Genomic DNA, 116,408 nt, shown 5'->3' on the forward strand with positions numbered 1-116,408 from the left:
GCTGAAATGAGTTTCCTTCGCAGGGTGGCTGGGCGCTCCCTTAGAGATAGGGTGAGAAGCACAGTCACTCGGGAGGAGCTCGGAGTAGAGCCGCTGCTCCTCCACATCGAGAGGAACCAGCTGAGGTGGCTCGGGTATCTTTTTCGGATGCCTCCTGGACGCCTCCCTGGGGAGGTGTTCCAGGCATGTCCCCCCGGGAGGAGGCCCCGGGGAAGACCCAGGACACGCTGGAGGGACTATGTCTCTCGGCTGGCCTGGGAACGCCTCGGTGTTCTTCCCGAGGAGCTGGCCGAGGTGTCTGGGGAAAGGGAAGTTTGGGCTTCCATGCTTAGACTGCTGCCTCCGCGACCCGGTCCTGGATAAGCGGAAGAAGACGAGACGAGACGAGACGAGGCAACCCCTCTCTTCTTTTTCCTCCCACATGATGCGCTGTAGACCTGATCTACCCACTCTCTCTTCAGTTTTAAATGTTCACTCTGCGAAAGGTGTGTTTCCTGGATTAGAGCAACAGAACAATGCAGTTTCTTTAATTGGCCCAAGGTTTTTTTTCCTTTTGATCGGATTGTTAATTCCTCTTATATTGTAGCTTATGAAATTCAACTCATCCATGATCTCTGTATGGTCTTATGATATAGCTCCCTACCTGTTTGTACTGTACATACACATCAAAGTAAATCTAATCACTAACAAAACGTTGTCTGTAGCATGTGTCAGGAAAAAACAAATAACAAAGAACAGTACATATAACATAGAACTGAGCTTCCACTTCATCACTCTGATGCTGGAACTGAACTAAAACTGTGTCAGATCCCCGGTGATATTGGGGCAGAGAGGTGTGACCTACCCTCTCTGTGGAGAAAAGCACACACAGTGCGAATGTGACCAATATTACATTTAGATGTAAAAAAGGTCCGGATGAGTGTATTCCACTCATATATTCAAGCATAACCTCCTTCTGGACTATCTAACACACAACCTTATTTTGTGACAACATTTGTTTGAATAACTCTCAAAAAGAAAACCTAATGACGCTTATGGTATTTTTTTTGTGTGTGGCTGTCAATCTTACCACTGGTTTGGTTGAAACAAGTTTTTTTTTTTCCTTATCCATCCTAGTGACAGTCACTTCAATCTTCCTCCTGTAGAAGGGCCTTGAAATCAGTGGTGACAGAAACGCTCTCCTTTTTCTCCTCTCTTGGCTCCTCCATCCATCCTTCAGTTCTTCCTCGATGTGCTCCCTCTCCTGGCAGCGTACGTCAATCCCCAGTTCCTTCAACAACATCGCGGCACCTGTTAGTGATGTGAATGTCTTCTCCCCGGTGTTCAGCTTGATACGCAGTTGTGTTGGGTATAGACACCTCTCCTGTATGTCTTTCTTCTTAAGTTGTTTAATAACTTCGTGTACCCTCTTCCATTTTTGCTGTAGATCGGGAGAGTAGTCCTGATCAAAGTAGATCCGCTTGCTTTGAAAGAGGACTGGACCCTGGCTCCATGCCTGTTTTATGATTATGTCCTTCACTGCTGCATCCAAAAATCTCACTATAATCGATCTTGGGGGGCTGTGGCATCTTTGGGTTTGGCCACTAGGGAACGATGTGCCCTTTCAATCTTAATGTCCAGATCTGGTGGTAGTTTAAGTTCCTTCTGGAGCAAGTCTTTAATAAATCCAGCCATGTCTTTCCCTTCACTGTCTTCCGGGATTTGAAAGATCCTAATATTGTTTCTTCTCAGTCTGTTTTGCATATCGTCGCATTTTGCCGAGAGCTCAATGTTGCGATGTAGCAGGTATCTCAGTGCCCTGCGGTGGCGTATTTCCGCGTCCTCGGCTGCACCAATTCTCTCCTCCATTCTTCCTATTCTCTCTTCGTGTTCCGTCAGTTGGTCTTTTATGTCCGAAACAGTTTGTTCAACATGGCCGAGGGCTAGTTTGGTGTGATTGTGTCCGTCTTGGTTTTCTTTACAGGGTTTCCTCAACTCCTCCAGTACCGATGTATCAGACTGACACATCTCATCTCATTATCTCTAGCCACTTTATCCTTCTACAGGGTCGCAGGCAAGCTGGAGTCTATCCCAGCTGACTACGGGCGAAAGGCGGGGTACACCCTGGACAAGTCGCCAGGTCATCACAGGGCTGACACATAGACACAGACAACCATTCACACTCACATTCACACCTACGGTCAATTTAGAGTCACCAGTTAACCTAACCTGCATGTCTTTGGACTGTGGGGGAAACCGGAGCACCCGGAGGAAACCCACGCGGACAACATGCAAACTCCGCACAGAAAGGCCCTCGCCAGCCATGGGGCTCGAACCCAGGACCTTCTTGCTGTGAGGCAACAGCGCTAACCACTACACCACCGTGCCGCCCAGACTGACACATGTTGCTGCTAACTTTGTTTTTGCTAGTTGGGCTCAGTTGATTCTGCTTATTATCCTGTTTTCCTCGCTGGGGGTCGGGTTTGTCCTGTTTCCTTTGACCGGCGGAGGAGCTCATGTTTTATAAATATATATTTAATGTTTCAGCGTCAATATATTATTGTTGTCACTCTTATCTATATTTTTGTGCAGCGGGGCTCGGCTGCTATGCTGCATGCACGTCCATGACATCACCAGAAGTTTCAGCTCTAGAGTTTATACAGAATGGTGGGGGTGTGGAAAAAAAAAAGAGATAATGAGCGAGATACAGCTCTGTGGGTGGAAACTCACAGAAACTTGTGTTGATAAGATACATCAGAGGAAAATGGTTAGATTGGTTTGAGCTGCCAGGAGGGATATAATAACTCATATAATTTCTCTTTACAACTGTGGTGAGCAGAAAAGCATCTCAAAATGCACAAACCATCAAACCTTGAGGTGGATGAGCTACAACAGCAGAACACCACATCAGGTTCCACTCCTGTCAGCCAAGAACAACTGGTGCTGCGGGGAGCTGGGCCACCTCCAACAGCAGTGCACAGCAATGGAGGTGGGTGCGGTGGTTCGGATCCCCGACGCGCCAGGAGCCGCCCTCGATCGGGCCAGAGCGTATCGCATACCGGTGAGTATTCAAGGGGATACATATCAGGCATTGGTGGATTCCGGTTGTAATCAAACCTCAATTCACCAAAGCCTGGTGCAAAACGAGGCATTGGGGGGAGCACAGGGGGTGAAGGTGTTGTGTGTGCACGGGGATGTTCACAGCTACCCTTTGGTGTCGGTCCACATTTTTTTCCGAGGGGGAAAATTTATAGTCAAGGCGGCGGTTAATCCTCGCCTCACCCACTCGATAATTTTGGGGACTGATTGGCCGGGATTCGGGGAGTTGATGAGCCATTTAGTGGAGAGTGGGTCCTGCCATACTTCAGCAGGGGGAGGTCCCAGTGTTGCCTTGGCGGGAGCAGCTGTCACAGAGCCGTCTATGTCATCTCCGCATCAGAGTGAGGAGCCACAGGCTCCTCCTCTCTCTCTCAGGGAATCCCTCGCGGATTTCCTGTTAGAACAGTCGTGAGACAAGACTCTGCGGCATGCGTTTGACCAAGTGAGAGTAATCGATGGTCGAACGCCACCCCGTCCTTCCCCTATTTTTCTATTATGAAGAATAGATTATACCGAGTGACGCAGGACACTCAGACGAAAGAGCAAGTCACGCAGCTTTTTATTCCAAAGAGCCGCCGGGAATTGGTATTCCAGGTGGCTCACTAATCCCATGGCTGGACACTTAGGGCAGGATAAGACACTAGCCCGAATAATGGCCCGATTCTATTGGCCGGGGATTCGCGGTGACGTTCGTAGGTGGTGTACGGCATGCCGCGAATGCCAGTTAGTGAATCCAGTGGCCATTCCAAAAGCGCCTTTGTTCCCTTTACCATTAATCGAGACCCCATTTGAAAGAGTTGGGATGGATCTCGTCGGGCCATTAGATCGGTCGACACTAGGGTACCACTTTATATTAGTTCTGGTGGACTATGCAACGCAATACCTGGAAGCAGTGCCTCTGCGCAATATCTCAGCATGCAGTATTGCGGAGGTGCTCTTCCGCATTATCTCCCAAGTTGGAATCCCAAAAGAGATTCTGACTGATCAAGGCACCACGTTTATGTCACGGACACTGCGCGAACTGTATGGGTTATTGGGGATTAAGCCGATCCGCACCAGCGTGTATCACCCACAAACGGACGGCTTAGTTGAACGGTTCAACCGCACCCTCAAGAATATAATTAAAAAATTCGTAAGTGAGGACGCACGTAATTGGGATAAGTGGCTCGAGCCCTTGCTGTTTTCAGTGCAAGAGGTTCCCCAAGCCTCCACGGGGTTCTCCCTGTTCGAATTATTATATGGGCATAAGCCGCGCGGCATTCTAGATGTGCTGCGGGAAAATTGGGAGGAGGGACCTTCACAAAGCAAAAGTGAAATTCAATACGTTATGGACCTGTGCGCAAAACTCCACACCCTCACCCACCTAACCCAGGAGAATTTGCGGCAGGCCCAGGAACGGCAAACCCGCCTGTACAACAAGGGTACGCGCCTTAGAGAGTTCGCACCGGGAGATAAAGTACTCGTACTGTTGCCCACGTTAAATGATACATTTTCTCAGTTTAAACATTTGATATGTCATCTATGTTCTATTCTGAATAAAATATTGAATTTTGAAACTTCCACATCATTGCATTCCATTTTTATTTACAATTTGTACTTTGTCCCAACTTTTTTGGAATCAGGGTTGTACACTGGTATAATCTGTTCTAATGAAGGTAACACCAAGTCACTGTTTTCACTATATAAGAATATCACCTAAGCCCCGGACTCTCTACCATCTCATCTGTGCTCAACTGCTTTCTGTAACTCCCTCATGTCATTTTTTGATGAAAAAAATCCAGAAGATCAATCAGCATCTCAGTTCACAACCCACCCTGGTATCATATCTGAACTTTCTCCTCCTACTCACTCTTTTTCCTCCTTCCAGCTTCCCACCATCTTAGAAATTTCCGATTTCATCCGCAAGTCTAAGCCATCCACCTGTCAGCTGGACCCTCTCCCCACAGTTCTGGTTAAAGCCTGTCTCCTTTCTTTGGTCCCTCTCATCTTTGCTATCATCCACTCCTCTCTCTCCACTGGAACTGTTCCTGCATCATTCAAAACCGCTGCAATAACCCCAATCTTGAAAAAACCAGGTGCTGATCCCACCAATTTCAATAACTTGCGTCTGATTTCCAATCTACCCTTCATTTCCAAAATTCTTGAGAAAACAGTAGCGACTCAACTCCACACTCATTTATCACACAACAACTTGTATGAACAGTTCCAATCCGGGTTCCGCCCTTTCCATAGCACAGAAACTGCTTTTATCAAAATCATCAATGACCTCCTCATGGCAGCTGATTCTGGTTTACTCTCCATCCTCATCCTTCTTGACCTGAGTGCAGCATTTTACACCATTTGCCACACCACCCTCCTCAACAGATTATCCTCCACTGGTATCACCGAGACTCCTCTACTGGTTCAAACCATACCTTTCCTGCCGCGCTCAGTTCATTCAGCTTAAAACTTTCACATCCCAGCCTTCCTCTGTCACTTTAGGTGTGCCCCAGGGCTCTGTCCTGGGGCCCCTCCTCTTCATCATTTATCTTCTTCCCCTTGGCAATATCTTTCGTAAATAAAACATCAACTTCCACTGTTATGCGGATGACACCCAGCTCTACCTTGCTAGTAAACCCACCTCCAACCTCCCACCCTCCTCTCTTACTAACTGCTTGGCAGAAATAAAATCCTGGTTCACTTCAAATTTACTTAAACTAAATAGTGACAAAACTGAGGTTCTTCTCATTGGCACAAAATCTACACTATCCAAAACTGACAGTTTTTTTCTTGATATTGACAATTGCTCCGTTTTCCCCTCCCCGCAGGTAGAGTCTGGGTGCCATCCTCAACAATACTCTTTCATTTCAATCTCACGTCAATAACATTATCCGGTCTGCCTATTTCCATCTGCGTAACATCAACCGCCTCCGCCCCCCCTTACTTCCCATACCACTGCCATCCTTGTTCACAGCCTCGTCACCTCCCGCCTGGACTACTGCAACTCCCTCCTTTTTGGTCTCACCCACAAATCTCTTCACAAGCTTCAACTGGTCCAGAATTCAGCTGCCCGTATCATCACCAGAACCCCCTCCATTCATCACATCACTCCTGTCCTGCAACAGCTTCACTGGCTCCCGGTCAAATTCCGCATTGATTACAAAATCCTTCTGCTCACATTCAAGGCCATTCACAATCTTGCTCCATTATATCTTTCCAATCTTCTCCATGTTGCCACTCCCTCTCGCTCCCTCAGATCATCCTCTTCTATTCACTTGACTGTCCCCTCCGCCCGTCTCATCACCATGGGGAGTAGAGCTTTCAGCCGCTCTGCTCCCCAGCTCTGGAATTCTTTACCACCCATCATGAGGAACATAAACTCACTCTCACAATTCAAGTCCACACTCAAAACCCACCTGTTTAAGATTTCCTTTTCTATTTGACTGACTCAATTGCATTGTTTTATTTTAATTTGTTTTTAATGTTTTTATGTTCTTCTTATTTTTTATTTTGTCTACTTTGCACTCTTTGTAAGGTGACCTTGAGTGACAGAAAGGCGCCTATGAAATAAAATTTATTATTATTATTATTATTATTATTAACAGTGAATGTACATAAGACATCCATCCATCCATTATCTGTAGCTGCTCATCCTGTGCAGGGTTGCAGGCAAGCTGGAACCTATCCCACTGACTATGGGTGAGAGGTGGGGTACACCCTGGACAAATCACCAGGTCATTGCAGGGATGACACATAGAGACAAACAACCATTCACACTCATATTCACACCTACAGTCAATTTAGAGCCACAGTTAGCTTAACCTGCATGTCTTTGGACTGTGGGGGAAACCGGAGCACCCGGAGGAAACCCACACAGACATGGGGAGAACATGCAAACTCCACACAGAAAGGCCCTCATCAGCCACTGGGCTTGAACCCTGGACCTTCTTACTGTGAGGCGACAGTGCTAACCACTACACCACTACACCGCCCTGTACACAAGACATTGGGAATTAAATAACAGAGGTTTATTTTTACTCATATGTTTTTTTTTCCAGGCCTATATATAAGACCAAGTTTAAGACTCAATCTTGCATTACAAAACACATAAGGTCTTTTGATCCTTGCATACTTAGTGTTTTTGTTTATTATATCCGTATCATCATTTGGCCCAGAATCTATTAATATATGCCACACACCCTCCTGCTTTACTGCAGCTATTTTGGGAGCAGGAATGCTGGACTGCCCCATGCTGCCTGCTCATTTTGGTGATAAGGGGAGGACATTAAACAGGGCAAGCTGTTTCATACTATACACTATAAATTTATTCTGTTTCTCTGTTGTAGAGAAAAAAAAATTGCACCATTGGTCCACTTAAAGGCTATATTGTAACTGAAATTTTAGTGTGATGTGACAGTAACATTATAATATTGGGTTTATGAAGCTCTTGATTTGACGGAAACAGGTTTGGATATTTTTTCACAGTGTTTGATAAGGATGCACTCCCAAGGTAAGATCTGGCTTAAAAAAGTTTTTAATAGCATAGAAGTTGCTTGAAGATCTATTCAATGATTACGTCTGCAGGAATAACAAGTTAAGAGATTCTCTCTGTTTTGTTACTTGGATAAGATCTTGGCTTCAGATCGTCTGTGCTGTAAGCATCATATAAAATGTCAGTTTATCAATACTGACAGCCAAGTTTCACAAATGTAGTAAAATATTAACAGCTTTATGAAAAGTTATATTATACTCAGGGGCGGCACGGTGGTGTAGTGGTTAGTGCTGTCGCCTCACAGCAAGAAGGTCCGGGTTTGAGCCCCGTGGCTGATGAGGGCCTTTCTGTGCGGAGTTTGCATGTTCTCCCCGTGTCCGCGTGGGTTTCCTCCGGGTGCTCCAGTTTCCCCCACAGTCCAAAGACATGCAGGTTAGGTTAACTGGTGACTCTAAATTGACCGTAGGTGTGAATGTGAGTGTGAATGGTTGCCTGTGTCTATGTGTCAGCCCTGTGATGACCTGGCAACTTGTCCAGGGTGTACCCCGCCTTTCGCCCGTAGTCAGCTGGGATAGGCTCCAGCTTGCCTGCGACCCTGTAGAACAGGATAAAGCGGCTAGAGATAATGAGATGAGATGAGATATTATACTCAGGGGCGGCACGGTGGTGTAGTGGTTAGCGCTGTCGCCTCACAGCAAGAAGGTCCGGGTTTGAGCCCCGTGGCTGGTGAGGGCCTTTCTGTGCAGAGTTTGCATGTTCTCCCCATGTCCACGTGGGTTTCCTCCAGATGCTCCGGTTTCCCCCACAGTCCAAAGACATGCAGGTTATGTTAACTGGTGACTCTAAATTGACCGTAGGTGTGAGTGTGAATGGTTGTCTGTGTCAGCCCTGTGATAGCCTGGCGACTTGTCCAGGGTGTACCCCGCCTTTCGCCCATAGTCAGCTGGGATAGGCTCCAGCTTGCCTGCGACCCTGTAGAGCAGGATAAAGCGGCTAGAGATAATGAGATGAGATGTTCATATATCATTAATAATATTCAAATTGTATGTTACTTCCTGCTTTGATAACTATATCCTCTTTCATCCAGCATGTCACTGTGCCTAGATTTCAATTGTGTCTGAAGTGGTTGGTGAATTAAATTGACGTAAGACATTTATTTAAATTGTATTTACATTTTTTCCCCACAGAGCATGTCATAGCTTTACAGTATTATCGTCTTTAATACTAAAAATTTAACTCTAGTGTCTAGTTTTGTGGTTTGTTCCTCTGGGGAAACCCTCTTCTATCTGAGGGTTCCAAGTTACGAAGCAAAGAACCCTTGAAGAACCTTTTTTTTTTAAAAGAATGTATATTATGTATGATTGTTAATATTTTCATATCATAGACAACCTCTCCATAGGGATCTGATATAGCAGTGAAATGGTCTAATGTTTAATGTGTGTGTCTTGGTCTGGGAAACCCCCTCACAAAGTGATGTATTGACGTTTTCTGCTATATATAGTTCTGATACCTGCAGACTTTCCTGAACTATGTTTGTTGCATGGATCTCAATCAGAAGTAAAGTTCTAGCATTTTTCAACTTGGTTACCCTGAAAAGTGACAATGAAGAACATTGCATTTAAAGATTCCATTCCATCATAAATCATAAATATTAGCAATGAATCCTCTTTAGGGGGCGGCACGGTGGTGTAGTGGTTAGCGCTGTCGCCTCACAGCAAGAAGGTCCTGGGTTCGAGCCCCGGGGCCGGCGAGGGCCTTTCTGTGTGGAGTTTGCATGTTCTCCCCATGTCCGCGTGGGTTTCTTCCAGGTGCTCCGGTTTCCCCCACAGTCCAAAGACATGCAGGTTAGGTTAACTGGTGACTCTAAATTGACCGTAGGTGTGAATGTGAGTGTGAATGATTGTCTGTGTCTATGTGTCAGCCCTGTGATGACCTGGCGACTTGTCCAGGGTGTACCCCGCCTTTCGCCCGTAGTCAGCTGGGATAGGCTCCAGCTCGCCTGCGACCCTGTAGAAGGATAAAGCGGCTAGAGATAATGAGATGAGATGAATGAATCCTCTTTAGGCAGACTGACTGTTTTTACTGCTATGTTTGTTAAACAGACTCCTCCTCGGCAGGCAAGCAGCAGTCTTAGGCCCCCTATTTTTTTCATACAAACTTTGTTATAGATTTCTATTTTATGACTTCTACATTATCGAGTCAGTACAAAAACATGTTAGAGTTCCAAACGTTCATTTTCCAGCACAAAATTAAACATTACAGAAAAAAAAGTTTGTATTTGAGCAGCATATTACATAAAAGACCATTTTTCAGATTAAAAAAGAAAACATAATGAAGCCTACTGGGTTTTGGTGCAAAATTAAGAAGCGAGTGTGACAGTCGAAGTGTCCAGAAGAACTGTGGCTGGTTCTGTAAGATGCTCAGTAAAACCTACAGCTCATTTCCGCATAAAACTGCACTCATTGTACCTGAGACTACTTTCTTTTTTAAAGCAAGGGTCGTCTCACACCAAATGTTGTTTCATTTATTATGGCTTACTGCTGTTTATAGTAGTTTTTTTAAATGTTGAAACATTTCATTATTTCGAAACCATTTTTGGTCTACAGCATTTTTTTACATGTAAGACTTTTGCACAGAACTATAGTATATATAAGACAAGATTGTCTGGAGATGCCACAGCCATCCATGGAGTCCATCCATCGATTATCTGTAGCCACTTATCCTGTTCTACAGGGTCGCAGGCAAGCTGGAGCCTATCCCAGCTGACTATGGGCGAGAGGCGGGGTACACCCTGGACAAGTCACCAGGTCATCGCAGGGCTGACACAGAGACAAACAACCATTCACACTCACATTCACACCTATGGTCAATTTAGAGCCACCAATTAGCCTAACCTGCATGTCTTTGGACTGTGGGGGAAACCGGAGCACCCGGAGGAAACCCACACGGACATGGGGAGAACATGCAAACTCCACACAGAAAGGCCCTCACTGGTCACTGGGCTTGAACCCGGACCTTCTTGCTGTGAGGCGACAGTGATAACCACTACACCACCGTGCCGCCCATCCATGGAGTCCAAGAGAGCAAATTTGACCATGTCCTCTGGATAAGAGGGATGACATTGCTTTTTCTCTTTTTGAGTAAAGTTACATTAGCCAATTGTGGACATTTGTGGGCTCATGTGTGCAGAAGCACTTTCCACTGAATACGCTCAGTTGCCCTGTAACACAGCATAAGCAACAGATGAAATCTATGGTGACTGGCTTTATGTGTATCAGAAGATGCACATGTTAACTTAATCCTTACTGGTTGGTAGCAGTCATGTGATGGGGCAAATTAGTTCGTGATTGGTTATTGGCAAATGACAAAATTAGGAGAAAATGAAATAAAATCAACATCAATTTTGGCCACAGCAGCAACATCTGATGGGTTTTCCTGGCTGCCACACTTTTTTTTCCCTTCCCCTTTTTGTGGCTCTGGTTAGAAGGTTTACATGTTCAGACTTAAACATTTGTTCTTTGAGCAGGAGTATCGGTCAGGTGTCCTCCATCTCCTCCTTCAGCATTTGTACCTATCAGTGATAAAGACATGACTGAGATTGAACTGCACTCTGTGGACTCCATCAGTGACCTGCACCGCACACACCCTGAACAACACAGCAAAGGTACCGGCGTGTGCCGGTGTCAATCTGTGATTAAGAATCAACTAAAGCTGATCTCATCTTGCATAGTCACACATACTGTACAATAATACTATCCACTTGGTGTGTTTATTTTATTAACCATCAAAATCTTTGTCAGGTGTTCGACCTCCACGACCACAACCTCCATCCATCAACGGGAACCTTCGGATGATCGACAGGCCAGTCGTCTGTCAGGCAGGGTATCAAATGAGAAGATCCCCTATGAGTCACATCAACGATATGTGGAACATCTCTACGTGGCGTTACTCTTTGACATGTGTGGCTGTAATTCTGATCCTCCTCACTGTCATTCTTATCTTTAGCTTCTTAGGTGAGAGAATCTCATTTTATATATTTATCTTGTTTCCATTCTCAGGTTAATTTTCTTTGTACTGCTCTTATTTTATAGCTATATTCAAGGATTAAAGTAGGATTTTCAAAGAATGGCTGTCCTGCTCAAGTGGAAATTTACTATTTTTGTTCCTTTAAAGAATGTTTTCCAGTTGAACTTGAAATATGTAGTTAAGCCTTTCACAGATGTTACAGCAACTTAACCCATTTCACCATACACTGCTGTCTGACAAACAGGGACAATTTGGGATTTTGGAAAAACCAAAATCAAATTCACATATATGCACAATTTGTCCATATAATATTGTAGCCTCTTCACTGTAAACCCTGATAAGTTGAGTTTACTCAAACAGTGTTTGGAAACTGGTTGCCTTGAAATTTATAGTACATTAAACTTCAGATGTCTTGTAAATGTAAATTGCTTTACCATGCAGCATGAACTAACCATTTTAAGTTTTTTGTACTTAAAAGCCTGATAAGTTGTATTTACTCAAACAGTGTTGGGAAACTGGTTGCCTTGAAATTTATAGTACATTAAACTGAAATGTTTATTTGATTGAACTTAATATTTAAACTTTCCTAGAATTCATCTTTAGTGATTATACTTTACATTTTAACTTAACAAGAATTCGATTTACCTGTTAAAGCAATAAAACAAATGACAGTGTATAAAGTTTTTCCATTGCATTTGTATTTTATTAACAAGAAGTGCACAATAAACATTGAAACATGAAACATGTTTTTTCTTTAACCAGATATGTGCTAACATTAATACGTAGCCCCTTAACATTCCCCGTACTGCCAGCGGGACGCTGTATACTTACATTATCCGAAAAGTTTTCAAAAAAAAAAGTGTCTCATTCCAAATCCAGAGAGCTCTCCACAGTGACAAAAGCAACTTAGCCAACAGATGAAAATGACGTGAAATTGGTAAAATACCACCTGTAACTATCAAACTGTAAAACACGCGATTTCCACTGCTCTTAAAGTTAAAACAAACATTCCCACCGACAGTCAGGATCCAAAATACTAAGTTCAGAGAAGAAACGTTGGCTGAAGCTCACTCTGAATTTTACCAAACCTCACGTAACCGCTGCTGATCTGTGAAAGTTAAAATGGCGGCTTCACAACTCTGCGCAGATTAAAAAAGAGGCGTGGTCATGACTAAAACTTAGAATTTTAAGGCCATTCAACTTAAACTTAACACTTTTGACTATGTGTACAAATTAGTAGAATATACTTAATATTTTTTAGTAATGCAATCAAACTTTAATTTTTACGTACATTGTAATTAAAACATTTAATTAAATACAAAGTCCGGGCTTACAGTGTTGTAACTTTTGTGCCATTTTTTATTTATTATTGAATTCTTTTGAAAATGATTGTCCATGCATTATGGGCTATTTGTAAATTATAAAGGTTATTAAAGGCTACACAAAAATAACCTGCATTAACGGTTTAATCAAACAGCAGGTCAAACAGCTATAGTAAAGCTGTAGTTTACCTTGTATAATTCTAGTTTTACACTCTCTGGATCTGTGTGTATTACTCCTCTAGTCCAGCAGAGCAGAACTCTACACAGGCTAGCTGAGGCACTGAGGCAAAGGCAAGAAACAACAGAAGAAATGTCCATCATCTTTCAGGAGCTCCAGGCTCTGCGCAGAAACCTGACATCACTGAAGATCGGACACTGACCACCCACCAACATCGAGCACAGATATCTTAAAAAATGAATTATGAATACAGCTGATGATCCTGTGGATATAAAGCAGTGTAGCAGGATCAATCCAAAAGCATGGCAAGATCAACATGGGATCTCTAAAGTGTATTGTGTAAAATTGCAAGCACGCTCCATAGGGTGTGGCTGACAACAATGGTGTGTGTGTTAATCTAGTTCAACAGACCTTCTTATAAGTACCAGTTAGTATAAGTATCTTAAGTACCAGTTCTTATAAGTTACCAGCTGACTACAGCTACATTTTGAATTTGAACTCATTAGGTCATTTAAACAGCTTCTTATCATGTATTAAACAAGAGAGGATTTGTTCAACTTACAGTGTCTTGCAAAAGTATTCATCCCCCTTGGTGTTTGTCCTGTTTTGTCACATTACAAGCTGGAATTAAAATGGATGGGGGGAAGCACCATTTGATTGACACAACATGCCTACCACTTTAAAAATGCAAATTGTTTTTTTTTTTATTTTTGTGACAAAGCACTAATTAGGATGGGGGGAAAAACCCCAGAAATCTGGAGTGTGCATAAGTATTCACTACCCCAAAGTCAATACTTTGTAGAGCCACCTTTTGCTGCAATTACAACTGCAAGTCTCTTGGGGTATGTCTCTATTAACTTAGCACATCTAGCTACTGGGATTTTTGCCCATTCCTCAAGGTAAAACTGCACCAACTCTTTCAAGTTAGATGGGTTGCGTTGGTATACAGCAGGCCTATTCAACTAGCGGCCCGCGGGCCAGATGCGGCCCGATGAAAATTTTGTGCGGCCCGCCATGAGAATGGACTCCTCGTGATCTTGCTGAATCATACTTGCTGTGATTGTCGAGCATAGGCCTATGATTTGCAAGTAGCGCAACGCTGCCCCCAATGGTCATACTAATTCTTGAGTTTTCACACAAGCACAACACATGAAACTGCTCAACCTGACCTTTCCTGATTGAATATTTGCGAGAAAATTAGCGTTGAATTAAAATAAAAATAAATGCCACTGATAGGTCTGCTGCACGGACTGGCCAGCGGGAGTTTTCCCGGTGGGCCGGTGGTTCAGTGTGGGCCGGCGGAAAAAAAAAAAAAAACAGTTGCGCGCTGGCCTTTAATATGATAAGCAATGTTAACAGTTTCTTTAAGAAACTGTTAACATTGTTTATCATATTAAAGGCCAGCGCGCAACTGTAATAAGCAATGTTAACAGTTTCTTTAAGAAACTGTTAACATTGCTTATCATATTAAAGGCCAGCGCGCAACTGTTTTTTTTTTTTTTCTCCGCCGGCCCACACTGAACCACCGGCCCACCGGGAAAACTCCCGCTACACCCGATGGCCAGTCCGTGTCTGCCTGAATACTTTGAATCAGGAACTACAGGGCTGTGAAAAGTCGATTGCGGATTTAGTGGACAGGCTATGTGCCTGAAGCCAAGTTGACAATCTTAACAAAAGACTTGAGTGACTCAAAATGAATGCACTTTCCACACCTCCGTGAATTTATGACCACTGCACCCGGACGTCACATTACACACGTAATGACAGACTTTCATGGCAAAACTGACTGAGAACTTTACGCAAAGATTCCAAAAGTTCACCATCCCCAAAGAAATGCTGTTGTTTGCCCGTGACCCTTTCTGTCTTGCTCCCGATGGAGAAGTGAGTTTAAAAGCGCAAGAGGTATGTTGTGTTAATGAAAGCATGTTTCAGATGGAATTAGTGGATTTGCAGTCTTCCTTTGCTTTAAAAACGTACTTGCAGTCTGAGGGTGCAGACAACTTTTGGTCTAAACATGTTAGCAAGCAACAGTACCCCACAATAAGGAAAGTGGCTTTGCAAATACTGACAATGTTTGGGTCCACTTATACCTGCGAGTCTAGCTTTTCTCATTTGAATGCCATCAAAACAAAGTCACGTTGTTCTTTGACCAATGAGAAGTTGCATGAATGCCTCAGGATTGCTCTTACCACTTATGAGCCTAATTATCTTGAAATAGCCAAATCAAGACAGTGCAATTTTTCACACTGATTGGCTACATTCAAAAACTATGCTGTGATGTAGGCATGTGTGGCAACATAGGCTACCTGTCAGAAAATTGTTTGTTTTGGATGATTTGTGTGTTATGTGTGTCATGGATAGTGTGTTATGTCAGCATAAATTGAAATAGCCAAATCAGAAACTGTTTGGAAAAAAAAAACAGTTTGATGTGATGTGAACTGATATGATGTGATACATAGTTTGTGTGCAATGAACCTGTCCTATAGATAAGTTGTTTTGTTATGCTGTGTTTTTAATGCTGTGATGTAGGCCTATTATACATAGCTTGTGTGGCAACTTGGTTATCTGTCAGAAGGAAGAATGTTTTGGATGGATAGTGTTATGTGTGTTATGGACAAGTGTGTTATGTCAGCATAAAATCAAATTGAAATAGCTAAATCAAAAACTATTTAAAAAAAAGATGTTAGAATGTTTTTTGTTTACAAATTTGAGTAATTGCTTTTGCACTGGATAAAATTTTGCTTTGACATTAAATGCAGTTGGATGCAATTATTTTGCGGTGTCTTTTTGTATGCGGCCCCCGAAAACTCAGTGATATTTCCAATCGGCCCTCTTGGTACTAAAGTTGAATAGCCCTGGTATACAGCAATCTTCAAATTATGCCACAGATTCTCAATTGGATTGAGGTCTGGGCTTTGACTAGGCCATTTAAATGTTTCCCTTTAAACCACTCCAGTGTAGCTTTAGCAGTATGTTTCAGAAGGGTTGTGTTCCAGAGCAGGTTGATTTATACATACATCATGTGACAGATCATGTGACACTTTGATTGCACACAGATAGATCTTAATCAACTAATTACGTGATTTATGAAGTTAATTGGTTGGACCAGCTCTTATTTAGGGGGTGAATACCGTACCTATGCATACTCCAGATTTGTTTTTTTTTAAAATCTTAATCATTGTTTGTGTAACAAGAAAAAACAATTTGCTTCTTTAAAGTGAGAGGCATGTTGTGTAAATCAAATGGTGCTAACCCTCCAAAAATCCATTTTAATTCCAGCTTGTAATGCGACAAAACAGGACAAACACCAAGGGGGATGAATACTTTTGCAAGACACTGAATCTGCTTTAGTATATTGAAGATAAGAGTGACAACAGATTTAGGAGCACAAAATGTTGCATAATAAGCTCTGTACTTGTCTAGGAAATTACCACAACTAATGACTCCACAGTCAGAGTTAAAGGAACCATTCAGATACATTTTGTTCCTAAACCAGGCAAATGGAGCCTCAAAACGCACAACAGTAGTTCTTGAGGTCCAATTTTGTACGTCAATGCTCCTTTAACTAAAGATGCACTGACCCATCATGTATAAACCTTAAAATCCTAATGTAGTACTGTTTTGATGAGCATAAACTCTCTTTATAAAAGAACACATACAGCACGAGGAGAAAAACATTAAGAGTAAACAAGCAAATGAGTTTTACAGACATCTGATGTAAAGGACCAGATAATCACCAAAAACTGCTCCGTAACTTGCCTTACCATAGCTGATGTGTGTGTGAATATGATTTTTGTTGCCGTTATGTTTATCGCTTGTACTAAGTGGCAATGATTATGGCCTCTAGCAAAAGCAGTGTGTGATCATGAGACCATCCATACTGATGGTTGTCTCCAGAACAACTACTGTTTAAGATCAGGTAAAGTAAGTCCAAGTAAAAACGGACTCCAGAAACGCGTACTAGCTTAAAGAGTTGATAAAAATGTGCCAATAAATACCATTGCTTATTAAATAGCTGTTCATACAGTATTATAAACCAGATGCATAAGGACCATGTATTATTTAGATCAGAAATAGGTGGGTTTTACATCAACAATTAAAATAAATGATGACTGCTTTGTGCTGGAACTGGTTTATTAGAAGGGGTAAAAACTAATACACCTTTCAGAATTTGAAGTACAATTCACAATTTAAGGACAGTGGTGTTAGCGTTGGCTTCACTTCACATCCATGATGTTCTCGTCACACTGCTTTCCTCTCCATCCTTCATAGCACACACATTTGAATTTTGACCTCAGGTCATGGGCAAGTTCATTCCTGGTGTCGATCTGGGTAATCATGTGACCTGAATGAGGGTTGCGTCTCATGCAGCGACCGTTAGCACTGCATACGCTCTTGCTGCAATGTGCCACACCGCGATGCAAAGTGTCCACATACACACCCAAGACCGAGCGTATGTAGTCCCGGAGAAGAACACACTGGTGCTAGATGGACAGAGAAATGTGATGTGATAATCACAACAAAATATGAGCAGTGTATATACAGCAAACATTCACCTAGATGGAGTTTCCATGAAATGTAAATGCACAGATAATTACACTTAATATACAAGAATTTATTTACAGTCAGGTCCATAAGTATTTGGACATGACAATTTATGTAATTTTGCTTCTGTACATCACCACAATGGATTTAAGATAAAACTATCAAGATGTGATTGAAGTGGAGACATTAATTCAAGGGGTTTAACACAAAATATTGCATTAACTGTTTAGGAATTACAATCATTTTGTTACATAGTCCCATCATTTTCGAAAGTAATTGGACAAATGAACAATTATTAACATAAGCACCATTTTTAATACTCGGATGCAAATCCTTTGCAATCAATGACTGCCTGAAGTCTGGAACTCATGGACATCACCAGATGCTGAGTTTCCTCCCTTGAGATGCTTTGACCTTTTCTGCAGCCTCCTTCAGTTGCTGCTTGTTTGAGGGCCTTTCTACATTCAGTTTTGTCTTCAGCAAGTGAAAAGCATGCTCAATTGCAGGCATGCAAACTGGTCAGGGGTGAAAAAGGTGAGAAGGGTGCACGGACACACGGCACGCGTGCAAAAGTACATTTCATAGTCTATGTTACAAAAAAAATTGCAACCAGTGACATCTTGAATTTAATACAGCACAAAATAACTTTCCATAAACATGTCTTAATAAGTTACTGTTGAGTGGCCGGTAAATTGTACCATTTATTTGTCAGTGGCCGGTAAAGTTTGATATTTTGTGAAGTTAATTTTCACCCCTGTGTACAACACAGTGGGCTATTTACAAAAAGGTATATATTGCTGCCTGTGCTATCTAACAGACCTACCCCAGAGGACACACCTGGCCAATCCCTGTCTGTCAATTTTCTTAAAGACATCACCTATGTGAAATCAGGGGCGGATCTAGAAAAATATTTATGGGGTGCCAAGAGGGGGGCAGGAATTTTTGAGGGGTGGCAACGTATTATAGACGTGTATATATACTGAATTTAATCACAGTTATCACAGTTTGATGACAAATAGTATGTACACACTACAAAAGGGCACGGGCTGCCATTTACAAACTCATACAGACAAACTTAATCTCATGCTTTTATTGTTCACGAAGAACACATTCTCAGATGAGGTCTATACCGTTTCTGGACAGTTTTATACTGTATATGCAAAAGAACAGACACTAAAAACAACAGTAACAACACTGCTTCAAATTCAGCATGATTTAAACCATTTACACCAGCGTCACATTTTATAGTTTTATTTTCTCACGCTTTGTAAAGGCTCACCAGTGAGCATAACATGAACTTGTCATGCCTACAACAGCTGAATGCAGCGATTTCCATGTTGCTCAGCAAAACGCTTCACAAATTTATCAGGATCTAATGCTTTTGTGCGCTTTGATTCAATGCTGAGTACAGCCAAACTTGATAGTCTCTTTTCTGTCATAGTCGACCGCAAATAAGTCTTTATGAGCCTGAGAGATGAAAAACTTCGTTCACAGGATGCACTGCTCACAGGCAAGACAACCGCTATTTTACACAACCTGAACAACTAAAAAAAAAACAAACATCTTGGTATGGGTCCAAAAACTGAGTGAACTCCATGAGAGTGGTAGGACTCTCCTGTTCCCCCTTTTTTCTATCTAGTACTCTTCTCGTCTGATGTAACTCATGTTTAAGATCCTCAATATTTGAATCATAAGCTTCAGCCAATAGCAGAACAGCCTCCTCTCTCAAAAAAGTTGGACTTGATGGATTTAATGCCTGGACACCCTGCATAATGTTACAATTCGTGTTAGAAAATATTTCTCCAATCATGTTATCCAGAACTGGATAGTACACAGAGACACAAAAAGTGTGTTTGCTATCTGAAGGCATGTTTGGCTACTTCTTTTATTTTTGCTTGAACACCTGCATGTGCCCCACGCTTCACTGCTGCGCCATCGTAGCCCTGTCCTACAAGGTTTTTCTTGTACTCCAGCCCATGTTTCTCAAGGAAGCATATAATCTTGTCACTTAAGGCGGTGGCATCCAGGTGTTCTGCCACTTCAAACTCCAGAAAGCTTTCATGAACCACACCGTTGTAAAAATATCTCAGAACAAATGACATTTGCTCTTTTTTCTGAACATCTTTAGTTTCATCAACAATAACTGAAAACTGCTTGCTCGTTTTAACTTCCTGGATGATTTCCTCTTTGACCATTGCAGCCAAGCACTCAAGTATTTCATTCTGTATTGTTTTACTCCAGATCTTTTATCTCATTAATTTGTCATGAAATAACAAGGAAACAGATCATACTTGGCCATATAACAGCTTATAAGTCAATTGTCCCATAACTTTTGAGCCTGTGGGACTGTAAAAATGGTTAAATTCCTAAAAATTCCTAGGAATTTTTAGGAATTCCTAGATGCGTAATGCAATATTTTTGTCAAATGCTTTGAATTAAAGATAAGTAAAGCTGAACTTATACACTTCAATCACTTGATTGCTCCATTTCAAATCCACTGTGGTGTACAGAGGCAACATTATGAAAAGTGTCACTGTCCAAATACTTATGGATCTGAGTGTATAATAACTATCATCTACAGTCGAACGTATACACATGCAGACCTTGGACTTGGCAAACCTCATTTCACCCCACAACACCACACCAGCAGCACCTAAAGATGTAATCTCACCAAGTGTGTTTTCCAGATCAGTCTATAATAAAAACAGAGAAATACACAGTACAATCAAATTATTTCTGAAATGCCAAATATGTGTAAGTGGGAGACTAATTTGTAAGGTAATGGAAAGTTAAGCAACTGTTTAAATAATTATTTTGGACCAACCAATTCTGTAGTACCAACCAGTCACAAGAAAACTGGAAAATGTATTCTGCTAGTGTAACATTAAAAAAACAACAACAAAAAAACAGGATTGTGTAAAATAAAATCACAATTACTGAAATGTGTGCAAGTGGAAGAACACAAGTCTTTAAAGCTAGCAAATAATTTATTGGCTGGCATGGTTGTGTAGCATTTCCACCTCATGGCTGTGTGAATGAAAGTATTCACGGTTATCCATTCTGGGTCATGGGTGAGCTGGAGCCAATCTCAGCTGCCATTGGGTGAGAGGCGGGGTCCATCCTGGACAGGTCCCCAGTCTACTGCAGGGCTTCATTCATTCATTGTTAACAGCTATTTTTTGGTTTGTGTTGAACTGAAGGTATTGCTGAGCAACTGTTGAGGTTTTTTTCTCAATGTGAAAAATCAATCCTGTGCATTTATTTTAAAAAATAAATCACTGGGCATAGGAATCCAATCTGAACTGGTGATGAAAATTACTTCTGTTAATGACAAAATTAAGAATGATCCATAACTAGCACTTTCTGAGACCTAAAGGCAGAGTGTGCTTTGTTAGACACTAATTAAATCAGCATTAACTACTATTAATTATTTCATAAATTTTAATTCATTTTTCAGAACGATTCGAGGTGTGGTGGTTGTGTTGCGTGGTTATTTTATAGATTCCCATTATGGGTACATTTACTTTTACTTCCAATGCTTAAACTAATTTAAACATGGATACTTTGATTTAAAATTAATTTTTAAACAAAACAAACAGGGCCGCACGGTGGTGTAGTGGTTAACGCTGTCGCCTCACAGCAAGAAGGTCCAGGTTCGAGCCCCGTGGCCGGCGAGGGCCTTTCTGTGCGGAGTTTGCATGTTCTCCCCGTGTCCGCGTGGGTTTCCTCCAGGTGCTCCGGTTTCCCCCACAGTCCAAAGACATGCAGGTTAGGTTAACTGGTGACTCTAAATTGACCGTAGGTGTGAATGTGAATGGTTGTTTGTGTCTATGTGTCAGCCCTGTGATGACCTGGCGACTTGTCCAGGGTGTACCCCGCCTTTCGCCCGTAGACAGCTGGGATAGGCTCCAGCTTGCCTGCAACCCTGTAGAACAGGATAAAGCAGCTAGAGATAATGAGATGAGATGAGACAAAACAAACAGAAAAAAAAAACACTCAGGTTCTTGGGGGGGGGGGGGGGGGGCAGCAACACCCAGCCAATAGGAACTTTTTTCTTCTTTTGCCATTTTTGTCCTGTACTTGTTTTCAGGGGATGCAACTGATGGCAACACTAAAGAGAGAGGCTGTAATTGTAGATTTCACATTTCAAAACAGCTTTAACCAACTTCCACCACAAGTGCTTTTCCTGTTTTAATGCAAGGACAGCACTGCATCAATGACAAAAACAGCGTGTATGTGTGAATATACCTGGTTTAAGAAGTGTAGAGTTTTTGTAAAGGCCACTCGAGCGTAAGGTAGAACAGGAAGTTGGGAAGCGTCACGTTCATGCTGTGATGCCACTCGGAATGCCTCGAGTACACGGTGTCTTACCATAAGCCGTGTATTTGGGTGGCCCGCTAGCCCACGGTGCACATACACACTTGGGTAGATTGCAGTGGACTGCTGCCATAAAAACACCAGTTTGTCATTTAGTGTCTCTATTCCAGGTTTGCAGTGCCCGGTGTACCCACTCTCTTCTGCCCCATGGCCATTATAGCAGCCAGGGAATCCATAAAACCCCCACAATCCCTTGGGACAAGTCTTGACTCCAAGTCGCAGCGTTTCTTCCATAAACGACCGTGCTGCTTTCTCAAACTCAGCCGTTGCCAGTGATGTTACTTCCTCCTCAGACATTTCTGCATGTTTCTCTCTTACCAGTTGCTTCGACAGATCATGGTAGACCTGTCGGTTTCCAAAGTTGCGGACCCACAGAGGTTGCCACTTCTCCCAGTCCACCACAGCCAACCCGTTAAAACTCCTCCGCATAAATGCATGGATCTGTCCCTCTGACAGTGCAAGGTGACGGTCAAGATCGCCCTTCTGAGGAATCCCGCCATTCACACTCTCGCCCTGGCGATTGATGTAGGGATACAAACCAAGTCGGCGTTCATAAAACAGATTTATCTTCTCACCTCTGAATCTCTGTTCTGCATTGTGTATGATGCCATGCTGTTGTAGGGGCAGTGAAACACCAAACACACGCTCACATTTTGAGGTAGGCATGTTCCACACCACAGAGAAACCCTGATTCCTGATGACAGGATCACTGTCTGAAACAGTGCCACTGAGAAACAGGGACAGGAGGAAGGGGAGCAGTAGGGAGGACCTGCAAAACATGATGGCTTCTCCTATAGAACAGACACAGCTCAATCACATATCTAATTTAAAAATATCCAACACAAGTACATCACCTGACTGAACAAAATTCATGGAAATCATTTAACTGTCTTAAAAACCCAAAGGAATCCAAGTCAAATAAAAAGCAAGTCCATCCAGCCATTCATAGTCTATTCCACTTATCCATTAGGGTCAATGGGGGAAGCTGGAACCAATCCCAGCTGACTTTGGACAAGAGGCGAGGTTCACCCTGGGCAGGTTGCCAATCTATCGCAGCATTAACACAGAAACGAGCAACCATTTACACTCACGTTCACACCTATGGGCAATTTAGAGGAACCAGTTGACCTAATCCATATGTCTTTGGACTGTGGGAGGAAACCGGAGCACCTGGAAGAAACCCACACAGGCACAGGGAGAACAAGCAAACTCCACACTGAAAGGCCTCAGTTGGCCACAAGGTTCAAACCCAGAACCTTCTTGCTGTTAGGCAACACTGCACTCCACAAATCAAGTCAAATCTTTAGATATAAATACAAAGAGCTCTGTAGGGCAGTACAGTGGCATAGCAGGTAGTACTGCTGCCTAACCACTTCAGGGTCCCTGGTTTGACCCCGAGCTCGGATTACTGTCTTTCTCTGTATGTTCTCCCATTGTGCAATGCACAAAGAATACACCCATGAGCATATGTATACAATCTACTGAGTATGAAGTGTGCTTGATGTATGCAGGTAAGGTGAGAGGTAAAATCCCAAAAGACGTGTGTTGTCCATACGTGTGGAAAGTCATCAGCTAGTCCCGGTTCCATTAGGAACCTGAACTGCTTGTGGAAAACTTTATCAAGTCAACAATCTAAAGCTGGGAAACTTTGTATTTTTGCTGTTAAGGTTTTCAGTCTTCTGGGTTTTTTTTTCCAATGTCTTGTGGTAGTGAGTCTAGGAAGCTGGACAACAACTGATGACATCATGGGATTGTGGCGGGGGGGCGTGGTCAAGCATCGGTCTGTGACTGGAGGGCGGAGTCAGGGAAGGTAAGTGGCAGAATCACTACACCTGAGGTGAATTAACCTGTTTGTGTGTCTTCCCAGGAGCCGCGCCCTATTTAAGGAAGAGAGCAAGAGCAGAGCGGGCTCTCTCCCCAACCAGATGACTTATGTGTGTGTGTATGCGTGTGGCTGGGAAAGTGTGTTTGCGACTGAAAAGTGCAAATAAAAAGAATTAGTGAGAACTCAGTACTGGCCTGCCATGCTTCTGTGCTCCACCCACCTAAACACTTGCTACAGTGGTGCCAAACCTGGGTCGGAGCGCAGGAGGAAACAGCCCTATGGAGTCCTCCCCCTTCAAGGACCTGGTCCATGCCCTCGCCACGGTCCAACAGAGCCAGCACCAGGCGCTGGTCACGCTCCGGGAAGAACAGGAGCGAAGGTTTGAGGCCCTGGTGCTGGCGCAGCAGGAAGATTGCTGGGCGTTCCAGCACCTACTCGCGTCGGCGGGGCCCTTCCCACCTCACCCTGACGAAGATGGGTCCGCACGACGACCCCGAGGCCTTCCTCGTTCTCTTTGAGCAGGCAGCAGAGGTGTGGGATTGGCCGGTGGAACAGTGCGTGGCACGCCTCCTCCCCCTCCTCACGGGCGAGGCGCAGCTGGCCGCGCTACAGCTCCCCGCCGACAGCCGGCTGGTCTACGCGGACCATTTGCGCAAGGCCCAAGAACGACAAACCCACCTGTACAACAAGGGTACGCACCTCAGGGAGTTCGCACCGGGAGATAAAGTACTCGTACTGTTGCCCACATCGAGCTCTAAATTAATCGCCAGGTGGCAAGGACCCTTTGAGGTCACACGGCGAGTCGGGGATGTCGACTATGAGGTCAGGCGAACGGACAGGGGTGGGGCGTTACAGGTATACCACCTCAATCTGTTAAAACGTTGGCGCAACGAGGTCCCCGTGGCACTGGTGTTGGTGGTTCCTGAGAAGGCGGAGTTGGGGCCGGAGGTTCAAAAGGGAAAACTGGCATCACCCACCGCTCCGGTCCCCTGTGGAGCCCACCTCTCACCGACCCAGCTCGCGGAGGTTGCCCGGTTGCAAACAGAATTTTCTGACGTGTTCTAGCCCCTGCCCGGCCACACCCACCTCATAGAACACCACATTGAGATGCCTCCGGGGGTGGTAGTGCGCAGCCGCCCTTACAGACTGCCCGAACACAAGAAAAAGGTGGTTCGGGAAGAACTCGAGACCATGCTCGAAATGGGCATCGTCGAGGAGTCCCACAGCGACTGGAGCAGCCCAGTGGTCTTGGTTCCCAAGGCCAACGGGTCGGTCCGGTTCTGTGTCGACTATAGGAAGGTCAACGCGGTGTCTAAATTCGATGCGTACCCAATGCCTTGTATTGATGAGTTGCTCGATCGACTAGGCACGGCTCGCTTTTACTCGACACTGGATTTAACAAAGGGTTATTGCCAGATCCCCTTGACTCCATTATCCCGAGAAAAAAAGGCCTTTTCCACACCGTTCGGCTTACACCAATTTGTCACACTTCCTTTTGGGCTGTTTGGGGCGCCCGCTACATTTCAGCGGCTGATGGATAGGGTCCTTCGCCCCCACGCTGCCTATGCGGCCGCCTATCTCAACAATATAATTATCTATAGTAATGACTGGCCGAGGCACCTCCAACATCTGAGGGCTGTCCTTAGGTCGCTGAGGCAGGCGGGCCTCACAGCCAACCCGAAAAAGTGTGCGATTGGGCGGGTGGAAGTACGGTATCTGGGCTTCCACTTGGGCAACGGGCAGGTGCGTCCCCAAATTAACAAGACAGCGGCAATTGCGGCCTGCCCGAGGCCCAAGACCAAAAAGGGGGTGACACAGTTCCTGGGGCTGGCTGGCTATTATCGGAGGTTTATACCTAATTATTCGGACGTCACCAGCCCGCTGACTGATCTCACTAAAAAGGGGGCACCAGATCCGGTCCAGTGGACGGAGCAGTGCCAGCGGGCTTTTTCTGAGGTAAAGGCTGCACTGTGTGGGGGGCCACTGTTACACTCCCCTGACTTTTCTCTCCCTTTTATATTGCAGACAGACGCGTCGGACAGAGGGCTGGGGGCTGTTTTGTCCCAGGAGGTGGAGGATCGTCCAGTGCTGTACATAAGTCGGAAGCTGTCAGTGCGTGAGGGGTGCTACAGCACCATAGAGAAGGAGTGCCTGGCCATCAAGTGGGCGGTCCTCGCCCTCCGTTACTACCTGCTGGGACGCCCTTTCACCCTCTGTTCGGACCACGCGCCCCTCCAGTGGCTCCACCGCATGAAGGATGCCAATGCGCGGATCACCCGTTGGTATCTGGCACTCCAACCCTTTAACTTCAAGGTGGTCCACAGGCCGGGGGCGCAGATGGTCATGGCGGACTTCCTCTCCCGTCGGGGGGGTGGGGGGGGAGTCAGCTGCAGGCCGGACGGCTGCCCGGCCTGAGTCGGGCGGTGGGGGTATGTGACGGGGGGGCATGGTCAAGCGTCGGTCTGTGACCGGAGGGCGGAGTCAGGGAAGGTAAGTGGCAGAATCACTACACCTGAGGTGAATTAACCTGTTTGTGTGTCTTCCCAGGAGCCGCGCCCTATTTAAGGAAGAGAGAGAGAGCAGAGCGGGCTCTCTCCCCAACCAGATGACTTATGTGTGTGTGTGTATGCGTGTGGCTGGGAGAGTGTGTTTGCGACTGAAAAGTGCAAATAAAAAGAGTTAGTGAGAACTCAGTACTGGCCTGCCGTGCTTCTGTGCTCCACCCACCTAAACACTTGCTACAGGGATCATTCTACATCACTGTTTATGTGCATACCAAGTACAGAAGCAATGAGAAAAAGATTAAAAGAAGAAAGATATCCTGGCTAGTAGAACAAAATGTTTATTCCTCAATCAGGTTAAAATACCACCTTCAAACGCAAACACTTTTTACATTGTCCAACTTGTGTAAAATGAAAGAAGTGGAAGAGTGAATGCTAAATACAGTACTTTGCAGGAATAAAGAGCAAACCACATAAGTAAATTATATTCTGTGTAAGCCTTCGCTGAACATCTCAGTGTAGTTAAAAGAATAATAGAAAATCAGCCTGACTGAAAACAGTGAGGTTAATAGCACAGGTATTTTTTTAAAGAACAAGGCTGGAACTGAAAGTTGGAGATTACATTACATTAGAGGCATTTAGCAGGCGCTCTTATCCACAGCAATGTACAACAAGCACACATACCCAGCGCCTGGGGGGCAGTTGGGGGTTGGGTGCCTTGCTCAAGGTCAGTTCAGGCATGGCTTTCCCTGCCCATCCAGAGAATCAAACCAGCAACCCTTTAGGCCCAAAGCTGCTTCTCTAACTTTTTGGTCATGGCTGCCCCATGAAAAATGATTGACTGACCAGGCAATAAACATAATTATTAGCTGGTGTACTGGTATTCACTTCTGGCAACAACTAGCTGTGGACTTCTATAGCTTTTACACTTTCTATTGACCCATCCCACGTGACGTCACGACAAATGCGGCTGCCATTTTGGACATGAACTACCAGTAGTCTACCACAGCCAACAACGAGGAATGACGGCGAAGCATCGAAAGGAATATAGCCATCAAAAAAAGTTTTTACTTTCAGCAAGACTTCCATCATGCCATTATATTGTTGTGCACCTGGATGTAGTAACCATCAACACACAAGGCAAGATTTATCATTTTATCGGATCCCGACAGATGCTGACCAACGGAGAAGATGGATGGTCTCTAAAATATTGGCAAAATGATGTTTATTGACATAGCAATCGTGTGTAACGGGAAGCATTTGCATATCTGAAGTGTTGTGTTTACATCAAAGATAAAATAAACGGATAACGACTGCTGCTGCCAGGTTGGGAACACAAACTAGTAGAAAGGAAGTGTGCCAACAATGCCAACACACTTCCTTTGTGGTCGATTCTGCTTTAAGGTAAGATGCATTTAATTATTCGTCTGCTGTGGGTTTGGAATCGGTAGCCTGACCGATTCGTTCATGTTTGTGGTGCCATTTGTTTGTTGACGCGTGTTGAAATGGAAGATTGGTTGTTGACATGATTTCCAGTGATGCTTTGGTGCTGCTGTGGATCAGATGTGTTGAGTAGCCTGACTGTTTTTTTTTCTTGCGTGTGGTATCATTGTTGACGCGAGGCTGTTTTTTGAACATGCCAATGCGGACACGATTTCCCCTGATGAGTTATGACTTCAGACGCGATGCGTGTGTGGAGGTGTGGAGTCCGCGTGATATAGGCTTCTCATGTGTTTGGAGAGCCACGCTCTGAGACAAGCGCAAGCACCCCCCCCCCCCCCAAGGGAAAAAAAGGGACCCCCCGAAAATATCGGCATAGTTCGAACACTGGGTTGGAGAAAGTAATGGCAAATAGTGAGTGCACAAACCATAGAAGGTAAACTGTACACAGCGCCAGGGCAGTGTGATGGTATGTCTACTTTTAGATTGTGTTAGCTTATCAATGAACACACTCGTCACTCGACGAGTTTCACGTCTTTACGACGGATACTTAAATGTGTGTTAGGTATTATTGTTGCAGTCTAAGCAGTCATTGTAGCAGCTAGATGTGCGAGAACCGAAAGGGTCTGTGCCATAAACCGTTATTTCTTCATGTCCAAAATGGCGGTCGCGTTTACGAAGGTCACGTGAGTGGGAAGGGTCAATACTACAGTGACTGGCCCCAGTAAGTCATTTGTTGTAGGACACAAATACAAATGATGCAATGATGTGGGGGTTTGATTGTCAGGGATCCCAGACAGGCCACTTGTTTGTTCTCTGCCAGCTCCCAACATGCCTGGTTTGGGAAACATTGGCCTATAAGAAGACAATCAAAGACTAGGAAACTAGTAAAAATATGTAACCAACCCTCAGCAGACAGCATTTCTTATGGCCTACAGGTAAATGTATTTACTGACACATAACCTACTTCAGAACAGGACACCAGGGGAAAAATACACTTATTTCAAATGCAATACAACAAAAGTATTTATCCATTTTAATTGTCTTGGCAGTGATATCTGGTACAAAGTCAACATAACTGGATATGTTAAAGAAAAAAAAATCTCTCTGATGTATTAAGGCACATCCAATTTCAGTATTGTGATCATATTTCACAGAGATAACATCTTTCCTGGCTATCTGTGATGAAATACCCCGAGATGCAGATCAGCAGTCCTTCAACCAAAGTCCTTGCCTGGGAGAGCTCATGACTTGTAGATTTCGAGGTTCTGAGGTATGGGTGTGTGTGCATGTGACCTGGTGATGTGTGTCTACATCAGATGTTCTTGTGCATCCAGAAGACAGGCAGTCCTCGATTATCTGTGTAAGGTGTCTGTTCCAGAGTCTGTTCAACAGGAACCCATGAAGATGGGGGAAGAGCTGGAGCAGGTAGAGGGACAAAAGAAGGGGAGGTGCAAGGAGGAGGAAGTGGTGGTGGTGAAGGAGGTGGGTGGACTGCTGAAAAAGAAGGAGGAAGGGAGGAAGGACGAGAGGGAGATGTTAGAGGGACTGGGTTTGATGGTGGTGGTGGAGGAGGAGGGGGTGGTGGAAGGGGATTACTGTTAGGTACAGCAGTATTATCCTTCATCCTGTTCTCTCTGTCCCCCTCATTCTCAGCTGTCCTGCAGAACTTATGGAGTAGTTCCTCTGGCACGAGGGAGGCCAATGTGCCCACGTTCTGAACAGGCCACGATAGCACATAGCCAAGGTGGGCATAGAAGTACTGCTTATCATGAGTGGTGAGGTAGAGCCGGCTGAAACCTCTGGTGCGGGCATAGCGCTCCACACCCTCCATCAACGCCCGGCCATAGCCCCGCCCCCGCAGCTCATCTCGCACCACCACCGATTCCACGAACGCACTGCGGCTGCCTAGCACACGTGATACCCGGGCATGCCCGATCAACATCTCATCCTCCAGCAGGACGAGACATGCTGGGTAGCTGTCGCGAGACTGGCGGAGCGAGTGGAGCCGCGCTCCCATGCTGCGCTGCCATTGAGTGTTCAGTAGTTCAGCACATGCCTCCAGAAGGTCCCAGCGATGGTGAAGAGGGACGATACGGACAGCCGAAGTGCTAACGTCACCGTCACACCTGCACACATGGCCATGGGCAGGAGTCAACACAGGGATCAAGGTTTGAGAGTTTTAAAATGACATTGGGTTTGCAGTGGGGTTCTGTTAGAACTGGTGCAACATGCAGCTTTCTTGCTTTCTCACGAAACGAGCCAAGGAAGACATAAGATGTGTGGTTGGTTTAGTAATACAAAAGGTTGGTGGTGTGTGTTAGAACACAACATTTGAAACCAAAGCAAGCTCAGACACTATCAAGCCAAGAACAGAGCAGAGCTGCATTTCACATTCTGTTTCATTCACGACTTTACACATCCCTCTTTTGCAAACTGTTGGTCTTGCAATTTTTGTGTGTTCCCTTTTCACAAAAAAATGACCACAGAAGGACAATGAAGGAACCTTTAACCCCCCCCCAACAGTTGAAGATACTATAAGCAAAATAACACCTCCTGACCACAGAAATTCATAAAGCTGCTGCTGTACATAACGTGTAGATCACAAAGTACATTTTATTAACAGGAAGTAAATGTATGGCTTTTTAGTCTGAATTAGTAATTAACTTACAACTAATCAACATCACCACCTTGTTGAACAGTCAGTTCCAAGTCTATTAAAAACTTACACAAATGACTCACCATGCTATTTCAAGTATAACCAAACAACTTTATCCCCTAGCATTTTAAATGCTGTGATATTATGATTAGGAATGTCAGACAACTAAAACCAGAATTTAGAAAAATAAAAAGTTTACGACTTTCATTTCCAACTTAACTTGGTGAACCCAGAGTGACTGTCCTATAGAAATAACAATGCTGCACTTTCTAAGCTATAAAAACAAGGATATCATTCGCAAACAGAGTGTAAATGCCTACAGACTTACCGACAGTGATGTGTGTATCATCACAGCAAGACTAAACTGAGCCACATACACACACTCACACCAAGAAGACAGCATCAGAATAAGGAAATAGCTGGTTGCTTATAAGTATGCAACAGTGTTGTTTCATATCAGCCAGTAGACATGCTTAAACTCAAGCTATTTTTATTTTAAAAGTGTTAAATGGTTTAATAGAAGTGCAGTGGAAATTAATTCCAGTCAAGCAACGCGCATTGTGCTGAGGCATCACTGAGACAAGCTGACATGCACATGGATGTCTAAAAAGAGAAAATAGCAAACAGTTAAGATCAGTTACACAGAAGCAGTGTTTCTAAGGCCTGGTCCCACTGAGAGTTTTATCCTCAGAGAGCGTAATTAATAATTCAGAATAATAATTGAAGTGTGTTAGTATGGAATGGAACCAACCAGCAAAATACTACAAAGCGTATCCATCTGCAAGGCATGTGCAAATATCGTGGTTGCACAGTATACAGTGTTATTCAATGTGCACATATTATTAACACCGCAAATATCATCTCTTACATACAGAATAAAAACAGGCTAACTTGGCCATAAGATGATAACCTAACAGATTTGAAGACAGTGATAAAGGGAAAGTTTATACACAGCCCTAATGGTGACATTTCTTCTTAATAAAACAATGCGTAGGCACCTATTAGTAATGCATGTGAACAAGCTCTTCCATCCTTTTATACTAGCCAGGGCTTTCCACAGAAAAAAAAATCATCAGCCCGGCGGGCCCTAAAGGCTGCTAAGGGAGTCCGGGGGCATACTCCCCTGGAAAATTTTGAAATTAGAGACTTCAAATGGTGCATTCTGATGGCATCTAGGGCTGATTTAGGCACAATTCAACATTTTGTGTTTTTTTTTTTTTTACCTTGTCAAATATGCAAGGGGCAAAATTAGATTTGAAATGAAAACACTTGGTGGCACGGTGGTGTAGTGGTTAGCGCTGTCGCCTCACAGCAAGAAGGTCCGGGTTCGAGCCCCGTGGCCGGCGAGGGCCTTTCTGTGTGGAGTTTGCATGTTCTCCCCGTGTCCGCGTGGGTTTCCTCCGGGTGCTCCGGTTTCCCCCACAGTCCAAAGACATGCAGGTTAGGTTAACTGGTGACTCTAAATTGACCGTAGGTGTGAATGTGAGTGTGAATGGTTGTCTGTGTCTATGTGTCAGCCCTGTGATGACCTGGCGACTTGTCCAGGGTGTACCCCGCCTTTCGCCCGTAGTCAGCTGGGATAGACTCCAGCTTGCCTGCGACCCTGTAGAAGGATAAAGCGGCTAGAGATAATGAGATGAGATGAAAACACTTTGTAGCACACCTCTTCATTTTCCAGTTCCAGGATGCCAGGAACAGAATCGAGGTCAAATCACGCAACAGCGCCATCTAGTGACCAGCACCTAGAACGTGGTTTTATGTATGGTTGCAAATGGCAGTCAGTGCCCACAGCGAAACCCTTTATTTTCACTTCTGGGTTGAGTACCAGGATAGTCTAGACCTATATTATAACAATATCTTCCTATTTCTATAGTTATTACTCATTTTCAGAAGGGAATAGAAGATATTTAGGTGCGGAAAGTACTGTGCGTTGTTCAATTTATAGTATTGATTTTTTTTTTGGTGTGCAAGTGACAGCATGGTGCTTTGAGGAAAGCCCAGCTAGCAAGCAACAAGTTGTTTGTCGTTTGCCTCTTGTGGGTGTGTACTATCCAGTATTCTTTTGTTACAATGTGAGACGGCAAAATTCATATCCTACGGCCCACTGTACAATTTATACACATCACTTTTGTTTAAATGCAGTTAAGTACTTATCTTTCGACGTGACATGCTAGGCTCCATACTCTTATCTTCCGTTGACAGATTAGCAAAGCAACCTAACTGTACTACCAACTCACACTCACCAGAGGCACCAACAATCTCTGATACTTCCTTCCAAAATTTATTTTTATTCATAATCTCTCTATACACATTTAATGAGAGGTTGTATGTGACGAAATAAGAAGCATGGGTACAGCTATGTGCATCTAAATGAGAAGTAACTGCAGGTGCTAGAGTTGTGAGCGGTGAACTGAAGAAACATCAGACCACCATGCCAGGAGTCACTGGAGCCAACTGCATAGATTTGTCATTTTACTGAAGCTGACCTAATTTGCGTAGAATTGAGAAAAATTTCAATTCAAATGACACTTGTTGCTGAAAAGGACCAGCTAACCCTTCCCAGAAGCCTCTGCTCTAAGTTGAGTCATCATTTTCCATGCCATCAATACGCCACTGTGTTAGATTTGAATGTCCACTAAAATGTGATAACATCCTAGGACATAGATCATAAACTACCACAGGACTGAAGATAGACATTTTGTTAAAATAGCTATATTTTACAGCCTTTCAACCGATCCGTTCACTTTTCGTATGGTTATTCCGTTGTAATGGACCGGAACTGGCCTCAGCCATCTGGACTGATACTCAACTCCTTGCAGTCTTCTTCCATTTTTATTAGCAAAAGTTTTCTTGTAAACGCTCAGTACTCAGCTAGGTAAGCGCACACAAAGAAAGCTAGCCGAACTGGAAGGTTCAAAAGCAGATGTGGACAGTAACAAAATACATTTACTTGAGTACTGTACTTAAGTACACTTTTTGAGTGTCTGTACTTTACTTGAGTATTATTTTTTGGAAACTTATGACTTTAACTTCACTACATTTGAAAGACAAATATCGTACTTTTTACTCCACTACATTTCTATCAAGGTTGTCGTTATTCATTACTATGAAGCAGCTTTGAAAGGGGATGTTTTTTCTTTTCTAAAAAGTGATTGTTTTTTTTCGCAGGTGACACTAAGAGCCTGTCAGTAATCACTAAGGTCACGTCTTGTCCATAGACTGTATAAAATCAAGCTCAATGATTTCTCAACAGCATTATTTGAACACAATCAGTTGAAGGCAGAATGGAAGGAGGCGGTTCTTCTGGAGAAGGCACGCACCCATGGCTTTACCTGGAACCCATGTTTCAAATTTCTGAAAGGATGAAAGATACATTTCATTTTAAATGTTTGCTTTGTTTACCGAAAACTAACCACATCATGGCCTTCAAAAACTCGCCGTCCAACCTGCGGAAGCATATTAAGGTACTGTATGTAAACGTTTTATTCCAAGAGAAAGCTTGCAACGAAGTTGTCTGTGCTTTTAGAGCTAGCGATAACGTTGCAATAGTTATACAGTCTGGTTAGTCAAATGACTTTCTATGGATTTTCCTGCCAAGCTGCCCTCGCCTTGTCCACGGCTAACGATAACACATAGCTAGTTAACTTGGACACTGTTAGCATGTAAAAACGGAGTTACGCTAACATGAATAACGTTAACTTATCTGAAGTCCTTTCAGAAATGTGTTTTAGCATAATCCTGCCAAATAAACAGAATGTAGAAATCTCTCTTTTCTAGTAGCATTAGCTACCCAATATGATTTTGAGTTTGAAAAGAGTTTGCTAGCATGTCAGGTGGAGCTTCACTGACTAGCTAGCTTAACGTTAAACCACCATGATGCACAGCATGCGTTCATTTTGTGAATTCACATTTCTGTCCTTGGTAATGGCATTAGGTTTTGTAAATGCTGTGGCAATAATACAACAATGCGTTGACAGAAAATGTACTTTTAATACTTCAGTACTTTAACTTAAATAAAAATTTGACTGGACAACTTTCACTTGTATCGGCTTATCCTGTTCGCAGGCAAGCTGGAGCCTATCCCAGCTGACTATGGGCGAGAGGTGGGGTACACCCTGGACAAGTCGCCAGGTCATCGCAGATCTGACACATAGAGACAACCATCCATTCACACTCTCATTCACACCTACGGTCAATTTAGAGCTACCAATTAGCCTAACCTGCATGTCTTTGGACTGTGGGGGAAACCCACGCAGACACAGGGACAGCATGCAAACTCCACACAGAAAGGCCCTCGCCGGCCATGGGGCTCGAACCCGGACCTTCTTGCTGTGAGGCGACAGCGCTAACCACTACACCATCGTGCTGCCCTAAATTAGGTCATATTTCGGAAATGTAAATAGAATAGAAAATTCCTCATGCTACTATTTCACATACTAGCTGACTTTATCCTTCTTTCCATAATAACTGTGGCTGTGTGAACTCAAACTTTACATTACACATCGGCGTTTGTTGTACAAAGTGGCCACCAGAGGGCGCTGTAAATAAAGAGAGTAAAGTGAAGTGAAATCTTTCCTAATATGGTATAGACTCGGTGTTAACACTTTAAGATTTAATTAAATGAAAAAAAAAAACAATAACCAGATTTAAACCAGTGGTGGTAGCCTGCTAACTAGCTTTACTATTTGGACTAGCTTTAGTCTCAGTGTTGAAAAAAAATGCCATTTATATCATAAAGCTGCAGTTATCCAACACTCACACCAGGGTGTCTGACAGATTCAACGTATATATTAATTTAGATCTTACTATCCTGTTTGAATTGATGTACACGGATGTGAAACTAATCTGCAGTTTCAATGCGAGTCATTACAAATTCTTTGTGCATTGTATTCATCCTGTATTAATGTTACAGCTGGTGATCACGTGTTTACCTACATGTTCAGTCTCTATCCTCTCAGAGGTCAAACAACTGGAACCAAACACACATTTCTGAAGAAAAAAAACCGACCCTCGAACTCGTGATTAATCACACGCTACATTACAGAAATAAAATTCATGCCGGTTTGTCTATCACAGCAGTAAGTGCAAAAAAGCGGTGCTTTGAGTCGGAGACTGCACTACAACGCCCTCTGGCGGACAGGATGATACCGCTGCTGCTGCTTCTTCTGGCAGATTACAACTCATGTTTGGTGCACACTGCCACCTACTGTACAGGAAGAAAGACTTACCAGAATACTTTGTTTCTTCTTACTATTTTTTATTAAAATAGCAATTAATTCTTCCTAGGGCAGCACGGTGGTGTAGTGGTTAGCATTGTCGCCTCACAGCAAGAAGGTCCTGGGTTCGAGCCCAGCGGCCGGCGAGGGCTTTTCTGTGTGGAGTTTGCATGCTGTCCCTGTGTCTGCGTGGGTTTCCCCCACAGTCCAAAGACATGCAGGTTAGGCTAATTGGTAGCTCTAAATTGACCGTAGGTGTGAATGTGAGTGTGAATGGTTGCCTGTGTCTATGTGTCAGCCCTGTGATGACCTGGCGACTTGTCCAGGGTGTACCCCACCTCTCGCCCATAGTCAGCTGGGATAGGCTCCAGCTTGCCTGCGAACAGGATAAGCGGCTACAGATGATGGATGGATAATTCTTCCTATTAACCCAAAGCATTTTAATGAAGATAAATATCGCTGGGCGGCATGGTGGTGTAGTGGTTAGCAGTGTCGCCTCACAGCAAGAAGGTCCGGGTTCGAGTCCCATGGCCAGCGAGGGCCTTTCTGTGCGGAGTTTGCATGTTCTCCCCGTGTCCACATGGGTTTCCTCCGGGTGCTCCGGTTTCCCCCACAGCCCAAAGACATGCAGGTTAGGTTAACTGGTGACTCTAAATTGACCGTAGGTGTGAGTGTGAATGGTTGTCTGTGTCTATGTGTCAGCCCTGTGATGACCTGGTGACTTGTCCAGGGTGTACCCCGCCTTTCACCCGTAGTCAGCTGGGATAGGCTCCAGCTTGCCTGTGACCCTGTAGAACAGGATAAAGCAGCTACAGATAATGAGATGAGATAAATATCGCTTTCCTTCCATCCCTTACAGGAGTCAAGTTTATTTGTATAGCGCTTTTAACAGTAAACATTGTCGCAAAGTAGCTTTACAAAATTTGAACGACTTAAAACATGAGCTAATTTTATCCCTAATCTATCTCCAATGAGCAAGCCTGTGGCGACGGTGGCAAGGAAAAACTCCCTCAGACGACATGAAGAAACCTCAAGAGGAACCAGACTCAAAAGGGAACCCATCCTCATTTGGGCAACAACAGATAACATGACTATAACATTAACAGTTTTAACATGAAGTCAGTTTCGTTGATGTTATAACTGTTCATTGATGGAAACTTGAGTGCAAAACTGTTCATGACAACCGCAGTCCTAAAGTTAGCAACTGAACTGTAGTCCTCAGCCATAAAAGCATTACTGTAAGGAGGCTTCACTTCAGCTACAAAATATATGCAGTTCCACCACTTTTTGTTCTCATTACCAAAGTTCATTACTCAGTCTTGCTAAAAATGTAGGCTTATAGAAAGTAAAAAAGTTTTCTTCTCCCACACAAGGTTCATGTTTACAGAGACATGCAGTGAATACCTTCATGAACATCCAGATTAATTTTTTTTTTTTTTACAAATTCTACATCATCTTTGTCCCCCTGTAGGAGCTACACTGAATAGAGTTGAGCAAATTAGCTAATGTTTAATTTCTTAAATACCATATGTGATAAGGGCAGCATGGCAGTGTAGTGGTTAACATTGTCACCCAAGTTCAAACCTGCCAGTTACCCCAGTTTCCTCCGGGTGTTCCAGTTTCCTCCCGCAATTGAAAAGATGTGGATTAGGTCAACTCTACACTAAACTACCCATAGGTGTGGATGCGAGTGTGAATAGCTGTCTCTCTGTGTTCGCCCTGTGATAGATGGAGACCAACGACAGCTGGGATTGACACCAGTGACCTACAGTGGATAAATGGTATAGAAAATAAATTAATTAATACATCCAAACACGTAATGTAAATCACAGCAACGATTTTTGTTTAATTTAATCTGTCCACAATGGCTTTTTCATCTTCAGTAACCACTCCATCAGGGGTGCAGGTGTCCAGAGCTTTTCCCCCTGGGATATTGGATAGAAAGTGGCCGAATTCCCCCTGGACAGGACACCGGTAGATTGAAAGGCAGTATGTGTACGTACAGGCTATTTAGCGGACACAAGCCACATATCTGTAGATTTTAGGACTGTGGGAGGAAACCAGAGAACCCACCGGAAACCCATGTAAAACTCCACACACAAGATAGACCCTGGAGTTGTGAGGCACAGCACTACCCTGTCTGCCATCCTGGCTTTTTCAGGTAAAACAAAACTTCCCTAATACATTAGATAAGATCAGTGATAGATTGGTGACCTGGCCAGGGCGTACGCCGCCTCTCACCTGAGGCCAGCTGGGATTGGCCCCTGCTTGTCCTTCAACCCTGACGCACAAGTGGTACAGATAACGAGTGGATGGATATATTAGACTTCAAATTGTTCTTTTATTAATTTAGGATTACTGCTTACAAAAGTGTTGCACTCTACTTCTTAACACTCAAGCCAACATTACATTACATAGTCTCAATATCAACACCTTAATTACTTTTCAAGCTTACATCCATCATATTTAACTTTTCCTCCTTTTTGTCTCCTCTCTTTCTCTATACACAATGCTTTATTTTGACAATGCACTTTATTTAATTAAGATCCAACCGTCATGAACATGCTAACGAGTTGAGGTCTCATTAGGGTGCTTCCTGAGATGTCTCCGTACATTGGCCTATACAGGATATTGGGCATTTTTCAAAGCCCAGAGCGGTTGCCGAGCGTTTCCAGAGCCCCAGTCCAATCAGTGCTCATATTGTAGACCACAATGGGGAATACTTGCAGGCACTCTGAACTCTTGTCACGAATGGAAAAAGTGGAATTAGGACAGACACCTACATTTTTAGTAAAGATAGATTATAAAGAAAAAGTAGAAATTTTGGTTAAATACATTTGTAGAAATGTGTTTAGACTGATGGTCTAATACATCATTAAACACATTCCTTTTAGAAATTGAATGGTGGGGTAACGTTGAGCTCTAATGGAGATATTGTTAAAGAATTGGGGTACTCTGAGGAAGCCCTCAACACAGGACTTCCTCAAAAGTATCTTCAGGAGGCAGTACCATGAATCTGTGGTGTTCTGGAGTCTCTCTTACTACATCATTGAGGTTAGTATGTCAGTTAAAAACCTTCAGAGTAAAAAGACCACAGAGGTAAATGAGATTTATCCTGAGATGGTAAAGGCACTGGATAAGGAGGTAGTAGTCATGTGGTTAACATGCCTCTTCAGTGTTGCATGGAGATTTGGAGCATTGCCCTTGGCCTGCAAACACTGATAGTGCTATATATATATATAAAAAAGGAACGGACCTAAGGGTATATCTAATGAGAGGAGATTCACACTCATCCTCCCCAGAAGTCTGCAAAAGGGTTCTGGAGAGGAGAATGTCCAATTAATGAACCAGGAGGGACAATCTGGGTTCCAATTAGTGCTCTAGCACAACTTCGTGAGAAGTCAAGCGAGTATGCTAATCCAGTCTACATTTGATTGCTATTGGCTGTGGGATTAAAGGATATCAGGGTTGATACTATGTGTGATCCAGCCTCTTTACGATTGCACCGAGTTGCATCCTTGGATATTCCATCGAGCATGTCCTGTGTCCATATCCTGTGCTTTTCATAAACAGGATGTCAAAGATGGAGAAGTGTCCAATATGGGGCCTAGATGTAACGTTCTTGTTATTTGCAGACGATGATCTCTTGGAACCATCTCAACCATTGGGATTTCCAAGATACACGAGCATTTTGCTGTAACGAAAATCGGCAAAGCCAAGGCCATAATTCTCTTCTGGAACAGAGTGGGATGCTTCCTTCCGGTGAGGGGAGAGGTTTAAGCATGCTGGGGTCTTATTCACAAATGACAGAAAAAGAGAATAACGACCAGATCAGGTATTGGTCTGCGGTGATGAAGCAGGAGCTCAATTTTCAGTTCTTTCTACTGGCCAATCTATTCCACCATCTTTAAAACATTGCCTCCCCTGCACAGATCCACTGGTTACTGCTTACATTTACACTATATTGCCAAAAGTATTCGCTCACCTGCCTTGACTCGCATATGAGCTTAAGTGACATCCCATTCCTAATCCATAGGGTTCAATATGACGTCGGTCCACCCTTTGCAGCTAGAACAGCTTCAACTCTTCTGGGAAGGCTGTCCACAAGGTTTAGGAGTGTGTTTATGGGAATTTTTGACCATTCTTCCAGAAGCGCATTTGTGAGGTCACACTGATGTTGGACGAGAAGACCTGGCTCTCAGTCTCCACTCCAATTCATCCCAAAGGTGTTCTATCGGGTTGAGGTCAGGACTCTGTGCAGGCCAGTCAAGTTCATCCACGTCTTTATGGACCTTGCTTTGTGCATTGGTGCACAGTCATGTTGGAAGAGGAAGGGGCCAGCTCCAAACTGTAAAAACAGTCTGCATGCCTAGGTGCTTGATTTTATACACCTGTGGCCATGGAAGTGATTGGAACACCTGATTCCGATAATTTGGATGGGCAAGCAAATACTTTTGGCAATATAGTGTATGACTGCACCATGGAATAAGAAACAGTCCATGAATTTCTGATACATACAAAAATCACAGTGACCCTTTTAAACATACACTACCGTTCAAAAGTTTGGGGTCACTTTGAAATTTCCTTATTTTTGAAAGAAAAGCACTGTTCTTTTCAATGAAGATCACTTTAAACTAATCGGAAATACACTATACATTGCTAATGTGGTAAATGACTATTCTAGCTGCAAATGTCTGGTTTTTGGTGCAATATCTCCATAGGTGTATAGAGGCCCATTTCCAGCAACTCTCACTCAAGTGTTCTAATGGTACAATGTGTTTGCTCATTGCCTCAGAAGGCTAATGGATGATTAGAAAACCCTTGTACAATCATGTTAGCACAGCTGAAAACAGTTGAGCTCTTTAGAGAAGCTATAAAACTGACCTTCCTTTGAGCAGATTGAGTTTCTGGAGCATCACATTTGTGGGGTCGATTAAATGCTCAAAATGGCCAGATAAGTGTCTTGACTATATTTTCTATTCATTTTACAACTTATGGTGGGAAATAAAAGTGTGACTTTTCATGGAAAACACAAAATTGTCTGGGTGACCCCAAACTTTTGAACGGTAGTGTAGATAATGGGCACACGACATAGAGCAATTTAAGAATCGGAATATGTTAACAAAATGTTTTGCTTTATTTACTTTTCAGAACATCTCATCCAGAATGACCAAGAGAAGAAATAAGCACTAGAGTCTGCCTCACATTCTCCAACAGAGCGGGGGGGAGGGGGGGGACCAAACCCAACAATAGTAGCAGTAATAATAATAATAATAATACATTAAATCAATACCATATATGGAGTTTGTGTGAGCAAGACAAGGATCTAACATTGGTCACCGTGGATACCACCAGCACTAACTCAATGCACCAATAGCAGGAAAGGAAACAAGTCTTATTTAAATAAGTGTTAATCAAAAGCTTTGCACGGTCATAAAATTTTTCTAAAACTTCTGTTCAACCATTTTTTTTTTGCATTTTAAGTTCAGTTTTCAGGCTTCCTTTCTTTCTCCGAACATTATTTCATGTCCTCTAAAGTTTTTTCTTCTCTTTTAAATGCATGTCCATGGGAAGGGATGAGTCCTTGGCTGGATTTATTTGTTGGACTGTGTGCGTTTTGCAAGTAAGTTGCAATATGATCAAGTACGCAAATGTGTTTTGGTGTCCGCACGGTCGTCCTTGTTGCTTGAGGGTCACAGCTCGAGGACGTGTAATGCTTCCATTTCACATCAGAGAGCTGACATGGAGGCTAATGTAGAGACTGCAGCTGTGTGTTTGTGAGAGAGTGAAAGTGAGTGTGTGTTGGGATTAGCGGGGACGATTTGAGGGTACAAGAGAAACGGAGGATACAGAGAAATTTCCATTGTCTCTCTTCTGGGGTAGGAGGTGAACATAAAAAGGAGTGTGTGCCTACAAATTGTGGTGTGTGTATATAAACTATATGTATTAGATTACTTAAGTGTTTGTGTGTGCATGTATGTGGAGTGTGTATGTGAGGTGTGTAAGGCACGGCCAGTCTCTGTCAGTCTCTGAGATCCACGCTGGAGCCAAACAAAGCCACCAGCTGCTCTTCGTAGTGAGCAATGTTCCTCTTCATGATCTCCTTGCACGGGCCCAATAAGCGCTCAAACGCCTGCACATCAATCACTGCAAAAAAAAAAACCCAAAACACCCATGTATATTAATGCCAAGCATACTGTAAGAAACCTCTTATATAAAGAATCACAGCTTTGAAATTGTGTAGGTTAGAGGTACATCCATTCAGACAAATAAATACAATTAAATTTAAAACCCTAGGAATGTTCATGGTCAGTATATGAAGAAGCAGAGGCACACACATGCACCTCACAGACATTTACCCAAGCACTTAACATCTCCAATGGCGTAAGCTGAGGCAGCCCGTGGTTTGTTGGTTACAAGTGCAAGCTCTCCAAAGTACTGCCCTCTAGTGCAACGAGTTATTTCTACCTCAGCATTATCCTGCTGGTCTGCTTTTGTCTGAAAGAGACACAGTTATGCCAGCTATTTAGTCAGCACAGCTCCTCTGTTCCCTCATCAAACCAGTAAACATTCTACAAATATTATACCTGGAACTCAATGCTGAACCAACATGTCTAAGATTCAGGCTGACTTTAAAAGACATTTCGTGCTTCTTGAAAAAGAAAAGATGAAAGCAAACTTACTTTACTCTTCATCATGATCTTCACATCCCCAGATTCAATAATGTAAAAACAGTTTGCTTTATCACCCTGAAAAGCAACAGTCCTGTTCAATTATATCTACGTAAATAAAACATCACTCAAAGACATCAGTGCTTAAAAACAATAGCATGACTATTTCAATGGCACCTACACAACATACAAATACAGATTTTTTTTTTTCTAACATCAAAAGGCATGATGCTTCTATTCAAGCTTGGTTTTATGTGCATACTTCTCACTGACCTGCATGATAATCCTCTCTCCATCCTGAAAGGTCTTCACCCCCAAAACGTCAACAATCTTCATTCTTTCAGACAACTTGAGTAGAGAGAGAGAAAGAAATGAAATATGATCAAGTATAACAGACAAAATGATAATTAAGATTTTGTTCAATTAGCAACATCACTCAGGTCTCAGTTCCTTACACGCCAATTTAGGAAAAGTGGGGAAAAGGTTTAATAGCACTTATCATTCATGCTATACATAAGGCAGTTCTTAATTCACACTGAAAGCTTAAATGTGAACACAAATAGACTATAAACAAGAAGACGTGGTCATCACTATCCCCCGTCACGAGCATTTTATGAAGACCTCTTAACACTTACTACCTTATAAGCCCACTGCTTTAATATTGACTTGTGTCGTACAGTGGTGCTTGAAAGTTTGTGAACCCTTTAGAATTTTCTATATTTCTGCATAAATATGACCTAAAACAACATCAGATTTTCACACAAGTCCTAAAAGTAGATAAAGAGAACCCAGTTAAACAAATGAGACAAAAATATTATACTTGGTCATTTATTTATTGAGGAAAATGATCCAATATTACACATCTGTGAGTGGCAAAAGTATGTGAACCTTAAGGATTAACAGTTAATTTGAAGGTGAAATTAGAGTCAGGTGTTTCCAATCAATGGGATGACAATCAGGTGTGAGTGGGCACCCTGTTTTATTTAAAGAACAGGAATCTATCATAGTCTGATCTTCACAACACATGTTTGTGGAAGTGTATCATGGCACAAACAAAGGAGATTTCCGAGGACCTCAGAAAAAGCGTTGATTATGCTCATCAGGCTGGAAAAGGTTACAAAACCATCTCTAAAGAGTTTGGACTCCACCAATCCACAGACAGACAGACTGTGTACAAATGGAGGAAATTCAAGACCAATATTACCCTCCCCAGGAGTGGTTGACCAACAAAGATCACTCCAAGAGCAAGGCGTGTAATAGTCAGTGAGGTCACAAAGGACCCCAGGGTAACTTCTAAGCAAGTGAAGGCCTCTCTCACATTGGCTAATGTTAATGTTCATGAGTCCACCATCAGGAGAACACTGAACAACAATGGTGTGCATGGCAGGGTTTCAAGGAGAAAGCCACTGCCCTCCAAAAAGAACATTGCTGCTTGTCTGCAGTTTGCTAAAGATCACGTGGACAAGCCAGAAGGCTATTGGAAAAATATTTTGTGGAAGGATGAGACCAAAATAGAACTTTTTGGTTTAAATGAGAAGCGTTATGTTTGGAGAAAGGAAAACACTGCATTCCAGCATAAGAACCTTATCCCTTCTGTGAAACATGGTGGTGGTAGTATCATGGTTTGGGCCTGTTTTGCTGCATCTGGGCCAGGACGGCTTGCCATCATTGATGGAACAATGAATTCTGAATTATACCAGCAAATTCTAAAGGAAAATGTCAGGACATCTGCCCATGAACTGAATCTCAAGAGAAGGTGGGTCATGCAGCAAGACAACGACCTTAAGCACACAAGTCGTTCTACCAAAGAATGGTTAAAGAAGAATAAAGTTAATGTTTTGGAATGGCCAAGTCAAAGTCCTGACCTTAATCCAATCAAAATGTTGTGGAAGGACCTGAAGCGAGCAGTTCATGTGAGGAAACCCACCAACATCCCAGAGTTGAAGCTGTTCTGTATGGAAGAATGGGCTAAAATTCCTCCAAGCCGGTGTGCAGGACTGATCAACAGTTATCGGAAATGTTTAGTTGCAGTTATTGCTGCACAAGGGGATCACACCAGATACTGAAAGCAAAGGTTCACATACTTTTGCCACTCACAGATATGTAATTTTGGATCATTTTCTTCAATAAATAAATGACCAAATGTAATATTTTTGTCTCATTTGTTTAATTGGGTTCTCTTCATCTACTTTTAGGACTTGTGTGAAAATCTGATGATGTTTTAGGTCATATTTATGCAGAAATATAGAAAATGTTAAAGGGTTCACAAACTTTCAGGCACCACTGTAAGTGCTAGGACACCTTCATAAAACGCTACCCAGCTTTTTTCAGTAGTATGAGCACGCAAAGTTTCATTGATGTAGCTTACGTAGTTTCTGAGAAAACTAGTCCAGATTGAAACAGACGGACTCCATTCCTATATCCCCCTGCGCACTTCATGGCGGGGGATAAGTACATAAATAAATGAATAAGTAGACACCATGTAGACAAGTCGTTTATTTACTCATGTCTGCATATACATACATTAAAATCATGTAACATCGGCACCTTTTTCATGTCATTTATGAAAATGAAATTTATTTGCTAAACTGTATGAACCATCAGCAACACCGTATAATCAAATTTGTGTTTCACTTTAATCCTCTCAAGACAGATCTAACAGTCTAACTAGGGACTGGAAGTAATTAGCTTCAGCCTTGATCACGCCAGAGGATCACTAGTAGCACAGACCGATGCAAATATTCCCATATATGGCAATAAAGTAGACCAACTTCTAAATTATAAAAAGAACACGGTCTGTTACACATCAATTCTGCGTTAGACATTTTCTATCCAGCCTTGTGTGGGGATTGGATAACAGACCCAAAATGGGACATCAAATTCAGTTTTATGAGCTGTAGCTACACAATACTTGTTTACATATTAGTATGCTTGTTTAAGACAACCACAAAGTTCACAGCCTCTACTGAGGAATTTATTCCACGTCACTTCTTACCTCCAGAGATTTGAGGAGTGGCACAGACTCAATGAAGCACTCGTACATCCTTCTCTTCTTCGCATTGTTCTTCACAATCAGCCTACGGAATGTTGCTCGGTCCTGATACACACACACACACACGTTTTCTCATCAATTCAGATCTCCCAGATTTGTAGTGAAGTCTGGACTTGTTTCATCTAAAGATGCTGCAATTGCTGATGTGAATGCAAGTCAGTATAAAGCATTGTAGTAATGCTATCACAGTATGCAGTAACACATGACTACAATAATAGATTTAGTCCTCCCTCCATTACCTTCCATTTAGCAACAGTGACCTGAAATAATAATCAATCAGCCATGTTTACATGTGGTCCAGTGATCTGGAATCAGGATCAAAAACCTTCATGTATACACCTCAATCTGTACAGTCCTCATTAGGGATGGGAATCTTCATAATCAAAGCGATACGATACGCATCTCGATACACTGCCAACGATTCGATACATTCAAGATTAATGAAATTGCCAGTGCTAAGATGCAATACGATTCTCCCGCATGCTGCGATACGGTGCGATACAGTACGATTTAATTCTAATACAATGCGGTCCAGTGCGATACGATGCGATTCGATACGATGCAATGCAGAAGAAAAGTGCACCATGGAATACAGAGTAGTTCAAGTTATGGCACTTGAAGCATTAAAGCTGTGCCTTTTATTTTGAAACACAGGAAGTACAACATAAAGTGCTTACAGGTCTCTCTGGAACGGCAGAGTTTACATATGGCCGTTGTCTTGTCCAGCTCTCCCCCTCGCTTGTAGAACCCGAAATCTTTCCATACGTTAGACTTGAAACCCACCACCGAATGAACAATGTCTGTTTTGTCTTCCTCCATGTTAACCGCTATCTGGCTGACTTTCCGCCTCTATCCTATTCGAAAGCTAGGTTGGACCCGCCTATTCACGCGAGACTTGAGCAGGAGAGAGATAGAGAGATGAAACCCAGAAATACCAGACCCTTTTCTAAACTGTTATGTTATAATTTATTCATTATATGTATTAAATTAAGATATTAATCTGTTTATATCGATGCAGACAGTTTAGATACGATGCATCTCGAGTTTATGTGCGGTTTTTTCCGATGCGACGTTTGCAAATCGATGCAACTGCATCTTAACAGGTCGTATCGATTTTCCGATGTGCATCGGTGAATCTTCCCAAGCCTAGTCCTCATGTGTACACCTCAATCTGACTGAGAAATTACGAGCCTGAATCCTGACGCTCGCCATAGCAACCTATGGCCAGGAGCCAAGGAAGCAAAAATGGCCTAAAATAAAATTGATATTTTATTTAATAATCTGTAAAATAGACATCATGGCGTGAACTTTTGAGTTTGATCACTGCCACAACTCTTATGATTTGACAATTTCTTGTTTTTTTCTTTAATGGGGACAACAGATATTTTAATTACTGTTAGTTGCACAAACGAGACTGTGCTAAGCTAACATTAGCTACTTGAGGACTTTCAAAAACGTGCAGATGAGGCAAAAATACCCAACCACTGGGGTTGCACAAGCCAGTGCATACTTGGTGCCATTCCCAAGCCTGGAAAGATTGGGGAGGGTTGTATCAAGAAGGGCATCCGGTGTTTAAAATAAATAAATAAATAAATATATGCCAAAGCTAAAAGGGGTTGAAAATCAATTGGGGCTTCGCCCTTTATTCCTCCCGTCACAAACTGTGATTAATCAAAAACTAAACTTGGACAGTTTGCAGGCTTTATTTAAGACAACATGGACCTACGTGCCAGTGGCAGTGTTTCTCCACGCATAGATTTCACTTGGGTGGACCGTCCAGGTATGTTAACAGCCACCAAAGTACATCTAATGACCCGTTTTAACAAACAAGTATGAGGAAGGAGAATATTCTCTGAACAATAGATTAAAAACAACAGATAAATAATAATAATGAAAAAGCACTATATCGCTCAAAAGAACTTTGCTGTGCTGGAAAGATTGACTAAACAGCCGAGTACATGAACAGAGAACTTTCACAGTGCACACAATCTTAATCGGTGTGTACCTTACGCGTTATTGTGACCGTCATCATAATATGGAGTGCTTGAGTTAAATCAGCACATTCAGCTTTGTAATAAGACTTGTGGGAAACACTGAGTGGTGTTTCCCCACACTCAAGTTGTTGATAACTGTCCCCAGTGTAATATTTTTTTTAAACTTCATTTACCCAACAACCCAAGAAAGAAAAATTCTACAACCCCAATTCCAAGAAAGTTGGGACACTGTGTAAAACATTAAAAACAGAATGTGAAGATTTGCAAATGATGGAAACTATATTTCATCGAAAATAGTACTAAGGCTACATCCACACGACAACGGCAACGAGATTTTTTTTTTTTTTTTAATATCGCGTCCACATGGGCAACGGATCAGTAAAACATCAGGTTCATATGGCAACGCAACGCTTGCTGAAAACGATGCAATACACATGCCACACCTCTAGGTGCACTGTAAGACGGTCCCATCGGAGACACCAGAACAATAGAAGTAAACGCATGTGCATAACTGCGCATGCGCACAGTGACTATCCCTGTCACTGTCTCACACACACTTTCACTCCCTTAAATCACATGCTCGTTTTTTGAATGGAGACGCGGAAAGAGGAATGTATTGTCGGACTTAAACCAACATCTGAAGAGGTGAGATCGCTCCTTTTTTTCCCTATTTTTGCTGGCGGGATTGACTCTGCCCTAAGGGCTATTCTCTCTCTCTCTCTCCCTCTCACTTTGCACCATTACACAATCAATATTCACAGTGAAAATATTTTGTAAGCGTGTTTCATGAACCAAGTTGTAGGATTTGTTGACAACTCGCATCGAGTTCATTACACTTCTACCCGGTGTGAAGCACATGTGGTTGTGACGTCATCGTAAACAAATCCGTTCTACTCATCCAGACGACTTCGCAACGGCGCCGTTGCCAGATTTTTCCACTCTGGAACCCGTTCTCAAAAGATTTCGTTTGGGGCACCCAAAACGCCGGTGCCGGTAAACGATAAACAACTTTATCAGATTCACCTGAATCCGTTGCCGTGTGGACAGGGCTTAAGACAACACATCAAATGTTGAAACTGAGAAATTTTATTGGTTTTTTGAAAATACATGCTCATTTTGAATTTGATCTCAGCAACACATTTCAGAAAAATTGGGACGGGGCAACAAAGACTGAAAAAGTTGTGTAATGCTAAAAATAAACTAATTTGGTTAATTGGCAACAGGTCAGCAACAGGACTGGGTATAAAAAGAGCATTCCAGAGAGGCTGTGTCTCTCAGAAGTAAAGATGGCGAGGGGTTCACTGCTCTGTGAAAGACTGTGTGGGCAAACATTGCAACAATTTAAGAATAACGTTGCTCAACATTAAATAGTAAAGAATTTGGGGATTGCATCATCTGTGGTACATATCATTAAAAGATTCAGAGAATCTGGAGAAATCTCTGTATGCAAGAGACAAGGCTGAAAACTGACACTGGATGCCTGTGATTATCAGGCTCTCAGGCGACAATGCATTAAAAGCAGAAGTGTCTGTCGTGGAAATCATTGTATGGGCTCAGGAACACTTCAGAAATCCATCATCTGTGAAAACAGTTCATTACTGCATCCACAAATGCAAGTTAAAACCATATATAAATAGTATCCAGAAACAACAACACCTTCTCTGGGTCCGAGCTCATTTACGATGGACTGAGGCGAAGTGAAAAATTGTCCCGAGGTCTGATGAATCAAAAGTAGAAATTCTTTTTAGAAACCATGGATACCACGTCCTCCAGGCTAAAGAGGAGAGGGACCATCCGGCTTGTTATCAGTGCACAGTTCAAAAGCCAGCATCTGTGATTGCATGAGGGGGCATTAATACACATGACATGGGTAGCTTTTACATCTGGGAAGGCATCATTAATGCTGAATGATATATACACGTTTCAGAGCAATACGCTGCCATCCAGACAAAATCTTTTTCAGGGCAGGCCTTCCTTCTTTCAGCAAGACAATGCCAAACCGCTTTCTGCACGTATTAAAACTGCATGGCTCCATAGTAGAAGAGTCCGGGTGCTAAACTGGCCTGCCTACAGTCCAGACCTGTCTCCCATTTAAAACAATTGGTGCATTATGAAGTGCAAAATACAACAAAGGAGACCCCGAACTGTTGATCAACTGAAATTGTATATCAGGCAACGTTTCTCTTTCAAAACTACAGTAATTGGTCTCTTCAGTTCCCAAACGTTTACAAAGTGTTGCTAAAAGTAGAGGTGATGCAATACAGTGCTAAACATGCCCCTGTCCCAACTTTTTTGAAATGTGTCGCTGGCATCAAATTCAAAATGAGCATATATTTTTCAAAAAACAAACTTCTCAGTTTCATCATTTGATATGTTGTCTTTGTACTATTTTCCACGAAATATAGGGTTTCCATGATTTGCAAATTATCGCATTCTGTTTTTATTTACAGTTTACACAGTGTCCCAACTTTTCTGTAATTGGGGTTGTACTTTCACAAAACAAAACGTGTTTAAATAACTCAACTGGTTTATATATTTCTTGCTGCTGCAATGCAACATGATGCTGTGGAGAGTGTGACTCTATTGAATCCTGCCAACTCCTGCACCACACACACTGAGGACATGGTCTATCTCGGTAGGGACTATTTTTTTTTTACTCTGCATCATGAAGGTGTTGTACATTAGCTTTCTAGCATTAACAGATGCTAGACAAACTTTCTAAAAATCAGGAAAATGAGGGAAAACAGAGTCTAAAGTGAGCAAAATAGAGTACAGTGCAGCACAAAAACTCCAACTTTAATTCTACCACAACATGCAGTCACTTTGCAATTAAAACACTGCATCAAATGAAAACCAAGACTCAATTACGAATTGTAATCCTTGCAGGTCATGTAAACCTATTCATTAAGCTTCACTGTATAACCCTGAGGTTTTTGTTCACTAAACAGCATGTGTGTGTTCAGCCTGCCATTATAGGCTAAACTCAACCATCAATAATGTTCAACTACCCACTTGGTGGTGCTGTAGGTCAGAACAGTGACGTTCCCTCCTCCCTCTCTCTCTCTCTCTCTCTCTCACACACACACACACCGCATTAAAAAAATGCTCATTCACTTGTGCATTCTCTCATACAAAAAGGCCAGCAAAAATGAAGTACATATTAATGAATGCACACTCACCAGTCCCCAGAGGGCCCCCTCCTGCTTGGAGATGATGGTAGCAGCACGAGGTGTGTTGTACATAAGCGCCAGCTCTCCAAAGCTGCCCTTGTTATCGTACTGACCAACGCAGCAGCCCACGCCATCCTTCTGCACCACAATATCATACACGCCCCTGCAACAGAAACAAAATGCCACTTAGTACTGGCATAACACTTCTCCAAGGTTCATCACATTCTGTTCCCATCTGACAAACACCATTTCAATATGGTCTGGGGTTCAGGTCTAGATATGTAACAGGAGCCACAGGTGGGTGAAATGTTCCTAAATTGTTCGAGGGATGTTGGAATTAAGAATAAGGCTGAGTGGCAAAACAAAGCCCACTCCCACACAGCGTCAGCTTTCTAAATGTTAATGCATATTAATGAAGTATAGCACAGAGTATCCCACACTTCTCAAACCATTCAAAGGAGAAAGGCAGGAGAAAAAGTGGATGAATAAAACATTTGAAAGGAATGAAGTTTATATCAGAACCAAAAGATATGAATCTAATGATTTGATGAGAACGAATCATAATCGAGACCACACTGAGCTTTAAGCGATAAGTAGTGGTTCCCTTTATACACTACTAAACATTTCTAGGAAAAGTGGCCATTTTTTTTCTGTTCATTTTACAAAATAAATATTGATAGGCTTAAATACATCACTCCACTTTTTTCACAAAGATTTTTCAAAGGAGAAATTACATATTAAAAAGGGAGAAACATGGTTCAACAGTGCAGAACTGTTATCAAGAATAATAAACAGTACAGTTCTAACACCATGTTTAAATGGTTCACAAATGGCTTTAAATAATCTCTGTGGCATATTCAGAAGTATATCTCATCTCATTATCTCTAGCCGCTTTATCCTGTTCTACAGGGTCGCAGGCAAGCTGGAGTCTATCCCAGCTGACTACGGGCGAAAGGCGGGGTACACCCTGGACAAGTCGCCAGGTCATCACAGGGTTGACACATAGACACGGACAACCATTCACACTCACATTCACACCTACGGTCAATTTAGAGTCACCAGTTAACCTAACCTGCATGTCTTTGGACTGTGGGGGGAAACCGGAGCACCCGGAGGAAACCCACGCGGACACGGGGAGAACATGCAAACTCCGCACAGAAAGGCCCTCGCCGGCCACGGGGCTCGAACCCGGACCTTCTTGCTGTGAGGCGACAGCGATAACCACTACACCACCGTGCCGCCCTTCAGAAGTATATTTCACTTGAAAAATGTATGACACACACTGACCTTTCAATGACGTAGAAATTATCCCCATCATCTCCCTGATCGATTACGTGTTCTTGTGGCTGCACAAGCACTTCAAACATGGCATCCAGCACTTCTGAAAACTGCTCCTGTTAACACCAGAGAGGGGGGGTGGGTTGTTGAGCAAAAGGACGCAGATTTATTAGAAACACAGCTTTGTGTGCACGAGTGAGTGAGCGAGCGAGCGTGTATACCTGGTCGAGAGCTTTGAACAGCAGTATGTCTTTGCAAGCCTCCTGTAACCTGCATCTTTGCTCATCTGTTTTGGGGTGAACGACTCTTGGCTCGGAGTCTTCCTCATCTTCGTCAGGGTTAAACGCCTCGGCACACACTGGGAGTAGAATATTAGTGTTAAGAACAACACTCTGAGACAAGTTGTTCCCAAAAAGGGGTGTAGAAGAGCATGCTGCTGGACTCGTAGCCACAGGGTGGGAAGAGATTAGATTTGCCCTTTACCGTCCTTATGATTTCTGAGTCAGAATAATGTCATAAACAAGTACAGTGTATCCCATAGATTTAAAATATACTACCAAAGGGAAGGATGGAGCACCAAGTAGAGATGGATGCATCTTTTTTCTTAAAATATACAGATATTTCAGCTTCAGTGAATGACAAATGACTTGGCATGAATAACAAATCCTATGCCCATTTTATTTCTTGCTATGTGCACTTTCAGTTCACTTTCAGTCCAGCCACTTCACTGCCTGAGTCATGGACTGAGGAGACTGCTTAAAAGGTTCTTTATTTCCTCTCATTGTTGACTACAATGTATGTTTACATCAGATTAATATTTACTTCCTTATCAAGACAGTGTGTGCTTTCACATACGCAGTGTTTCATATATTTGAATCAAGCCCTAGTGTGTTTTTCGTCCCCTGGTGTGGTTCTTAAGGCAGGTGAGAACACCGTAATTGCACTCAGACGTGGACCAAATCAACCAGACACAGCGCGTCAAAGTAGATTCTGACCAGTTCAGAGTAGACTCTACTGCAGCTCGATTGCAGTGACCTAAACATGTATTATGGGATGTGAGCAGCCTTTTTTGTACATGCAAGCTGCTAAAATGAGCCAAAGGACAGAGCTGCAGCACTCAAATGCAATGGTGTCTGGTATAAGGATAGATGAACAAAAAGAGAAAAACAGTGGATGTGATCAAGTTTAAAACTAGTTATCCAGTTCATTATGTAATAATTTGTTTAGCACCAGCTCTGTGTTCTGGAGGACTGCTGTGTTTTAGTGGGTTTTTTCCTTAATGGTTGGTTTTAGGCCTGGGTGATAAAACAATAGCGGTATGTACTGCTGACAGACATTTCATCAACAGCAATAAGAAAATTGTTCTATAGAATGTTTGAGGAGTTTCACGTAAATGCCTTAACTACACTTGTGGTCGTAACCAGCGGAAAGTGCCTGCGTTACCCACTGGCACAAAAATGGTTTACGTTATGTGATTTTGGATCGCGCTGGTATCTGCTTCTCTCATGCTGTTTGGAATTTGCTCCGCTTGTGTGAATTGGAATCTTCCCTGCTCAAGCTGCTCAGTAAATCGCACATGCTATCCATCAGCAACAACCAGACTAAAGAAAAACTGACTTTTTCATTTACAATTACGTTTTTTGACTTCCAAAGAAGGGGAAGAGGAAGAAAAAAAAAAAAATCCCACAAAAGCAGCCGATTAATTTCTGTTACGGACACAAGTACACGGAAGGTTGATGCCCTTAATCAGTTCAATATGCTAGGGGGGGAAAAAAAAGCACTATTACAAAGCTGAATGCACGAACTGGTTTCAGGCGCTCCACGTCATCATAGTAACAGCGACAATAACATGTAACGTGCAGACTAAGATTGCCTACAGCGTGAAAGCTTGCTGTTAATCTTTCCAGCACATCACAGTTCCTTTTAGCGATACAGTACATCATGTTCATGATTATTTATCCATCACTCACGGAACCTCCGTGTTCTTCATGCTTATTTGTTAAAACGGGTTTGGCGACGAATATTTCTGAATGGCCCGCCCAAGTACAGCCTGTGTGTAGCAAACACTGCAAACAACGAAGAAATTGTTGATACAATTAAGGTGTTAATATTCAAAATAAAAATGGTTACATTTAAACCTTATTTCTCCTAGTAATTTAATTTTTTTTTTAAATCATTAATGACTGAAATGAAACATTTTAATCATGATTCGGACTCCGTAAACGGGCTAAGTGCGAAAGCAGCTTAAGGCGTTCTTTAGATCATAAAGAATGAAACAAATCATTAACACCTATACTTGACAATAACATGGATTAAAGCAAAAAAAAAAAAAAAAATCTGACTGAAAAAAAAAAAAAAAAATCTGACTGAAAAAAAAAAAAGCTCCATGTCGTTGGCCCCTACCACGTCAGCGATGCGTCAAATTTTAAACGCCGTGTTGTCCATTATCTCCTAGGCCCCTACTTATAGTACATTTACATAATTTTAACAAATGACTAAAGCTAAGGCAAGACTTTACAATTGTCATTACTGGCTATAAATGATGAAACATCAAGTTTTCAGCACAAAGTGCAAATTTATTTCAACAATACTTTAGTAATGCACAACAGTGGTTAAGAGAAAAGTGCAAGTGGCATGCTAGCACTTTTTTGCCATTGCTTCCATAGACTATTTTTTATGGCAAACTACACGAAAGCGCACACCTGCCATTTTCATCTTTTTGCACTATGAACTAAATGGCTTGCCATTATCGCTCATTTAATTTAGCCCAGCCCATCTCCACTTATTCTTTACCGTTTTGTCGATGTCTGACACATCTGTGCCTTCATTTAAAAGAAGCGCGTCCATGCTGGCAAAACCGAAAGTAATTTGACGCGCTCTAGTGATGGAAATCGAAGGGCCTATGTCTGGTGAAATATGGCCTTATACGCAGTACTCGAGTTGAGGGGGGATGGCATCCCCCTTCTGAAATAAAAATCTCAAATCATCCCCCTTATAAAACGGCCATCCCCTCATCACATCCCTTGTGCCATTTTACCAATTAATGTGGAAATTAGCCTACTATTATTTTAACAAATATTACTACCATTTCAACATTAGAGGCTTTGCGCAGTGATAGCCTACATGTAGCCGGATAAAGACGCATCTTTATTTATTTGGTTGCACCTCTCATTCACACCTATACGGAGGTTTCAGTCACTGAAAACAGCTACTTTCGCAAACTCTGAGTAGAGTGGAGATTTCTGAAAACTCCATCTTCAGACACGCGTGTAAATCGGGAAAACGAAGCAACAGTGGGGGAGAGGGCACGCATGAATATAAGGAGTCATAGGTGTGAAATCTTTCACCGAATGCCAATTGTCCCGGTTCTTCATGAAATCGTACGTGCACGCACAAATTCATTAGGTTAACTTTCAAATAACTGTTCTTGTACACTTGCAACACCAGAGCCACTTTCCTGAATTTTGAGCTTCAGAGTATTGGCTTCTTTATCTATTTAATCAATGAATTTGTCACATACATTAAATTACTAATGTAAAACATTAGTAGCCTATTTAAGCAATAGCTGTTTTCTCCACTGTTTTCTGACCTTTTGTGCTTAGTGAATGAGACACTTCATTACACTCCACTGACTGACTTCCAATTCCAGACTTTTTTGAAAATGTAAAATATACTAGTGCATCTCAGAAAATTAGAATATTGTGAAAAAGTTCAATATTTTCCATCAGTTATTTAAGAAAGTGAAAATGTTATATATTATAGACTCATTACACAAACTAAAATGTTTCAAGCATTTTTCTATTTTAATCAGTATGGTATACAGTACAAAAACAAACATCTCAAAATATTAGAATATTTCATTTCAAGTTTGAGTAAAACAGTATGAACACAGTGTATCTCTCGGTCTACATCAGTACACACAACCACAATCATGGGGAAGACTGCTGACTTGACTGTTGTCCAGAAGATGATCACTGATGCCCTCCACAAGCAGGGTAAGCCACAAAAGGTCATTGCTGAAAAGGGTGGCTGGAAAAGGTGCACAAGCAACAGGGATGGCCGCAGTCTTGAGAGGATTGTCAAGAAAAGTTGATTCAAGAACTTTTGAGAGCTTCACAAGGAGTGGACTGAGGCTGGTGTCGGTGTATCAAGACCCATCACGAACAGACATCTTCAAGAAAGGGGATACAACTTTCACATTCCTAATATCAAGCTACTCCTGAGCCAGAGACAATGTCAGAAGTGTCTTATCTGGGCTAAGGACAGAAAGAAATGGACTGTTGCTCAGTGGTCCAAAGTCCTCTTTTCAGATGAAAGTACATTTTGCATTTAATTTGGAAATCACAATTCTACAGTCTGGAGGAAGAGTGGAGAGGCACAGAATCCAAGGTGTTTGAAGCCCAGTGTGAAGTTTCCACAGTCTGTGATGATTTGGGGTGCCATGCCATCTGCTGGTGTTGGTCCACTGTATTTTATCAAGTCCAAAGTCAACACAGCCATCTACCAGGAGATTTTAGAGCACTTCATGCTCCCATCTGCTGACGAGCTTTTTGGAGATGCTGATTTCCTTTTCCAGCAGGACTTGGCACCTACCCACAGTGTCAGACTACCAAATGGTTTGCTGACCATGATATTACTGTGTTTGATTGGCCAGCCAACTTGCCTGACCTGAACCCCATAGAGAATCTATGGGGTATTGTCAAGAGGAAGATGAGAAACACCCGACCCAAAAATACAGATACGCTGAAGGCCACTATCAAAGCAACCTGGGCTTCAATAACACCTCAGCAGTGCCACAGACTGATCACCTCCATGCCACACCGCATTGATACAGTAATTCATGGTAAAGGAGCCCCAACAAAGTATTGAGTGTATAAATGAATATACTTTTCAGAAGTTGGAAATTTCTGCATTGCAAATCCTTTTTTTGATTGATCTTGGGGAATATTCTAATAATTTGAGATACTGGATTTCTGGTTTTTATGAGCTATAAGCCATAATCATCAAAATTAAAACAAAAAAGGCTTTAAATATTTCAGTTTACATGTAATGAATATAGAATATATGAAAGTTTACCTTTTTGAATTAAATTATGAAAAAATAACTTTTTCATGGTATTCTAATTTTTTGAGATGCACTAGTAGGCCTACGAGATGTTTTTTTGGGACTTAATTCGCGTTGGTCCTTCACTATTAATTTTTGAGACTGACGAGGCACTAAATACTGTGGAATTATTTTCTCCTTACTATGAAGTTTGGTATCTTAAACAAGTGTCAGGAAATCTTGCAGCCCGACTCTGCAGCCTCCAATGTTTAAGTGAACTGCTGAAACCATAAATGTTTAAAGATTAAATCATAGGCTAATCAAGCCAAAGAAAAACATAGCCTTTCCAGAACGTTGTCTGCCGAAGCCTGTTTAACCTACAAAAGGCTTAATAGCCTTGCTGCGGCTTTAACAGGGCTGTTTAGATTTTTCACTTGATCACCTTTCAATAGGCAAATATCATTATTATTATTATTATTACTACTACAACAACAACAGGCCTAGTATTAGTAGTAGGCAAGTAGTTGCCTAGTAGTAGGACAGCCAAATTGTTTCATCAGTGGCTTACGCCTAGCCTCCCTGGGACTAGACAGTAGCGTAGGCTGTATTTATTTAGGCCTATCTAGCGCAACAACTTATTCCTTTACATATACTCAAACATAGCACAAGAAAGGGTTCAACAACAGGCAATCACAGCAGCTTGGTGAAGTTCTAAATCACATCGGTGTCAGACCTATGGGCCTACCCCCCCCCCTTTTTTTTTCCTCAGATCTGCATCAAATCTCATTGACCTTTAGTGCTCCCAGTTGATGGAAATCCGTCATAGCGACGGAAAACTTTAATCCATGCAATAATACAAGTGAGGTAGAGTTTTAAATGCAAGGTGTGCTACAGTGAAATCATGCCTCTTCTATAAAAACAGCCAAGGTTATTTGATTATATCAATCTTTTATGCAACAACGTTCATATTAGGCTATTCATCAGAATGTCTTTTTCTAGAGCCACTCTTTTTAAAGTGATAAACTTTGTTGGCTCACCCAAGTATAACAGCATGAAACACAGAGCTATAAAAATAGGTTATTTACTAAAAACCGTGTCTGTACAACTATGTAATGTAAACACGACATTCACAGGAAGTCTTTATGTAACAGTCTTTCCAGTAACAGAATATCCATCTGCTAGGCATATTCTGCTACAACTGTACTAGTATGCTACAAGAGAAAGCATACTAGAAGGGAGGGGCATAATTACCAAGATACACTCTTGGGAGGAAATGATAGAGCGAGACTCATGTCACATTCACACACTTTCTAGACTGCATGATTAGTGCAATGACGTCAAGAACTCACCCGACACTCTCCGGTTAAATCTGCTGGGGGGAGGTGCTGTGGAGAGAGAGAGAGAGAGAGAGAGAGAGAGAGTTAATTAAATTGAATTCTCTTAGCATTGCTAACACACACACACACACAGTCTCAGTTGTGGTGAATGTAAACATCTTCCACTCATCTCTGTGGTTACCAGGTAGGCGTGCTGAACTGCCTGCAAAGTCTGTTGAAACCCTGAATCCAAAAAAAAAATTTAAATAAAAATAAATAAAATATTAGCAGTGGGTGAGTGTGCAATATACTGTGCGCATGCACGCACACACACCACACACACAGGTGAATGCACCAACATGTCTGTGCCAGCCTTGAGATCTCGCCATCTTTCAATTTGTCCTTCCACTACACTGTATCCCTCGCTGAACTGTTATAGTCTATTAACTCCACAGTGTGAAAGTGAGCCTTAGGAATACTCGCCTAACCCTGAGAAAACACACACAGGCATGCCCAAGTTCTTGTGGGAGTACTGTGTTAAAAATCTACAGTGTACCTTTTTTCCTCCATCTTGATCAGAAAGACAAAACAGTAATTTATTTTTTATATATGTACTCTAACTTCTCAGAGAGAAGTTGAGCAAGATTACAAATGTATGTAAACAAGCTTAACTTCTATTTGGCTCTCAGTCTATTCTCTCAGGTTATAGGAATTCTTATGTAATGCAGGTGTGGAACATTTGGGGAAGGGCTGCATGATGACTAAAATGATAATTACCATTCTCCACATTCGCTGGATATGAGCAATCACACACTCCGATTGGCTACTCCACTACTAGGCTATCAGTTCATATACTCGGAGTAGAGAAAAACAAAATGGCGGAGCATGTTGCTGAATCAAACGAGGACAAAATACTCAAACAAAAATCACAAAAAAGTAAAAAAAAAAAAAGCAACAAAATTTGGAATAAAAGTAATTGATAATAAGAACAAACCCCCCCCCCAAGAATTATAGCATTTTTCACAAATTGCTACTGTCATTTCACCAATTTGTTTACAATCTAAATTGAAATGATTGTCAGACGTTTTGCATAAAGTTATTTATTTAATTTGTAAAAAATAAAAATGCTCCTTTTCTCAAAATCCAGTGAATGTGGATATAATAAAACAAACAGTTATTCCACTCAATCTCGTCGTACATAGCTTATGGCCAACTCGACGCTAGAGCACCTCGTCGGGTATCTGCTCATGCACGACTCCGTTTCGTGGAATAAATTAAATATTTGACTGAATATTTCAATGATCACAGTTTAATACAACAATGACGATGCATTTTTAAGAATCAATACAGAATGGCTTTTACTGTAGCTTAGAGGCAAATACAGTTAAAAAACTGAAATCTCTTATTTAATGGACTGATTAAAAAATAATAAAAAACAAAAACAAAATGACAACTACCAAGTTAACTTTTGCTAACCTCAACATTATTGTAGAACAAGTGATCATGCTCAAGACATGCAGCCCAACCTCAAGGAAGTTTAGCACATAAAATGACTGCTAAAATTTCTCAAGATGACTTGAATGCTTTTAGACTACGCGTCCATTATTTTTTTCACACTTTATCTTTGTGTCAAAAATAAATCAAGTTTTAGTTGGGTCCAGATTGTTGAACCTGTGGAAAAACCTGAGAGATCCAGCCATGTGTACACACAGATGTCACAAGATGAGATAAACATCACGTGCCTGATGTTACCATGATTAAAAAAAAAAAAAAAAAAAAAGACCTAGTCATCACCATAACACCCTTATCATCCGTTCACCTGACCAAAACCAGACAAATGCATAACACAAAGCAGGGTGTACAGACGCAAAAGGGCAGATATATAAAAACACACAAGATCCTTTTTTATGCAAATGAGACTTTAACGTACAGGACCAATCAAAAGTTTGGATACATTTACTCATTAATAGGGGTTTTCTGTATTTTGACTATTTTCTCCATTGTAAAACAATACTGAAGACACCAAAACTATGTGGTAAATAAACAAAATGTTTCATATTTAGGTTGTTCAAAGTAGCCACTGTTTAAGCTCTGTTTCGATGCGGCTTGACCAGCCATCAGATGCATTCCGAATGATACGCACATACCTCCATGATAAACCAGCTCATCTGATTCATACGCCTGGACCTGCAGCACATGAGGGCAAGTGTGTTCAGACCAAACGTTGTGATAACTTCAACTTGTTTTGAATAATACAGTGACCACTCTTTCAACACAGGGTACTCAATATAACCACAATCAGATTTATGTAAAATGATGCATGAGCCCTCAAATAATTCAAAACGTGTGTGGGGGGAGGTCTGGGAAAGCATGCCAATGTCATTGTGGTTGAACACTGTGGAAAACTGGGCGTGGGAAAATTGATGTGGAAATTTATTTTTAATTAGGTTTTCTAACCTTACCCAGCACAAAGAGCAGATGGGGTGAAGAGCAGGTTTCAGAAATGCAGCGATAAATGCAGTCAGCCTGCTTAAAGTTCTCAAACCTCAGTATTTTCTCACACCGTGAATATTTTGATCAACGTGTTCCATTATGTGCCGAAACAGAGAAAACTTATCACTTAAGTTTGAAATCAGATACCGTCTATCAGATTGTCCTGCAGTGTAGGAACGGAATCTTTAAATGCAATTTTCTCCCCTACACTTTTGGGTGTAACCAGATTTTAAGATACTAAAATCCTGCTTGTCACTGACATGCAAAAGAGAAACATTTCAGTTCAGGAAAGCCTGCAGTTTTCAGTGTGTGTGTGCGAGAGAGATATATCTATCTCTCTCGCACATGCACCACATCACTCTTGGGGGGGGGAATAATAAAATCTGAGACCACTACAAAATTATCAATTTCTCTGGTTTTACGATTTATAGGTACGTGTTTGTTGATGTTCCTCATTTTTGTTTTATCCCATGAACTACTGACATAATCCCCAAATTCCACATAAAAATCTCATCACTTAGAGCATTTAATTGCAGAAAATGATAACTGGTCAAAATAACAATTAAAAAAAAAAAGGAGGAAGTGTTTTCAGACCTTGAATTATGCCTCAAAATCAAGATCATATTCAATTTTAAACAATCTTTGAATTGAGGGCGAGTTCAGAAATCAATATTTGGTGGAATAAGCCTGAGATTTAATCATAGCTTTCATGCGTCTTGGCATGCTCTCCACCAGTCTTTCACATTGCTCTTGGGTAACTTTATGCCATTCCTGGGGCAAAAATTCAAATCAGTTCAGCTTTGTTTGATGGTTTGAGACCATCCATCTTCCTCTTGATCACACTGCAGAGGTTTTCAAATGGGGTTCAGGTCTGGAGATTGGGCTAGCAATGACTGGGTCTTTATCTTGTGGTCCTCCATCCACACCTTGATTGTCCTGCTGGAGAACCCAATCCACAGAGTTAGGAGCATTTGTCAGAGCAGAAGCAAGCAAGTTTTCTTCCAGGATAACCTTGTACATGGCTTGATTCATGTGTTTGTCACAAACAAAAATCTTCTCCATTCCAGCCTTAATGAAGCACCCTAGATCATCACCGATCCTCCACCAAATTTCTCAATGGGTGCAAGACACTATGGCTTGTAGGCCTCTCCAGGTCTCCGTCTAACCATTAGATAACCAGATGATAGGAAAAGCTGAAAATTGGACTTGTCAGAGAAGATGACCCAACTCCAGTCCTCTACGGTCCAATACTTATGGTCTTTGGCAAACCTCAGCCTGGCTCTTCTTTGCTTCTCATTGATGAAGGGCTTTTTTCTAGCTTTGCATGACTTGAACCCTGCCCGGAGGAGCCTGTTTCAAACCGTCCTTGCTGCACACTTAACCTCGGTTGCCATTTGCCATTTTTTTTGTAGTTCACGTTATGTTATCCTACGGTTGTTGAGTGACATTTGAAGGAGTGGACAATCATCCCGATCAGTGGAGAATTGTTTTCGCCATCTCCCAGTCTATAATTTTGTTATCCCCAATGTCTGCTGCTTGACTTTGTTCTTCTGAACTGCCACCTTTAAGATTTTGAGGACAGAAGCTATCTGATGCTCACTGCATCCCTCTGCCAGTAAAGCCAGAATTGAACCCTTCTTTTTCTCACTCAAAACTTTTCTTTTTAACTCTCTTAGCATTATGAATAGCCATTTTTGTATTCCAGTTAAATTTAATGTACAACTAGCACTGTTTCTGCTATCCAAACTGGTTTTATTGCATGAGGATAGTGATGACCACAGCAGTGATTTTTAGACTTTTCCTTGTTAAATAAGATTTGGCTCAGGTGATCATCTAAATCAGTACCTTATTAAGGAAAAGGAGTTGTGTTGGATTTCCCACACAGACACTGGAATGAAGTAGGTGCCATACATAGAGATGCTGATTTCAGGGAAAAAAAAACAAAAAAAAAACGGCGTGGCCTTTTCATTTTTTTCTGAGCGCTGTGTGTATATCAGGGTTTCACCTAGAAAAAAAAAAATGAAAGAGTAGTGGGTCCCCTGAGTGGGAACGGGGCAAGGTGTGAAGCTTGGGATCCCCCCAAGAAAATTTTGAAATACAGTGGCTCATTTTGTGGCTTCTGGTGACATCTAGAACTGATTACCACCAGTTAAACATGTTGGAGAAAAGGCTATATTTTACTTAAATTTTTGAAAGATCCCCCTTCCCACCCTAAAAAGAGGGAAGAAAATGAAAAAGTTACCCAATTGCATCTCACAAGCAGTGTACTGTTCCAAAGGAGACTGTCATTTATTTGGCATCAAAGTGAATAGTGATGCAACATGCCACAAGTTCATAATACTGATCATTAAATTTTGGCAATAGTACAGATTATTTTTGAAGGGGAAAAAAAAAAAACACCCTGAAGTGACGTGAACAATAAAATGAACTTCAACATCAGATGACTGGGCATTTAGCAAAATTTGCAGCTGCAGAACCAGTCAGAAAACGTCTTCAGCCAATATGGACCAACACTAGATTTACGTTTTTTGCTTCCCCCCCGTTCTGATGAGCTTTCTCTGCGTTTTCTGCCAACTCCCTGGACACCACCATCGCTGGCATTGGCAGCACGACTCTCACCATCAGACTTGAGCTGGCCAGCAACATGCAGCAAACCGGCCATCACAGTCTCACAACTATGGTCTTCCACTGTTGCAGAGTTGTTTTCTGCAGTTTTCTTTGTGGAAAAACTCCATAATTTGGCTGCAACCTGCCGGTGTTTTGCTCACTCAAACTCTGCTTGAAGGCTCTGCCATCTTTGCATAACTTGCCTATGAATATTAATTGCTGATTAACTGTTGATTCTAGCCTTGTACTGTAGGCCTAAATTGTAAGTGGTGCGACAGCAGCTTAAAAGGGTAGCGACATGTCCTTATGCACATTAGTCAATAAATAAAGTGTTGCTGCTACGCCGTGATGCTTTTGGGGAACCTTTTTAATGTGTGCGTACGTGCGTGCAATGTATATTTTATATATCTCACACAAACACCTGCTCATTCCATAGGTTTTTTTGTTTATTTTCTACACTGTAGAACAATATTGAAGACATCAAAAACAATGAACTAACATACAGAACATATGTTCATATGGAATTATGTGGTAAACAGAAAAGTTTACCTTGAGGCTTTGCACAGTATTGGCATCATCTTAACCAGCTTCATGAGTTAGTCACCTGGAATGCTTTTCAGTTCACAAGTGTGTCTCATCAAAAGTTAACTAGTGCAATTTCTTGCCTTCATGCATTTGAGATCAAATAGTAAATAGCCCTATTCCACAACTCTAATTCATTATGTCAAGAACCACTCAACTAAGTAAAGAGAAATGACAGTCCATTATTAAAAGGTACACTGCCTTTCAGATTTTTCAAGTGTAGATCATAAAAATAACTGTATCTGATACCCAATTATTTTTGTTTAGGGGACCAAAAGCTACTGAATTAGAACCACAGACTTCCAATTTTATGGAGGTAAGTAAGTAAGTAAATAAATACTTCAGGGTCACGTGGCCCCAACTTCTCCACTATTTTTTCCTGCTTCACCATGACCCAATTCAAGATACTACGTCATGCCTCACGTGGTGAGCTTTCCCTGTTTGCACAAGGCATTGTGGGATACAAATTTGAAACAGGAAAGGAAAATGGAGGTAATGAATGAAACGTGAAAGACCGACTACAATAACGGAAAGCGAGAAGATGTTATGTTGCGAAGGAAAGGAACCCCAGGACCAAACTAATAAATATCGGCGGTCAGCGAGCACCTCGGTGTGATCAGCTGTTCGTTTAGCGACAGAATGATGCAACAGTCAGTGCATAGTCAAAGGTAAACCTGCCCATGCACACACGGACTTCCTCCGTCTGCTTGACTGCACGAAGCAAACAATTTCATGCACATTATTTGCTCAGGAATCCCCTCAAATTAAATAACTTCCCAGCCACAGAATGGCCTGATATTTTGTGAGCTATTACAGAAATAAACATAGCACAATGACCAAATTTCAGCGGGAACTAAATTCCACCGATTTTATGAAATTGAAAGGCTGTCTAGCTTTAAGACACTTCCATGTCTTAATTAATAAAAATAAAGAAAAAAAAACCCCACTGAATTAGAAGGTGTCCAAACTTTCGACTGGTACTATATATTCTCACTTGAACTGGACAGAAAACACTTTATGGTGAAATGTTTTTGAACACTTGACCATCACATGCATATGTGGTTCTTCCCCAAACTGTTGCCAAAGCTGGAAGCACACAATTGTCTTGAATGTCTCCTGATGCTGCAGTATTACAATTTCCCTTCACTGGAACTAAGAGGCCCAAACCTGTTCCAGGATGACAATGTTTGTACACAAATTCAGCTCCATGAAGACATGGCGTTTTAATGTAGGAACGGAAGAACCCGATTGTCCTACACAGAACCCTGACCTCAACCACACTGAAGACCTTTGGGATGAACTAGAACAGCGACAGCACCCCATGCCTCTTCACGGTCATCAGTGCCTGACCTCACTATTGCTCTTGCGGCTGAATGGACAAATCCCTACAGCCAAGCTCCAAAATCCAGTGCCAAAGAAGTAAACAGCAAAAAAGGGACTAAATCCTTCTTTGGATGTTCAAAACAAACATGGTTTGATGGTCGGGTGTCCACAGCGTTAATGATTTTTGCTTTCTCGGACCCTTTACAAACACAGCCGAAAACACCTACTGCTTTTTGACAAATTCAAGGTACAGGATGACGGCTTGTGTCTGTCCAGGTGAACATAGCTGTGGTTTTACAAGCATATATTTAAAATTACTGCTGCATGCTGTAGTATTTAGTAGTTTGTATATATCCAGAGAAGTTTCAATACTTCTGATAACTGCAAAATGATTGAATCTCTCAAATAATTTTGAATTATGAGTTCATCTCCATCGATCTTCACTGCAAGCTCAACAAACAGAAAGAAACACCTAATCATGTGAACACACAGACTGGCTAAATTGATCGTAACAACAAGAAGGGCCCAATCCTCAATTGTTCCTTGGTCTATGGCCCACCTTTTCTCAAAATTTAATCAAAATCCATTCACCAGGGATGTGAGTGACAAATTTAAAAAAAAAGAGGAAAATTTTTAGGCTCAACAGACGACCCCAAAGGGGTCGTCACGACAACGAAGTTGTTGTGGGGAGGGTATGGGAGGGTGTGCCCTCCCATTGGTGGGGGTCTGGGGGGTCTCCCCCACGAAAATTTTTGTAAAAAGGACTTAAAATGGTGACATTTTAAGCACATAAAATGTAAAATTTCTAAATTAGCACATTTCAGTTTAAAAAATGTTTTGGTCAAATTTCATGGTGCTTTAGTGATACACGTTTCAGAACTTTACAAAAAAATTTTGAAAATGAGAAAAAAGTGTCATGTTTCAGGTTTGGGGTGCCGTGTCTGGCCTTAAGTCTGAAAAATGTTACCATTGATACCAAACTACCACCACTACAAATGTCATGTTAGGCCATATGAAAATAATTTCTTGTTTCTCATCACTATTTTTCCTCAAAATGGGTAGGACGGGCTTATTTTATTTTTATTTTATTTTGTTTTATTTTTCTGCTATGTGGGGGATAAAACACGAAAAATTGGAATGGTTGGAGCAGACTCTGGTTTCAGAGGCATGCCGCTAAATTACCAGTGTAAAAAAAAAAAAATGTTTATGGTGGGTCAATTTTTTTTGGTTCGGGCTGTAATGATTATGAGGAACAAGAATATAATTTTATGTGGCCTTACATAACTAGCAATAAAATTTAAACCCTGCCACCAGTTCATAGTACATGTACTTACTCTCTTCAATCAGACCTAACACCTGAAAAATTAATGGCTAAATAAAATTCCACACTTTCTGTGAAGTTTATACTTGCAATATAATTTCAGATTAAACCTAATCATTGTTCAAATGTATCTGTAAATATTAAATGTGCTAGTGATAAATTAGATTGGAATTATCACATTATTTTCAGAGAACTAAAAATTTCATTCAAAAAGTAACAGTGAAGGTAATGTTTTTAATACGCAGGATAAAACATTATTATTATTATTATTGATGCCTACCTGGCAATGCATAGTTAGTCTTCTGAATCTCAACTCGACTCCTGTGTTTTTCGCTTTTCACGTGTCCACTGAGAGTCACAAATCCACGCCGTCCGTAGTTCAGTTCACAGCAACACAATTTGCAACGTGCGATTCCTTTCTTGTTGAGTTTTTCAAAAACCAAACTAAAAACACTTCCATTGGGAGCTTTGCGCTCTAACCAGTCCCAACGCCACTTATTTTCAATGCCAGAATCTATTTTCGTGACATCGGACTTCACAGACAATGCCGCCATTTTCATTCATACTCGTAGCAGTGCATGTACAATAGCGACTCCTCTCCACACAGCGATAATGATCAGATCGCTGTAAGGAGCTTTCGTCACTTCCGCTTAATAAAATCCGGAAAAGTTTCGCGCCAGACTTTACCGAATATATATTTTTTTTAAATTTTAGAAAACGCGGAAAACGATTTTTTACACGGAAAGGCAATTTGAAAAACGCGGATTTCCGCGGAAACGCAGAGATTTCACATCCGTGATTCACTACTTTGAGTTACATCAGGAACAGGCAAGCAAAATAGATATAAAAACAACCACCTCCAACAAAGTTGGTGAAGGTAATAAAAATTACCCCCAGTATAAAGCCTCACTAAATATTTCAGTCTGCCAACATATTGTGATTGAAGTCTTCTCCAAAACACATCTATAATCCAGTAATGAGGTCGCATTACTTCTGTATCCGGAAGGAAAGGAAACTTCTGGAAACATCCTGTAGCAAGTCATGACCACACAGATCCAAGTTATATCAGCGACAAGGCATGCAAACAGACACATGAAAAGTGAACATGGTGCAAACTGGGCTTAAATCTGACCCGACAGGGATGCAATAGAACAATAATTTTTGGTTCCCTAAAGAGTTTGCCATCTTTAGCAGCAATGGACAAATCCTAAATTCATTAGCTATGCCACCAGGCACACAAAAGCTCTAACGTGCTGCCCAGGTCTGTGTTTTTATTGCTCAGAAAGCTAGTTGATAAGGCTAAAAAGTAGTAACTAGCTAAGGGCAAACTAGCTAGTTCAGTACATTAATACAGACTAAGGGGAAGAAAGAGTTTAAGATCATGATCCTCTTGCTGTATCATGTTCCGTCTGCGGCTTCGACAAAAAGTCAGCAAGTCGTTGGCCAACATTGTGGCTCGGAGCTGACATGTCCTCTCCAGCATGCAAAATATATTACTCAAGTCTGCCTAGCATCTTCATTTTCTCTTGATGTTTTAACTACTACTAAAAAAAAAAAAAGTGTGACTTAAAAGGTCATAGGCAACGGTTTTAATTTTATGCACATTTGAAACTTTATATGTTAAAAAAACCTCTGTAATTTTCTTCTGGTCCCAAGAAGTATTGTTAAGTAATAATTAAAATAAGTTAGCGCAGACCATGGCAAATTTCTGTTCGGCTATTTTTGTGACCACTCGGCACGTGACGTCATTCAAGACAAACAAACCACTTGAGTCCACTTCCGTTTACTTACATTGCCGTTCGGCTTGAGTACAGACGTGCGTTCAAGAATTTCCAAAGAAAAACCCCATGCCTTATTGTTGTGCAGTGAACTGTAACAACGGGACCAGTTCAGGAAAAAAAGTTTGTACCTTTTACCAACAGAGGAGAAGAGGCAGAGAGAGTGGATCGGCTTTTTCCGGAAGAGGCGGAGCGAGTGGGTTGGCTTTTTCTGAAAAAGGAGAAGAGGCGGAGCAAGTGGGTTGGCTTTTTCCCCAAAGAGATGAGGTGGAGAGTGCATTGTGCACGTGAAACAAAATCAAGCAAAGAAGAAATGGACCAGCAACGCTCAAGCAAAAAGGAGAAGATTGGAGGCAAATATTTTTACTTTTGCTTGCAACTGACAAGGTCAAGAATCCTGAGGGATCCTGTACAATCATTGTGGAACTGAGACAAAGGGATATTTCTTTGCTTAGAGTAGGCTATAAATAGTATAATGCCACGGATGGCAGGCTAATGTGGCCTACCAGTGCACTGTCAAGTAATCGTTACCTACTAGGGAGGGCAGTTTAATTATTCTTCAGAAGGGCTCTTATTTAGCATTACAATGAAAGTAGGAATTTATCATAACTACCAGGATAAATCGTTTGGGCGTGAGTCTTGTTGAGGTCCGGGGTCACTGTGATCAGAGTCAGCCGAGTCGCTGTCCGATTCCGAGGCCGCACGGTCAAACCGGTGAGCCACGTTCACCGATTGCTTCGCAACGGCCATAGGTTCATACATATATGGTTTCACTTCTCGATATTTAATTTGGAGAGTTCCTACTTCAAAATCTCTATCACTTTCAGATATTTTACACAACCTCTCACGACCAAAGTCCGTACACGTGTGCTCGGTTTGCAAGTAAACACAGAACTGCTCCCAGTCCGTTTGCCTTACATGACGTCATGACGACTGTCCCCTGGCGGTGAAAGTGCGCATACGTGAGATGTAAACAAACCTTCAGAAATTGGGCAAAATAGTATATTTTAACCGTTTTATTCAATTTTAGGGTGCAAATTAGACGCTAGGAAGATTGAATTTGCTTTTTGGGTTGTTCTTCTAGACAATAAAGTTGATGTTCTACATTTCACCTCCGACCGTTGCCTATGACCTTTAAATGTTAATGTCCGTCAAGCCAACAAGGCAACTTGAATTTGAATGACCGCATATAATTAGTAACGAAGGGAATTGGTATGCTTTCCGTTGAACTTTATTTTGCTTAGTTACGTCAGTGTTTCCACATACCTGTGAATTCCTGATTCTGAAAAGTCATCCATCATTCATGTGTGTTAATTAAGCCACCTAGAACCTACCATACCATCAAATGACTCCACTTGCAAAAGAACAGATGTGGGATTCAGAAGCTTTCTATATTAGATCACCCCACTATAAAGCGCATTAAGTTTTAAACATGCATACAAAATGAAAACTTGTTTTGGATAAGTCAACGAGGAGTAGATTTTGTTGTTTTCTTGTTCTGGTTCTTGTCCACTGGGTTACTCCGAATAAAAATCCAATAGCTTGGACATGAAACCTGCTCGTCTCAGCTGCCCAGGCTACAGATTTATCCACCTCAGTTTAGTCCATTATTCTGTAGCCATTGTTGGTTGTACAATAAATCGAACAACCATTTTCCACCACAAGGCTAATTTAACATTTTTATTTGGTGGAAAAAGCATCTTAGTTCTCTGTGGCACCATCAATCAAAACATTCTTGTGGGGGGGAGGCATTCAAACGATCTTTTCTACCACTTATTTAAGTGTGAGGGTCTTAATGATTTTGAAGGGAAAACCCGCTTTAGCAGTGAAAAGCCACATGACACTGTCTGGACATCTTTAACAGTTAAACTGGAATGAAGTAAACAATGATAGTTTCAGAGCAGAAAACCAATATTCCTTTTCTTTCACCAGTATGTGAACATTTTACAATCTGCTACTTGAATGTCATATCAAAAGCACAAAGTACACTGGAGTGTACAAGTGCAGACTGAGAAAGAACCTGTTTGTGCGCGAGAGTCCATCACTATAATAGAGAACAGGTCTTAAACTCACTCCTCCCTCACCCACAATGCAATGCTCAGTTTCACAGTGAATGTGGGTCTAATGTATGTGTGTTTGCACAAGGGAGAGCGAGAAAGGAGAAAAAAAAACCAAACAAGTGTACGTCATGAGAGACAGAAATCAAAACCACAACCGGGGGACTAGACATTAGTTTTCTTTCTTTCTCACACACACCAGAATTCAAAGCAAGTCTCTCTCTCTCACACACAGCTGAAAGAAGTGTACACCTTTATAGCCTCTTCTTGTAGAACATTTGCCACTGTGTTCTTGTGTCAAACTCGGTGTGTATTTTCATTTAAAAGCATGTGCTTTGATTACAACACACAATTTTAACATATAAAATGTAGAAACACGAGTTCCATGATCATCTTATTTCTAGACTCTAAAGTATTTAGGAAATCAAGTGTTTTTGGAAACTGGAATCATTTTGCTTACAAAAGGTTCTACTTTTCCACTGGATTTGGTTTTTCTCACAGTCCTCCTTTTTCCTGCAATCAATCCTGAGGTCCCCATGTCCTCTTTCTCTCCCTCATGGACTTCCCCAGCCATGCTGTCACACACTGCAGCCCTCCATCATTCCCTCCCCCTTTTCTCCTTCTTTACTGCGTATTAGATCCATAAAAGGCAGCGTCGCCCTGTAGCATGCTGGTGAATTTAACTCTTTACTGACCAGTAGCAGTCGTCTGATTATACCCAAGGGTGGGCGAGGACAAAAATGATGTTGCAGTAAAACAAGGCCATATAAGACCAACAACATGTAGTGGGACAAGCTTAAAGATTTCACTAACCACAGTGGTACAATTTGGGACAGAAAGTGGATCTCCGAACTGAATAAGGGCATCGGTATAAACAGCTCTTAATGCATGTGTTCAAGGCAAGGTCAGTTCATCTAAATGCTATCTTGTGTGATTAAACAAGGCCACCATTTGTCTACTTTATCTACTCTCTGATTGGACAAGACAAGGTTACAGCACATCTGTGTCTACATGCAACATTTCCTGCTTGAGTTCCTCAAGGACAGGCAGATTCAGTAATTTTTCGTAATTAAATTTTATGCAATGCATCTGACCAATGCTGTGTGAGAACAACCACCTCATGCTTTAGTGTAAAAGTAAATGCCCTCCCTTTGACTAGGTCCAGGTAGCTTTTCAAACACCGCTCCAGGTTTAGACTGTATCCTTAACCGCTCTGTCCAGCCTTTCCTTCAGTCCCAATGAGCTGCATGCACTAATCAGATTGTTAAAGACGTCAGAAACAAACCAACAAGGGTGTTGCACGCATGTGTGTCGGTAAGGGGTTAAAGGATTTAGAATAAAAAGGAGCAGAATCTAGACAGAAAAAGACTTCTCAACTAACTGTGTGAGGACCTAAAAAACAGGTTTATGCAACTGAATGAGATATGGATGTACAAAATCAAGTTAAATTTTGTGAATAACTAGCTCTATGAAGTTTCAATATCAATCAGGGTGGAAAAATCAATAGCTTAGGGACCTGGGGCATGCAAATTCCGTGTCATCTTTAATTTATAGTTGCCTAGTGGACACGTAGGTTCAACATCATTTCAGCTGAGCTACGATCAGGGTGACAGCAGAATGGTTTTTAATTAGGTGGATTAATGAACATGAATGGATGATGGACGATCTTTTCAGAATGAGGAACACGCATGTATGTGGCAACACTGATGAAACAGTCCAAAAACTCTCCTAGCAAAACACACACACACACACACACACATTATTAAAAACATAGAGAAAATGAACACACTTGCCAGGCAGCTTTTACGTGCGACACAACGAGAGGACATGACACTCATCAACACGATGAGCTACACAATTATAAATCTGATCAATTCCTTTTATCAGGCCTACGTTTAAGTCTCAAATGAGAAGTTGCAAATTAATTTTCTAACAGCAGCTCTGACACTAGGTTCTGGCTGTAACATATCAAGTTTGTATTAATACACTAGTTCCAAGATGTTATAGTTTCTATAGTAACTGCTAATTTATAGGGACTTGTATAGCAAAGGCTCATGGATTCTATGCCTACGAATAAACAGATTAAAGGGCTGATGACACGAACATGACTCTATGCAATTTCTTAAATAAACTATACAACATGGCAAACATGTTAGATTTCTGTTATAATTACGTGAAAAGAAGCTGTTGTTACGCGAATATCCAACTTTTAATTGCACAGCGCAAGAAAACTGGGTCCATGGCTCGCGGCCATGTTGTGACGTCAGCGGAAGAACACGCTGCGGTTCACTGGCTGTTCTACTCTGGTTCTACTCAATGGAAATGGCGCATGAAGACGCTGGTGAACTCTCTAGTGCTAGCTCTTCCTCTTCTGGGAGTCTAGAATTGTGTTGATCTCTTCTGAATAGAATCTATGATAGCCTACCCTCTTTACCCTTTGCCTCTCGTTGCTAGGCGGCAGTTACATGAAAGCCGCAAGCTTTCACAAGCAAATACATGACTGATATCACGCCGACTTTATGATTACATTTATGATTATCATGTAGAATCTATAGCTCTACGTACCTTTATCTTATGTCATTTCACAACACATGTTCTGACAGGAGGACTGTCTTTGGATCCGGCATAGCTACTAGTAGAACCCCTCCGGAATACTGGCAGTGTTGCCAGATTGGGATTTTTCCCGCCCAGTTGGGCGGTTTCAAGTGCATTTTGGTGGGTTTTGAACATATTTTGGGCTGGAAAACTTCAGCAGTATCTGAACACCGGGTAATTGTGTTGTGCAGCTGAGTCCAATGGCGCCATCTACCAAGTTTGGGAGAAATGGGTCAAAAATTGAGGGATGAGAAGCATTTTAAGTGATTTTCACAAAATGCAAAATTGCGGGAAAACTTTCCGGTGTTGAAAATTTTGTCAGAGGGTGCGCTGGACTCGTCCTGGCCCAAGGAGTCGAGGGATACCAAGTTTTCGAAAATCGGACCAACGGTTCAGATGTTACAAGCAGAAACGTACCGGCGACCTGCACCCGCGAGTTTGAGCAGTTGGTGGCGCTGGAGAGTTTAAGGCGGTGACCTGAAACTTGCTGAGATGAACCTTGAATGTGTGAAGAATCAGTGTGCAAAATTTCACGACATTAAGGGGTTGCTATGGAGACGCAGAGGGGGGACGTGTGCAGTTTTCCAAAAACTCCATAGAAATGAATGGGAAATTTACCTGAGACTTTAACAGATACTGCTGACGTTTTCCAGCCCAAAATATGTTCAAAACCCACCAAAATGCACTTGAAATCGCCCAACTGGGAGGGAAAAATCCCAATCTGGCAACACTGTGTAGGCACTGCTGATGGTAGCAGCACACGTTTGTGCTGAACTGAACACCCAAGAGATTCTTTTAAGCTGGGAAGGGTGTCAAAACAATCCAAATCGAAGTGTTCAGAGCACAGGACGGATGTTGGTGAGGGCTCCCACTTGTCACGAGTGCGCCTGACTTGCTTCACCCACTTCGCATGCAGCTCGGGATCTCTGGGAAACTTGAATAAACTTACCCCATCCTTGTGGGTTTTGGAGCAAAAGCCGGCAACACAATGCGAAGGCATAATAACTATATATAATAATGTATAATAATGTATAATAAAAATACTAATAATGACAAACTGAACACCTGTCGCATCAACAACAAACTGGTAAGTGAGGAGGAAGGTTCTTTCGCTGACGTCATATAGCTCCTCCTCCTCATTCGTCTCCTGGGTGCTGCAGCCCTGTCAAATTTGCCCAAATAGCCGCGTTTATCATAACTTGTAAAATAGGCGCCTTCGTGAATTAATATATGGATCATCGGGAATTACTTTTTATGTTATAAAACATCGCCAAAGATGTCAAAAACGTGTCATCAGTACTTTAAGAAAATGTGCTTTTATTGAACAAAAACAAACAACAAAAAAAAAACAACTTATGATTGCTGATCTAGTGAAGTTTTATGTTTATTTAGCATTGATGGAAGGAGTTTTCAGTATCGGGAGCTTTGCAGCAGTCATTCTTCAGGACAGAAGAACTTGAGCTTTGCAGGTTCTTGGCCACATGATAAACTACATATTTTTCTCTTAACTTCAAATCAGAGGGGGAAAATAGGCTGGGGAATTAATGACTGACCATCTATAGCAGCTCTAATGTAAGTGCCGACAGGAACTAACCTGTCTTGCAGATCTTGAAAGTAATAGTTAAAGTGTGACGTGTTCTTTATTAGTAAAATAAAAAATTGGGATTGTTGGCAAACTGCTGTGGTATAAGAGGAATTGCACACTTTGGGATGTACTGTTACAGGAAAATACTGGTTCTCTGCTTGGCACTGGGCCTCATCGCACCACCCCAACATAATTTGTTTCTATAACCATATCGCCCATGGTCATTTCCTGACATAATGCACTTAATTAGCAAACTAGCCCACCACACACATTACTCTTTTGAAAATCTTGTCAGATAGGTTTCTGGGTAACCAAACACAAGGGACCAGGCAATAAAATGGAGTTTCAAACTTTTCCAGAAGTCTAGCTAATAAATAGGCATTTATCTTTGTCCATCACAGATAAATGAAGCCTCATTTTGACTGCATTTTTTCCAGCTTCCTAAACCAATTCCATCATGGCTTGTATAATAGCATTTTCTAGTTATCTGCTCCATAATTCACCACAAATTTAAAAACAATCATTTAGATTTATTTGCTTTGGATCTACACAGTTGTTTTCCACTTCTGAGCTATTAAAAGGCATCATTTTTAACTGCAACCGTCTCTTTAAACAGTTACTCAATCCATTCAGATGGGGACTGAATAGTTGGATTGGAGGTTAAACCACTGTCTGCTGTACTAGAGACAGTACACCTTTGTTACTTCTAGAATAGCATGAAATTAAATCGGAGCTTAACACACAAAAAGCCCACAAATATACCATTTAGAGGGAAAGAAAATATTAACAAGCCATCACTGTGCAATTTTCTGTCTGAAACGGGTTATTTGAGCATTATATGTGGCTTTGTAAAGAAAGATTGTTTATTACTCATATTTTTAGTCATACACCTCTAAGTCAATGATTATCTATTTATAGCTTATAAAACATTGAATAGTCTTCATCTATTTTACTATCATGGTTTTCCCCAAAGCGTTTTAGCGTGTCGGGCCCGATACGCTTGCTCTGCCTGCCGATACGCTTAGTCGCTTTAGTTAAAATCTGATACGCTTAGATTTATACCGATACGTTAAATTTCCTACCCACAAGTAACGAGATACATAGGAGAGCAACTAACAGATCCATTTACATATTGACTGATATTTCTGTCAAACAAGTGGCCTTTTTTTCTCCCAATGTTTGTGCTGATTCTGTCAAAGTAATATGTCTGCGTGGTATGATGTAAACAAACTAATCTGTTGACTGTGTCAAGATCACGTGTTCAAACCGTCCAATAAAAATATCGAAAGAAAACGTCAGACATCCCGGAAGTTTCCGATTCATTATAAGCGATCTCATTGGCTGCCGATGTTGTCCCCCACCAGACCGACAAAGCCGACTGATTTTAAATCACGAAAGTTTGACCTGGTCTATTATCATTCATGAACATGTTTATAAGTACATAATCTTTCTGCAAACTTAAAATGTATGAATTAAGTTTTCTTTTCCTTTAAATGTTTTAATCTAGCCCATTTAATAAAGTGCAAAAATTTTAACTTTATAATATGCAGCTGCCTTACTTTTCTTTTCAGTGTATCTTAGTTACACATATATTACGGTAATTGCATCAGAAACATTCTAAATCATTACAGTTATAGTAATACAGCAACTTATTTTAAAGTGGCAGTTCTGAGGTTCAGATCCCTTTGTGATCAACAGGAGGTCATGATGATCGATTCTCTTCATTGGATTGCATAAGCTGGAGCAAACCACCGTTCATGCACATTTTTGTTACAACACTACTTGATCATAGATAATTAAGGGTTCCCTGTAGATTTTCAATCAATCATATACCTCAGTAATCTAAAACAAAACAGTTTAACTTGCATGTTGAACTTTAAGGTGAAATTTCAAATGTGTTTACATTAATACTATTTAGGTCAGAAATCATTGAAACACTGGTAAAATCTATCCTATAAGCATGTATCTAAAACCTCTCAGAGACCCTGAAAATGCACCCGAGTTGCACCCGAGTTGCACCCGAACCCCCCTAGTTTCACTTCGCGCCGTTGGCGCTCAATTGTCTGTGTATTATCATGCCAGAATTTAGGGCTTTAATTTTTTTCTGGGGAAAACACTGTATATGCTTGGCCAGTTGCCCGTGACTGCTTAACGTCAAGGATGAATAGAGTGTTTCAACAATGGAGCATGAATGTAGCAGCCTTTCCCTATCCTGTAAGCACTGACCTTACCACTAAGCTTTGTGGAAATACAACCCTGAACGAAAGCTTATTTTAGTGTGACCTATACAAGCCCGTACCCTTAATGTTTTTGCAAATGCTCGTTTATTGTGTTTATTATAAACCAACTTGAAAAATTCTGTCAATACACAAGATAAATCTGTGATAAACAGAGCTTCACACAGCTGTAAAACACACAACCCACACTCTCACGCTTAATCATTGTCACAATCATTTTCAGTATGGTGCCCTTTCACAGAAGAACCTCATGATCTCTCCGCTACCAAAGCAGCCAGAACGCGAGCTCTGAACCGAGATACGAGTGCATGTGAGAAAGACAAATAACGACAGATGAGTTTGTCCTCTCTTCCTCATTCAACTGTTGCTACAGACAGAAAATAGGGAAGTACCAAAGTTCAGATTATTATCCTGGCCTGACAAAAGAATGATGCAAACACACACACACAGCTCTCTTTAACTGGCAGTAATTAAACTTTAGTTTTACAATATTCAATCTCAGATATTTGAGAAGCAATTAATTCTTTACAGTAATACAATTTATAACAGAGCTGCACACAAAAAGGATTACAATCTCAATTAGGTTCTCAATGACATTCAAATCAAGAACAGCATCGATTCTGCATTTGCACTCGGGCAACGATTGCAAAGAAACAGCAGCACTACTTCCCCTTATTCACCGTGACAATGACAACTGTACAACACAACCTCCTGTGAATCAACAGAAGAAAAAAGGGAGAAACAATGTTGTAAAGCTGTGTAGGAATTTTTTTTTTTACATGACCTCAACCACAGCTCATAGTAAGAAGGAACAAATTTGCCCTGAGCAAATGTTAATATTATGTTCCAATTTTAAAATTTACAATTACTAAACAACTGATGAGGAAACTTCAAACGTACACCCAACATCTGCTAGGAACATGTTGTAAAAGCTTCATTAAGTAAAAGTAGCTGTTAAAATAGAAGCAATTAGCGTATGCACTTGGAACATAACCACATGGACATCTCCAGTCTCACCATCCACTCCTGGGACAAGACACGAGTGTCTCAGACGCATGTGTCAAAATGACGATGTGCAGCACAGACACTGTTAAACACTGTAGAACAGAGACAGCGGAAAACAATGACAGATTCAATTATTTAACTGGCAGCAGCTTTGTCATAAATCAACATAATTGACAAAACAAAGCAATGCTTGCATATGATATTTTGGAAGTGTTTTTCCTCCCACTGCTCTTTCCTTTCCGATGAAAGAAAGTACAACATACACTTGACCACACAGCAGCAACTCTTGGAGAGTCCCAACAATTTTTTTCAAAATGGAGCTGAACAGCATGGATGGGCAATATATTCAAACGTTTATATTATGATTCCCTTAACATTTTGGACAATACACCACTGTGTATACGTTATTAGAGAAACGCAACTGCAGAATAAAAGAGGAGCTTTGAAGTGTCCACAAACTTTCGGTCATACAACATATTTATTAAGAAGAAATGGTGTGCGTTTTTAAGGTTAGAACACTACAGTAAAACACATCCATCAATTATCTAAACTGCTCATCTGTTGGGGTCAGGGGAAGCTGGAGCCAATCCCAACTGTCTTCAGGCAAGAAGTGGAGTACAACCACCACAAAAAAAAAAAAAGCATCCTGCATCAACACTAGGGGTGTTCACACGGCAACTTTTACTCCGGTGTAGCACCGGGGCTGCCCCGGTAGAGCGTTCACACGGTACAAAGTTATACCGGTGTAGCCCCTGAAAGCTGCTTAAACCGGTGCAAATCTAACCCTGCTCAGGAGGTGGTTTAAGAAATTTACTCCGGAGTAAATGCTAGTTTGCGGGGCAGCACCGATATAAAATGGGACGTCTGAACGCTACAGGGGTAGACTCGCTACGCGTGAGGAGAGCTGATTACATACGGGCATTGCATAATTTGCATCCTGGTATTTTGCGCTTCCAAAATGGCGAACATCAACAACAACAGAACTGCGTGTCTTCCAGTGTTGCCAGATTTGGCAGTTTTAAGTGCATTTTGGCGGATTTGAACACATTTTGGGATGGAAAACGTCAGCAATATCTGGCAACACTGGTGTCTTCATCCACGTTGTTTTCCCGGCACTTGGTGATGCCATGACAACCGGGAAAAGGAAGTACATTTTCACGCATGCGTATATTTCATTTCCGCATTATTACTATCGGAAATTATAGTAATAATGATAGGAAATGATAGTAATAAAAGGAAATATCAAAACTTTATTACTATCATTTCCTTTGATAGTAATAAAGTTTTTGCTACTATAGCTCGGTCGCAGAAACTGCCGTGTGACCGCAAGTGGGGCTGCACCGGTGCTAACATGCTCCTCTCTAGTAAGCAGGGTTGTGACGTGTGAACGCTCCGCAAAATTTACACCAGTGTAAGATATATCGCAACAAAATACATAGGTGCAGCATCGATGCAAATATGTGCCGTGTGAACACCCTAACTGTCAGCACCTCAGCTCAATAATGGCAGGACCTCAGTCTATTGCAAATGATAAAGGTTGCAATTTTTTCTATTCTTAATTTTAAATATGATCCCATTATGTCTGATTATCTGTCCATTATAATTTCAAGTAAACGGGGCCATAATCTCAGTTTATATCTGTAGTCGCTCACTAATTACAGATGTAGTAGATTGAGATTTGGCTGGAAAGTGTTGGAGTATTCCTTTAAACCAGTGCTTCTCATAGTTGGGTCGATGAAGCATAACCAGGGAGTCTCAAGTTTTTTTTTTTTTTTTGTGTTAGAGAAAATCATAACCCACCATTATTATATTCTAGTGTGGGTTCTTCAATAACTCCAAAACAAGCTGACCTACAAATATCATCATATGAACCTAATGTGCTCTGCTGGTAAAAAGTTGGAGTATTTAAAAAAAATAAAAGCTCTAGGACTCCAATAAATAGCCAGAATATGACTGTACACATGTTAATGAGTCTAACATTTGAAAAGGTTGTATTATGTTCATACAATAAACCTGACATCGAAAGGGGTCCATAATGTTTATTTTAAAGGGGTCCCTGACTCCAAAAAGTTTGAGAACCCTGCTTTAAAACCAAATGACCCAGATGTAAAAATCAGGAAAGGACTGTGTAACCGTTTACTCCATTAGGCTGCTTCTATTAAAAACATTTATGTGCCGATTCTCTTAAAAGAAACGGACAAAATTCTCTCACAGCTGAAAAAGTACAATGTTGTGACAGCTGAAGCTAACCTAATAAAATCCACATTGCCTGACAGGGTACATAACAGAAGGAAACTGGAGAGGAAACCACAAGAGGAGACTCTTGGTTTTAAAAGGCGAGAAAAGACGGCTCCTTATGGGTTCCAGAAAACACTTTATATTTTTATTGCTGCAGTAAAGACAACGGATTTGGAAGATACTAACAGGAGTTTGGTCATTTTCTGTTATGACATAATTAAAATCTCTCTCTTACTTAAACTGCTGGGTTAAAAAGGAGCCTGGACCATTTCACTGCAAGTTTGAGGCCCACTTTACACGGGGACGGTCTGAAACAAAAACGCAAAAGTCCGTTTTCGTTCTCACTTTTTTCCGCGTCTACACGACCGTTTTCACGGAGGAAATCTGCGTCTATACGGTGACGCATAAATGTGTGGAATTCAATTGGATGTGCATGCCAGGCAGCTTAGTGGTGCTGTGAAAGACCTCTGCTATGTCTGCACGCATGCGCAACGTCTTCCGTCTTGTCTGATCTGCACATCTGCGCCGCGAAAACTTTGACTACTCTGCCTACGGCTACTCGTGAGGTTGCCAGAGCAGCTTGAAGGTCCGTTGGATCGATGTAATCAGACATGCTGTAGCCGTTCTATATGAGTGGGTGGAGCACAGAGGACGGCAGGACAGAGATCAGGTTTACAAATAGGCTTTATTGCCACACTTTTCAGTCTAACAATATTTTTAAACCAACAGACACACAAGCAACCGGCGTCTAGCTTGGGGATGAGCTTCTCTGCTCTCCCTCTTTAAATAGGGCACGGTCACTGGGAAGACACACAAACAGGTTAATTGACATCAGGTGTAGTGATTCTGCCACTTACCTTCCCTGACTCCACCCTCCTGTCACAGACCAGTGCTTGACCACGCCCCCACTGCCACACATGCTCTTACTACGACGTAAACGCGTACCCGACGTGAGCAGATCCGAGCAGAGTTTCGCATATTGGGTAGTTTAGACGGATATGCAACGGGGGCTGTTTTTAACTTATCCACTCTGGAAGGCGTTTTCAATTTTTTTCCGTTTTTCAGCCTCGAAAACGCCGTCCCCGTGTAGACGAAAGGCACTTCCGATAAAATATTTAGTCGTTTTTACCCGACGGCGTCCTCGTGTAAACGGGCCCTGAGAGAGGAACTATGTCAGAGTGCATCACACAATTACCATCATGCACACAAACACATCGTTCTACATGTGTATGTGAATGAAAGAGACACACACACACACACACACACACACACACACACCCCTTCTGTAGTTTCTCTCTGCATTTGTCAAGTCTTTTACTTGAAGCCTACCCAGAGGGGCCTCCTGCATGAAAAGCACTTCCCAGGTGTTAACTTTCTTTTTCTAAACTATATGGATTTTTTTTTTTTTGGTCTTAGGCCAGTGAAACCTGGTTTTAGGCGCTGTTTTTAAGATTACTCGTCACACTACATGAGAGGATTTCCATAAAATCTTGGCTGAATTCTACAGACCGTACGATAAGGTGTCCTCCATGTCGGATTATATGAAACTCGTCCAACAACAGACTTGCATTCAAAGAACATTTCTACACAGCATTAATCAGCGTGATCAAAGATTATTCGCAAAATGTCACATGAACAGAAAACAAAACATTCTTCGAAGTGAGCTTGATGTAATAAGAATATTTTTCTTCCATCCATTAGCATTTACATTTTGCTATTGGCACTAGCTTATTTGTAGCTGTCCAATGAGTTTCATGTCTTCCTATATCATCTTCCTAAGTGACTTTTAGACTAGTGTTACAGTAAAAATGCTGGTAAGCATATCACAGGAGCTCCAAAGCCACCAAAGAACTCTCAACTACCAACCAAGAAACTGATTCAAATAAATTAGTACTTTCGGCTGGAGCGTTCTTGGTTATTAAAGGACTATCAAGTTCACCAAGACGTGTGTGATTTTAGGTTTTACACAAACAGAGGTGCAAAACAAGTTTACAGTTCCAATGAAGAAATCTTTGAATACTAGATCACTACAATGTACAATTTGACTATTTGGGGGAACATCAGAAACTTGGATTTACTCGTACACTGACAGTCTCCCCCCCAAAAAAATCCATCTTTAAGCTCTCTGTTGGCAAAGATGTCCGAAAATGCTCTGCATATTTGTTGAGTTCTGACTGCTTCAGGCAATGAGGTGAAGAGTCCTCATGTGCGTCATTGAAAACACCAAGTGTACAATGACAGCAGTTACACATTTCCTCCTTGAATATCAGAACATAAAATTCTCAAGTTCACGGAATACTGAGAACTAAAAGAAGCCAAGACCCAAAAAAAAAAAAAAAAAAACAGACTTTACTACACAGGATTTAAGAAGTCTCCAATTAAGGTGGTTTGAAAGCTGTCTTATGAACACCTTTAACACACTACTTCAAATCACATTTTTATAAACACAAGCCAACATTCCAAACTGACTGCACGTCAAACAAGGTTATAACAATTTTCACCACTCCCACTGGAAGATTTCATCCTCAGGTGACCCATGATCTTTAGTGTGCTGATGAAGTTCTCCGTTCAAGGTTCACCTCTTTCTTATCTCACCTACCCTGTGCCTGGGTACAAGAGAAATCCATTCCTGGACTGTATAGAAATCTAGTTCACAGTCGTACTGTAGAACATTTATTTTACAGCAGTTACTTTGTCGATCATGCTTTGAATAAAGCTTTGTAAACTTGCATCAACTAGCTGCAAAACATTTTCCTTTAAAGAGGATTCAGAATTTGCTGCCTTTGATTAATCAATCCCATACTTTTTTCCCCTTTGTTCAATCCCAGTACAGCGACAACCAGACAATTGTGTGTGGAGTCTCAATTAGGGAACTGAACTTTGCCCCATATTGGATTTCTGCTCAGGGCTAGACAGGAATCTGTGTTTGTACTTTCAAGTGCATGAGCAGAATTTAGTGCAAGCCCTAGTTAATATTTACAGCACCAGTCAAAAGTTCAGACACTCCCCTTCTAATTCAATGGTTTTCTTTATTTTTATGAATTAAAAAGACACTTCATGTCTTAAAGTAATGATGGATGTCGTTTCACTTTGCTTAGTTGAGCGGTTCTTGACATAATATGGATTACCACAGTTGTGGAATAGGGCCATTTACTGTGTTTATTATTTACTATTTAATCAAATGCATTAAGAAGGCAAGAAATTGCATTAATTAACTTTTGACGAGGCACCTGTTAATTGAAAAGCATTCCAGGTGACTCCCTAATGAAGCTGGTTAAGACGATGCCAATAGTGTACAAAGCGTCAAGGTAAACACTGGATATTTTGAAGAATCTAAAATACGGAACATTTTGGTTTTTATTTTTTTTTTTTTAGCACTTTTTGTTTACCACATAATTCCATATACCATATGTTCCAGATGTTGTTTCATAGTTTTGATGTTTTCAGTATTGTTCTACAATGTAGAAAAGAGTCCAAATACAGAAAACCCTATAAATGAGTAGGCGTGTCCAGACTTTTGACTTAAAACTGTGTCTTTTAAGTGGTACGTATAGGTAATCACCTGACTGAGAACAGAGATCCCCCCCAAAAAAAGGTAGTTTTGTGTTCATTTTTTCTTTAAAGTGAGCAGCAGCATAGAGAAAAGTACCATAACCTATTCAGGAACATGCACACACATAATACTTCACTTGACCGTAATACGATTAAGAGATTTACCCATGCATGACGACAATCCGCTTGCTATTCTGTCACTGCTATTATCTTAACACTCACGCATTCTAATTGCCAAAAAGTTACAAAAGTACAATAAGGTTGTGAAGAAAACAAACGTGTTTAAAAGTCAGCCCAAAACTGCACATGTAACGCATCAACAGTTTACGTTCTTTGTGCAAAACAATTTCAGACCAATTGTTACATTTTCACATCTTCAACACGACTCTACAATATACGAATATAGCAAAAGTATTAAATATTGAAAACTTGATTGTACCATTATATCATGTAATTTATGCGAGCTGATATTAGTGTGTTCTGTGTGCTTTAAGGATGTCTCTCTTAGTGACAGCACAACCTGTCAACAGGACAACTCAAACATGGCAGCTAGTTATAATAGAACAACGAGACCCAGGTTGGAGAATAATGTCTACTCAAACACCAACCTGATGAAAGTTGAGATGAAAATTGTAAGAAAAGCCATGAAAAGAGTTTACCATGAGTGCATCACTTCTATTACAAACATGTTGCACAAACAGCATTATATTAATAATGAACGAGTGCAACATCTTTACAAGAGTGCTACTTATGGCAAGTTTGCCTTATGAGGATGTTTGACATTATTTGCTAAACTAATATGTAAGAAATAAAACATACAGTTAAAGAAAACTAAATTTTTTTTATATAACAGCAAAGCGCTTTATACCACAGCAATTTGCCAACAATCACAATTTTTTTATTTTAGAACGAGTTTAAACATTTATAGCTAGAGTTAAGCTTTGGAACACTCCTTTCCTGAATGATGATACATATCCCCAATAATATTTTTCAATCTGTTTATCATTAGTTGTAGATTATACGGAAGCCGCTGTGAATTAATTGGTGTGATAGAAACCAACACATCAGAAGGAATATATTAACAGCGGTCAGAGTTATATGATTATAAACGATATAAAAAGTAAGTAAACACCAGACTGTTTGTAATTTGATTCACGGTAAATCATCATTATCTGCTCATAGGAAAATAATTGCCTGACCAATAGACATGATTATCCCCATTCTCTTTCTATTTCTTTACAAAATTTCCTGCTTATGAAATGACAAATGCATACCTGACCCAGTTTTAAGCAAATTTTCTGAGTGCACATAAAGAAATGTGTGCATGAAAGTATTAGACACACTCTGGACTTCCAGATGGTTCCACTCTGGGATACCTCATTAGTAAACGTTTCAGTTAAACAGAATCGGAAATGGAGCAAACAGGACTGTTTATGGAAAAGTCACTTTCTGATTGACTGCTAAACCCCGACTGTTGAAGACAGACCACCAGTCATGTTCATTTAATTATCATGTTACTGTGCATTTCTTGCAGCAAGTGGGTTACGCCACCTGTTTTAAGTCGACATGAAAACCTACTAGAAAGGAATGACGTGCCATCTAGAGGATGTAGCATTTAATCTCCTAGATTAAATCAAAATCACGTTTATACTACCTGATGAAAAAAACAGGCCTAAAAAGGCTGTGGCCCTGTTCACACCAGGTATTAACATGCATCCGAGGAAATGACACAGTCGAACTGTTGATCCTTTGTTGCTGTCCAAGATGCCAAGACACCTCTATGTTCACGCTACAAATGTGACGTGGCCATGTTCATCCCAGACCACCTACAAATGTGGTTTGAATTATCACGTTTGACTCCGTTCACACCTGTATGTAGCATTGTCCACTTGTGATCCATTCACCCAACGCATGTTAATGCCAGAAGTGAACAGGTCCTATTTTTTTTTTAAACTTGTTCAAAAACACCCTGACGCTTAAAAGATTAAATATTTTTAATACCAGAGAAGCATGAGGAAACTGATGGTGGTGATGCGCTCAATGGCGCAAACTGCTGAAAATTCTGGGCAACAGTCCAAAGTTCCTGAATCTTCTTAGAAAATTACAGATAGTCTGCTATCCAGACCAGGTGGGAGCTGTTATAAGCTAAGAGCTTTTAATTGACGTAGACACCATCCACACCCAATGTTTTGAACCCGCTCATGTGAACATGCCAGTTAGCTAGGTGGTGACGATTTTTCATAATAACTGGGAACATACCTATTGTGATGAACAACCAGCAAGTAAGAATTTCATTGCACATGATGACAAAATGACTCAAACTTCTGTCAAATGATTCAAGAGGAACATTATGAGCGTATGTACTGAAGAGTAGAGAAGGCAAAACGTGTTTATAAAAAAATAAATACATTTAAAAAACCCACAATTTGACCAAAAGCGCATTCATTTTCACTAACTGTTTTGTCAGCTTCAGAAATTGCTTTATGCAGGAGCGTAGCTGGCCAAAAACTTAAAGACAGAAAATGATGTACATAACGATTTACATGTGTGTACTACTGATGAGGTGGAACCACTGCTAATGGCCACACTTTGGTCGAATTTGATATCTCTGCTCACAGTGCAATCTGCAGCACTGGAGTGGTGGATTCAAGTACGTACGTCTCACCGCAGCCTGCCTACGGGATTGGATGTAGGCGGAGAAATGCCACGCAATTACCATATATGGGGGTATGATGTATAAGGGTTATGGTGTGTCCTGTAGTTGTCCTTACATAGTTGGATCCAATCCCGCAGGCTGCAGCCATATGCCTCTCAAATCAAGAGCAGTACAGCATGCATCATATTCTCCACATGACTGTGTACTAATAAAATAAAGCAAAATTAAACTACAAACATTATCAAACAAGATCAACTGTGAGCTACTGCTCACTTATGCATACCCCCGTGCTCGCTTATATCAGAATGCAAGCAATCGAAGGAATAGGACACTTATTATGACTGCTGACTTCAACAAATAATTAACCCTGAAACAAGTAAAGAGTAGTGTTCTCCCCAAGGATTTCAAATAGCGTCCTGGTAAACTGTCATTTTGAAATAGCATTTTGCTTCTTGAAATAGCATCAAAATCCACCCTGTGTGTTTCATAAATACATTCAGTCGGTAAACAGGAAGTCAATGTGGGACAGACCTGAAAAAACGGTATACACAGTATAGAACCCCAAACTGAAGCTCGGTACCAAATATCAAACAGTTGTAATTTGCAGTTGCTAAGGAAAATGCTACAAAAATTTTGTAAATCCACGCTGTATGTTTCATAAAGACATTGTCAGTAAACAGGAAGTTGATGTGCAACAGACCTGAAAATGGTACACGGTATAGAACCCCAAGCTGAAGTTTGGTACCAAGTGGCTATGATTTGTGGTTGCTGAGAAAAAGGGTGTTTCGGACGGAAGGAAATACGGATAGATGGACAGAGGTAATCCAGTATAATGGTGTTGGATTAAGAATACATCTTTGAGGAATTTCAATTTTCGCTTTAGTGTGTCAGAAGAGACTTTGCCATTCAGCTTGTGAGAAAGTCTAACCCTGCAACACCCTGCACCGGCAATGACGCAACAAACCAGCCAGAAGTCATTTACTTTCAAATTGAGCTGGCCAAAACGTTGAGTGGCGTTTAACTGTATGCAAACGTGAAAGGAAATGATGCACTGGCAGCAGCCACTGTGAGTGAGAGATAGTGGTACAGTTCAACACGGACAAAGATTATGTATGCTTTCTGGTTCCAGATATTTGTTCTTACTCACAGCTGCTGAGTCAGTTAGTGATACTCATCGTGCTGCTACGGCCTTGATGTGTTTGATTTACCCAGAATAGAATGGTGCTGGTATTATCACTGTTCTATTTGGGTACATCAAACATTTTAAGCCTGTCAAATATTCTCTATAATATCCTGAGCCATAAGTATTTTTTCAAAACATCATGATAACTGTGGGGGCGTCGTGGCTCAGGTGGATAAGGCGCCATACCATAAATCCGGGGACCCGGGTTTGATTCCGACCCGAGGTCATTTCCCGATCCCTCCCCGTCTCTCTCTCTCCCGCTTATTTCCTGTCTCTACACTGTCCTATCCAATAAAGGTGAAAAAAGCCCAAAAAAATCTCTTTAAAAAAAACCCAAAACATTGTGATAACTGTGACACTAGCTGGAGACACAGCCCCGAGATTTCCTTGAGCACTAGGGATTACTGTTGTTGCTTTGAAATATACAGGACATTTAATTGAGGTTGAAGATGACTGAAGACCCTGATTAGTTTTCCTTCCTGAGGAGCATGGTCATAAACAACAGCAGCAGCTCATCAAGAACATGACTGCAGTTTCTGCTAAAGAGATTAATGCTCTGATAACTTACAAAGTGTGATCAGCTCAAATCTAGGTTTCGAATAATAAATCTGAACTGACGAATATGCTGATAAACAATCCCTCCCTGGTCACATTCCCCTACCTTAATATATCACCTGATTTTATTGATGCTGATGTGTGCAATTAAAACACAGTGAAACTGGAGCAGCATGATGAGCAAACGGAAACATGAAAGAGAACATTAGGTGCTATGATGTAGACCGAGCGCTCGTTTCACCATTGTGAAAAACATGTTTGCTTTCTCAATGACCAGATCCCATTCATTCACAGACCTGCACATACATGAAGCAACTCTACTGTCAAATATCCAATCCATGAACCAAATAAACATGGGGGGGGGAAATCACACATGCACATGTATTAATGGTAAAAACAATCAATTTGGTCTTTCATTCGTGTGTCAGATGTATACAGGGTTACGAACAGATCGAACACTGTGCAGCATCCCCCTCCCCACACACACTGCCCATCACTGCGTTGAATGACAGAATGCCATGGCAACTGTGCATATCCGCATCGCCCGTTCATAATGACTGTGCGATTACACATAATTTTGTCTACATAAATAAGTGCAGAACTGCTTAAACCTGCAGATGGAGCATGATTATGAAATAAGTGGTACCATACTGACTGAACAGTTCTTGAGATGGTTAACTCTTCTAGCCCTCAACAGGTTCTAGAGATTCTACTTGCCTTTTCTGAAAGGAAAACCCTTCACTGTGGAGATCTACACGATAGAACCTTTTAGGGTTCTTCCAGAAGGACAAAGCAGACTCCATTTTTGGGTGCTACATGGGACCATTTTGAGGCACTTTGTTTAATACTTACGCTCAAAGTCAGAGTCATCTTCGTCGTCATCTTCGCCATTAGACTCCGTCTGCATGGGCTCACCATCGAACATCACCCCCTTGCCGGCAGATTTGGCAATGGCCCCGGACCCATCTTGACTCCTCGTGTCTCTGAGTCTGGTGAAATACTGCACAGCGAACTCAACCAGATCTGGAGGCCTCTGGCGCAGCACCTCCACCGTATAACCCTGCAAAAGCTCGGTCAGACCCGCCGGGATCTCAATACTCATGGCTGGATGGTGATGATGATATCCTGATACCCAACTATCTAGTTATTTCTGTATATTCTGGACTGTGGTACAAAAATATAAATATATTTCTTATCAGTCCATGTAGTGGACAGGCTGCAGTATTGAAAATGCTTGCTGTCAAAGGAGCAAGGGTTAGGGTTATTTATCTACGTCTTGATCTAATCCCAGTCGAAAAAGGATGGAATAACATATGCCCTGTATCCCAGCGAGGAATTAACAGGACAGCCGGTGAAGTGTGGAGAGGTAGGCCTACAAAAGATCAATGCTTCAGAAAATTTCAATGCCAGTAGCCCAGATTAGTCTGACAAATCAGGGGGGGAAAAAGTTAGATAATTTCTCTGGCATAAAAATATATTAATGATAACTGTTTGGTTCTGGGTGTTTATAGCCTCACAGATTAGCTTTCAAGTTTTTAAGGCCAATGGATTACCTACCAGAGTTTTGCTTATTTATATAATATATACGTGAATGTTTTATTTCAGTATCAACCAGGTACCAAACTGCACTGAAGGGAGTTTAAGAGTTAAAAAAAAAAAAAAAAAAAGCAAAGTAACTAACCACGTGTGTGGTTTTTATATATTTGGCGGTTCCTCTAAACAAGTGGCTCCTTTCACTGATGTCAAGAGAACCTGCAACAACAAAAAACTGTCCTAGCTCAGCTCACACACAGGTTTTACTCTTTTCCTTACACTTTGGGCTTTTATTTTCCTTCCTGCCAGTGTATCAACTAAAGAGTTTTTTTTTAAATAAAGAAAGAAACACCAATAATGTTCGCTAACGTTACCGAGTTTCAAGAAGCTCAGCAGAGGTAGCTGTGTTGTAAAGTTGTCTTGTAAAAGCGGCCAGCCTTTGCTAACACGAAGCTAGCTAATGTTAGCCTGAGAGAGAGAGAGAGAGAGAGAGAAGCGAGGAGGAGGAGGGTGGGACCGAAGGTGACAGATAGCTAGTTAGCTCGTCCTCACAAACTGGTCAGTCTCTGTTCAAACCATGCAGTCCAGTGAACGGGCCAATAAAAACGCCCCATAAACGATAACTCGCTATCAACTGCACAACCGCTCAGCTAAGTACCGCTAAAAACAACCTTCCACAAGCCAGAGACCGGGAACTGGTGACGAGCTTCGCGGGCAGAGGTGAACGCTAGGCCGGCTAGCTAAACTAGCCGAGCGAATCCAACCACGAAAATCTGCAGGAAACTCGCTCCTTCTGTGTCAATCCTGATTTCTTTTTTTCAGCGACGCATTCCTGAGTCGAAAGGCTTGCACGTCAAAAACAGACTTCCTCTTAATTTTGGTGAAAAAAAAGCGTATTTTTTTTTTCGTATTGCCCGTTTCTGCCTCCTGACGAGGCTCTCTCTCTCCACTCCACGAGCCGCTCTTTAGGGGGTGTGGCCACACAGACAGAACAAACCCGAGCAGTCAACGCATTCGGCTCTGATTGACATCCAAATGGACCAATCATATCGCTTCTAAAGGTGTCACTCGAGTCCGTCGTGCGAATAGGCGTGGCTGTGAAAATTCACAAATGACAGCTTGTGCTGCACTGGATTACCCCACAGCTTCCTAACCCTGTCCTAGATCATCTCAAAATATTGGAATATCCTGAAACAGTTATTTTTTTTCCTCTTAATTTCATTCAAAAAAGGTAAACTTTTATATATTTTCTATATTCATGATACATAGAGGTTTGTTTGGTTTTTTTTACTTTGTTGATTATGGCTTATAGTTCATGAAAATCAGAAATAAATTTCTTCTCTGCATTTAACCCATCTGAAGCAGTGAACACACACATACATACCCAGAGCAGTGGGCAGCCATGCTAACAGCACCCAGGGAGAAGTTGGGAGTTAGGTGCCTTGCTCAAGGGCACCTCAGCCCAAGGCCGTCCCATATTAACCTAACCTAACAGCATGTCTTTAAACTGTGGGGGAAACCGGAGCACCCGGAGGAAACCCACGCAGACACGGGGAGAACATGCAAACCCCACACAGAAAGGACCTCGCCAGCTGCTGGGTTCAAACCCAGAACCTTCTTGCTGTGAGGCGACCGTGCTAACCACTAGACCACCGTGCCGCCCTACATATGGCTTATATGAGAATCAGAAAGAAAGCACAACTTTATTCATCACACACTTGTGAAATTTCCTCTCTGCATTTAACCCATCTGAAGCAGTGAACACACACACGTGAGCAATGAGCACACACATACCCAGAGCAGTAGGCAGCCACGCTAACAGCGCCCGGGTTGCAGTTTGGAGTCAGGTGCCTCACTCAAGGGCACCTCAGCCCAAGGCTGTCCCATATTAACCTAACCACATGTCTTTAAACTGTGGGGGAAACCGGAGCACCCAGAGGAAACCCACGCGGACACGGGAAGAACATGCAAACTCCACACAGAAAGGCCCTTGCCGGCCGCTGGGTTCGAACCCAGAACCTTCTTGCTGTGAGGCGACCATGCTAACCACTACACCGCCATGCTGCCGGAAATCCAGTATATCAAAATATTATAGAATACTTCGTTTCAAGCTTGAGTAAAATATTATAGATACCATGTATCTCTTGGTCTAGTTCAGTACACGCAGCCACAGTCATGGGGAAGACTGCTGACTTGATAGTTGTCCAGAAGATGATAATCAAAACTGATAATCGGAGGGTAAGCCACCGAAGGTCATTGCTGAAAAGGCTGACTGGAAAAGGTGCACAAGCAACAGGGATGACCGCAGCTTGTCAAGAAAAGTTGATTGAAGAACTTGGGAGAGCTTCACAAGGAGTCGACTGAGGCTGGTGTCAGTACATCAACAGCCACCACACACAGATGTCTTCAGGAAAGGGGCTACTACTGTCGCATTCCTCATATCAAGCAACTCCTGAACTAGAGACAATGTCAGAAATGTCTTACCTGGGCTAAGGAGAGAAAGAACTGGACTGTTGCTCAGTGGTCCTCTTTTCAGATGAAGTAAAATTTGCATTTCATTTGGAAATCAAGGACCTACAGTCTGGAGGACGAGTGGAGAGGCACAGAATCCAAGGTGTTTGAAGTCCAGTGTGAAGTTTCTGCAGTCTGTGATGATTTGGGATGCCATGTCATCTGCTGGTGTTGGTCCATTGTGTTTTATCAAGTCTGCTGAGCAACAGTCCAGTTTTTTCTCTCCTTAGCCCAGGTAAGACACTTCTGATGCTGTCTCTGGTTCAGGAGTTGCTTGATATTAGGAATGTGACAGTTGTAGCCCTTTTCCTGAAGATGTCTGTGCGTGGCAGCTCTTGATGCACTGACACCAGCCTCAGTCGACTCCTTGTGAAGCGCTCCCAAGTTCTTGAATTGACTTTTCTTGACAATCCTCCCAAGGCTGCAGTCATCCCTGTTGCTTGTGCACCTTTTCCAGCCAGCCTTTTTAGCAATGGCCTTCTGTGGCTTACCCTCCTTGTGGATGGTGTCGATGATTGTCTTCTGGACAACTGTCAAGTCAACAGTCTTCCCCGTGATTATGATTGTGTGTACTGAACTAGAGCAAATGATACACTGCATTTATGATGTTTTACTCAAACTTGAAATGAAATATTCTAATAATCTGAGATACTGGATTTCTGATTTTCATGAGCTATAAGCCATAATCATCAAAATGAAAACAAAAAAAGCCTTGAAATATTTCACTTTACATGTCATGAATATAGAATATATTAAATTTTTCCTTTTTTGAGTTAAATTCTGAAAAAAATGAACAACTTCGTGATATTCCAATATTTTTGAGGTCCACTAGTATACTGCAAAATGTGCACATGGTGCAATACTGTTTTTGCACAAGGCCCAGAAATTCTTGATACATCCCTGATAAGTTGTGTCACCGCCTAATTATGTACGGAATAAAGTCAGATTGGCAGAATATCTGATTTGTTCCATTGTGCAAAATGAATATCTGCTTAATGACATTATTTTGTTGCCTTCGCTGTTGTTCCTTATACCCCATGGATTTGATTAAAGCACCTACAATGTAACAATGATGATCTGAATCAACATGAGTGACGCATGATTCATTAAAACTGCAGAAAATGCAGGTAATAATAAATATCAGACATGTGATTTGAGGTTACCATTGAGGTGGTAAGTGAGGTGCCAAGGCTAATTTTAAGACTGACAGCTGCCACCCTGTGACATCTCTGTGGTTGCTACCCCCTGGACCTGAATTATATAATAAGAAAGCATTTTGTTGTCATAAGTACACTCTTAGGAAAAGTATTCTTCAAGGGGTCCTGTATGGGTTCACTGGATAATTTAGGATTCTTAGCATCCAACAAAGAAGGGTTATATTTAGAAACTCTTTCTGATAGGGAAACACTCTCTTGTTGGGTTCTACATAGAGAGTTCCCAACAGAGGGACAGTGAAAGATCCCAAAGAACTCAACTAGGTGATTCAATTCTTTGGTTAATAGGCCATTTGACTACAGCAAAGCTTCCCATTGCAATCATTTCCTTTGGAGATACCTAGAAAGACTGATTGGCCCAGTTTAGCTCAGGAGTGCACTTGTGCCACAGTTGTTGGATTTCCCTATTGCCCATTGCGCTATTTTCAGGCCTCCTTATTTCGAGGCCAGAGGTAAAGCTGTGTTGCCATAGCCACCAACTTGAACCTGCCTCCAAATCCTCTCTGTGTCTTTTTTTATCCTACCAAGGGAACCAGGCTCCCCCTTGTGGGGAAACAATAGATGGGGATGAATTCCAAATTGCTCTTTATTGGTCGTATGGAGCGGCATGGTGGTGTAGTGGTTAGCGCTGTCGATGGCCTCACAGCAAGAAGGTTCTGGGTTCGAGCCCAGCAGCCAACGGGGGCCTTTCTGTGTGGAGTTTGCATGTTCTCCTCATGTCTGTGTGGGTTTCCTCCAGGTGCTCCGGTTTCCCCCACAGTCCAAAGACATGCAGGTTAGGCTAATTGATGGCTCTAAATTGACCGTAGGTGTGAATGTGAGTGTGAATGGTTGTTTGTCTCTATGTATCAGCCCTGCGATGATCTGGCGACTTGTCCAGGGTGTACCCCGCCTCTCACCCATTGTCAGCTGGGATAGGCTCCAACTTGCCTGTGACCCTGCACAGGATAAGAGGTTACAGAGGATGGATGGATGATCTTATAGGCAAGGGGTGGGCACAGGCTGTCTGACGCTGGGCAGGGGTGTAAAAATAAAAAGGACACTTTCTATATGCAGTGGGGCTCCACTGGAAGGGCACCTAATAGAGCACTTCGTTATGTTTTTTTGAACATAGAGGCACCCTAAAGGGCATTTCATCGACAGTTGTGGCTACCCCAGAAGGCTGTTTGTTTGTTTGTTTGTTTGTTTGTTTTTAAACCAAGCATTTATTCATATTACAAGAGAGGTAGCTATATATTTGTAAACCAGGAGTATAATCACAGTCCTTAATATTCTATTCTATTTTTTTCTTGAATCTGATTGGTGTTGTATGGTGTACACTCCACCTAAACCTAGCCTACTAACAAACAGATTAAAAAATAGTGTTATTATTGACTAAAGATGCATATTTATATATGGTGAAGTTTTCTGTAAGGAACTGTTTATTTACATTTATAGAAGGAGTCTCCAGTGTCAATGCTTTGCAATAGTCAGCAAGTTTTTCAGTTTTCAGGAAAGAGGAGTTCACACTTTCCAGTGTCTCAGTCCCATGGCAAGGATTAACTTTTCTTGTGCATGTTCCACAATACTAAAGGTTGTTACATTATATGACCAAAAACTTTTGGACACCTGACCATCACACCTATATGTGGGTTTTTCCCAAACTGATGCCAAAAATTTGGAAGCACACAATTATCTTGAATGCCTTTGTATGCTGTAGCATTAAGAGTATATAGTTCAGTGGAACTAAGGGGCCAAAACTTGTTCCATCATGACAATACCCCTGTGCAAAATGTGAGGTCCATAAAGATGTTGTTCACTCATGTTGGTGTGGAATAAATTCAATAGTCTGCACAGTGCACTATCCTCAACTCTACTGAACACCTTTGGGATGAACTGGAATGCCAAATGCACACCAGGCCTCCTAACCTGGCATCAATGGAAATCTTCACAGCCATACTCCAAAATCTAGTGGAAAGTCTTCACAAAAGAGTGGAAGTTATTATAACAACAAAGGGGGTGGGGTGGGAGCTAGCTCCATATTAATGCCATTTTTTTTGAAAAGGGATGTTTAACAAGGGATTCTGGTTGTAATGATCAGGTGTTCGTATATTTTGTATATATACATAATGCATAAATTGTTAAAATGTGTCATTATTTAATAAATTAAAAATTTTAATTGATGACCAAAAGCTGTATAAGTGCAATAAAACACTTCAGTATGTACTGTTATGGGACATAGCTTTGAACTGGTAAGAGTAACTCTGCTTCCCATCAGGCAGTATCACACCACCATGTTGCTGATTAGTTTCCTAAAACAGAGGATTTTATTCCTTATATAATTCATTCACTAATGCCAGTGTTACTTTGACTGAATGAAAATGAATAGTCATTAAATAGTGTTAATCAAATGAGATCAGTACTAATTAGTGGCAAGTGTTTTGTTTGATTGAGATATGTATTTATATCTGGTCATACAAGAGAACAAATCAGAAGAAGGATGTGTACAGAATTAGGGCAGGCCATCAGTCATGAAAAACTGGAGCAGTTGAGTAATCAAGGGACACACAGGCAAAATACAAAACCATTATAAATGTACCTTGAAATAGTAATCCACAAAGGCTCTAAGACTTCATTAACTCCATGCCATCTTGGAAGTACCATGCAAAATGTGGACAGAAATATTCACAAACATGGACAAAACCATAAACGTTGTCCTTAGACTATAAAAACTATACACACTGACCTAACCAGTGTACTCAGCATTAGGCACCACTACATTTATTGGCCTAATTATGTAATCCTACCATATAGGTGTACTTTGTTCATATTTAATTACCCAGTTAACAGTTGTTCCCAGAACATTCTGGAAACATTTCTTTTTGGTTCCTAAAATATTGCTTAGTTCTCATTTGGTTTTCCAAGAAAGTTTCTGAACAGAAATATAAAATTTTAATTTCATTGTACATTATGGTTCAACAAAAGTTCGTCTAATGATCCTGCAACTTTTAAATAACCTTGCAGTAACCTGTGATGTTCCCCTAAACGTCCGGTAACTTGATCCATCCATCCATTATCTGTAGCCGCTTATCCTGTCCTACAGGGTCGCAGGCAAGCTGGAGCCTATCCCAACTGACTATGGGCGAGAGGCGGGGTACACCCTGGACAAGTCGTCAGGTTATCCCAGGGCTGACACCGGTAACTTGATAAAAATTGAAATACGTTTTCAACTTTGAACCCCTCAGGAACCCTAGAACCTTACACAAAAGGAATGTTTGTGCCCAGAATGTTAGTTTGTATACAAAAAATAAAACTTATATGCAACCTTTGGCAATAATTTGCTAACCTATTTGGTAAACATTCTGTTATGAGAACGTGAAAGCACATTATGGGAACAATCCCCGAAGGTTAGTCTGTAGTTACAAAAATAGGCCTAGTACCTAGAACAACCTTTGGCAAATGTGTCAGTTGAGAGAATGTTGTACTTTAAAGGTTCCAGAAGTGAGAACATTGACTTTACTAACCAAAATAGAACATTCACAGAATGTAATGATATGGTTCTCCTATTAAAAAAAAAACAGAGAGGAACCAGATGCTCAAATTTTGTGTTTGCTTAGTACTGAATATCCATCCATCCATCCATCCATCCATCCATCCATTATCTGTAACCGGTTATCCTGTTCAGGGTCACAGGTAAGCTGGAGCCTATCCCAGCTGACTGTGGGCGAGAGGCGGGGTACACCCTGGACAAGTCGCCAGATCATCACAGGGCTGACAAGTACTGGATATTACTATGTTAAATGATCAGGAAGGAGCCACCATAGGACTACCACTGACCACACATTATTTGGGTAGTGGACCATTTTCAACACAACAGTGACAATGACATGGTAGCATATCAGCAGGCATCTTGCATTTATAATCCTCAACAATTTATTTACATTTTTTAAATTTCTCCCCATTCCTGAGGGCTACACAAATAAAAAGTACAGTAATAAGCTGCCATCTACTGTTTACTGTATGAAACTGCAAACAATTGACCCAGCTCTTCAGACTCTGCTTTAACGTGGTCACCAAGTCTCCTGTTAGTCCGCTACATCCAGCCAACCCAATTATCATGAGTTCAGCAACTGAATTCAACAGTTGTCCTCAGCAGACTTTTTTTTTATCAGTGTTAATAATTCAACTAAATGCTTATTAGCATAATGCTTTTAACAATAGACATTGTCACAAAACAGCTTTACAAAAATCCTGATGTACAACCACAAAGCAGAAAAGTTGGGAAGGTATGTCGAAATTTAAATTAAAACAGAAAACAATGATTTGTAAATAATCGTTGGCCTGTATTGCACTCAAAATAATACAACAGCACACTATTTGATGTTTTACCTCAAGAAAATGATTGGGTTTTTTTCCAAAATAAACACATTTCAATTTTGATTCATGCAACAAATTTCAAAAAAAGTTGGGATGGTAAAGCATTTATCACTTTATAATGTTGCCATTCCTTTTCACAGGGCAGCACGGTGATGTAGTGGTGGTGCCTTACAGCAAGAAGGTTCTAGGTTCAAGCCCAGCGGCCGATGGGGGGCCTTTCTGTGTGGAGTTTGCATGTTCTCCCTGTGTCTGTGTGGATATCCTCCATGTGCTCTGGTTTCCCCCACAGTCTAAAGACATGTTGTTAGGTTAACTGGCTACTCTGAATTGCCCATAGGTGTGAATGTTTGAGAGGAAAAAACCTCTATAATAATCCAGTAGGAGGCAATGGGAAACCACTACTGTAACATTCCCTAGAAACTCTGATGGACATCAGAGCTGGACCTGCTGTCAGGCAGAACACTAAAGAAGAAGATTCCTTCTCGCAACACTTAAAATATGTTTATGGATTGAAGTACTTGAGTCTGACTCGTGCCGTAATTTTAAGGACTCGTGACTTGACTTGGACTTGAGCACTGATGACTCGGACTTGTACATTAATTGCATTCGGACTCATAAACTGGAGATGAGAGCTCGGATTTTTTCTTTATTTTTTGTAACAGGCCATAATAATTTATCATAAGATATTTATACCTAGGGCAGCACAGTGGTGTAGTGGTTAGCGCTGTCGCCTCACAGCAAGAAGGTCTGGGTTTGAGCCCCGTGGCCGGCAAGGGCCTTTCTGTGCGGTGTTTGCATGTTCTCCCCGTGTCCACGTGGGTTTCCTCCGGGTGCTCCGGTTTCCCCCACAGTCCAAAGACATGCAGGCTAGGTTAATATGGTGACTCTAAATTGACCGTAGGTGTGAATGTGAGTGTGAATGGTTGTCTGTGTCTATGTGTCAGCCCTGTGATGACCTGGTGACTTGTCCAGGGTGTACCCCGCCTTTCGCCCGTAGTCAGCTGGGATAGGCTCCAGCTTGCCTGCGACCCTGTAGAACAGGATAAAGCGGCTAGAGATAATGAGATGAGATGAGATGCGATGAGACTTGGACTTGACTCGGACTTGAACACTGGGAACTCGAGACTGGACTCGGACTCGAGGTTTAGTGACTTGACTACAACACTGGATTGAAGACACTAAGTGATGAAGTGTGTCAGGTGTTATTTTGTCCCATTCTTTCTGCAATCAGGTCTTAATGTGCGCATCAGTACGAGGTCGTCATTGTCATACTTTTTGTTTCAAAATTTGCCACACATTCTCTATTGGGGACAGAGGGGACAGGCACCCTCTTCTTCCACAGCCATGTCTTTGTAATGTGTGTAGAATGTGGTTTTGCATTGTCTTGTTGAAATATCCCTGGAAAAGATATCGTCTTGAAGGCAGCACATGTTGCTCCAAAAACTCAGTGTACTTTTCTGCATTAATGCTCCCATCACAGAAGTGTAAGCTACCTTTGCCAAGGACACTGACACAACCCCATACCATGACAGATGTCTGTATGGTCCTTTTCATCTTTGGTCTGGAGCACACCGTGTCTATTTCTTCCGAAAAGACATGGAATATGGATTCATCTGACCACAGTACACGTTTCCACTGTGTGATGGTCCATCCCAGATGTCTCCGAGCCCAGAGAAGTCAATGGCACTTCTGGATACACTTAACATAAGGCTTCCTTTTTGCACAGTAAAGTTTTACCTGGCATTTGTGGATCTAACTCTGTATTGTACTGCTTGACAAAGGTTTGCTAAACTAATCGTGAGCGTATGTGGTTATATTGGCTATAGATAAATGACAGTTCTTGATGCAGTGCCATCTGAGGGATCAGAGATCATGGATGTTCAGCTTAGGCTTGCACACTTGCCCTTTATGCATTGACATTCCTCCAGATTCTTTGAATTATTGAATGATATTATGCACTGTTGAGGGTGAAATATCCAAATCCCTTCTTGTCTTTTTTTCAATCTAGGTTAGAATTTTTTACCCAGTTCATAATCTGCTACTTGTATTAGGGAGATTTACTATATCTAGGGTTAGGTTTAGGATTTGGGAAGACTTTGTATTTTAAACTATTTGATGATGTAATAAGACTGGACTCATTAATAAATTCAAAATATATGTCACTCCTTCCATTGCTATTGTTGCTGGTCTAGTGGTTAAGTTGTTGGGTTAAGAAGGTTCTTAGTCCGGGACCTGGCTTAGGTATGTATGCACATAATTTAGGAAAGGATAACTCAACTGTTCTAGGCTAATTTGACCCCAAGGAATAACTTGGGATGTGTGCCAAAATCACTATCCGGGGTGAACAGCCTGAAAATGACCAATCCAAGATGGCCACCGATATTATGGTATTATTGTGTTACTCTTCATGTTCCTGACCCTGGTTTATGTGACACATAAACAGTAATAATGCGATGTTAAAAGTTGTATTGTTGGCTGTTAAACATTTAGGCTCTCAAGATATTGCTGCCTACTAAAGTAATAAGTTTTGTATTTTTCACTTTAACATTCCATTGAACATGATAGTATGATTGAAAATACAATTTCTTTATATTAATCAAATGTTTGCTTTCTTAGACTCTCCTAAATTATGTGCAGTAGGTCTCCCAATGCCATGATTTCATGTTTGAGGTAGGATTATTCTGTTTTTCTCATGTTTTCTGTGAAACTGCAATTTTGGCCAATTTTTGGTGTGTTTTTTTTTTAACCTTGCCCTTGACCGTAGCTTGTTCCCTTTTCCTTCAATCATGAAAATTATGCCATAATGGATTCCCCATACACAAAAACCCATAAAATGAGGTTTTGCACATAATTCTGTAGTGAGTGGTTCAAAAATTGATATTTTCAATATGGCTAAGGGCAGCTATCTTGGACTGGTAATTTTCGGCCTGTTCGCCCTGGATAGCGATTTTGGCACACATCCCAAGTTGTTCCTTGGGTTCAAATTGGCCTATAACAGTTGAGTTATCCTCTCCTAAATTATGTGCAGACATATCTAACCCAGGTCCTCTACTATCTGAGTTTGAATCCCAGTTAAGTATGAAAAAAGATTTTTTTTAATGCTAATTAGGTAGCTAGGAATAGGTAGACAGACAAGAGGAAATACTAAGTAGGTATAGACAGAGAAGAAGTGGATGGAAGAAAGAGAGACAAAAGGAGTTGTGGAAAATGCCTTTTAAGGGTCTTTAGGAAATTATGAACTAGGTTAAAATTTTAACCCAGGTAAAAAAATAAAAATAAAAAATTCACCAAGGTTGAAATTTTTTGACCTGTAACATGTACATGAACAATGATTAAGACACTGCAGTCTTGTAACAGTCTTTGTTTATTTATCTACTGGCCATGATGTCAAAATGAAACAATTCCATCACAATATTGTTCTCAGAATTATATTACAATTATTAGTAGAAATCAAAAAATTTATTTTACATGCATATACAAACAGTAGTCTATAAACATTCCTACACCTGACTTCACAGACTCGCACAAAGTCTGGAGTTCACATTAGAAGTTGCAGTAGAACTGCCTACAATGCTGCGCGACTGGATTTCAAAAGACCAATCATAAACCACTCATAGCTGGTGATCACTGGTGGATGGCGATTTCAAAGCCATGCTGCCTATGAGTGTTACTGTGACAGAGTGAATCCAATGATGACTAGCTATCGATAGCATTGCTTCTGAGATACTGCAAACACAAAAGTCACGCATTTCTGTATCAGACAGCAAGAATGACAGTATTCACTGTATTAATCATTAAAGATGCATGCAAGTACAAGGCTGTCAGACTGTAATTTGACACAGCGGCTCATAGTAACGAAATGGTTCCTTTTCCTGGGTCTCTTAGAGCACCATCTGCTACTATGTTGCTCAAATATGTTCACAAATGTTCTTGAATGATTATGGAAACAGTCAAGAGTTCAAAAGCATCATCGCTTTAACTATTCATAGTTCTACAAAATGGCATCGCTCTATACAGAAGTGTGTATTTAGAAATCTTATTATAGCCACTGTTAATTATTAACGTATTTTATTGATGCAGTTTGCATTTCAAATTGGATGGTACACCTGTCAAAGCTGAGCATTTTATTATGTTTTATTAATTGGGTGAAATTAGCTGCACTAAAAGACTTGCTCCCTGAGACCAGATTAATGTACAGCCTGCACAGCGTGCGGCTTTGCACGGGGAAGAACATTCTGTTATTGACTTCTGAGGCTTATCTTAGTGCTTTATATTGAGCAAAAATAAAAATCACTTTAAGAGCCCTCTGGTCAATTTTGCATATACTACACGCACATGTGCATCAGATCAGCACCAATCTTATTTGCCAAAAATGGGACCAGAATCACCTAAATGCTATGAAACAAGGGCAAAAACAACACAGCTCAGACAGCATGGTAATATAGCTGATCTGGGAACAGAAACTGTTAGGATTTTCATAGATTTTAGAATTTCAAAGTGTTATTAAATCTTGAGATAGCACAATGTACTGGATGTCTCTTTCTATAAGGATAGAAATGTGAGAAACAGATATTTGTAGTATTGTTTTCCTTGTGTGGATTTATAAAGTTAGGTAACTGTAACTATGTTTTTTTGTTTGGTTTTGGGTTTTTTTTGCAATAAGAAAAAAAAACAGCCTGTCTGCAATATTCTTCAAATGTAATATGCACACACCTAAACAAACTTTAGTAAGCTGAAAATTAAGCTACAGCAGTTTCTTTTGGAACCAGAACATTTAACATATTTTTGTACACAGATTTCTTTTAAAGGTTCTGACTGCAAAGTTGAATTCTGGGCAGAATGTTCTATTTCTATTGCTGTTGGGGTTTCGAAATTTTTCGCCGCTGCACACACACACATACACACACGTACACCATGTATCCTCTGTGTAAATGTTCTGCCGAGATAAAACACGTCCCACATTTTACAATTCTGGAGATTGCCGAAGCCAGTGAGCAACAATATCACGTGACCACCGTAGGGCGTGTTTGACCTACTTTTAACCAAAACAAGTCAGCGTGGGCAAACATGGCAGACTCCGCTCTCCAGCCAGCTAAAAGCTAGCGGAAAAGAAAAGGAAAGCCTGCCTAGTGAGTGCAACTGCAAGATAGGGCAAGGTTAGATGACTTGTCATTTTTCTGGACAGATAACTAAATCATTCTAGCTAGCGCTTAGCTATCTTAGCCTTAGAATGCATGGGCTCAACTCTACAGTAGCGAGTATGGAGTTCTACACCTAATGTTTTGATCTTACAGAGAAAGAAATGATAACACAAAAGCAGTAACAAAGAAAAGATATATTGATCTTTTGTTTCACAGATCTATTCGCAAACGTCAACCACAAATTGCATCTGCGACTCAAAACTTTCCGAGGTCGATACAAAGTCACAATGTTTTCTGCGTGTCGCCATCTTGGTGTGACGCAGTTCCATAGTTTGCTAATTAGTTAAAGCTCCTTGCGTTCAGCTGTTTCCATGGGGCCATACTGTTTACCTCAAGAGGTAGGAAAACAGTCCCAATTCAGAGAAATTTGACCTTCAGCACATCAAAATAATCACATCTCGTCCGCATGACATTGTGCTTGCAAGACATAAGAAAATGCCATGCACAATAAAAAAATTAGAAAATTTCAGATGACTTTGCAGTCAGCACCTTTAAACAATATTATAATATATCTCCTGGTATGATTTTCATTTTGTTGAAAAGTTTCTTCTTGAACAAAGAAGATTTACAAGTACTTCAGTGCTTAGGAAAATAGTGCCAATGCAAATGTATTTACATAATTGTGCAAATATTAAAAAAAAAACCAACCTAATAATATATTGAGGTTGTGCCCACGTACAGTATCTCATAAAATATGTTACTTTGAAGAAATACAGGGCCAACCAACTTTAAAAACCTTCACATGGAGAAATTATTTGTTGAACAGAAAATGTGTCCCTTATTAAACTAATAATTGTCCTCTAAAATATTAGAATTTGTCACCAACATCCTTTATTTTCAGCAAAAGTACTAAGAAAGTTGAAAGTACTAAGATTAGTTGATCCTAAAAGTATCATTTTCTCTATCAATAAATCTTATTTTTCTGGTCTGATTGCCCACTCACTTTCAGATCATTAAAAACATACAACTATTGCAATAATGTGTAGATTTTTGGATTAACATGGTAACTGATACACAAAGCTATACGTCAGTAACAATGCACATTAGGGATGGAACATTTTTCCAGTTCTGTGAGGAGGTATCAGTTGCCAATAGACATTAAGCATTTAACTTGTTGACACAATGTTAGAGAACAGTCATCGCCACCTCAACCCCCCCCCCCCAAAAAAAAAAAAAAATGGCAATGGAACAGTCTGCAGTCTTCTAAACAGTAATCTGTCAAGCGCGAACAAAGCTCAAATAGTACAATCTGACATACTACCGTATCATAAATAAAAAGCCAACTGAAAGTTCCGTTCATGGTAGTGTGTTTGCTGCTTGTGTGTATGCATGCCCATTGCATATGGGTTTCATATCGGCAGAGGTGGAAAAACTGGATTGACAAAGTAAAAGTCCTGCTTAGGTTTTCCTTCTGCCTGTGCTCTCAACACAGGTGATTTCACCAATTAGCTCATCAACCTGGCTTAGGGGATGTGGTAATTAGGATCAGCTGGTTCATTGAATTGGCTGGAGCAAAAATGTGGTAGGGTTTTTACTTTCTGCACCCGGGTTTTTCCACCTCTGCATATCGGTGACAGATCAGGGTTTGAGGGTGTTCCCCTACAGCTGCCATGCTCTAGATTTCCTCTCACTGCTTCATTCCTCTCACTGAGCATCCTCAGACAATCTATCACTCTCTACCCCCCCCCCCCCCACACACACACACACTTGGTTACCATGACACCCTGTTTTATAATTGATTCATTTTTTTCCCCCCTGCTAGTATTTCATGGTGTTTCCCTGGTAACTGGGATGATTGAAACCTGCAGTGCTGCTGTTGTCCAGCAGGGGCAGCAGATTTGCAGCACAGCAGCTCAACTAGAATTGAGGAATAAACATCAAAGAAAAGATGAAGGGCAACTGCTTTGTCACCGTGGCAACATACAAAAGAACAGTGGGGTGTTGGGGCAGCTGTGTTCATTATAAGACTCATGGTGACTGACACGATAACATGTGAACTGCACCCTGTGGTGACAGAAAGTGTGGAGTGGAAAAAAAAGGCAAGCCTGACACTCTTGACTTAACATCAAAGCTTTGACCTGGGTGCCAAAGGTGAAAGAGTGGCGACCCCTGACCTTCTCCTAGATTGTTAATAATAAACATAATTGAGTTTGGATGCATCCCAGCAGGAAGAGTTGTAAACAGAGAGGAGAAAGATGAAAATAGTCAGAGATATGGGGCCTAGTCAAAGGGGTGTGGTTAATGGGAAGATGGACAGTTAAGGCCCAGAGGGGGCGGGAAGACGTTCAATAATCCAGGTGATCACTTCTTGAAGGACGGACTCTGCTGTCTCAGGCAAGTCATGGTGCAGGGCATGGTAGGCTCCGTCATACACCTGGTACACACACACACACACACACACACACAGTGCATGTTCAGGAACAAAAGCACAAAGACCCACTCAAACAACAATAAATGTGAAAGACTGTTTTTGTTATGGGGCAGCATGGTGGTGTAGTGGTTAGCACTGTCGCCTCACAGCAAGAAGATTCTGGGTTCGTACCCAGTGGCTGGAGAGGGCCTTTCTGTGTGGAGTTTGCATGTTCTCCCCGTGTCTACGTGGGTTTCCTCCGGGTGCTCCGGTTTCCCGCACAGTCCAAAAGACATGCAGTTAGGTTAATGTGGGGCGGCCTTGGGCTGAAGTGCCCTTGAGCAAGGTACCTGACCCCTGACTGCTCCCCGGGTGCTCTAGTGTGGCTGCCCACTGCTCTGGGTGTGTGTGTGTGTGTGTGTTCACTGCTTCAGATGGGTTAAATGCAGAGGGTGAATTTCACTGTGCTTGAAGTGTGCATGTGACAAATAGAGGTTTCTTTTTTTTTGGGGGGGGAAGCATATCAAGGGTCATTCATTCTGTTATATAATGTATATATATCTCCAAAAGGTTTTGGAGATATATATACATTAAATATGGTTTGGTTATAAACTGATTTGGTATTTACACATTTGAACATCCCATGGAGCCAGAGAGTGAAATATAATCCCAATTAAGTCCATTTCAATTTCATATTTTCAACACTACAAAGTGTGGAAAAGGTCAAGAGAGGTGAATACTTATGCAAGCCACAGCATGTGTACATACAGTATACATGTGAAATGTGGTGTAGAAGTGTGGTGTATTGATCTTAATAAATGAAATGCTGAGGTGATGTACTGTATACTTTATCAGTGTGAGTGTTTGGAAAGTTTAATATTATTAACACTGGTATGTTTGACAAAACTGGTGTTTAGGTTGGCTGATTTGCTTTAAAGTTTAACTCTGTGAGCCTTGTGTGTATCTGTGGGACTATGCGCTGCATACCTTCAGTTTTTTGTCTGTGCTCTTAGCTTGGTTATACATGAGATGGGATCCTCTGATATCGCAGAGCTTGTCATCTGCTCCATGCAGAAGAAGGAAAGGCCAAGAGATGTTGGGAAGCTCTGTTTCGATGCGGCTTGAAGCAGCCATCAGCTGCATTCCGAATGATACCCGCATACCTCCATGATAAACCAGCTCATCTGATTCATACGCCTGAACCTGCAGCATATGAAGGAAATTTTGTTCAGATCAAATTTTGTAATAACTTCAACTTGTTTAGAATACGGTGACCGCATTTTCAACACAGGGTACTCAATATAACAGTGGTGGCTCAGTGGTTAACTGATGGTGGCTCTGGATTACTGATCTGAAAGTCATGGGTTCAAGTCCCAGTGCTGACAAGCTGCCATTGTTGGGCCTTTGAGCAGGGCCCTTGAGCAAGGCCCTGAACCCCCTCTCCTCCAGAAGCACTGTGCCATATATCCCCTTATTGTATGTCACTCTGGATAAGAGTGTCTGCTAAATACCTGTAATGCAACCACAATCAGATTTATATAAATGATGCATGAGCCCTAAAATAATTCAAAACAAATGTGTGGAGGTCTGGGAGAACTTGCCTAATATCACTGTGGTTGAACCCTGTAGAAATGTTTTCTTAAATTAGTTTTCTAACCTTACCTGACACAAAGATCAGGAGCAAGTTTTGCAAACGCAGCGATAAATGCAGTCAGTCGGCTTAAAGTTGTCTCAAACATCAGTATTTCCTCACACTGTGAATATTTTGATCAATGTGTTCCATTGTTATGCGCCAAAACAGACAAAACACTAATCACTTAATTTTGAACTCAGATACCATCTGTCAGATTGTCTGTGATGGTCCTGCAGTGTAGGAATGGAATCTTTGGATCTTCTTTAAATGCAGTTTTCTTCATTTCGCATTTGGTGTGTGTGTGTGTGTGTATATATATATATATATATATATATATATATATATATATATATATATATATATATATATATATCAGTGGCGTCTGGTAGTCTTTCAAACAGGGGAGGCTGGTCGGTTATGATATTTCCAGATTTTAAAAGAAAAAACACATCAATTTTGCCCATACTCTTGCCTCTGATCTGGCTGATTGTTGGCAGGGTCACAAACTGTGAAATAACAGGTTCTTTTGGCCCATTAGCCTACTGTCCAATATACATGATGGTGGTGTTGGGGGGAGGGGGGTATATTTTAACATTTTATATTTTAAAATTGTGGCATGTTGTTTAAAAATTGACCTTGGCTGTGTTTTTGTTTAAAAATGTTTTCCAAATTGTAGCGGTGTTTAATTCATATCCAGAAAAACATATATTCCAATATAATATACTCAGCATAAACATTTTAAATAGATTCTATATTTTTGGTCCATCCATGACATATTACTAAAGTAGCCTATTTACTGTTGTTGATGTGGGTCACTTGCTGTTAGCCAATTCACTTTCTCGTACCAGGAGAGCTGAAAGGAACGAGTATTATTCCCTACCTTTTTCACCAAGTCAATTTGAGGCGTTGGTCTACCCTGCTCTTTAATTTTAATTTTTTTCCTCGAAAGGAAGACTGGCAAATGGCTTCGCCAAAATTAAATCAGCAACGCTTGGCATCCGTGTGCAGCTTTCTTGCTAGCTGACTAGCCCCCTCAAGTTCAAGTTCAGTCACTCAAATAAACGAAATTTCTGGAACTAAGACAGCAAACTTGACAACACTATATTTACACTTTATTTACAATGAAAATATATACAAACTAAAAAAGCTGGTAGAAACCGTATGTAATGAATGAAATCGAAATGTAAGCTGATCTCTTACAATACACCACAGCACTTGCAAATCCGCATGGGACTGAACTGATGTTGCCAGATACTGCTGACGTTATCCAGCCCAAAATATGTTCAAAACCCGCCAAAATGCACTTAAAACCGCCCAATTGGGCGGGAAACCGCCCAATCTGGCAACACTGTACCGCTGCCTGTCTATATTTGAAACGAGCTGTCAATCAAAGAAAATATCCGTCCGCTTTCACCAATCACCAGTCTCCTCGCGGAAACTGCCATGTCCCTCCCATGTGAGGCTGGGAGTCCGTAGGCGGGCATTTTCGCAGTATTTGTCCAATAACCGTCTCGCATTTTGAGATTGAAAAGCGCATAGCTCCCAAATGCCGTTGAAGTCCACTGAGGCTGGGAGTCCGTGAGACTCCATGGGCGGGCACTTTCGCAGTATTTGTCCAATAATCGTCTTGCATTTTGAGATTGACAAGCACATAGCTCCCAATCCACTGAGGCTGGGCTGCATTGCGCTGTCACGAGGGGGAAAAACTCACGCACACATTAGGTGAACTGGGGAAAGTTATAACGGAATGATTTCACACTGTAGTGGGTTGAGCACATATATTTCTATGATTCTGGATCTGAAATAGCAATGTTATAAGGTCGGCTATAACATAAGCCTAGCGCAATTCATCCTACACGATGTTCGTCATTTTTAGAGGAGGCTGAGCCTCCCTCGTTGTCTTAGAGAAATCGCCCGTAATATATACACACACACTATATTGCCAAAAGTATTTGCTCACCTGCCTTGACTCACATATGAGCTTAAGTGACATCCCATTCCTAATCCATAGGGTTCAATATGACGTCGGTCCACCCTTTGCAGCTAGAACAGCTGCAACTCTTCTGGGAAGGCTGTCCACAAGGTTTAAGAGTGTGTTTATGGGAATTTTTGACCATTCTTCCAGAAGCGCATTTGTGAGGTCACACACTGATGTTGGACGAGAAGGCCTGGCTCTCAGTCTCCGCTCTAATTCATCCCAAAGGTGTTCTATCGGGTTGAGGTCAGGACTCTGTGCAGGCCAGTCAAGTTCATCCACACCAGAGTCTGTCATCCATGTCTTTATGGACCTTGCTTTGTGCACTAGTGCACAGTCATGTTGGAAGAGGAAGGGGCCAGCTCCAAACTGTAAAAACAGTCTGCATGCCTAGGTGCTTGATTTTATACACCTGTGGCCATGGAAGCGATTGGAACACCTGATTCTGATAATTTGGATGGGTGAGCAAATACTTTTGGCAATATAGTGTATATATATACTCGTTCATAGGTTTTTCTGTATATTGACTATTTTCTACACTGAACAAAAAAATAAACTTAGCGGTCCATATTTTATGAAATACAAATGTTCAGATAGAAATTCATTTTCATTTTTATTTTCTATGTGCCCAAGCCCAGTCCAGACGAGAACGTCGTCGCCCAGCAGTCAGGTCCAATCCTCGATGAGGTCTACGTGCATGGAGGCCAGCTTCTCTGAGTCGGTTTCTCACAGTTTGACTGCTGACCCTGCGACTGTGTCTCCCCATGGTCTCATCTGCAGTCCGTGTTGCAGTCCGGCACCGATCACGCAGGTGGGTCAGACGGATATGCCGGTCTTGTGCTGGAGTGGTGGCACGTGGCCTGCGTGCATGTGGCATGTTGTCTGTGGTGCCATGCTGCTGAAATCGTCGTCGGAGGCGGACTATCGTGGAATAGCACCCCCAATTGACGCCCTACAGCTCTGATGGACATTCCAGCCTGCAGCATGCCAATGGCTCGTTCCCGGTTGATTCTGGTCATCTGTGGCATCTTGACATTTGAACATTTTTGTCATTTTAGGGTGGCCTTTTATTGGCCTCACATAAAGGATGGTCATGACATGCATTACTCAGTGAAATTTTTGTCTGCAATGGTCACACCCGACTGGATCATGGATTATCTCAAGTCTGGGCACTGCTCAGAACTTGAGTAGAGGGACATTTTTTTTTTTCAAAAAATGTTTACTGGTATGCTATACTATCATTTGATGTGGGCAGAAAAAAAAATCAGTATCGGATGTACAAAATAAATAAAATCTTTAGGTGCTGCGTTTATATTTTTGTTCAGTGTACATTGTACAACAATACTGAAGACATCAAAACTATGAAGTAACATCTGGAACATGGATTGAATTGTGTGGTAATCAAAAAAGTGGTAAAAAACAAAACGTTTCATATTTTAGATTCTTCAAAGTAGCCACCGTTTTCCTTGAAGATGCTTTACATGCTACTGACATTATCTTAACCAGCTTCATGAGGGAGTCACCTGGAATGCTTTTCGGTTAATAGGTGTGCCTCGTCAAAAGTTAATGAGTGCAATTTCTTGTCTTCTTAATGTGTTTGAGATCAAACAATAAATACGGTAGTAAATGATAAAAGTACAGTAAATAGCCCTATTCCACAGCTGTAGTAATCCATATTATGTCAAGAACTGCTCAACTAAGTAAAGAGAAACGACATCCATCATTACTGTTACGACCCCAATGAATAAATCCAGGGGATTGAGGCAGCAAGATAGTAAAATTAGCCCGGAGTGAAAAAGGAGGACAGGAAGCAGAAGTATATGAATAAAATAGATTGTTCATTTTCAGAATAAAAGTTCTGAAATCCAGTCACCAAGAAAACAGACTACACAAACATCTCCACAAGAAATTCACTGTGAAAGCATGCAAACACCATCACAGGTAACATTCTCCCTATTATAGGGAATTAATGACTGACTCCGATATACCACTCAAATGTTGCACAACACACACATACTAAATGCTGCTGATTGGCCTACTGGTGCCATATGTGCACTCCTGCTTATATTTTATCCACCAGGCCCTGATGAGAATCAACTGATGTGCTCGACCAGTCAGCTCACTGGTAGAAAAAGGGACGGTGGTACCTGGGGAAAAACACAAGTAGAAGCAAACACCACAACCTTAACACCCCCTCGCATAAAAGCAAACATGTAGTTTGCTATAAATATCACACAGGAGACATACTCACAATAAATACACTAATCACACCCAAGCCTGAAAAATACATCAGAAATTTTATAATTAGTTTGCCTCACCACGGTGGTGTAGTGGTTAGCACTGTCGCCTCACAGCAAGAAGGTCCGGGTTCAAGCCCCGTGGCTGGCGAGGGCCTTTCTGTGCAGAGTTTGCATGTTCTCCCTGTGTCTGCGTGGGTTTCCTCTGGGTGCTCCGGTTTCCCCCACAGTCCAAAGACATGCAGGTTAAGTTAACTGGTGACTCTAAATTGACTGTAGGTGTGAATGTGAGTGTGAATGGTTGTCACTGACTACGTTTACATGCACATCCAAATCGAGCTGCTGTCAGTAATCGAGCTGAAGGTCCCAGCAGGGTGCCAGAGAAATCCAATCGTACATGCACACAATGAAATCGAGCTATTGTGTGAGGTGCATTGTGCACCCGAGCCACAGGTGGCGCTACACGCCCCATCGTGTTGGTACACTTCCGGTTGTCGTCATGAAGAAGAGCTATTCGAGAGTATAAACAAAGTTATCAGCAGTGTTGCCAGATACTGCTGACGTTTTCCAGCCCAAAACATGTTCAAATCCGCCAAAATGCACTTAAAACCACACAATCTGGCAACACTGGCAGTTCCGTGTTCAAGCTGTTAGGCTTGCTCTAACAGACTGTATGGCTACAAACTGTCCTGCGCAGACCACTGTTTTGTAAGACAACTTATTTTGCACAATTGTATATTTTTCTAAAGTCCATTTTTTGCTTACAAAAAATTTTTTTTTGCTTACAAAAATATTTTCTAAAGTCCATTTTTTGCTTACAATTTAACTTATGTCTTAATAAACACACAAAAAGTTCAATTGTTTTGTTTTTATTGACATTCTTCAGATGTTGGACATCTATATATTGAGGTATTTCACCCACGTGACCAAGTCATGTGATGCAGCCATTTTGGACGGCACGCTTAAGTCCTTCAGTGCAAGGCGGTATGAGATGGTGGAGACCTTTGCACATTTTAACAAGAAAGTAAGCTGTGATTCGTGTTAAATTGGATCTGTCTTTTATCACAAACACTGTACCCAGCCTTGGTATGGAGCCAAGGTTGTCGACAGAAGTCAACAGTTTGATGAAGGATGACCCCAGCAGTTTGAAACGGTACAAGGTAGGCTATGTTCACAACACTGTCTTGTTACTCGGGGGATCCGAGATCCCCTGAAAAAGACATGAGATCCTTTAAAAACATGATTTGGGAAATGTTGGGGGGTCTCTAAAATATTGGCAAAATGATGTTTATTGACATAGCAATCGTGTGTAACGGGAAGCATTTGCATATCCGAAGTGTTGTGTTTACATGACAACGACTGCTGCTGCCAGGTTGGTTGTTGAGTAGCCTGACTGTTTTTTTTTTCTTGTGTGTGGTATCATTGTTGACACGAGGTTGTTTTTTGAACATGCCAATGCAGACACGATTTCCCCTGATGAGTTATGACTTCAGACGCGATGCGTGTGTGGAGTCCGCGTGATATGTGCGTAAGATAGGCTTCTCATGTGTTTGGAGATCCGCGCTCTTTTTTTTCTTTTTTTTCTCTTTCTTTCTTTCTTTTTACTTAATTTCCCTGTTTATTTCTGTGTCCCGTTTCTTTCTAGCCTCTGTTATTGCGTTTTATGTCTGATGTCTGCTACATGCAACCCTTGACAAATTAACACTGCCTTGTTTCACTGCTCAGATGGGTTAACAAACACTGACCCATTTACTTTTTGCTATATATTTTATCAAAATTGCGTTAACTGATAAACTAACCTGAAATGAAATGATCACTGCAAAGTCTGGAGTACTCTGTTGGCTCCCAATCCTGTCTCTTCACAGCTGTAATCCCTCTTGTCTGGGTCAGTAGTAAACCGGTAGTGATGTGTCGGTCGCGAACGATCCGGTTCAAAGAGCCGGCTCTTTGAAGTGAACGACGGGAGCCGGCTCTTCGGTGGGAGCCGAGTTGGGGAGCCAAATTAGTTTTTTTGTCCTTAGGTGCCTCAGAGAGAGAGACTTTCACAAAAAAAGTTGCTGTCCGATTGCGTCTTTGTGTTGTCTATTACCATTCAAAGGAAAAAAAGTAGCATGGTGTACACCTGCTTTTTTTGGTTGATGTCATTCACAGCTGCAAAAATACGAAAATTGGTGTAATGCTTAAAGCTGTGGAGCGCAGGGGAGAGGAGTCTGTGAGGCACCTGAGGAGGGGAAAATCAGCTGTGTATTTTATATTGGTAATATAACACAGTTTTGCATTATGTTTGTGAGAAAATAATTTATTAATTGGTAAGTAAGTTTTATTTCTATAGCTAGAACATTGTTACACTGCTATACTTTACAAAGCTTTACAAATACAAAAACTAAAAACTAAAATGGAAAACATCCTATTGATAAAATATAAATAATGTAATTAATTAACTAGTTAATTGGAGCAATTAAATCAAAAATAAAATCTCAGGAGCCGTTTGGGAGCCGAAAGAGCCGGCTCCTTATAGTAAGAAGAGCCAAAAGAGCCGGCTCCCGAAAAAGAGCCGAAATTCCCATCACTAGAAACCGGTAAAAGGAGCGTCCTGCATGCTGTCCCTGTCTGTTGTGGCAGCCCACAGCACAACAAGCAAACACCATGGTTATTTATAGAGTGCTTACTGACAAATTAATCTATTCTAGGTGTCTGTAACACGTTTTTTTTCAAGCCGGTTCTCCCTCTGTGTCTGCAGCGTTAGTATGTAGCTTGACGTTCAAAATGGCGGACACCGGGTAGTCACGTGACCCTGTGACGTCAGGTGAAATACCTCAATACACACACACACACACACAAATACAATGAGTTGTTTATGTACACAATTCACAGCTATGCAACAGCTGTACAGATGTATTTGGTGATACAGTAAGTGAGCTAAATTTTAACAGTGCAAACAATGCCACAAAAAGAAAAGATTCATGCCGTTGTCATGCCGACCGAGGCTGTTGTGTTTCCCGCTTGTGGCTCGTCACTCGTCACTTCCGGAAGGGGCAGTGCTGAAGTAAGTAGCTCGACTACGTAGCTCGATAGGGTTACATGCACTAAGTAGCTTGGCAGAAATCACATAATCTAGGTCGTGTAGCTTGATTACGAGAAATCAAGTTCGGTTCAATTTCAGCCGAATTAAGGTGTATACATGGCATTTTGAACTTTGATTTCAGTCGAGCAACGGCAGAAATTCGATTTTCTCTATGTGCATGTAAACGCACTGTGTGTCTATGTGTCAGCCCTGTGATGACCTGGCGACTTGTCCAGGGTCTACCCCGCCTTTCACCCGTAGTCAGCTGGGATAGGCTCCAGCTTGCCTGCGACCCTGTAGAACAGGATAAAGCGGCTAGAGATAATGAGATGAGATGAGTTTGCCTCACACACAGGACGGTGCATCAGCCACAAGATTGCCTGCCCCTTTTTAACACTCTACCACACTGTTGACCATCACTTATAGCCCTTTTCCACTACCCTTTTTCAGCTCACTTCAGCTCACTTCAGCCCGACACGGCTCGCATTTCGACTATCTAAGAACAGCACGACTCAGCTCGCTTCAGCCCTGCTCAGCCCCCAAAACTCGCACGGTTTTGGAGTAGGGCTGAAGCGAGCCAAACCGAGCTGAGTGAGGCTAGGGGCGTGAGGAGACACTCCCCTGTGCACTGATTGGTGAGGAGGAGTGTCCTCACACGCCCCGCGAGCACGCTGGGATCTGTAAACACCGTAAACCCGGAAGAAGGAGAATTACGAGAATTATGAAGCCTTATGCGCCTCGCCTCATCTATACGCTCTTGCCAGTATCTGTTGGCGTTGTTGGCGACAACAAGCCACAGCACCAAGACCAGCAACACTAACGACTCCATGTCCTCCATGTTTATTGTTTACTCTCCGGGTTGTGAGACTACCGCTTAAAAGGTCACTGATGTCACTGTTTGCGCCGCCTAACGACATCACCTGACGTCCACCCACTTTCGCTAACTCCACCCAATGTGTCCACCCACTTCCAGCCAGCACGGTTCAGCGCGGTTGTAGTTGAAATGCAACTCCAACAGCCCCGCTCAGCTCGACTCAGCCCAACTCAGCACGGCACGGCTCTGCCCAACTCAGCCGCGTTGGTAGTGGAAAAGCGGCATTAGACCTCTCAGACCATCATTAGCTAATGATTCCATACAGATCAAGGAAGAAGTGGAGGTCTTTCCGGAGGCTGCAGTCTCTGGGACTTTTCGCTGCTCCGCTTGAGTAACTTTCCTGGAACGGTAAAGTTTAAGCATATTAACATGACACAACCATGTTTTCTTCCTCCTCTCAGGTGTAGAGATGACACAATCTGTATCAGACACTTTACATTTTACCACATAAGGGCCAGAGAAACAGGCAGTAAGAGCAGAACCAGGCACCGGTAACAGGACCAAAACTTGATCACCAGGCTGAAATTGTCACTCAACTGCTTTCCTGTCAAACCACCTTTTCATACCCTCCTGTGAATAGCAGAGGGCTTCTTTTGCCAAGGAAGATGCATGATGCAAACATTCTCTGCATTCTTCTTCTTCCTCCTTGTCCATCACTATTACCAGGTCAGGATCCATGTGGACCCTACTGATCCACATGTCATATTAATTGGAGCATAGTTTCACGCCAGATGCCCTTCCTGCCACAACCCTCCCATTTCTGGGCTTGGGAAACAACCATTCACACCTATGGGCAATTTAGAGTCACCAATTAGCCTAAGTGCAGGTCTTTTGACCGTGGGAGGAAACTGGAGCACCCAGAGAATACCCACACAGACACAGGGAGAACATGCAAACTCCACACAGAAAGGACCTCATCGGCCACTGGGCTTGAACCCAGATCCTTCTTGCTGTGAGGCGACAGTGCTAACCACTACACCACCGTGCTGCCCAAACATTCTCTATACTATGAAACAAAATCCAGCACAATAGTATTTAAATAAGAATTGGACAAAAATTGCACTTGCAACCTCTCAAGTGGGCAACGCAGACTGACCAAACAAGTTACATTACAACCCTGATTCCAAAAAAGTTGGGACAAAGTACAAATTGTAAATACAAATGGAATGCAATGATGTGGAAGTTTCAAAATTCCATATTTTATTCAGAATAGAACATAGATGACATATCAAATGTTTAAACTGAGAAAATGTATCATTTAAAGAGAAAAATTAGGTGATTTTAAATTTCATGACAACACATCTCAAAAAAGTTGGGACAAGGCCATGTTTACCACTGTGAGACATCCCCTTTTCTCTTTACAACAGTCTGTAAACGTCTGGGGACTGAGGAGACAAGTTGCTCAAGTTTAGGGATAGGAATGTTAACCCATTCTTGTCTAATGTAGGATTCTAGTTGCTCAACTGTCTTAGGTCTTTTTTGTTGTATCTTCCGTTTAATGATGTGCCAAATGTTTTCTATGGGTGAAAGA

The 116,408-nt window shown here is 41.6% G+C and overlaps 5 protein-coding genes across 5 annotated transcripts in view; 1 reads left to right on the forward strand and 4 right to left on the reverse strand.

The window, feature by feature from the left end:
• Nucleotides 1-7,508: 7,508 nt before the first annotated feature.
• On the forward strand, nt 7,509-13,276 carry si:dkey-20d21.12 (uncharacterized protein LOC556245 homolog). The gene is made up of 4 exons (XM_060932737.1): nt 7,509-7,567; nt 11,076-11,213; nt 11,350-11,562; nt 13,140-13,276. The coding sequence occupies exons 1-4, from the start codon at nt 7,555-7,557 to the stop codon at nt 13,274-13,276; spliced, it is 501 nt and encodes a 166-aa protein (XP_060788720.1). The 5' UTR covers nt 7,509-7,554.
• Nucleotides 13,277-17,212: 3,936 nt separating this feature from the next.
• On the reverse strand, nt 17,213-30,765 carry hyal3 (hyaluronidase 3). Its single transcript, XM_060930868.1, has 4 exons — nt 30,751-30,765; nt 21,869-22,788; nt 20,224-20,313; nt 17,213-17,559 (listed from the first exon to the last, which is right to left on the reverse strand). Exons 2-4 carry the CDS (start codon nt 22,775-22,777, stop codon nt 17,293-17,295), a joined length of 1,266 nt encoding a protein of 421 aa, XP_060786851.1. The 5' UTR covers nt 22,778-22,788; nt 30,751-30,765; the 3' UTR covers nt 17,213-17,292.
• Nucleotides 28,176-35,510, reverse strand: LOC132892581 (N-alpha-acetyltransferase 80). The gene is made up of 2 exons (XM_060930869.1): nt 35,358-35,510; nt 28,176-29,892 (listed from the first exon to the last, which is right to left on the reverse strand). Coding segments are annotated over exons 1-2 (816 nt in total). The 5' UTR covers nt 35,360-35,510; the 3' UTR covers nt 28,176-29,078.
• A 5,242-nt stretch (nt 35,511-40,752) lies between these two features.
• Nucleotides 40,753-90,444, reverse strand: prkar2aa (protein kinase, cAMP-dependent, regulatory, type II, alpha A). Its single transcript, XM_060932166.1, has 10 exons — nt 88,782-90,444; nt 58,196-58,231; nt 52,025-52,161; nt 51,813-51,919; nt 50,535-50,688; nt 45,305-45,406; nt 42,583-42,657; nt 42,322-42,387; nt 41,998-42,136; nt 40,753-41,785 (listed from the first exon to the last, which is right to left on the reverse strand). The coding sequence occupies exons 1-10, from the start codon at nt 89,029-89,031 to the stop codon at nt 41,661-41,663; spliced, it is 1,191 nt and encodes a 396-aa protein (XP_060788149.1). The 5' UTR covers nt 89,032-90,444; the 3' UTR covers nt 40,753-41,660.
• A 10,445-nt stretch (nt 90,445-100,889) lies between these two features.
• Nucleotides 100,890-116,408, reverse strand: part of mgll (monoglyceride lipase) — a 71,440-nt gene continuing 55,921 nt past the window's right edge. The window contains exons 7-8 of the mRNA XM_060932168.1: nt 106,082-106,297; nt 100,890-105,118 (exon numbers count right to left, since the gene is read on the reverse strand). Of these exons, the coding sequence (XP_060788151.1) occupies nt 105,002-105,118; nt 106,082-106,297 (333 nt within the window). The 3' untranslated portion in view covers nt 100,890-105,001. The remainder of the gene's footprint in view (nt 105,119-106,081; nt 106,298-116,408) is intronic.

This window comes from Neoarius graeffei, chromosome 10 (assembly GCF_027579695.1).
Source record: "Neoarius graeffei isolate fNeoGra1 chromosome 10, fNeoGra1.pri, whole genome shotgun sequence".
In the NCBI taxonomy this organism is placed as follows: domain Eukaryota; kingdom Metazoa; phylum Chordata; class Actinopteri; order Siluriformes; family Ariidae; genus Neoarius; species Neoarius graeffei.

Excerpts from the sequence above, each read along its gene's own strand:
- prkar2aa (XM_060932166.1), bottom strand. The coding sequence starts at position 89,031 with ATGAGTATTGAGATCCCGGCGGGTCTGACCGAGCTTTTGCAGGGTTAT. Across the intron at positions 58,232-88,781 it reads AGATGACTCTGACTTTGAGC|CACCTCCCCCCAGCAGATTT; the intron begins GTAAGTATTAAA and ends CTCTCTCCACAG. Across the intron at positions 52,162-58,195 it reads ATTTAACCGGAGAGTGTCGG|TGTGTGCCGAGGCGTTTAAC; the intron begins GTGAGTTCTTGA and ends TTCTACTCCCAG.
- hyal3 (XM_060930868.1), bottom strand. The coding sequence starts at position 22,777 with ATGTTTTGCAGGTCCTCCCTACTGCTCCCCTTCCTCCTGTCCCTGTTT. Across the intron at positions 20,314-21,868 it reads CTCTACACTTCTTAAACCAG|ACTGATCTGGAAAACACACT; the intron begins GTATATTCACAC and ends TTTTTATTATAG. Across the intron at positions 17,560-20,223 it reads TGAGGTTTGCCAAGTCCAAG|CACCAGTGTGTTCTTCTCCG; the intron begins GTCTGCATGTGT and ends CTGTCCATCTAG.
- si:dkey-20d21.12 (XM_060932737.1), top strand. Across the intron at positions 11,214-11,349 it reads CCCTGAACAACACAGCAAAG|GTGTTCGACCTCCACGACCA; the intron begins GTACCGGCGTGT and ends AATCTTTGTCAG. Across the intron at positions 11,563-13,139 it reads TCTTATCTTTAGCTTCTTAG|TCCAGCAGAGCAGAACTCTA; the intron begins GTGAGAGAATCT and ends TTACTCCTCTAG.